Source organism: Somniosus microcephalus, chromosome 25 (genome assembly GCF_052327205.1).
Source record: "Somniosus microcephalus isolate GS21.2 chromosome 25, FLI_Smic_1.0, whole genome shotgun sequence".
Lineage (NCBI taxonomy): Eukaryota > Metazoa > Chordata > Chondrichthyes > Squaliformes > Somniosidae > Somniosus > Somniosus microcephalus.
The window spans coordinates 53,571,434-53,684,552 of NC_141011.1; the positions used below are offsets into that span (position 1 = coordinate 53,571,434).

General features: G+C 45.3%; 36 non-coding genes across 36 annotated transcripts; all 36 read right to left on the reverse strand.

The window, feature by feature from the left end:
• Window positions 1-1,025: 1,025 nt before the first annotated feature.
• On the reverse strand, window positions 1,026-1,189 carry LOC147100858 (U1 spliceosomal RNA). Its single transcript, XR_015073662.1, has one exon. It is a non-coding gene; the product is annotated as a U1 spliceosomal RNA (small nuclear RNA).
• Window positions 1,190-4,198: 3,009 nt separating this feature from the next.
• On the reverse strand, window positions 4,199-4,362 carry LOC147100859 (U1 spliceosomal RNA). Its single transcript, XR_015073649.1, has one exon. It is a non-coding gene; the product is annotated as a U1 spliceosomal RNA (small nuclear RNA).
• Window positions 4,363-7,371: 3,009 nt separating this feature from the next.
• Window positions 7,372-7,535, reverse strand: LOC147100860 (U1 spliceosomal RNA). Its single transcript, XR_015073663.1, has one exon. It is a non-coding gene; the product is annotated as a U1 spliceosomal RNA (small nuclear RNA).
• A 3,007-nt stretch (window positions 7,536-10,542) lies between these two features.
• LOC147100861 (U1 spliceosomal RNA) lies at window positions 10,543-10,706 on the reverse strand. The gene has a single exon (XR_015073660.1). It is a non-coding gene; the product is annotated as a U1 spliceosomal RNA (small nuclear RNA).
• A 3,007-nt stretch (window positions 10,707-13,713) lies between these two features.
• Window positions 13,714-13,877, reverse strand: LOC147100862 (U1 spliceosomal RNA). Its single transcript, XR_015073664.1, has one exon. It is a non-coding gene; the product is annotated as a U1 spliceosomal RNA (small nuclear RNA).
• Window positions 13,878-16,883: 3,006 nt separating this feature from the next.
• LOC147100863 (U1 spliceosomal RNA) lies at window positions 16,884-17,047 on the reverse strand. The gene has a single exon (XR_015073665.1). It is a non-coding gene; the product is annotated as a U1 spliceosomal RNA (small nuclear RNA).
• A 3,005-nt stretch (window positions 17,048-20,052) lies between these two features.
• LOC147100864 (U1 spliceosomal RNA) lies at window positions 20,053-20,216 on the reverse strand. The gene has a single exon (XR_015073631.1). It is a non-coding gene; the product is annotated as a U1 spliceosomal RNA (small nuclear RNA).
• A 3,009-nt stretch (window positions 20,217-23,225) lies between these two features.
• On the reverse strand, window positions 23,226-23,389 carry LOC147100865 (U1 spliceosomal RNA). Its single transcript, XR_015073666.1, has one exon. It is a non-coding gene; the product is annotated as a U1 spliceosomal RNA (small nuclear RNA).
• Window positions 23,390-26,394: 3,005 nt separating this feature from the next.
• On the reverse strand, window positions 26,395-26,558 carry LOC147100866 (U1 spliceosomal RNA). The gene has a single exon (XR_015073667.1). It is a non-coding gene; the product is annotated as a U1 spliceosomal RNA (small nuclear RNA).
• Window positions 26,559-29,567: 3,009 nt separating this feature from the next.
• Window positions 29,568-29,731, reverse strand: LOC147100867 (U1 spliceosomal RNA). The gene has a single exon (XR_015073668.1). It is a non-coding gene; the product is annotated as a U1 spliceosomal RNA (small nuclear RNA).
• Window positions 29,732-32,736: 3,005 nt separating this feature from the next.
• LOC147100868 (U1 spliceosomal RNA) lies at window positions 32,737-32,900 on the reverse strand. Its single transcript, XR_015073669.1, has one exon. It is a non-coding gene; the product is annotated as a U1 spliceosomal RNA (small nuclear RNA).
• Window positions 32,901-35,907: 3,007 nt separating this feature from the next.
• On the reverse strand, window positions 35,908-36,071 carry LOC147100869 (U1 spliceosomal RNA). The gene has a single exon (XR_015073670.1). It is a non-coding gene; the product is annotated as a U1 spliceosomal RNA (small nuclear RNA).
• Window positions 36,072-39,080: 3,009 nt separating this feature from the next.
• LOC147100870 (U1 spliceosomal RNA) lies at window positions 39,081-39,244 on the reverse strand. Its single transcript, XR_015073672.1, has one exon. It is a non-coding gene; the product is annotated as a U1 spliceosomal RNA (small nuclear RNA).
• A 3,011-nt stretch (window positions 39,245-42,255) lies between these two features.
• LOC147100871 (U1 spliceosomal RNA) lies at window positions 42,256-42,419 on the reverse strand. The gene has a single exon (XR_015073673.1). It is a non-coding gene; the product is annotated as a U1 spliceosomal RNA (small nuclear RNA).
• A 3,011-nt stretch (window positions 42,420-45,430) lies between these two features.
• LOC147100872 (U1 spliceosomal RNA) lies at window positions 45,431-45,594 on the reverse strand. The gene has a single exon (XR_015073674.1). It is a non-coding gene; the product is annotated as a U1 spliceosomal RNA (small nuclear RNA).
• A 3,009-nt stretch (window positions 45,595-48,603) lies between these two features.
• LOC147100873 (U1 spliceosomal RNA) lies at window positions 48,604-48,767 on the reverse strand. Its single transcript, XR_015073675.1, has one exon. It is a non-coding gene; the product is annotated as a U1 spliceosomal RNA (small nuclear RNA).
• Window positions 48,768-51,776: 3,009 nt separating this feature from the next.
• Window positions 51,777-51,940, reverse strand: LOC147100874 (U1 spliceosomal RNA). The gene has a single exon (XR_015073634.1). It is a non-coding gene; the product is annotated as a U1 spliceosomal RNA (small nuclear RNA).
• A 3,009-nt stretch (window positions 51,941-54,949) lies between these two features.
• Window positions 54,950-55,113, reverse strand: LOC147100875 (U1 spliceosomal RNA). Its single transcript, XR_015073676.1, has one exon. It is a non-coding gene; the product is annotated as a U1 spliceosomal RNA (small nuclear RNA).
• Window positions 55,114-58,122: 3,009 nt separating this feature from the next.
• On the reverse strand, window positions 58,123-58,286 carry LOC147100876 (U1 spliceosomal RNA). The gene has a single exon (XR_015073677.1). It is a non-coding gene; the product is annotated as a U1 spliceosomal RNA (small nuclear RNA).
• A 3,007-nt stretch (window positions 58,287-61,293) lies between these two features.
• On the reverse strand, window positions 61,294-61,457 carry LOC147100877 (U1 spliceosomal RNA). Its single transcript, XR_015073606.1, has one exon. It is a non-coding gene; the product is annotated as a U1 spliceosomal RNA (small nuclear RNA).
• Window positions 61,458-64,466: 3,009 nt separating this feature from the next.
• On the reverse strand, window positions 64,467-64,630 carry LOC147100878 (U1 spliceosomal RNA). Its single transcript, XR_015073678.1, has one exon. It is a non-coding gene; the product is annotated as a U1 spliceosomal RNA (small nuclear RNA).
• Window positions 64,631-67,616: 2,986 nt separating this feature from the next.
• On the reverse strand, window positions 67,617-67,780 carry LOC147100879 (U1 spliceosomal RNA). Its single transcript, XR_015073629.1, has one exon. It is a non-coding gene; the product is annotated as a U1 spliceosomal RNA (small nuclear RNA).
• Window positions 67,781-70,789: 3,009 nt separating this feature from the next.
• LOC147100880 (U1 spliceosomal RNA) lies at window positions 70,790-70,953 on the reverse strand. The gene has a single exon (XR_015073630.1). It is a non-coding gene; the product is annotated as a U1 spliceosomal RNA (small nuclear RNA).
• A 2,987-nt stretch (window positions 70,954-73,940) lies between these two features.
• On the reverse strand, window positions 73,941-74,104 carry LOC147100881 (U1 spliceosomal RNA). Its single transcript, XR_015073679.1, has one exon. It is a non-coding gene; the product is annotated as a U1 spliceosomal RNA (small nuclear RNA).
• A 3,011-nt stretch (window positions 74,105-77,115) lies between these two features.
• On the reverse strand, window positions 77,116-77,279 carry LOC147100882 (U1 spliceosomal RNA). The gene has a single exon (XR_015073680.1). It is a non-coding gene; the product is annotated as a U1 spliceosomal RNA (small nuclear RNA).
• Window positions 77,280-80,272: 2,993 nt separating this feature from the next.
• Window positions 80,273-80,436, reverse strand: LOC147100883 (U1 spliceosomal RNA). The gene has a single exon (XR_015073681.1). It is a non-coding gene; the product is annotated as a U1 spliceosomal RNA (small nuclear RNA).
• A 3,011-nt stretch (window positions 80,437-83,447) lies between these two features.
• On the reverse strand, window positions 83,448-83,611 carry LOC147100884 (U1 spliceosomal RNA). Its single transcript, XR_015073683.1, has one exon. It is a non-coding gene; the product is annotated as a U1 spliceosomal RNA (small nuclear RNA).
• Window positions 83,612-86,598: 2,987 nt separating this feature from the next.
• On the reverse strand, window positions 86,599-86,762 carry LOC147100885 (U1 spliceosomal RNA). Its single transcript, XR_015073684.1, has one exon. It is a non-coding gene; the product is annotated as a U1 spliceosomal RNA (small nuclear RNA).
• A 3,011-nt stretch (window positions 86,763-89,773) lies between these two features.
• On the reverse strand, window positions 89,774-89,937 carry LOC147100886 (U1 spliceosomal RNA). Its single transcript, XR_015073685.1, has one exon. It is a non-coding gene; the product is annotated as a U1 spliceosomal RNA (small nuclear RNA).
• A 2,993-nt stretch (window positions 89,938-92,930) lies between these two features.
• Window positions 92,931-93,094, reverse strand: LOC147100887 (U1 spliceosomal RNA). Its single transcript, XR_015073686.1, has one exon. It is a non-coding gene; the product is annotated as a U1 spliceosomal RNA (small nuclear RNA).
• A 3,011-nt stretch (window positions 93,095-96,105) lies between these two features.
• Window positions 96,106-96,269, reverse strand: LOC147100888 (U1 spliceosomal RNA). Its single transcript, XR_015073687.1, has one exon. It is a non-coding gene; the product is annotated as a U1 spliceosomal RNA (small nuclear RNA).
• Window positions 96,270-99,280: 3,011 nt separating this feature from the next.
• LOC147100889 (U1 spliceosomal RNA) lies at window positions 99,281-99,444 on the reverse strand. Its single transcript, XR_015073600.1, has one exon. It is a non-coding gene; the product is annotated as a U1 spliceosomal RNA (small nuclear RNA).
• Window positions 99,445-102,438: 2,994 nt separating this feature from the next.
• On the reverse strand, window positions 102,439-102,602 carry LOC147100890 (U1 spliceosomal RNA). The gene has a single exon (XR_015073601.1). It is a non-coding gene; the product is annotated as a U1 spliceosomal RNA (small nuclear RNA).
• Window positions 102,603-105,596: 2,994 nt separating this feature from the next.
• LOC147100891 (U1 spliceosomal RNA) lies at window positions 105,597-105,760 on the reverse strand. Its single transcript, XR_015073602.1, has one exon. It is a non-coding gene; the product is annotated as a U1 spliceosomal RNA (small nuclear RNA).
• Window positions 105,761-108,755: 2,995 nt separating this feature from the next.
• Window positions 108,756-108,919, reverse strand: LOC147100892 (U1 spliceosomal RNA). The gene has a single exon (XR_015073603.1). It is a non-coding gene; the product is annotated as a U1 spliceosomal RNA (small nuclear RNA).
• A 3,011-nt stretch (window positions 108,920-111,930) lies between these two features.
• On the reverse strand, window positions 111,931-112,094 carry LOC147100893 (U1 spliceosomal RNA). The gene has a single exon (XR_015073604.1). It is a non-coding gene; the product is annotated as a U1 spliceosomal RNA (small nuclear RNA).
• Window positions 112,095-113,119: the final 1,025 nt, after the last annotated feature.

Consider the following 113,119-nt stretch of genomic DNA (forward strand, 5'->3'; position numbering starts at 1 on the left):
CAGCACCCTTTCAAGCAGTGATTTCCAGATGCTAACCGCTCGCTGCGTAAGAACATTTTCCCTCATGTCGCCTTTGATCTCTGTGATCATGCAATTTGGGCGTCTTGCGTATCCCCTACTTTATTCGCTCCGCCGGTGGCGGGCGTGCTTTCAGCTGCCTAGGCCCTAAACTCTGGAATTCCCTCCCGAAACCTCTCCGCCTCTCTCTCTCTCCTCCTTTCAGACGCTCCTTAAAACCTACCTTTTCGAGCAAGCTTTTGGTCATCTGTCCTAATATCTCCTTGTGCGGCTGGGTGTCAAATTTAGTTTGCTAACACTCCTGTGGAGTGCCTTGGGACGTTTCACTATGTTAAAGACGCTATATAAATACAAGATGATGAGTAAATAAGGATAAACTGTTTCCAGTGTCGGAAGGGTCAGTAACCAGGAGACACAGATTGAAGAAAATTTGCAAAAGAAGCAGAGGCGACAGTAGGATGTTTCCCCGCCTTCCCCACCCCAGCTCGAGGTGACCTAAGGTAAAAAGGTAATTTGGATAATATTTGAAGGTAAAATAATTGCAGGGCTTTGGTGAAAGAAGAGAGGAGTAGGATTAATTGGATAGCCCTTTGAAAGAGCCGGCAGAGACACGATGGGCCGAATGGCCTGGTTGTGTGCTGTATGATTGTTTCTGTAGTGAATAAGGTTGAACATTTTGCCAAAGTGCAGAGTTGGCATGCAGCTTTGAAACATTTTTTGTATGCGGTGTATAATTGTTGATTTTTTGTGGAAAATGTGTAATTTCTTAGTAGTAAGGATGAATATAACTGTGAGTGTAAAGATGAAATGAAATGTGAGCGTTAGGATGGGTTATGATGCGATTTGAATAGGCCATTATGCAGAGTTGTATTGTGTCACAGCTCCCTGTGTTGGGAATAAAGCGCAGTTAGAATTGAAAACAAAGCAAACGATATATATAACGGTATATATTTGACAGCTTAGTTGAAAAGAGAATGCTGTTGAAATTCTATTTTTTATTGTAAAGCCAGGGGAGAGCGCGAACGCAGTCCCCCACTACCACAAATTTTGCAGTCGAGTATCCCGCATTTGGGGACATCGCAGGCGTCAGCACACCCGAAGTGCAATGGGCTAGCCTCGTCCTGGGAGAACCACCTTCTTGATCATGGTGTCTCCCCTGCCAGGTAAGTATGCTTTCCAGCTGCACACACTGCCTCGCCACATCATTCACTGCCTCTTACCGTCTCAACGACTCCTTTTTTAAAATCACAATGTCCCTTCATTCAGAAAGTGCTGCTGTTTTCTCATGTCGATTCTGCTAAAATATTGCAATATATAATGATATACCCTTTGACAAAACGCTGCAATAATACAGAGCCGGCCATGCATATTTGCAAATTGCCCTTAAAAGTAAACGAACGCTCCCTCAGTAACTGTCCTTCAGGCCACGGAAAGCTTTCTGGAAATAAATCTCTCCTTATATTTATTGCATCTGAAGTAAATGTTTGTCATATCTTCATATGAACAATAATTCGGAATCTGATGTCTTTGAAAAAGCAATTTTCAAGTTTTGCCCATAAAGACCGATAAGAGACATAGTGAGGTTCTGGCCCATCAAGTCTTCATCACTTGTCACATTCACTCACTGTGGTTGAAATATTTCACCAACAAACCCACCTTCATTTCTTTAAGCGGGTTTCACATTTTTTGTCTTATAATAGTCCTGTGAAGGGCCTTGGGACGTTTTTACTACGTTAAAGACGCTATATAAAGACAAGTTGTTGTTGGTGTTGTTGTTGTTTTTGTTTGCAATCTTTCTCACTCTTTTCAGTATGATCATTGTCCTCATAGTGAGTAAATGATATAAGGAAAAGCCACATTAAGAGCTTAAACGCGGAGCTGGGAATTAAATGTTCCTTAATGTTGTTATATGTAAGGGAGACACTGGAAATATTGAGGTACTCGAGCCAACGGTGCAGCAATCCTAACTTCCTCCAGCATGGTCAGTGCTTCCAGTAAGACTTTCTCCTGTTCCGTTTCAGTCATGCCGTAAATCAAAATGATGTCCTGTGGCAGGGAATATCACCAGGACCTTCTAAGAACCGTGGCATTTTCCTTTGCAAACAACATGAGAGGGCTGTCCTACGATGAGAGATTGTGTAGAATGGGCCTATACTCTCGGCAGTTTAGAAGAATGAGAGGTGATCTCATTGAAACATGCAAGATTCTGAAGGGGGTTGGCAGGGTAGATACTGAGAGGTTGTTTCCCCTGGCTGGAGTGTCTAGAACTAGGGGGCATAGTCTCAGGATAAGGGGTAGGCCATTTAAGACCGAGATGAGGAGGAATTTCTTCACTCAGAAGGTTGTGAACCTTTGGAGTTCTCTGCCCCAGAGGGCTGTGAATGCCGAGTCTTTGGGTATATTCAAGGCTGAGATTGATAGATTTTTGGACTCTAGGGTTATGGAGATCGAGCGGGAAAGTGGAGTTGAGGTCGATGACCGGCCATGATCTTATTGAATGGCGGAGCCGGCTCGAGGGGCCGCATGGCCTACTCCTGCTCTTATTTCTTATTTCTTAACCACATGCCGTCATCCACAAATAAAGAAGTAACAGAAAGGGTTACTTCTCCAAGAACTCTGCTGCCCGTATCCTAAGTCGCACCAAGTCCCATTTACCCATCACCCCCTGTGCTCGCTGACCTGCATTGGCTCATGGTCCAGCAACGCCTCGATTTTTAAATTCTCTTGTTTTCAAATCCCTCCACGGCATCGCCCCCCCCCCTTTCCCTGTAACCTCCTCCAGCCCTGCAACCAATGCACTCTTTAAAGCCGCGTGGAAACGCAGAGCGCTGCAGGTCCCGCGCATCCGGTGAGCCGGCTTTTGAATAGAAAAAACGTGCACGTGCTGAATTTTGAATGGGCCGCACAGCCCGTTGACGGGGCGTGCGGGCCAAAGAAACAAATTCGAGGGACCGTTGCCTACAACCCTCCGAGGTCATATAATAGAACGATTGCAGCACAGAGGGAGGCCATTCGGCCCGTCGAGCCCGTGCCGACTCTCTGCAAGAGCACTTCAGCTAGTCCCACCCCCCTGCCTTTTCCCCGTAGCCCTGCAAATTCTTTTCTTTCAGGTACTTACCCAATTCTCTTCTGAAAGCCACAATTGAATTTCTCTCCAGCACCCTTTCAAGCAGTGATTTCCAGATGCTAACCGCTCGCTGCGTAAGAACATTTTCCCTCATGTCGCCTTTGATCTCTGTGATCATGCAATTTGGGCGTCTTGCGTATCCCCTACTTTATTCGCTCCGCCGGTGGCGGGCGTGCTTTCAGCTGCCTAGGCCCTAAACTCTGGAATTCCCTCCCGAAACCTCTCCGCCTCTCTCTCTCTCCTCCTTTCAGACGCTCCTTAAAACCTACCTTTTCGAGCAAGCTTTTGGTCATCTGTCCTAATATCTCCTTGTGCGGCTGGGTGTCAAATTTAGTTTGCTAACACTCCTGTGGAGTGCCTTGGGACGTTTCACTATGTTAAAGACGCTATATAAATACAAGATGATGAGTAAATAAGGATAAACTGTTTCCAGTGTCGGAAGGGTCAGTAACCAGGAGACACAGATTGAAGAAAATTTGCAAAAGAAGCAGAGGCGACAGTAGGATGTTTCCCCGCCTTCCCCACCCCAGCTCGAGGTGACCTAAGGTAAAAAGGTAATTTGGATAATATTTGAAGGTAAAATAATTGCAGGGCTTTGGTGAAAGAAGAGAGGAGTAGGATTAATTGGATAGCCCTTTGAAAGAGCCGGCAGAGACACGATGGGCCGAATGGCCTGGTTGTGTGCTGTATGATTGTTTCTGTAGTGAATAAGGTTGAACATTTTGCCAAAGTGCAGAGTTGGCATGCAGCTTTGAAACATTTTTTGTATGCGGTGTATAATTGTTGATTTTTTGTGGAAAATGTGTAATTTCTTAGTAGTAAGGATGAATATAACTGTGAGTGTAAAGATGAAATGAAATGTGAGCGTTAGGATGGGTTATGATGCGATTTGAATAGGCCATTATGCAGAGTTGTATTGTGTCACAGCTCCCTGTGTTGGGAATAAAGCGCAGTTAGAATTGAAAACAAAGCAAACGATATATATAACGGTATATATTTGACAGCTTAGTTGAAAAGAGAATGCTGTTGAAATTCTATTTTTTATTGTAAAGCCAGGGGAGAGCGCGAACGCAGTCCCCCACTACCACAAATTTTGCAGTCGAGTATCCCGCATTTGGGGACATCGCAGGCGTCAGCACACCCGAAGTGCAATGGGCTAGCCTCGTCCTGGGAGAACCACCTTCTTGATCATGGTCTCTCCCCTGCCAGGTAAGTATGCTTTCCAGCTGCACACACTGCCTCGCCACATCATTCACTGCCTCTTACCGTCTCAACGACTCCTTTTTTAAAATCACAATGTCCCTTCATTCAGAAAGTGCTGCTGTTTTCTCATGTCGATTCTGCTAAAATATTGCAATATATAATGATATATCCTTTGACAAAACGCTGCAATAATACAGAGCCGGCCATGCATATGTGCATATTGCCCTTAAAAGGAAACGAACGCTCCCTCAGTAACTGTCCTTCAGGCCACGGAAAGTTTTCTGGAAATAAATCTCTCCTTATATTTATTGCATCTGAAGTCAATGTTTGTCATATCTTCATATGAACAATAATTCGGAATCTGATGTCTTTGAAAAAGCAATTTTCAAGTTTTGCCCATAAAGACCGATAAGAGACATAGTGAGGTTCTGGCCCATCAAGTCTTCATCACTTGTCACATTCACTCACTGTGGTTGAAATATTTCACCAACAAACCCACCTTCATTTCTTTAAGCGGGTTTCACATTTTTTGTCTTATAATAGTCCTGTGAAGGGCCTTGGGACGTTTTTACTACGTTAAAGACGCTATATAAAGACAAGTTGTTGTTGGTGTTGTTGTTGTTTTTGTTTGCAATCTTTCTCACTCTTTTCAGTATGATCATTGTCCTCATAGTGAGTAAATGATATAAGGAAAAGCCACATTAAGAGCTTAAACGCGGAGCTGGGAATTAAATGTTCCTTAATGTTGTTATATGTAAGGGAGACACTGGAAATATTGAGGTACTCGAGCCAACGGTGCAGCAATCCTAACTTCCTCCAGCATGGTCAGTGCTTCCAGTAAGACTTTCTCCTGTTCCGTTTCAGTCATGCCGTAAATCAAAATGATGTCCTGTGGCAGGGAATATCACCAGGACCTTCTAAGAACCGTGGCATTTTCCTTTGCAAACAACATGAGAGGGCTGTCCTACGATGAGAGATTGTGTAGAATGGGCCTATACTCTCGGCAGTTTAGAAGAATGAGAGGTGATCTCATTGAAACATGCAAGATTCTGAAGGGGGTTGGCAGGGTAGATACTGAGAGGTTGTTTCCCCTGGCTGGAGTGTCTAGAACTAGGGGGCATAGTCTCAGGATAAGGGGTAGGCCATTTAAGACCGAGATGAGGAGGAATTTCTTCACTCAGAAGCTTGTGAACCTTTGGAGTTCTCTGCCCCAGAGGGCTGTGAATGCCGAGTCTTTGGGTATATTCAAGGCTGAGATTGATAGATTTTTGGACTCTAGGGTTATGGAGATCGAGCGGGAAAGTGGAGTTGAGGTCGATGACCGGCCATGATCTTATTGAATGGCGGAGCCGGCTCGAGGGGCCGCATGGCCTACTCCTGCTCTTATTTCTTATTTCTTAACCACATGCCGTCATCCACAAATAAAGAAGTAACAGAAAGGGTTACTTCTCCAAGAACTCTGCTGCCCGTATCCTAAGTCGCACCAAGTCCCATTTACCCATCACCCCCTGTGCTCGCTGACCTGCATTGGCTCATGGTCCAGCAACGCCTCGATTTTTAAATTCTCTTGTTTTCAAATCCCTCCACGGCATCGCCCCCCCCCCTTTCCCTGTAACCTCCTCCAGCCCTGCAACCAATGCACTCTTTAAAGCCGCGTGGAAACGCAGAGCGCTGCAGGTCCCGCGCATCCGGTGAGCCGGCTTTTGAATAGAAAAAACGTGCACGTGCTGAATTTTGAATGGGCCGCACAGCCCGTTGACGGGGCGTGCGGGCCAAAGAAACAAATTCGAGGGACCGTTGCCTACAACCCTCCGAGGTCATATAATAGAACGATTGCAGCACAGAGGGAGGCCATTCGGCCCGTCGAGCCCGTGCCGACTCTCTGCAAGAGCACTTCAGCTAGTCCCACCCCCCTGCCTTTTCCCCGTAGCCCTGCAAATTCTTTTCTTTCAGGTACTTACCCAATTCTCTTCTGAAAGCCACAATTGAATTTGTCTCCAGCACCCTTTCAAGCAGTGATTTCCAGATGCTAACCGCTCGCTGCGTAAGAACATTTTCCCTCATGTCGCCTTTGATCTCTGTGATCATGCAATTTGGGCGTCTTGCGTATCCCCTACTTTATTCGCTCCGCCGGTGGCGGGCGTGCTTTCAGCTGCCTAGGCCCTAAACTCTGGAATTCCCTCCCGAAACCTCTCCGCCTCTCTCTCTCTCCTCCTTTCAGACGCTCCTTAAAACCTACCTTTTCGAGCAAGCTTTTGGTCATCTGTCCTAATATCTCCTTGTGCGGCTGGGTGTCAAATTTAGTTTGCTAACACTCCTGTGGAGTGCCTTGGGACGTTTCACTATGTTAAAGACGCTATATAAATACAAGATGATGAGTAAATAAGGATAAACTGTTTCCAGTGTCGGAAGGGTCAGTAACCAGGAGACACAGATTGAAGAAAATTTGCAAAAGAAGCAGAGGCGACAGTAGGATGTTTCCCCGCCTTCCCCACCCCAGCTCGAGGTGACCTAAGGTAAAAAGGTAATTTGGATAATATTTGAAGGTAAAATAATTGCAGGGCTTTGGTGAAAGAAGAGAGGAGTAGGATTAATTGGATAGCCCTTTGAAAGAGCCGGCAGAGACACGATGGGCCGAATGGCCTGGTTGTGTGCTGTATGATTGTTTCTGTAGTGAATAAGGTTGAACATTTTGCCAAAGTGCAGAGTTGGCATGCAGCTTTGAAACATTTTTTGTATGCGGTGTATAATTGTTGATTTTTTGTGGAAAATGTGTAATTTCTTAGTAGTAAGGATGAATATAACTGTGAGTGTAAAGATGAAATGAAATGTGAGCGTTAGGATGGGTTATGATGCGATTTGAATAGGCCATTATGCAGAGTTGTATTGTGTCACAGCTCCCTGTGTTGGGAATAAAGCGCAGTTAGAATTGAAAACAAAGCAAACGATATATATAACGGTATATATTTGACAGCTTAGTTGAAAAGAGAATGCTGTTGAAATTCTATTTTTTATTGTAAAGCCAGGGGAGAGCGCGAACGCAGTCCCCCACTACCACAAATTTTGCAGTCGAGTATCCCGCATTTGGGGACATCGCAGGCGTCAGCACACCCGAAGTGCAATGGGCTAGCCTCGTCCTGGGAGAACCACCTTCTTGATCATGGTGTCTCCCCTGCCAGGTAAGTATGCTTTCCAGCTGCACACACTGCCTCGCCACATCATTCACTGCCTCTTACCGTCTCAACGACTCCTTTTTTAAAATCACAATGTCCCTTCATTCAGAAAGTGCTGCTGTTTTCTCATGTCGATTCTGCTAAAATATTGCAATATATAATGATATATCCTTTGACAAAACGCTGCAATAATACAGAGCCGGCCATGCATATGTGCATATTGCCCTTAAAAGGAAACGAACGCTCCCTCAGTAACTGTCCTTCAGGCCACGGAAAGTTTTCTGGAAATAAATCTCTCCTTATATTTATTGCATCTGAAGTCAATGTTTGTCATATCTTCATATGAACAATAATTCGGAATCTGATGTCTTTGAAAAAGCAATTTTCAAGTTTTGCCCATAAAGACCGATAAGAGACATAGTGAGGTTCTGGCCCATCAAGTCTTCATCACTTGTCACATTCACTCACTGTGGTTGAAATATTTCACCAACAAACCCACCTTCATTTCTTTAAGCGGGTTTCACATTTTTTGTCTTATAATAGTCCTGTGAAGGGCCTTGGGACGTTTTTACTACGTTAAAGACGCTATATAAAGACAAGTTGTTGTTGGTGTTGTTGTTGTTTTTGTTTGCAATCTTTCTCACTCTTTTCAGTATGATCATTGTCCTCATAGTGAGTAAATGATATAAGGAAAAGCCACATTAAGAGCTTAAACGCGGAGCTGGGAATTAAATGTTCCTTAATGTTGTTATATGTAAGGGAGACACTGGAAATATTGAGGTACTCGAGCCAACGGTGCAGCAATCCTAACTTCCTCCAGCATGGTCAGTGCTTCCAGTAAGACTTTCTCCTGTTCCGTTTCAGTCATGCCGTAAATCAAAATGATGTCCTGTGGCAGGGAATATCACCAGGACCTTCTAAGAACCGTGGCATTTTCCTTTGCAAACAACATGAGAGGGCTGTCCTACGATGAGAGATTGTGTAGAATGGGCCTATACTCTCGGCAGTTTAGAAGAATGAGAGGTGATCTCATTGAAACATGCAAGATTCTGAAGGGGGTTGGCAGGGTAGATACTGAGAGGTTGTTTCCCCTGGCTGGAGTGTCTAGAACTAGGGGGCATAGTCTCAGGATAAGGGGTAGGCCATTTAAGACCGAGATGAGGAGGAATTTCTTCACTCAGAAGGTTGTGAACCTTTGGAGTTCTCTGCCCCAGAGGGCTGTGAATGCCGAGTCTTTGGGTATATTCAAGGCTGAGATTGATAGATTTTTGGACTCTAGGGTTATGGAGATCGAGCGGGAAAGTGGAGTTGAGGTCGATGACCGGCCATGATCTTATTGAATGGCGGAGCCGGCTCGAGGGGCCGCATGGCCTACTCCTGCTCTTATTTCTTATTTCTTAACCACATGCCGTCATCCACAAATAAAGAAGTAACAGAAAGGGTTACTTCTCCAAGAACTCTGCTGCCCGTATCCTAAGTCGCACCAAGTCCCATTTACCCATCACCCCCTGTGCTCGCTGACCTGCATTGGCTCATGGTCCAGCAACGCCTCGATTTTTAAATTCTCTTGTTTTCAAATCCCTCCACGGCATCGCCCCCCCCTTTCCCTGTAACCTCCTCCAGCCCTGCAACCAATGCACTCTTTAAAGCCGCGTGGAAACGCAGAGCGCTGCAGGTCCCGCGCATCCGGTGAGCCGGCTTTTGAATAGAAAAAACGTGCACGTGCTGAATTTTGAATGGGCCGCACAGCCCGTTGACGGGGCGTGCGGGCCAAAGAAACAAATTAGAGGGACCGTTGCCTACAACCCTCCGAGGTCATATAATAGAACGATTGCAGCACAGAGGGAGGCCATTCGGCCCGTCGAGCCCGTGCCGACTCTCTGCAAGAGCACTTCAGCTAGTCCCACCCCCCTGCCTTTTCCCCGTAGCCCTGCAAATTCTTTTCTTTCAGGTACTTACCCAATTCTCTTCTGAAAGCCACAATTGAATTTCTCTCCAGCACCCTTTCAAGCAGTGATTTCCAGATGCTAACCGCTCGCTGCGTAAGAACATTTTCCCTCATGTCGCCTTTGATCTCTGTGATCATGCAATTTGGGCGTCTTGCGTATCCCCTACTTTATTCGCTCCGCCGGTGGCGGGCGTGCTTTCAGCTGCCTAGGCCCTAAACTCTGGAATTCCCTCCCGAAACCTCTCCGCCTCTCTCTCTCTCCTCCTTTCAGACGCTCCTTAAAACCTACCTTTTCGAGCAAGCTTTTGGTCATCTGTCCTAATATCTCCTTGTGCGGCTGGGTGTCAAATTTAGTTTGCTAACACTCCTGTGGAGTGCCTTGGGACGTTTCACTATGTTAAAGACGCTATATAAATACAAGATGATGAGTAAATAAGGATAAACTGTTTCCAGTGTCGGAAGGGTCAGTAACCAGGAGACACAGATTGAAGAAAATTTGCAAAAGAAGCAGAGGCGACAGTAGGATGTTTCCCCGCCTTCCCCACCCCAGCTCGAGGTGACCTAAGGTAAAAAGGTAATTTGGATAATATTTGAAGGTAAAATAATTGCAGGGCTTTGGTGAAAGAAGAGAGGAGTAGGATTAATTGGATAGCCCTTTGAAAGAGCCGGCAGAGACACGATGGGCCGAATGGCCTGGTTGTGTGCTGTATGATTGTTTCTGTAGTGAATAAGGTTGAACATTTTGCCAAAGTGCAGAGTTGGCATGCAGCTTTGAAACATTTTTTGTATGCGGTGTATAATTGTTGATTTTTTGTGGAAAATGTGTAATTTCTTAGTAGTAAGGATGAATATAACTGTGAGTGTAAAGATGAAATGAAATGTGAGCGTTAGGATGGGTTATGATGCGATTTGAATAGGCCATTATGCAGAGTTGTATTGTGTCACAGCTCCCTGTGTTGGGAATAAAGCGCAGTTAGAATTGAAAACAAAGCAAACGATATATATAACGGTATATATTTGACAGCTTAGTTGAAAAGAGAATGCTGTTGAAATTCTATTTTTTATTGTAAAGCCAGGGGAGAGCGCGAACGCAGTCCCCCACTACCACAAATTTTGCAGTCGAGTATCCCGCATTTGGGGACATCGCAGGCGTCAGCACACCCGAAGTGCAATGGGCTAGCCTCGTCCTGGGAGAACCACCTTCTTGATCATGGTCTCTCCCCTGCCAGGTAAGTATGCTTTCCAGCTGCACACACTGCCTCGCCACATCATTCACTGCCTCTTACCGTCTCAACGACTCCTTTTTTAAAATCACAATGTCCCTTCATTCAGAAAGTGCTGCTGTTTTCTCATGTCGATTCTGCTAAAATATTGCAATATATAATGATATACCCTTTGACAAAACGCTGCAATAATACAGAGCCGGCCATGCATATTTGCAAATTGCCCTTAAAAGTAAACGAATGCTCCCTCAGTAACTGTCCTTCAGGCCACGGAAAGTTTTCTGGAAATAAATCTCTCCTTATATTTATTGCATCTGAAGTAAATGTTTGTCATATCTTCATATGAACAATAATTCGGAATCTGATGTCTTTGAAAAAGCAATTTTCAAGTTTTGCCCATAAAGACCGATAAGAGACATAGTGAGGTTCTGGCCCATCAAGTCTTCATCACTTGTCACATTCACTCACTGTGGTTGAAATATTTCACCAACAAACCCACCTTCATTTCTTTAAGCGGGTTTCACATTTTTTGTCTTATAATAGTCCTGTGAAGGGCCTTGGGACGTTTTTACTACGTTAAAGACGCTATATAAAGACAAGTTGTTGTTGGTGTTGTTGTTGTTTTTGTTTGCAATCTTTCTCACTCTTTTCAGTATGATCATTGTCCTCATAGTGAGTAAATGATATAAGGAAAAGCCACATTAAGAGCTTAAACGCGGAGCTGGGAATTAAATGTTCCTTAATGTTGTTATATGTAAGGGAGACACTGGAAATATTGAGGTACTCGAGCCAACGGTGCAGCAATCCTAACTTCCTCCAGCATGGTCAGTGCTTCCAGTAAGACTTTCTCCTGTTCCGTTTCAGTCATGCCGTAAATCAAAATGATGTCCTGTGGCAGGGAATATCACCAGGACCTTCTAAGAACCGTGGCATTTTCCTTTGCAAACAACATGAGAGGGCTGTCCTACGATGAGAGATTGTGTAGAATGGGCCTATACTCTCGGCAGTTTAGAAGAATGAGAGGTGATCTCATTGAAACATGCAAGATTCTGAAGGGGGTTGGCAGGGTAGATACTGAGAGGTTGTTTCCCCTGGCTGGAGTGTCTAGAACTAGGGGGCATAGTCTCAGGATAAGGGGTAGGCCATTTAAGACCGAGATGAGGAGGAATTTCTTCACTCAGAAGGTTGTGAACCTTTGGAGTTCTCTGCCCCAGAGGGCTGTGAATGCCGAGTCTTTGGGTATATTCAAGGCTGAGATTGATAGATTTTTGGACTCTAGGGTTATGGAGATCGAGCGGGAAAGTGGAGTTGAGGTCGATGACCGGCCATGATCTTATTGAATGGCGGAGCCGGCTCGAGGGGCCGCATGGCCTACTCCTGCTCTTATTTCTTATTTCTTAACCACATGCCGTCATCCACAAATAAAGAAGTAACAGAAAGGGTTACTTCTCCAAGAACTCTGCTGCCCGTATCCTAAGTCGCACCAAGTCCCATTTACCCATCACCCCCTGTGCTCGCTGACCTGCATTGGCTCATGGTCCAGCAACGCCTCGATTTTTAAATTCTCTTGTTTTCAAATCCCTCCACGGCATCGCCCCCCCCTTTCCCTGTAACCTCCTCCAGCCCTGCAACCAATGCACTCTTTAAAGCCGCGTGGAAACGCAGAGCGCTGCAGGTCCCGCGCATCCGGTGAGCCGGCTTTTGAATAGAAAAAACGTGCACGTGCTGAATTTTGAATGGGCCGCACAGCCCGTTGACGGGGCGTGCGGGCCAAAGAAACAAATTAGAGGGACCGTTGCCTACAACCCTCCGAGGTCATATAATAGAACGATTGCAGCACAGAGGGAGGCCATTCGGCCCGTCGAGCCCGTGCCGACTCTCTGCAAGAGCACTTCAGCTAGTCCCACCCCCCTGCCTTTTCCCCGTAGCCCTGCAAATTCTTTTCTTTCAGGTACTTACCCAATTCTCTTCTGAAAGCCACAATTGAATTTGTCTCCAGCACCCTTTCAAGCAGTGATTTCCAGATGCTAACCGCTCGCTGCGTAAGAACATTTTCCCTCATGTCGCCTTTGATCTCTGTGATCATGCAATTTGGGCGTCTTGCGTATCCCCTACTTTATTCGCTCCGCCGGTGGCGGGCGTGCTTTCAGCTGCCTAGGCCCTAAACTCTGGAATTCCCTCCCGAAACCTCTCCGCCTCTCTCTCTCTCCTCCTTTCAGACGCTCCTTAAAACCTACCTTTTCGAGCAAGCTTTTGGTCATCTGTCCTAATATCTCCTTGTGCGGCTGGGTGTCAAATTTAGTTTGCTAACACTCCTGTGGAGTGCCTTGGGACGTTTCACTATGTTAAAGACGCTATATAAATACAAGATAATGAGTAAATAAGGATAAACTGTTTCCAGTGTCGGAAGGGTCAGTAACCAGGAGACACAGATTGAAGAAAATTTGCAAAAGAAGCAGAGGCGACAGTAGGATGTTTCCCCGCCTTCCCCACCCCAGCTCGAGGTGACCTAAGGTAAAAAGGTAATTTGGATAATATTTGAAGGTAAAATAATTGCAGGGCTTTGGTGAAAGAAGAGAGGAGTAGGATTAATTGGATAGCCCTTTGAAAGAGCCGGCAGAGACACGATGGGCCGAATGGCCTGGTTGTGTGCTGTATGATTGTTTCTGTAGTGAATAAGGTTGAACATTTTGCCAAAGTGCAGAGTTGGCATGCAGCTTTGAAACATTTTTTGTATGCGGTGTATAATTGTTGATTTTTTGTGGAAAATGTGTAATTTCTTAGTAGTAAGGATGAATATAACTGTGAGTGTAAAGATGAAATGAAATGTGAGCATTAGGATGGGTTATGATGCGATTTGAATAGGCCATTATGCAGAGTTGTATTGTGTCACAGCTCCCTGTGTTGGGAATAAAGCGCAGTTAGAATTGAAAACAAAGCAAACGATATATATAACGGTATATATTTGACAGCTTAGTTGAAAAGAGAATGCTGTTGAAATTCTATTTTTTATTGTAAAGCCAGGGGAGAGCGCGAACGCAGTCCCCCACTACCACAAATTTTGCAGTCGAGTATCCCGCATTTGGGGACATCGCAGGCGTCAGCACACCCGAAGTGCAATGGGCTAGCCTCGTCCTGGGAGAACCACCTTCTTGATCATGGTGTCTCCCCTGCCAGGTAAGTATACTTTCCAGCTGCACACACTGCCTCGCCACATCATTCACTGCCTCTTACCGTCTCAACGACTCCTTTTTTAAAATCACAATGTCCCTTCATTCAGAAAGTGCTGCTGTTTTCTCATGTCGATTCTGCTAAAATATTGCAATATATAATGATATATCCTTTGACAAAACGCTGCAATAATACAGAGCCGGCCATGCATATGTGCATATTGCCCTTAAAAGGAAACGAACGCTCCCTCAGTAACTGTCCTTCAGGCCACGGAAAGTTTTCTGGAAATAAATCTCTCCTTATATTTATTGCATCTGAAGTAAATGTTTGTCATATCTTCATATGAACAATAATTCGGAATCTGATGTCTTTGAAAAAGCAATTTTCAAGTTTTGCCCATAAAGACCGATAAGAGACATAGTGAGGTTCTGGCCCATCAAGTCTTCATCACTTGTCACATTCACTCACTGTGGTTGAAATATTTCACCAACAAACCCACCTTCATTTCTTTAAGCGGGTTTCACATTTTTTGTCTTATAATAGTCCTGTGAAGGGCCTTGGGACGTTTTTACTACGTTAAAGACGCTATATAAAGACAAGTTGTTGTTGGTGTTGTTGTTGTTTTTGTTTGCAATCTTTCTCACTCTTTTCAGTATGATCATTGTCCTCATAGTGAGTAAATGATATAAGGAAAAGCCACATTAAGAGCTTAAACGCGGAGCTGGGAATTAAATGTTCCTTAATGTTGTTATATGTAAGGGAGACACTGGAAATATTGAGGTACTCGAGCCAACGGTGCAGCAATCCTAACTTCCTCCAGCATGGTCAGTGCTTCCAGTAAGACTTTCTCCTGTTCCGTTTCAGTCATGCCGTAAATCAAAATGATGTCCTGTGGCAGGGAATATCACCAGGACCTTCTAAGAACCGTGGCATTTTCCTTTGCAAACAACATGAGAGGGCTGTCCTACGATGAGAGATTGTGTAGAATGGGCCTATACTCTCGGCAGTTTAGAAGAATGAGAGGTGATCTCATTGAAACATGCAAGATTCTGAAGGGGGTTGGCAGGGTAGATACTGAGAGGTTGTTTCCCCTGGCTGGAGTGTCTAGAACTAGGGGGCATAGTCTCAGGATAAGGGGTAGGCCATTTAAGACCGAGATGAGGAGGAATTTCTTCACTCAGAAGGTTGTGAACCTTTGGAGTTCTCTGCCCCAGAGGGCTGTGAATGCCGAGTCTTTGGGTATATTCAAGGCTGAGATTGATAGATTTTTGGACTCTAGGGTTATGGAGATCGAGCGGGAAAGTGGAGTTGAGGTCGATGACCGGCCATGATCTTATTGAATGGCGGAGCCGGCTCGAGGGGCCGCATGGCCTACTCCTGCTCTTATTTCTTATTTCTTAACCACATGCCGTCATCCACAAATAAAGAAGTAACAGAAAGGGTTACTTCTCCAAGAACTCTGCTGCCCGTATCCTAAGTCGCACCAAGTCCCATTTACCCATCACCCCCTGTGCTCGCTGACCTGCATTGGCTCATGGTCCAGCAACGCCTCGATTTTTAAATTCTCTTGTTTTCAAATCCCTCCACGGCATCGCCCCCCCTTTCCCTGTAACCTCCTCCAGCCCTGCAACCAATGCACTCTTTAAAGCCGCGTGGAAACGCAGAGCGCTGCAGGTCCCGCGCATCCGGTGAGCCGGCTTTTGAATAGAAAAAACGTGCACGTGCTGAATTTTGAATGGGCCGCACAGCCCGTTGACGGGGCGTGCGGGCCAAAGAAACAAATTAGAGGGACCGTTGCCTACAACCCTCCGAGGTCATATAATAGAACGATTGCAGCACAGAGGGAGGCCATTCGGCCCGTCGAGCCCGTGCCGACTCTCTGCAAGAGCACTTCAGCTAGTCCCACCCCCCTGCCTTTTCCCCGTAGCCCTGCAAATTCTTTTCTTTCAGGTACTTACCCAATTCTCTTCTGAAAGCCACAATTGAATTTGTCTCCAGCACCCTTTCAAGCAGTGATTTCCAGATGCTAACCGCTCGCTGCGTAAGAACATTTTCCCTCATGTCGCCTTTGATCTCTGTGATCATGCAATTTGGGCGTCTTGCGTATCCCCTACTTTATTCGCTCCGCCGGTGGCGGGCGTGCTTTCAGCTGCCTAGGCCCTAAACTCTGGAATTCCCTCCCGAAACCTCTCCGCCTCTCTCTCTCTCCTCCTTTCAGACGCTCCTTAAAACCTACCTTTTCGAGCAAGCTTTTGGTCATCTGTCCTAATATCTCCTTGTGCGGCTGGGTGTCAAATTTAGTTTGCTAACACTCCTGTGGAGTGCCTTGGGACGTTTCACTATGTTAAAGACGCTATATAAATACAAGATGATGAGTAAATAAGGATAAACTGTTTCCAGTGTCGGAAGGGTCAGTAACCAGGAGACACAGATTGAAGAAAATTTGCAAAAGAAGCAGAGGCGACAGTAGGATGTTTCCCCGCCTTCCCCACCCCAGCTCGAGGTGACCTAAGGTAAAAAGGTAATTTGGATAATATTTGAAGGTAAAATAATTGCAGGGCTTTGGTGAAAGAAGAGAGGAGTAGGATTAATTGGATAGCCCTTTGAAAGAGCCGGCAGAGACACGATGGGCCGAATGGCCTGGTTGTGTGCTGTATGATTGTTTCTGTAGTGAATAAGGTTGAACATTTTGCCAAAGTGCAGAGTTGGCATGCAGCTTTGAAACATTTTTTGTATGCGGTGTATAATTGTTGATTTTTTGTGGAAAATGTGTAATTTCTTAGTAGTAAGGATGAATATAACTGTGAGTGTAAAGATGAAATGAAATGTGAGCATTAGGATGGGTTATGATGCGATTTGAATAGGCCATTATGCAGAGTTGTATTGTGTCACAGCTCCCTGTGTTGGGAATAAAGCGCAGTTAGAATTGAAAACAAAGCAAACGATATATATAACGGTATATATTTGACAGCTTAGTTGAAAAGAGAATGCTGTTGAAATTCTATTTTTTATTGTAAAGCCAGGGGAGAGCGCGAACGCAGTCCCCCACTACCACAAATTTTGCAGTCGAGTATCCCGCATTTGGGGACATCGCAGGCGTCAGCACACCCGAAGTGCAATGGGCTAGCCTCGTCCTGGGAGAACCACCTTCTTGATCATGGTGTCTCCCCTGCCAGGTAAGTATGCTTTCCAGCTGCACACACTGCCTCGCCACATCATTCACTGCCTCTTACCGTCTCAACGACTCCTTTTTTAAAATCACAATGTCCCTTCATTCAGAAAGTGCTGCTGTTTTCTCATGTCGATTCTGCTAAAATATTGCAATATATAATGATATATCCTTTGACAAAACGCTGCAATAATACAGAGCCGGCCATGCATATGTGCATATTGCCCTTAAAAGGAAACGAACGCTCCCTCAGTAACTGTCCTTCAGGCCACGGAAAGTTTTCTGGAAATAAATCTCTCCTTATATTTATTGCATCTGAAGTAAATGTTTGTCATATCTTCATATGAACAATAATTCGGAATCTGATGTCTTTGAAAAAGCAATTTTCAAGTTTTGCCCATAAAGACCGATAAGAGACATAGTGAGGTTCTGGCCCATCAAGTCTTCATCACTTGTCACATTCACTCACTGTGGTTGAAATATTTCACCAACAAACCCACCTTCATTTCTTTAAGCGGGTTTCACATTTTTTGTCTTATAATAGTCCTGTGAAGGGCCTTGGGACGTTTTTACTACGTTAAAGACGCTATATAAAGACAAGTTGTTGTTGGTGTTGTTGTTGTTTTTGTTTGCAATCTTTCTCACTCTTTTCAGTATGATCATTGTCCTCATAGTGAGTAAATGATATAAGGAAAAGCCACATTAAGAGCTTAAACGCGGAGCTGGGAATTAAATGTTCCTTAATGTTGTTATATGTAAGGGAGACACTGGAAATATTGAGGTACTCGAGCCAACGGTGCAGCAATCCTAACTTCCTCCAGCATGGTCAGTGCTTCCAGTAAGACTTTCTCCTGTTCCGTTTCAGTCATGCCGTAAATCAAAATGATGTCCTGTGGCAGGGAATATCACCAGGACCTTCTAAGAACCGTGGCATTTTCCTTTGCAAACAACATGAGAGGGCTGTCCTACGATGAGAGATTGTGTAGAATGGGCCTATACTCTCGGCAGTTTAGAAGAATGAGAGGTGATCTCATTGAAACATGCAAGATTCTGAAGGGGGTTGGCAGGGTAGATACTGAGAGGTTGTTTCCCCTGGCTGGAGTGTCTAGAACTAGGGGGCATAGTCTCAGGATAAGGGGTAGGCCATTTAAGACCGAGATGAGGAGGAATTTCTTCACTCAGAAGGTTGTGAACCTTTGGAGTTCTCTGCCCCAGAGGGCTGTGAATGCCGAGTCTTTGGGTATATTCAAGGCTGAGATTGATAGATTTTTGGACTCTAGGGTTATGGAGATCGAGCGGGAAAGTGGAGTTGAGGTCGATGACCGGCCATGATCTTATTGAATGGCGGAGCCGGCTCGAGGGGCCGCATGGCCTACTCCTGCTCTTATTTCTTATTTCTTAACCACATGCCGTCATCCACAAATAAAGAAGTAACAGAAAGGGTTACTTCTCCAAGAACTCTGCTGCCCGTATCCTAAGTCGCACCAAGTCCCATTTACCCATCACCCCCTGTGCTCGCTGACCTGCATTGGCTCATGGTCCAGCAACGCCTCGATTTTTAAATTCTCTTGTTTTCAAATCCCTCCACGGCATCGCCCCCCCCTTTCCCTGTAACCTCCTCCAGCCCTGCAACCAATGCACTCTTTAAAGCCGCGTGGAAACGCAGAGCGCTGCAGGTCCCGCGCATCCGGTGAGCCGGCTTTTGAATAGAAAAAACGTGCACGTGCTGAATTTTGAATGGGCCGCACAGCCCGTTGACGGGGCGTGCGGGCCAAAGAAACAAATTAGAGGGACCGTTGCCTACAACCCTCCGAGGTCATATAATAGAACGATTGCAGCACAGAGGGAGGCCATTCGGCCCGTCGAGCCCGTGCCGACTCTCTGCAAGAGCACTTCAGCTAGTCCCACCCCCCTGCCTTTTCCCCGTAGCCCTGCAAATTCTTTTCTTTCAGGTACTTACCCAATTCTCTTCTGAAAGCCACAATTGAATTTGTCTCCAGCACCCTTTCAAGCAGTGATTTCCAGATGCTAACCGCTCGCTGCGTAAGAACATTTTCCCTCATGTCGCCTTTGATCTCTGTGATCATGCAATTTGGGCGTCTTGCGTATCCCCTACTTTATTCGCTCCGCCGGTGGCGGGCGTGCTTTCAGCTGCCTAGGCCCTAAACTCTGGAATTCCCTCCCGAAACCTCTCCGCCTCTCTCTCTCTCCTCCTTTCAGACGCTCCTTAAAACCTACCTTTTCGAGCAAGCTTTTGGTCATCTGTCCTAATATCTCCTTGTGCGGCTGGGTGTCAAATTTAGTTTGCTAACACTCCTGTGGAGTGCCTTGGGACGTTTCACTATGTTAAAGACGCTATATAAATACAAGATGATGAGTAAATAAGGATAAACTGTTTCCAGTGTCGGAAGGGTCAGTAACCAGGAGACACAGATTGAAGAAAATTTGCAAAAGAAGCAGAGGCGACAGTAGGATGTTTCCCCGCCTTCCCCACCCCAGCTCGAGGTGACCTAAGGTAAAAAGGTAATTTGGATAATATTTGAAGGTAAAATAATTGCAGGGCTTTGGTGAAAGAAGAGAGGAGTAGGATTAATTGGATAGCCCTTTGAAAGAGCCGGCAGAGACACGATGGGCCGAATGGCCTGGTTGTGTGCTGTATGATTGTTTCTGTAGTGAATAAGGTTGAACATTTTGCCAAAGTGCAGAGTTGGCATGCAGCTTTGAAACATTTTTTGTATGCGGTGTATAATTGTTGATTTTTTGTGGAAAATGTGTAATTTCTTAGTAGTAAGGATGAATATAACTGTGAGTGTAAAGATGAAATGAAATGTGAGCGTTAGGATGGGTTATGATGCGATTTGAATAGGCCATTATGCAGAGTTGTATTGTGTCACAGCTCCCTGTGTTGGGAATAAAGCGGTTAGAATTGAAAACAAAGCAAACGATATATATAACGGTATATATTTGACAGCTTAGTTGAAAAGAGAATGCTGTTGAAATTCTATTTTTTATTGTAAAGCCAGGGGAGAGCACGAACGCAGTCCCCCACTACCACAAATTTTGCAGTCGAGTATCCCGCATTTGGGGACATCGCAGGCGTCAGCACACCCGAAGTGCAATGGGCTAGCCTCGTCCTGGGAGAACCACCTTCTTGATCATGGTGTCTCCCCTGCCAGGTAAGTATGCTTTCCAGCTGCACACACTGCCTCGCCACATCATTCACTGCCTCTTACTGTCTCAACGACTCCTTTTTTAAAATCACAATGTCCCTTCATTCAGAAAGTGCTGCTGTTTTCTCATGTCGATTCTGCTAAAATATTGCAATATATAATGATATACCCTTTGACAAAACGCTGCAATAATACAGAGCCGGCCATGCATATTTGCAAATTGCCCTTAAAAGGAAACGAACGCTCCCTCAGTAACTGTCCTTCAGGCCACGGAAAGTTTTCTGGAAATAAATCTCTCCTTATATTTATTGCATCTGAAGTAAATGTTTGTCATATCTTCATATGAACAATAATTCGGAATCTGATGTCTTTGAAAAAGCAATTTTCAAGTTTTGCCCATAAAGACCGATAAGAGACATAGTGAGGTTCTGGCCCATCAAGTCTTCATCACTTGTCACATTCACTCACTGTGGTTGAAATATTTCACCAACAAACCCACCTTCATTTCTTTAAGCGGGTTTCACATTTTTTGTCTTATAATAGTCCTGTGAAGGGCCTTGGGACGTTTTTACTACGTTAAAGACGCTATATAAAGACAAGTTGTTGTTGGTGTTGTTGTTGTTTTTGTTTGCAATCTTTCTCACTCTTTTCAGTATGATCATTGTCCTCATAGTGAGTAAATGATATAAGGAAAAGCCACATTAAGAGCTTAAACGCGGAGCTGGGAATTAAATGTTCCTTAATGTTGTTATATGTAAGGGAGACACTGGAAATATTGAGGTACTCGAGCCAACGGTGCAGCAATCCTAACTTCCTCCAGCATGGTCAGTGCTTCCAGTAAGACTTTCTCCTGTTCCGTTTCAGTCATGCCGTAAATCAAAATGATGTCCTGTGGCAGGGAATATCACCAGGACCTTCTAAGAACCGTGGCATTTTCCTTTGCAAACAACATGAGAGGGCTGTCCTACGATGAGAGATTGTGTAGAATGGGCCTATACTCTCGGCAGTTTAGAAGAATGAGAGGTGATCTCATTGAAACATGCAAGATTCTGAAGGGGGTTGGCAGGGTAGATACTGAGAGGTTGTTTCCCCTGGCTGGAGTGTCTAGAACTAGGGGGCATAGTCTCAGGATAAGGGGTAGGCCATTTAAGACCGAGATGAGGAGGAATTTCTTCACTCAGAAGGTTGTGAACCTTTGGAGTTCTCTGCCCCAGAGGGCTGTGAATGCCGAGTCTTTGGGTATATTCAAGGCTGAGATTGATAGATTTTTGGACTCTAGGGTTATGGAGATCGAGCGGGAAAGTGGAGTTGAGGTCGATGACCGGCCATGATCTTATTGAATGGCGGAGCCGGCTCGAGGGGCCGCATGGCCTACTCCTGCTCTTATTTCTTATTTCTTAACCACATGCCGTCATCCACAAATAAAGAAGTAACAGAAAGGGTTACTTCTCCAAGAACTCTGCTGCCCGTATCCTAAGTCGCACCAAGTCCCATTTACCCATCACCCCCTGTGCTCGCTGACCTGCATTGGCTCATGGTCCAGCAACGCCTCGATTTTTAAATTCTCTTGTTTTCAAATCCCTCCACGGCATCGCCCCCCCCTTTCCCTGTAACCTCCTCCAGCCCTGCAACCAATGCACTCTTTAAAGCCGCGTGGAAACGCAGAGCGCTGCAGGTCCCGCGCATCCGGTGAGCCGGCTTTTGAATAGAAAAAACGTGCACGTGCTGAATTTTGAATGGGCCGCACAGCCCGTTGACGGGGCGTGCGGGCCAAAGAAACAAATTAGAGGGACCGTTGCCTACAACCCTCCGAGGTCATATAATAGAACGATTGCAGCACAGAGGGAGGCCATTCGGCCCGTCGAGCCCGTGCCGACTCTCTGCAAGAGCACTTCAGCTAGTCCCACCCCCCTGCCTTTTCCCCGTAGCCCTGCAAATTCTTTTCTTTCAGGTACTTACCCAATTCTCTTCTGAAAGCCACAATTGAATTTGTCTCCAGCACCCTTTCAAGCAGTGATTTCCAGATGCTAACCGCTCGCTGCGTAAGAACATTTTCCCTCATGTCGCCTTTGATCTCTGTGATCATGCAATTTGGGCGTCTTGCGTATCCCCTACTTTATTCGCTCCGCCGGTGGCGGGCGTGCTTTCAGCTGCCTAGGCCCTAAACTCTGGAATTCCCTCCCGAAACCTCTCCGCCTCTCTCTCTCTCCTCCTTTCAGACGCTCCTTAAAACCTACCTTTTCGAGCAAGCTTTTGGTCATCTGTCCTAATATCTCCTTGTGCGGCTGGGTGTCAAATTTAGTTTGCTAACACTCCTGTGGAGTGCCTTGGGACGTTTCACTATGTTAAAGACGCTATATAAATACAAGATGATGAGTAAATAAGGATAAACTGTTTCCAGTGTCGGAAGGGTCAGTAACCAGGAGACACAGATTGAAGAAAATTTGCAAAAGAAGCAGAGGCGACAGTAGGATGTTTCCCCGCCTTCCCCACCCCAGCTCGAGGTGACCTAAGGTAAAAAGGTAATTTGGATAATATTTGAAGGTAAAATAATTGCAGGGCTTTGGTGAAAGAAGAGAGGAGTAGGATTAATTGGATAGCCCTTTGAAAGAGCCGGCAGAGACACGATGGGCCGAATGGCCTGGTTGTGTGCTGTATGATTGTTTCTGTAGTGAATAAGGTTGAACATTTTGCCAAAGTGCAGAGTTGGCATGCAGCTTTGAAACATTTTTTGTATGCGGTGTATAATTGTTGATTTTTTGTGGAAAATGTGTAATTTCTTAGTAGTAAGGATGAATATAACTGTGAGTGTAAAGATGAAATGAAATGTGAGCGTTAGGATGGGTTATGATGCGATTTGAATAGGCCATTATGCAGAGTTGTATTGTGTCACAGCTCCCTGTGTTGGGAATAAAGCGCAGTTAGAATTGAAAACAAAGCAAACGATATATATAACGGTATATATATTTGACAGCTTAGTTGAAAAGAGAATGCTGTTGAAATTCTATTTTTTATTGTAAAGCCAGGGGAGAGCGCGAACGCAGTCCCCCACTACCACAAATTTTGCAGTCGAGTATCCCGCATTTGGGGACATCGCAGGCGTCAGCACACCCGAAGTGCAATGGGCTAGCCTCGTCCTGGGAGAACCACCTTCTTGATCATGGTGTCTCCCCTGCCAGGTAAGTATGCTTTCCAGCTGCACACACTGCCTCGCCACATCATTCACTGCCTCTTACCGTCTCAACGACTCCTTTTTTAAAATCACAATGTCCCTTCATTCAGAAAGTGCTGCTGTTTTCTCATGTCGATTCTGCTAAAATATTGCAATATATAATGATATACCCTTTGACAAAACGCTGCAATAATACAGAGCCGGCCATGCATATTTGCATATTGCCCTTAAAAGGAAACGAACGCTCCCTCAGTAACTGTCCTTCAGGCCACGGAAAGCTTTCTGGAAATAAATCTCTCCTTATATTTATTGCATCTGAAGTAAATGTTTGTCATATCTTCATATGAACAATAATTCGGAATCTGATGTCTTTGAAAAAGCAATTTTCAAGTTTTGCCCATAAAGACCGATAAGAGACATCGTGAGGTTCTGGCCCATCAAGTCTTCATCACTTGTCACATTCACTCACTGTGGTTGAAATATTTCACCAACAAACCCACCTTCATTTCTTTAAGCGGGTTTCACATTTTTTGTCTTATAATAGTCCTGTGAAGGGCCTTGGGACGTTTTTACTACGTTAAAGACGCTATATAAAGACAAGTTGTTGTTGGTGTTGTTGTTGTTTTTGTTTGCAATCTTTCTCACTCTTTTCAGTATGATCATTGTCCTCATAGTGAGTAAATGATATAAGGAAAAGCCACATTAAGAGCTTAAACGCGGAGCTGGGAATTAAATGTTCCTTAATGTTGTTATATGTAAGGGAGACACTGGAAATATTGAGGTACTCGAGCCAACGGTGCAGCAATCCTAACTTCCTCCAGCATGGTCAGTGCTTCCAGTAAGACTTTCTCCTGTTCCGTTTCAGTCATGCCGTAAATCAAAATGATGTCCTGTGGCAGGGAATATCACCAGGACCTTCTAAGAACCGTGGCATTTTCCTTTGCAAACAACATGAGAGGGCTGTCCTACGATGAGAGATTGTGTAGAATGGGCCTATACTCTCGGCAGTTTAGAAGAATGAGAGGTGATCTCATTGAAACATGCAAGATTCTGAAGGGGGTTGGCAGGGTAGATACTGAGAGGTTGTTTCCCCTGGCTGGAGTGTCTAGAACTAGGGGGCATAGTCTCAGGATAAGGGGTAGGCCATTTAAGACCGAGATGAGGAGGAATTTCTTCACTCAGAAGGTTGTGAACCTTTGGAGTTCTCTGCCCCAGAGGGCTGTGAATGCCGAGTCTTTGGGTATATTCAAGGCTGAGATTGATAGATTTTTGGACTCTAGGGTTATGGAGATCGAGCGGGAAAGTGGAGTTGAGGTCGATGACCGGCCATGATCTTATTGAATGGCGGAGCCGGCTCGAGGGGCCGCATGGCCTACTCCTGCTCTTATTTCTTATTTCTTAACCACATGCCGTCATCCACAAATAAAGAAGTAACAGAAAGGGTTACTTCTCCAAGAACTCTGCTGCCCGTATCCTAAGTCGCACCAAGTCCCATTTACCCATCACCCCCTGTGCTCGCTGACCTGCATTGGCTCATGGTCCAGCAACGCCTCGATTTTTAAATTCTCTTGTTTTCAAATCCCTCCACGGCATCGCCCCCCCCTTTCCCTGTAACCTCCTCCAGCCCTGCAACCAATGCACTCTTTAAAGCCGCGTGGAAACGCAGAGCGCTGCAGGTCCCGCGCATCCGGTGAGCCGGCTTTTGAATAGAAAAAACGTGCACGTGCTGAATTTTGAATGGGCCGCACAGCCCGTTGACGGGGCGTGCGGGCCAAAGAAACAAATTAGAGGGACCGTTGCCTACAACCCTCCGAGGTCATATAATAGAACGATTGCAGCACAGAGGGAGGCCATTCGGCCCGTCGAGCCCGTGCCGACTCTCTGCAAGAGCACTTCAGCTAGTCCCACCCCCCTGCCTTTTCCCCGTAGCCCTGCAAATTCTTTTCTTTCAGGTACTTACCCAATTCTCTTCTGAAAGCCACAATTGAATTTGTCTCCAGCACCCTTTCAAGCAGTGATTTCCAGATGCTAACCGCTCGCTGCGTAAGAACATTTTCCCTCATGTCGCCTTTGATCTCTGTGATCATGCAATTTGGGCGTCTTGCGTATCCCCTACTTTATTCGCTCCGCCGGTGGCGGGCGTGCTTTCAGCTGCCTAGGCCCTAAACTCTGGAATTCCCTCCCGAAACCTCTCCGCCTCTCTCTCTCTCCTCCTTTCAGACGCTCCTTAAAACCTACCTTTTCGAGCAAGCTTTTGGTCATCTGTCCTAATATCTCCTTGTGCGGCTGGGTGTCAAATTTAGTTTGCTAACACTCCTGTGGAGTGCCTTGGGACGTTTCACTATGTTAAAGACGCTATATAAATACAAGATGATGAGTAAATAAGGATAAACTGTTTCCAGTGTCGGAAGGGTCAGTAACCAGGAGACACAGATTGAAGAAAATTTGCAAAAGAAGCAGAGGCGACAGTAGGATGTTTCCCCGCCTTCCCCACCCCAGCTCGAGGTGACCTAAGGTAAAAAGGTAATTTGGATAATATTTGAAGGTAAAATAATTGCAGGGCTTTGGTGAAAGAAGAGAGGAGTAGGATTAATTGGATAGCCCTTTGAAAGAGCCGGCAGAGACACGATGGGCCGAATGGCCTGGTTGTGTGCTGTATGATTGTTTCTGTAGTGAATAAGGTTGAACATTTTGCCAAAGTGCAGAGTTGGCATGCAGCTTTGAAACATTTTTTGTATGCGGTGTATAATTGTTGATTTTTTGTGGAAAATGTGTAATTTCTTAGTAGTAAGGATGAATATAACTGTGAGTGTAAAGATGAAATGAAATGTGAGCGTTAGGATGGGTTATGATGCGATTTGAATAGGCCATTATGCAGAGTTGTATTGTGTCACAGCTCCCTGTGTTGGGAATAAAGCGGTTAGAATTGAAAACAAAGCAAACGATATATATAACGGTATATATTTGACAGCTTAGTTGAAAAGAGAATGCTGTTGAAATTCTATTTTTTATTGTAAAGCCAGGGGAGAGCGCGAACGCAGTCCCCCACTACCACAAATTTTGCAGTCGAGTATCCCGCATTTGGGGACATCGCAGGCGTCAGCACACCCGAAGTGCAATGGGCTAGCCTCGTCCTGGGAGAACCACCTTCTTGATCATGGTGTCTCCCCTGCCAGGTAAGTATGCTTTCCAGCTGCACACACTGCCTCGCCACATCATTCACTGCCTCTTACTGTCTCAACGACTCCTTTTTTAAAATCACAATGTCCCTTCATTCAGAAAGTGCTGCTGTTTTCTCATGTCGATTCTGCTAAAATATTGCAATATATAATGATATACCCTTTGACAAAACGCTGCAATAATACAGAGCCGGCCATGCATATTTGCAAATTGCCCTTAAAAGGAAACGAACGCTCCCTCAGTAACTGTCCTTCAGGCCACGGAAAGTTTTCTGGAAATAAATCTCTCCTTATATTTATTGCATCTGAAGTAAATGTTTGTCATATCTTCATATGAACAATAATTCGGAATCTGATGTCTTTGAAAAAGCAATTTTCAAGTTTTGCCCATAAAGACCGATAAGAGACATAGTGAGGTTCTGGCCCATCAAGTCTTCATCACTTGTCACATTCACTCACTGTGGTTGAAATATTTCACCAACAAACCCACCTTCATTTCTTTAAGCGGGTTTCACATTTTTTGTCTTATAATAGTCCTGTGAAGGGCCTTGGGACGTTTTTACTACGTTAAAGACGCTATATAAAGACAAGTTGTTGTTGGTGTTGTTGTTGTTTTTGTTTGCAATCTTTCTCACTCTTTTCAGTATGATCATTGTCCTCATAGTGAGTAAATGATATAAGGAAAAGCCACATTAAGAGCTTAAACGCGGAGCTGGGAATTAAATGTTCCTTAATGTTGTTATATGTAAGGGAGACACTGGAAATATTGAGGTACTCGAGCCAACGGTGCAGCAATCCTAACTTCCTCCAGCATGGTCAGTGCTTCCAGTAAGACTTTCTCCTGTTCCGTTTCAGTCATGCCGTAAATCAAAATGATGTCCTGTGGCAGGGAATATCACCAGGACCTTCTAAGAACCGTGGCATTTTCCTTTGCAAACAACATGAGAGGGCTGTCCTACGATGAGAGATTGTGTAGAATGGGCCTATACTCTCGGCAGTTTAGAAGAATGAGAGGTGATCTCATTGAAACATGCAAGATTCTGAAGGGGGTTGGCAGGGTAGATACTGAGAGGTTGTTTCCCCTGGCTGGAGTGTCTAGAACTAGGGGGCATAGTCTCAGGATAAGGGGTAGGCCATTTAAGACCGAGATGAGGAGGAATTTCTTCACTCAGAAGGTTGTGAACCTTTGGAGTTCTCTGCCCCAGAGGGCTGTGAATGCCGAGTCTTTGGGTATATTCAAGGCTGAGATTGATAGATTTTTGGACTCTAGGGTTATGGAGATCGAGCGGGAAAGTGGAGTTGAGGTCGATGACCGGCCATGATCTTATTGAATGGCGGAGCCGGCTCGAGGGGCCGCATGGCCTACTCCTGCTCTTATTTCTTATTTCTTAACCACATGCCGTCATCCACAAATAAAGAAGTAACAGAAAGGGTTACTTCTCCAAGAACTCTGCTGCCCGTATCCTAAGTCGCACCAAGTCCCATTTACCCATCACCCCCTGTGCTCGCTGACCTGCATTGGCTCATGGTCCAGCAACGCCTCGATTTTTAAATTCTCTTGTTTTCAAATCCCTCCACGGCATCGCCCCCCCCTTTCCCTGTAACCTCCTCCAGCCCTGCAACCAATGCACTCTTTAAAGCCGCGTGGAAACGCAGAGCGCTGCAGGTCCCGCGCATCCGGTGAGCCGGCTTTTGAATAGAAAAAACGTGCACGTGCTGAATTTTGAATGGGCCGCACAGCCCGTTGACGGGGCGTGCGGGCCAAAGAAACAAATTAGAGGGACCGTTGCCTACAACCCTCCGAGGTCATATAATAGAACGATTGCAGCACAGAGGGAGGCCATTCGGCCCGTCGAGCCCGTGCCGACTCTCTGCAAGAGCACTTCAGCTAGTCCCACCCCCCTGCCTTTTCCCCGTAGCCCTGCAAATTCTTTTCTTTCAGGTACTTACCCAATTCTCTTCTGAAAGCCACAATTGAATTTCTCTCCAGCACCCTTTCAAGCAGTGATTTCCAGATGCTAACCGCTCGCTGCGTAAGAACATTTTCCCTCATGTCGCCTTTGATCTCTGTGATCATGCAATTTGGGCGTCTTGCGTATCCCCTACTTTATTCGCTCCGCCGGTGGCGGGCGTGCTTTCAGCTGCCTAGGCCCTAAACTCTGGAATTCCCTCCCGAAACCTCTCCGCCTCTCTCTCTCTCCTCCTTTCAGACGCTCCTTAAAACCTACCTTTTCGAGCAAGCTTTTGGTCATCTGTCCTAATATCTCCTTGTGCGGCTGGGTGTCAAATTTAGTTTGCTAACACTCCTGTGGAGTGCCTTGGGACGTTTCACTATGTTAAAGACGCTATATAAATACAAGATGATGAGTAAATAAGGATAAACTGTTTCCAGTGTCGGAAGGGTCAGTAACCAGGAGACACAGATTGAAGAAAATTTGCAAAAGAAGCAGAGGCGACAGTAGGATGTTTCCCCGCCTTCCCCACCCCAGCTCGAGGTGACCTAAGGTAAAAAGGTAATTTGGATAATATTTGAAGGTAAAATAATTGCAGGGCTTTGGTGAAAGAAGAGAGGAGTAGGATTAATTGGATAGCCCTTTGAAAGAGCCGGCAGAGACACGATGGGCCGAATGGCCTGGTTGTGTGCTGTATGATTGTTTCTGTAGTGAATAAGGTTGAACATTTTGCCAAAGTGCAGAGTTGGCATGCAGCTTTGAAACATTTTTTGTATGCGGTGTATAATTGTTGATTTTTTGTGGAAAATGTGTAATTTCTTAGTAGTAAGGATGAATATAACTGTGAGTGTAAAGATGAAATGAAATGTGAGCGTTAGGATGGGTTATGATGCGATTTGAATAGGCCATTATGCAGAGTTGTATTGTGTCACAGCTCCCTGTGTTGGGAATAAAGCGCAGTTAGAATTGAAAACAAAGCAAACGATATATATAACGGTATATATATTTGACAGCTTAGTTGAAAAGAGAATGCTGTTGAAATTCTATTTTTTATTGTAAAGCCAGGGGAGAGCGCGAACGCAGTCCCCCACTACCACAAATTTTGCAGTCGAGTATCCCGCATTTGGGGACATCGCAGGCGTCAGCACACCCGAAGTGCAATGGGCTAGCCTCGTCCTGGGAGAACCACCTTCTTGATCATGGTGTCTCCCCTGCCAGGTAAGTATGCTTTCCAGCTGCACACACTGCCTCGCCACATCATTCACTGCCTCTTACCGTCTCAACGACTCCTTTTTTAAAATCACAATGTCCCTTCATTCAGAAAGTGCTGCTGTTTTCTCATGTCGATTCTGCTAAAATATTGCAATATATAATGATATACCCTTTGACAAAACGCTGCAATAATACAGAGCCGGCCATGCATATTTGCATATTGCCCTTAAAAGGAAACGAACGCTCCCTCAGTAACTGTCCTTCAGGCCACGGAAAGCTTTCTGGAAATAAATCTCTCCTTATATTTATTGCATCTGAAGTAAATGTTTGTCATATCTTCATATGAACAATAATTCGGAATCTGATGTCTTTGAAAAAGCAATTTTCAAGTTTTGCCCATAAAGACCGATAAGAGACATCGTGAGGTTCTGGCCCATCAAGTCTTCATCACTTGTCACATTCACTCACTGTGGTTGAAATATTTCACCAACAAACCCACCTTCATTTCTTTAAGCGGGTTTCACATTTTTTGTCTTATAATAGTCCTGTGAAGGGCCTTGGGACGTTTTTACTACGTTAAAGACGCTATATAAAGACAAGTTGTTGTTGGTGTTGTTGTTGTTTTTGTTTGCAATCTTTCTCACTCTTTTCAGTATGATCATTGTCCTCATAGTGAGTAAATGATATAAGGAAAAGCCACATTAAGAGCTTAAACGCGGAGCTGGGAATTAAATGTTCCTTAATGTTGTTATATGTAAGGGAGACACTGGAAATATTGAGGTACTCGAGCCAACGGTGCAGCAATCCTAACTTCCTCCAGCATGGTCAGTGCTTCCAGTAAGACTTTCTCCTGTTCCGTTTCAGTCATGCCGTAAATCAAAATGATGTCCTGTGGCAGGGAATATCACCAGGACCTTCTAAGAACCGTGGCATTTTCCTTTGCAAACAACATGAGAGGGCTGTCCTACGATGAGAGATTGTGTAGAATGGGCCTATACTCTCGGCAGTTTAGAAGAATGAGAGGTGATCTCATTGAAACATGCAAGATTCTGAAGGGGGTTGGCAGGGTAGATACTGAGAGGTTGTTTCCCCTGGCTGGAGTGTCTAGAACTAGGGGGCATAGTCTCAGGATAAGGGGTAGGCCATTTAAGACCGAGATGAGGAGGAATTTCTTCACTCAGAAGGTTGTGAACCTTTGGAGTTCTCTGCCCCAGAGGGCTGTGAATGCCGAGTCTTTGGGTATATTCAAGGCTGAGATTGATAGATTTTTGGACTCTAGGGTTATGGAGATCGAGCGGGAAAGTGGAGTTGAGGTCGATGACCGGCCATGATCTTATTGAATGGCGGAGCCGGCTCGAGGGGCCGCATGGCCTACTCCTGCTCTTATTTCTTATTTCTTAACCACATGCCGTCATCCACAAATAAAGAAGTAACAGAAAGGGTTACTTCTCCAAGAACTCTGCTGCCCGTATCCTAAGTCGCACCAAGTCCCATTTACCCATCACCCCCTGTGCTCGCTGACCTGCATTGGCTCATGGTCCAGCAACGCCTCGATTTTTAAATTCTCTTGTTTTCAAATCCCTCCACGGCATCGCCCCCCCCTTTCCCTGTAACCTCCTCCAGCCCTGCAACCAATGCACTCTTTAAAGCCGCGTGGAAACGCAGAGCGCTGCAGGTCCCGCGCATCCGGTGAGCCGGCTTTTGAATAGAAAAAACGTGCACGTGCTGAATTTTGAATGGGCCGCACAGCCCGTTGACGGGGCGTGCGGGCCAAAGAAACAAATTAGAGGGACCGTTGCCTACAACCCTCCGAGGTCATATAATAGAACGATTGCAGCACAGAGGGAGGCCATTCGGCCCGTCGAGCCCGTGCCGACTCTCTGCAAGAGCACTTCAGCTAGTCCCACCCCCCTGCCTTTTCCCCGTAGCCCTGCAAATTCTTTTCTTTCAGGTACTTACCCAATTCTCTTCTGAAAGCCACAATTGAATTTGTCTCCAGCACCCTTTCAAGCAGTGATTTCCAGATGCTAACCGCTCGCTGCGTAAGAACATTTTCCCTCATGTCGCCTTTGATCTCTGTGATCATGCAATTTGGGCGTCTTGCGTATCCCCTACTTTATTCGCTCCGCCGGTGGCGGGCGTGCTTTCAGCTGCCTAGGCCCTAAACTCTGGAATTCCCTCCCGAAACCTCTCCGCCTCTCTCTCTCTCCTCCTTTCAGACGCTCCTTAAAACCTACCTTTTCGAGCAAGCTTTTGGTCATCTGTCCTAATATCTCCTTGTGCGGCTGGGTGTCAAATTTAGTTTGCTAACACTCCTGTGGAGTGCCTTGGGACGTTTCACTATGTTAAAGACGCTATATAAATACAAGATGATGAGTAAATAAGGATAAACTGTTTCCAGTGTCGGAAGGGTCAGTAACCAGGAGACACAGATTGAAGAAAATTTGCAAAAGAAGCAGAGGCGACAGTAGGATGTTTCCCCGCCTTCCCCACCCCAGCTCGAGGTGACCTAAGGTAAAAAGGTAATTTGGATAATATTTGAAGGTAAAATAATTGCAGGGCTTTGGTGAAAGAAGAGAGGAGTAGGATTAATTGGATAGCCCTTTGAAAGAGCCGGCAGAGACACGATGGGCCGAATGGCCTGGTTGTGTGCTGTATGATTGTTTCTGTAGTGAATAAGGTTGAACATTTTGCCAAAGTGCAGAGTTGGCATGCAGCTTTGAAACATTTTTTGTATGCGGTGTATAATTGTTGATTTTTTGTGGAAAATGTGTAATTTCTTAGTAGTAAGGATGAATATAACTGTGAGTGTAAAGATGAAATGAAATGTGAGCGTTAGGATGGGTTATGATGCGATTTGAATAGGCCATTATGCAGAGTTGTATTGTGTCACAGCTCCCTGTGTTGGGAATAAAGCGGTTAGAATTGAAAACAAAGCAAACGATATATATAACGGTATATATTTGACAGCTTAGTTGAAAAGAGAATGCTGTTGAAATTCTATTTTTTATTGTAAAGCCAGGGGAGAGCGCGAACGCAGTCCCCCACTACCACAAATTTTGCAGTCGAGTATCCCGCATTTGGGGACATCGCAGGCGTCAGCACACCCGAAGTGCAATGGGCTAGCCTCGTCCTGGGAGAACCACCTTCTTGATCATGGTGTCTCCCCTGCCAGGTAAGTATGCTTTCCAGCTGCACACACTGCCTCGCCACATCATTCACTGCCTCTTACTGTCTCAACGACTCCTTTTTTAAAATCACAATGTCCCTTCATTCAGAAAGTGCTGCTGTTTTCTCATGTCGATTCTGCTAAAATATTGCAATATATAATGATATACCCTTTGACAAAACGCTGCAATAATACAGAGCCGGCCATGCATATTTGCAAATTGCCCTTAAAAGGAAACGAACGCTCCCTCAGTAACTGTCCTTCAGGCCACGGAAAGTTTTCTGGAAATAAATCTCTCCTTATATTTATTGCATCTGAAGTAAATGTTTGTCATATCTTCATATGAACAATAATTCGGAATCTGATGTCTTTGAAAAAGCAATTTTCAAGTTTTGCCCATAAAGACCGATAAGAGACATAGTGAGGTTCTGGCCCATCAAGTCTTCATCACTTGTCACATTCACTCACTGTGGTTGAAATATTTCACCAACAAACCCACCTTCATTTCTTTAAGCGGGTTTCACATTTTTTGTCTTATAATAGTCCTGTGAAGGGCCTTGGGACGTTTTTACTACGTTAAAGACGCTATATAAAGACAAGTTGTTGTTGGTGTTGTTGTTGTTTTTGTTTGCAATCTTTCTCACTCTTTTCAGTATGATCATTGTCCTCATAGTGAGTAAATGATATAAGGAAAAGCCACATTAAGAGCTTAAACGCGGAGCTGGGAATTAAATGTTCCTTAATGTTGTTATATGTAAGGGAGACACTGGAAATATTGAGGTACTCGAGCCAACGGTGCAGCAATCCTAACTTCCTCCAGCATGGTCAGTGCTTCCAGTAAGACTTTCTCCTGTTCCGTTTCAGTCATGCCGTAAATCAAAATGATGTCCTGTGGCAGGGAATATCACCAGGACCTTCTAAGAACCGTGGCATTTTCCTTTGCAAACAACATGAGAGGGCTGTCCTACGATGAGAGATTGTGTAGAATGGGCCTATACTCTCGGCAGTTTAGAAGAATGAGAGGTGATCTCATTGAAACATGCAAGATTCTGAAGGGGGTTGGCAGGGTAGATACTGAGAGGTTGTTTCCCCTGGCTGGAGTGTCTAGAACTAGGGGGCATAGTCTCAGGATAAGGGGTAGGCCATTTAAGACCGAGATGAGGAGGAATTTCTTCACTCAGAAGGTTGTGAACCTTTGGAGTTCTCTGCCCCAGAGGGCTGTGAATGCCGAGTCTTTGGGTATATTCAAGGCTGAGATTGATAGATTTTTGGACTCTAGGGTTATGGAGATCGAGCGGGAAAGTGGAGTTGAGGTCGATGACCGGCCATGATCTTATTGAATGGCGGAGCCGGCTCGAGGGGCCGCATGGCCTACTCCTGCTCTTATTTCTTATTTCTTAACCACATGCCGTCATCCACAAATAAAGAAGTAACAGAAAGGGTTACTTCTCCAAGAACTCTGCTGCCCGTATCCTAAGTCGCACCAAGTCCCATTTACCCATCACCCCCTGTGCTCGCTGACCTGCATTGGCTCATGGTCCAGCAACGCCTCGATTTTTAAATTCTCTTGTTTTCAAATCCCTCCACGGCATCGCCCCCCCCTTTCCCTGTAACCTCCTCCAGCCCTGCAACCAATGCACTCTTTAAAGCCGCGTGGAAACGCAGAGCGCTGCAGGTCCCGCGCATCCGGTGAGCCGGCTTTTGAATAGAAAAAACGTGCACGTGCTGAATTTTGAATGGGCCGCACAGCCCGTTGACGGGGCGTGCGGGCCAAAGAAACAAATTAGAGGGACCGTTGCCTACAACCCTCCGAGGTCATATAATAGAACGATTGCAGCACAGAGGGAGGCCATTCGGCCCGTCGAGCCCGTGCCGACTCTCTGCAAGAGCACTTCAGCTAGTCCCACCCCCCTGCCTTTTCCCCGTAGCCCTGCAAATTCTTTTCTTTCAGGTACTTACCCAATTCTCTTCTGAAAGCCACAATTGAATTTGTCTCCAGCACCCTTTCAAGCAGTGATTTCCAGATGCTAACCGCTCGCTGCGTAAGAACATTTTCCCTCATGTCGCCTTTGATCTCTGTGATCATGCAATTTGGGCGTCTTGCGTATCCCCTACTTTATTCGCTCCGCCGGTGGCGGGCGTGCTTTCAGCTGCCTAGGCCCTAAACTCTGGAATTCCCTCCCGAAACCTCTCCGCCTCTCTCTCTCTCCTCCTTTCAGACGCTCCTTAAAACCTACCTTTTCGAGCAAGCTTTTGGTCATCTGTCCTAATATCTCCTTGTGCGGCTGGGTGTCAAATTTAGTTTGCTAACACTCCTGTGGAGTGCCTTGGGACGTTTCACTATGTTAAAGACGCTATATAAATACAAGATGATGAGTAAATAAGGATAAACTGTTTCCAGTGTCGGAAGGGTCAGTAACCAGGAGACACAGATTGAAGAAAATTTGCAAAAGAAGCAGAGGCGACAGTAGGATGTTTCCCCGCCTTCCCCACCCCAGCTCGAGGTGACCTAAGGTAAAAAGGTAATTTGGATAATATTTGAAGGTAAAATAATTGCAGGGCTTTGGTGAAAGAAGAGAGGAGTAGGATTAATTGGATAGCCCTTTGAAAGAGCCGGCAGAGACACGATGGGCCGAATGGCCTGGTTGTGTGCTGTATGATTGTTTCTGTAGTGAATAAGGTTGAACATTTTGCCAAAGTGCAGAGTTGGCATGCAGCTTTGAAACATTTTTTGTATGCGGTGTATAATTGTTGATTTTTTGTGGAAAATGTGTAATTTCTTAGTAGTAAGGATGAATATAACTGTGAGTGTAAAGATGAAATGAAATGTGAGCGTTAGGATGGGTTATGATGCGATTTGAATAGGCCATTATGCAGAGTTGTATTGTGTCACAGCTCCCTGTGTTGGGAATAAAGCGCAGTTAGAATTGAAAACAAAGCAAACGATATATATAACGGTATATATTTGACAGCTTAGTTGAAAAGAGAATGCTGTTGAAATTCTATTTTTTATTGTAAAGCCAGGGGAGAGCGCGAACGCAGTCCCCCACTACCACAAATTTTGCAGTCGAGTATCCCGCATTTGGGGACATCGCAGGCGTCAGCACACCCGAAGTGCAATGGGCTAGCCTCGTCCTGGGAGAACCACCTTCTTGATCATGGTGTCTCCCCTGCCAGGTAAGTATGCTTTCCAGCTGCACACACTGCCTCGCCACATCATTCACTGCCTCTTACCGTCTCAACGACTCCTTTTTTAAAATCACAATGTCCCTTCATTCAGAAAGTGCTGCTGTTTTCTCATGTCGATTCTGCTAAAATATTGCAATATATAATGATATACCCTTTGACAAAACGCTGCAATAATACAGAGCCGGCCATGCATATTTGCATATTGCCCTTAAAAGGAAACGAACGCTCCCTCAGTAACTGTCCTTCAGGCCACGGAAAGTTTTCTGGAAATAAATCTCTCCTTATATTTATTGCATCTGAAGTAAATGTTTGTCATATCTTCATATGAACAATAATTCGGAATCTGATGTCTTTGAAAAAGCAATTTTCAAGTTTTGCCCATAAAGACCGATAAGAGACAGAGTGAGGTTCTGGCCCATCAAGTCTTCATCACTTGTCACATTCACTCACTGTGGTTGAAATATTTCACCAACAAACCCACCTTCATTTCTTTAAGCGGGTTTCACATTTTTTGTCTTATAATAGTCCTGTGAAGGGCCTTGGGACGTTTTTACTACGTTAAAGACGCTATATAAAGACAAGTTGTTGTTGGTGTTGTTGTTGTTTTTGTTTGCAATCTTTCTCACTCTTTTCAGTATGATCATTGTCCTCATAGTGAGTAAATGATATAAGGAAAAGCCACATTAAGAGCTTAAACGCGGAGCTGGGAATTAAATGTTCCTTAATGTTGTTATATGTAAGGGAGACACTGGAAATATTGAGGTACTCGAGCCAACGGTGCAGCAATCCTAACTTCCTCCAGCATGGTCAGTGCTTCCAGTAAGACTTTCTCCTGTTCCGTTTCAGTCATGCCGTAAATCAAAATGATGTCCTGTGGCAGGGAATATCACCAGGACCTTCTAAGAACCGTGGCATTTTCCTTTGCAAACAACATGAGAGGGCTGTCCTACGATGAGAGATTGTGTAGAATGGGCCTATACTCTCGGCAGTTTAGAAGAATGAGAGGTGATCTCATTGAAACATGCAAGATTCTGAAGGGGGTTGGCAGGGTAGATACTGAGAGGTTGTTTTCCCTGGCTGGAGTGTCTAGAACTAGGGGGCATAGTCTCAGGATAAGGGGTAGGCCATTTAAGACCGAGATGAGGAGGAATTTCTTCACTCAGAAGCTTGTGAACCTTTGGAGTTCTCTGCCCCAGAGGGCTGTGAATGCCGAGTCTTTGGGTATATTCAAGGCTGAGATTGATAGATTTTTGGACTCTAGGGTTATGGAGATCGAGCGGGAAAGTGGAGTTGAGGTCGATGACCGGCCATGATCTTATTGAATGGCGGAGCCGGCTCGAGGGGCCGCATGGCCTACTCCTGCTCTTATTTCTTATTTCTTAACCACATGCCGTCATCCACAAATAAAGAAGTAACAGAAAGGGTTACTTCTCCAAGAACTCTGCTGCCCGTATCCTAAGTCGCACCAAGTCCCATTTACCCATCACCCCCTGTGCTCGCTGACCTGCATTGGCTCATGGTCCAGCAACGCCTCGATTTTTAAATTCTCTTGTTTTCAAATCCCTCCACGGCATCGCCCCCCCCTTTCCCTGTAACCTCCTCCAGCCCTGCAACCAATGCACTCTTTAAAGCCGCGTGGAAACGCAGAGCGCTGCAGGTCCCGCGCATCCGGTGAGCCGGCTTTTGAATAGAAAAAACGTGCACGTGCTGAATTTTGAATGGGCCGCACAGCCCGTTGACGGGGCGTGCGGGCCAAAGAAACAAATTAGAGGGACCGTTGCCTACAACCCTCCGAGGTCATATAATAGAACGATTGCAGCACAGAGGGAGGCCATTCGGCCCGTCGAGCCCGTGCCGACTCTCTGCAAGAGCACTTCAGCTAGTCCCACCCCCCTGCCTTTTCCCCGTAGCCCTGCAAATTCTTTTCTTTCAGGTACTTACCCAATTCTCTTCTGAAAGCCACAATTGAATTTGTCTCCAGCACCCTTTCAAGCAGTGATTTCCAGATGCTAACCGCTCGCTGCGTAAGAACATTTTCCCTCATGTCGCCTTTGATCTCTGTGATCATGCAATTTGGGCGTCTTGCGTATCCCCTACTTTATTCGCTCCGCCGGTGGCGGGCGTGCTTTCAGCTGCCTAGGCCCTAAACTCTGGAATTCCCTCCCGAAACCTCTCCGCCTCTCTCTCTCTCCTCCTTTCAGACGCTCCTTAAAACCTACCTTTTCGAGCAAGCTTTTGGTCATCTGTCCTAATATCTCCTTGTGCGGCTGGGTGTCAAATTTAGTTTGCTAACACTCCTGTGGAGTGCCTTGGGACATTTCACTATGTTAAAGACGCTATATAAATACAAGATGATGAGTAAATAAGGATAAACTGTTTCCAGTGTCGGAAGGGTCAGTAACCAGGAGACACAGATTGAAGAAAATTTGCAAAAGAAGCAGAGGCGACAGTAGGATGTTTCCCCGCCTTCCCCACCCCAGCTCGAGGTGACCTAAGGTAAAAAGGTAATTTGGATAATATTTGAAGGTAAAATAATTGCAGGGCTTTGGTGAAAGAAGAGAGGAGTAGGATTAATTGGATAGCCCTTTGAAAGAGCCGGCAGAGACACGATGGGCCGAATGGCCTGGTTGTGTGCTGTATGATTGTTTCTGTAGTGAATAAGGTTGAACATTTTGCCAAAGTGCAGAGTTGGCATGCAGCTTTGAAACATTTTTTGTATGCGGTGTATAATTGTTGATTTTTTGTGGAAAATGTGTAATTTCTTAGTAGTAAGGATGAATATAACTGTGAGTGTAAAGATGAAATGAAATGTGAGCGTTAGGATGGGTTATGATGCGATTTGAATAGGCCATTATGCAGAGTTGTATTGTGTCACAGCTCCCTGTGTTGGGAATAAAGCGCAGTTAGAATTGAAAACAAAGCAAACGATATATATAACGGTATATATATTTGACAGCTTAGTTGAAAAGAGAATGCTGTTGAAATTCTATTTTTTATTGTAAAGCCAGGGGAGAGCGCGAACGCAGTCCCCCACTACCACAAATTTTGCAGTCGAGTATCCCGCATTTGGGGACATCGCAGGCGTCAGCACACCCGAAGTGCAATGGGCTAGCCTCGTCCTGGGAGAACCACCTTCTTGATCATGGTGTCTCCCCTGCCAGGTAAGTATGCTTTCCAGCTGCACACACTGCCTCGCCACATCATTCACTGCCTCTTACCGTCTCAACGACTCCTTTTTTAAAATCACAATGTCCCTTCATTCAGAAAGTGCTGCTGTTTTCTCATGTCGATTCTGCTAAAATATTGCAATATATAATGATATATCCTTTGACAAAACGCTGCAATAATACAGAGCCGGCCATGCATATGTGCATATTGCCCTTAAAAGGAAACGAACGCTCCCTCAGTAACTGTCCTTCAGGCCACGGAAAGTTTTCTGGAAATAAATCTCTCCTTATATTTATTGCATCTGAAGTAAATGTTTGTCATATCTTCATATGATCAATAATTCGGAATCTGATGTCTTTGAAAAAGCAATTTTCAAGTTTTGCCCATAAAGACCGATAAGAGACATAGTGAGGTTTTGGCCCATCAAGTCTTCATCACTTGTCACATTCACTCACTGTGGTTGAAATATTTCACCAACAAACCCACCTTCATTTCTTTAAGCGGGTTTCACATTTTTTGTCTTATAATAGTCCTGTGAAGGGCCTTGGGACGTTTTTACTACGTTAAAGACGCTATATAAAGACAAGTTGTTGTTGGTGTTGTTGTTGTTTTTGTTTGTAATCTTTCTCACTCTTTTCAGTATGATCATTGTCCTCATAGTGAGTAAATGATATAAGGAAAAGCCACATTAAGAGCTTAAACGCGGAGCTGGGAATTAAATGTTCCTTAATGTTGTTATATGTAAGGGAGACACTGGAAATATTGAGGTACTCGAGCCAACGGTGCAGCAATCCTAACTTCCTCCAGCATGGTCAGTGCTTCCAGTAAGACTTTCTCCTGTTCCGTTTCAGTCATGCCGTAAATCAAAATGATGTCCTGTGGCAGGGAATATCACCAGGACCTTCTAAGAACCGTGGCATTTTCCTTTGCAAACAACATGAGAGGGCTGTCCTACGATGAGAGATTGTGTAGAATGGGCCTATACTCTCGGCAGTTTAGAAGAATGAGAGGTGATCTCATTGAAACATGCAAGATTCTGAAGGGGGTTGGCAGGGTAGATACTGAGAGGTTGTTTCCCCTGGCTGGAGTGTCTAGAACTAGGGGGCATAGTCTCAGGATAAGGGGTAGGCCATTTAAGACCGAGATGAGGAGGAATTTCTTCACTCAGAAGCTTGTGAACCTTTGGAGTTCTCTGCCCCAGAGGGCTGTGAATGCCGAGTCTTTGGGTATATTCAAGGCTGAGATTGATAGATTTTTGGACTCTAGGGTTATGGAGATCGAGCGGGAAAGTGGAGTTGAGGTCGATGACCGGCCATGATCTTATTGAATGGCGGAGCCGGCTCGAGGGGCCGCATGGCCTACTCCTGCTCTTATTTCTTATTTCTTAACCACATGCCGTCATCCACAAATAAAGAAGTAACAGAAAGGGTTACTTCTCCAAGAACTCTGCTGCCCGTATCCTAAGTCGCACCAAGTCCCATTTACCCATCACCCCCTGTGCTCGCTGACCTGCATTGGCTCATGGTCCAGCAACGCCTCGATTTTTAAATTCTCTTGTTTTCAAATCCCTCCACGGCATCGCCCCCCCCCCTTTCCCTGTAACCTCCTCCAGCCCTGCAACCAATGCACTCTTTAAAGCCGCGTGGAAACGCAGAGCGCTGCAGGTCCCGCGCATCCGGTGAGCCGGCTTTTGAATAGAAAAAACGTGCACGTGCTGAATTTTGAATGGGCCGCACAGCCCGTTGACGGGGCGTGCGGGCCAAAGAAACAAATTAGAGGGACCGTTGCCTACAACCCTCCGAGGTCATATAATAGAACGATTGCAGCACAGAGGGAGGCCATTCGGCCCGTCGAGCCCGTGCCGACTCTCTGCAAGAGCACTTCAGCTAGTCCCACCCCCCTGCCTTTTCCCCGTAGCCCTGCAAATTCTTTTCTTTCAGGTACTTACCCAATTCTCTTCTGAAAGCCACAATTGAATTTCTCTCCAGCACCCTTTCAAGCAGTGATTTCCAGATGCTAACCGCTCGCTGCGTAAGAACATTTTCCCTCATGTCGCCTTTGATCTCTGTGATCATGCAATTTGGGCGTCTTGCGTATCCCCTACTTTATTCGCTCCGCCGGTGGCGGGCGTGCTTTCAGCTGCCTAGGCCCTAAACTCTGGAATTCCCTCCCGAAACCTCTCCGCCTCTCTCTCTCTCCTCCTTTCAGACGCTCCTTAAAACCTACCTTTTCGAGCAAGCTTTTGGTCATCTGTCCTAATATCTCCTTGTGCGGCTGGGTGTCAAATTTAGTTTGCTAACACTCCTGTGGAGTGCCTTGGGACGTTTCACTATGTTAAAGACGCTATATAAATACAAGATGATGAGTAAATAAGGATAAACTGTTTCCAGTGTCGGAAGGGTCAGTAACCAGGAGACACAGATTGAAGAAAATTTGCAAAAGAAGCAGAGGCGACAGTAGGATGTTTCCCCGCCTTCCCCACCCCAGCTCGAGGTGACCTAAGGTAAAAAGGTAATTTGGATAATATTTGAAGGTAAAATAATTGCAGGGCTTTGGTGAAAGAAGAGAGGAGTAGGATTAATTGGATAGCCCTTTGAAAGAGCCGGCAGAGACACGATGGGCCGAATGGCCTGGTTGTGTGCTGTATGATTGTTTCTGTAGTGAATAAGGTTGAACATTTTGCCAAAGTGCAGAGTTGGCATGCAGCTTTGAAACATTTTTTGTATGCGGTGTATAATTGTTGATTTTTTGTGGAAAATGTGTAATTTCTTAGTAGTAAGGATGAATATAACTGTGAGTGTAAAGATGAAATGAAATGTGAGCGTTAGGATGGGTTATGATGCGATTTGAATAGGCCATTATGCAGAGTTGTATTGTGTCACAGCTCCCTGTGTTGGGAATAAAGCGCAGTTAGAATTGAAAACAAAGCAAACGATATATATAACGGTATATATATTTGACAGCTTAGTTGAAAAGAGAATGCTGTTGAAATTCTATTTTTTATTGTAAAGCCAGGGGAGAGCGCGAACGCAGTCCCCCACTACCACAAATTTTGCAGTCGAGTATCCCGCATTTGGGGACATCGCAGGCGTCAGCACACCCGAAGTGCAATGGGCTAGCCTCGTCCTGGGAGAACCACCTTCTTGATCATGGTGTCTCCCCTGCCAGGTAAGTATGCTTTCCAGCTGCACACACTGCCTCGCCACATCATTCACTGCCTCTTACCGTCTCAACGACTCCTTTTTTAAAATCACAATGTCCCTTCATTCAGAAAGTGCTGCTGTTTTCTCATGTCGATTCTGCTAAAATATTGCAATATATAATGATATACCCTTTGACAAAACGCTGCAATAATACAGAGCCGGCCATGCATATTTGCATATTGCCCTTAAAAGGAAACGAACGCTCCCTCAGTAACTGTCCTTCAGGCCACGGAAAGTTTTCTGGAAATAAATCTCTCCTTATATTTATTGCATCTGAAGTAAATGTTTGTCATATCTTCATATGAACAATAATTCGGAATCTGATGTCTTTGAAAAAGCAATTTTCAAGTTTTGCCCATAAAGACCGATAAGAGACATAGTGAGGTTCTGGCCCATCAAGTCTTCATCACTTGTCACATTCACTCACTGTGGTTGAAATATTTCACCAACAAACCCACCTTCATTTCTTTAAGCGGGTTTCACATTTTTTGTCTTATAATAGTCCTGTGAAGGGCCTTGGGACGTTTTTACTACGTTAAAGACGCTATATAAAGACAAGTTGTTGTTGGTGTTGTTGTTGTTTTTGTTTGCAATCTTTCTCACTCTTTTCAGTATGATCATTGTCCTCATAGTGAGTAAATGATATAAGGAAAAGCCACATTAAGAGCTTAAACGCGGAGCTGGGAATTAAATGTTCCTTAATGTTGTTATATGTAAGGGAGACACTGGAAATATTGAGGTACTCGAGCCAACGGTGCAGCAATCCTAACTTCCTCCAGCATGGTCAGTGCTTCCAGTAAGACTTTCTCCTGTTCCGTTTCAGTCATGCCGTAAATCAAAATGATGTCCTGTGGCAGGGAATATCACCAGGACCTTCTAAGAACCGTGGCATTTTCCTTTGCAAACAACATGAGAGGGCTGTCCTACGATGAGAGATTGTGTAGAATGGGCCTATACTCTCGGCAGTTTAGAAGAATGAGAGGTGATCTCATTGAAACATGCAAGATTCTGAAGGGGGTTGGCAGGGTAGATACTGAGAGGTTGTTTCCCCTGGCTGGAGTGTCTAGAACTAGGGGGCATAGTCTCAGGATAAGGGGTAGGCCATTTAAGACCGAGATGAGGAGGAATTTCTTCACTCAGAAGGTTGTGAACCTTTGGAGTTCTCTGCCCCAGAGGGCTGTGAATGCCGAGTCTTTGGGTATATTCAAGGCTGAGATTGATAGATTTTTGGACTCTAGGGTTATGGAGATCGAGCGGGAAAGTGGAGTTGAGGTCGATGACCGGCCATGATCTTATTGAATGGCGGAGCCGGCTCGAGGGGCCGCATGGCCTACTCCTGCTCTTATTTCTTATTTCTTAACCACATGCCGTCATCCACAAATAAAGAAGTAACAGAAAGGGTTACTTCTCCAAGAACTCTGCTGCCCGTATCCTAAGTCGCACCAAGTCCCATTTACCCATCACCCCCTGTGCTCGCTGACCTGCATTGGCTCATGGTCCAGCAACGCCTCGATTTTTAAATTCTCTTGTTTTCAAATCCCTCCACGGCATCGCCCCCCCCCCTTTCCCTGTAACCTCCTCCAGCCCTGCAACCAATGCACTCTTTAAAGCCGCGTGGAAACGCAGAGCGCTGCAGGTCCCGCGCATCCGGTGAGCCGGCTTTTGAATAGAAAAAACGTGCACGTGCTGAATTTTGAATGGGCCGCACAGCCCGTTGACGGGGCGTGCGGGCCAAAGAAACAAATTAGAGGGACCGTTGCCTACAACCCTCCGAGGTCATATAATAGAACGATTGCAGCACAGAGGGAGGCCATTCGGCCCGTCGAGCCCGTGCCGACTCTCTGCAAGAGCACTTCAGCTAGTCCCACCCCCCTGCCTTTTCCCCGTAGCCCTGCAAATTCTTTTCTTTCAGGTACTTACCCAATTCTCTTCTGAAAGCCACAATTGAATTTCTCTCCAGCACCCTTTCAAGCAGTGATTTCCAGATGCTAACCGCTCGCTGCGTAAGAACATTTTCCCTCATGTCGCCTTTGATCTCTGTGATCATGCAATTTGGGCGTCTTGCGTATCCCCTACTTTATTCGCTCCGCCGGTGGCGGGCGTGCTTTCAGCTGCCTAGGCCCTAAACTCTGGAATTCCCTCCCGAAACCTCTCCGCCTCTCTCTCTCTCCTCCTTTCAGACGCTCCTTAAAACCTACCTTTTCGAGCAAGCTTTTGGTCATCTGTCCTAATATCTCCTTGTGCGGCTGGGTGTCAAATTTAGTTTGCTAACACTCCTGTGGAGTGCCTTGGGACGTTTCACTATGTTAAAGACGCTATATAAATACAAGATGATGAGTAAATAAGGATAAACTGTTTCCAGTGTCGGAAGGGTCAGTAACCAGGAGACACAGATTGAAGAAAATTTGCAAAAGAAGCAGAGGCGACAGTAGGATGTTTCCCCGCCTTCCCCACCCCAGCTCGAGGTGACCTAAGGTAAAAAGGTAATTTGGATAATATTTGAAGGTAAAATAATTGCAGGGCTTTGGTGAAAGAAGAGAGGAGTAGGATTAATTGGATAGCCCTTTGAAAGAGCCGGCAGAGACACGATGGGCCGAATGGCCTGGTTGTGTGCTGTATGATTGTTTCTGTAGTGAATAAGGTTGAACATTTTGCCAAAGTGCAGAGTTGGCATGCAGCTTTGAAACATTTTTTGTATGCGGTGTATAATTGTTGATTTTTTGTGGAAAATGTGTAATTTCTTAGTAGTAAGGATGAATATAACTGTGAGTGTAAAGATGAAATGAAATGTGAGCGTTAGGATGGGTTATGATGCGATTTGAATAGGCCATTATGCAGAGTTGTATTGTGTCACAGCTCCCTGTGTTGGGAATAAAGCGCAGTTAGAATTGAAAACAAAGCAAACGATATATATAACGGTATATATATTTGACAGCTTAGTTGAAAAGAGAATGCTGTTGAAATTCTATTTTTTATTGTAAAGCCAGGGGAGAGCGCGAACGCAGTCCCCCACTACCACAAATTTTGCAGTCGAGTATCCCGCATTTGGGGACATCGCAGGCGTCAGCACACCCGAAGTGCAATGGGCTAGCCTCGTCCTGGGAGAACCACCTTCTTGATCATGGTGTCTCCCCTGCCAGGTAAGTATGCTTTCCAGCTGCACACACTGCCTCGCCACATCATTCACTGCCTCTTACCGTCTCAACGACTCCTTTTTTAAAATCACAATGTCCCTTCATTCAGAAAGTGCTGCTGTTTTCTCATGTCGATTCTGCTAAAATATTGCAATATATAATGATATATCCTTTGACAAAACGCTGCAATAATACAGAGCCGGCCATGCATATGTGCATATTGCCCTTAAAAGGAAACGAACGCTCCCTCAGTAACTGTCCTTCAGGCCACGGAAAGTTTTCTGGAAATAAATCTCTCCTTATATTTATTGCATCTGAAGTAAATGTTTGTCATATCTTCATATGATCAATAATTCGGAATCTGATGTCTTTGAAAAAGCAATTTTCAAGTTTTGCCCATAAAGACCGATAAGAGACATAGTGAGGTTTTGGCCCATCAAGTCTTCATCACTTGTCACATTCACTCACTGTGGTTGAAATATTTCACCAACAAACCCACCTTCATTTCTTTAAGCGGGTTTCACATTTTTTGTCTTATAATAGTCCTGTGAAGGGCCTTGGGACGTTTTTACTACGTTAAAGACGCTATATAAAGACAAGTTGTTGTTGGTGTTGTTGTTGTTTTTGTTTGTAATCTTTCTCACTCTTTTCAGTATGATCATTGTCCTCATAGTGAGTAAATGATATAAGGAAAAGCCACATTAAGAGCTTAAACGCGGAGCTGGGAATTAAATGTTCCTTAATGTTGTTATATGTAAGGGAGACACTGGAAATATTGAGGTACTCGAGCCAACGGTGCAGCAATCCTAACTTCCTCCAGCATGGTCAGTGCTTCCAGTAAGACTTTCTCCTGTTCCGTTTCAGTCATGCCGTAAATCAAAATGATGTCCTGTGGCAGGGAATATCACCAGGACCTTCTAAGAACCGTGGCATTTTCCTTTGCAAACAACATGAGAGGGCTGTCCTACGATGAGAGATTGTGTAGAATGGGCCTATACTCTCGGCAGTTTAGAAGAATGAGAGGTGATCTCATTGAAACATGCAAGATTCTGAAGGGGGTTGGCAGGGTAGATACTGAGAGGTTGTTTCCCCTGGCTGGAGTGTCTAGAACTAGGGGGCATAGTCTCAGGATAAGGGGTAGGCCATTTAAGACCGAGATGAGGAGGAATTTCTTCACTCAGAAGCTTGTGAACCTTTGGAGTTCTCTGCCCCAGAGGGCTGTGAATGCCGAGTCTTTGGGTATATTCAAGGCTGAGATTGATAGATTTTTGGACTCTAGGGTTATGGAGATCGAGCGGGAAAGTGGAGTTGAGGTCGATGACCGGCCATGATCTTATTGAATGGCGGAGCCGGCTCGAGGGGCCGCATGGCCTACTCCTGCTCTTATTTCTTATTTCTTAACCACATGCCGTCATCCACAAATAAAGAAGTAACAGAAAGGGTTACTTCTCCAAGAACTCTGCTGCCCGTATCCTAAGTCGCACCAAGTCCCATTTACCCATCACCCCCTGTGCTCGCTGACCTGCATTGGCTCATGGTCCAGCAACGCCTCGATTTTTAAATTCTCTTGTTTTCAAATCCCTCCACGGCATCGCCCCCCCCTTTCCCTGTAACCTCCTCCAGCCCTGCAACCAATGCACTCTTTAAAGCCGCGTGGAAACGCAGAGCGCTGCAGGTCCCGCGCATCCGGTGAGCCGGCTTTTGAATAGAAAAAACGTGCACGTGCTGAATTTTGAATGGGCCGCACAGCCCGTTGACGGGGCGTGCGGGCCAAAGAAACAAATTAGAGGGACCGTTGCCTACAACCCTCCGAGGTCATATAATAGAACGATTGCAGCACAGAGGGAGGCCATTCGGCCCGTCGAGCCCGTGCCGACTCTCTGCAAGAGCACTTCAGCTAGTCCCACCCCCCTGCCTTTTCCCCGTAGCCCTGCAAATTCTTTTCTTTCAGGTACTTACCCAATTCTCTTCTGAAAGCCACAATTGAATTTCTCTCCAGCACCCTTTCAAGCAGTGATTTCCAGATGCTAACCGCTCGCTGCGTAAGAACATTTTCCCTCATGTCGCCTTTGATCTCTGTGATCATGCAATTTGGGCGTCTTGCGTATCCCCTACTTTATTCGCTCCGCCGGTGGCGGGCGTGCTTTCAGCTGCCTAGGCCCTAAACTCTGGAATTCCCTCCCGAAACCTCTCCGCCTCTCTCTCTCTCCTCCTTTCAGACGCTCCTTAAAACCTACCTTTTCGAGCAAGCTTTTGGTCATCTGTCCTAATATCTCCTTGTGCGGCTGGGTGTCAAATTTAGTTTGCTAACACTCCTGTGGAGTGCCTTGGGACGTTTCACTATGTTAAAGACGCTATATAAATACAAGATGATGAGTAAATAAGGATAAACTGTTTCCAGTGTCGGAAGGGTCAGTAACCAGGAGACACAGATTGAAGAAAATTTGCAAAAGAAGCAGAGGCGACAGTAGGATGTTTCCCCGCCTTCCCCACCCCAGCTCGAGGTGACCTAAGGTAAAAAGGTAATTTGGATAATATTTGAAGGTAAAATAATTGCAGGGCTTTGGTGAAAGAAGAGAGGAGTAGGATTAATTGGATAGCCCTTTGAAAGAGCCGGCAGAGACACGATGGGCCGAATGGCCTGGTTGTGTGCTGTATGATTGTTTCTGTAGTGAATAAGGTTGAACATTTTGCCAAAGTGCAGAGTTGGCATGCAGCTTTGAAACATTTTTTGTATGCGGTGTATAATTGTTGATTTTTTGTGGAAAATGTGTAATTTCTTAGTAGTAAGGATGAATATAACTGTGAGTGTAAAGATGAAATGAAATGTGAGCGTTAGGATGGGTTATGATGCGATTTGAATAGGCCATTATGCAGAGTTGTATTGTGTCACAGCTCCCTGTGTTGGGAATAAAGCGCAGTTAGAATTGAAAACAAAGCAAACGATATATATAACGGTATATATATTTGACAGCTTAGTTGAAAAGAGAATGCTGTTGAAATTCTATTTTTTATTGTAAAGCCAGGGGAGAGCGCGAACGCAGTCCCCCACTACCACAAATTTTGCAGTCGAGTATCCCGCATTTGGGGACATCGCAGGCGTCAGCACACCCGAAGTGCAATGGGCTAGCCTCGTCCTGGGAGAACCACCTTCTTGATCATGGTGTCTCCCCTGCCAGGTAAGTATGCTTTCCAGCTGCACACACTGCCTCGCCACATCATTCACTGCCTCTTACCGTCTCAACGACTCCTTTTTTAAAATCACAATGTCCCTTCATTCAGAAAGTGCTGCTGTTTTCTCATGTCGATTCTGCTAAAATATTGCAATATATAATGATATACCCTTTGACAAAACGCTGCAATAATACAGAGCCGGCCATGCATATTTGCATATTGCCCTTAAAAGGAAACGAACGCTCCCTCAGTAACTGTCCTTCAGGCCACGGAAAGTTTTCTGGAAATAAATCTCTCCTTATATTTATTGCATCTGAAGTAAATGTTTGTCATATCTTCATATGAACAATAATTCGGAATCTGATGTCTTTGAAAAAGCAATTTTCAAGTTTTGCCCATAAAGACCGATAAGAGACATAGTGAGGTTCTGGCCCATCAAGTCTTCATCACTTGTCACATTCACTCACTGTGGTTGAAATATTTCACCAACAAACCCACCTTCATTTCTTTAAGCGGGTTTCACATTTTTTGTCTTATAATAGTCCTGTGAAGGGCCTTGGGACGTTTTTACTACGTTAAAGACGCTATATAAAGACAAGTTGTTGTTGGTGTTGTTGTTGTTTTTGTTTGCAATCTTTCTCACTCTTTTCAGTATGATCATTGTCCTCATAGTGAGTAAATGATATAAGGAAAAGCCACATTAAGAGCTTAAACGCGGAGCTGGGAATTAAATGTTCCTTAATGTTGTTATATGTAAGGGAGACACTGGAAATATTGAGGTACTCGAGCCAACGGTGCAGCAATCCTAACTTCCTCCAGCATGGTCAGTGCTTCCAGTAAGACTTTCTCCTGTTCCGTTTCAGTCATGCCGTAAATCAAAATGATGTCCTGTGGCAGGGAATATCACCAGGACCTTCTAAGAACCGTGGCATTTTCCTTTGCAAACAACATGAGAGGGCTGTCCTACGATGAGAGATTGTGTAGAATGGGCCTATACTCTCGGCAGTTTAGAAGAATGAGAGGTGATCTCATTGAAACATGCAAGATTCTGAAGGGGGTTGGCAGGGTAGATACTGAGAGGTTGTTTCCCCTGGCTGGAGTGTCTAGAACTAGGGGGCATAGTCTCAGGATAAGGGGTAGGCCATTTAAGACCGAGATGAGGAGGAATTTCTTCACTCAGAAGGTTGTGAACCTTTGGAGTTCTCTGCCCCAGAGGGCTGTGAATGCCGAGTCTTTGGGTATATTCAAGGCTGAGATTGATAGATTTTTGGACTCTAGGGTTATGGAGATCGAGCGGGAAAGTGGAGTTGAGGTCGATGACCGGCCATGATCTTATTGAATGGCGGAGCCGGCTCGAGGGGCCGCATGGCCTACTCCTGCTCTTATTTCTTATTTCTTAACCACATGCCGTCATCCACAAATAAAGAAGTAACAGAAAGGGTTACTTCTCCAAGAACTCTGCTGCCCGTATCCTAAGTCGCACCAAGTCCCATTTACCCATCACCCCCTGTGCTCGCTGACCTGCATTGGCTCATGGTCCAGCAACGCCTCGATTTTTAAATTCTCTTGTTTTCAAATCCCTCCACGGCATCGCCCCCCCCTTTCCCTGTAACCTCCTCCAGCCCTGCAACCAATGCACTCTTTAAAGCCGCGTGGAAACGCAGAGCGCTGCAGGTCCCGCGCATCCGGTGAGCCGGCTTTTGAATAGAAAAAACGTGCACGTGCTGAATTTTGAATGGGCCGCACAGCCCGTTGACGGGGCGTGCGGGCCAAAGAAACAAATTAGAGGGACCGTTGCCTACAACCCTCCGAGGTCATATAATAGAACGATTGCAGCACAGAGGGAGGCCATTCGGCCCGTCGAGCCCGTGCCGACTCTCTGCAAGAGCACTTCAGCTAGTCCCACCCCCCTGCCTTTTCCCCGTAGCCCTGCAAATTCTTTTCTTTCAGGTACTTACCCAATTCTCTTCTGAAAGCCACAATTGAATTTCTCTCCAGCACCCTTTCAAGCAGTGATTTCCAGATGCTAACCGCTCGCTGCGTAAGAACATTTTCCCTCATGTCGCCTTTGATCTCTGTGATCATGCAATTTGGGCGTCTTGCGTATCCCCTACTTTATTCGCTCCGCCGGTGGCGGGCGTGCTTTCAGCTGCCTAGGCCCTAAACTCTGGAATTCCCTCCCGAAACCTCTCCGCCTCTCTCTCTCTCCTCCTTTCAGACGCTCCTTAAAACCTACCTTTTCGAGCAAGCTTTTGGTCATCTGTCCTAATATCTCCTTGTGCGGCTGGGTGTCAAATTTAGTTTGCTAACACTCCTGTGGAGTGCCTTGGGACGTTTCACTATGTTAAAGACGCTATATAAATACAAGATGATGAGTAAATAAGGATAAACTGTTTCCAGTGTCGGAAGGGTCAGTAACCAGGAGACACAGATTGAAGAAAATTTGCAAAAGAAGCAGAGGCGACAGTAGGATGTTTCCCCGCCTTCCCCACCCCAGCTCGAGGTGACCTAAGGTAAAAAGGTAATTTGGATAATATTTGAAGGTAAAATAATTGCAGGGCTTTGGTGAAAGAAGAGAGGAGTAGGATTAATTGGATAGCCCTTTGAAAGAGCCGGCAGAGACACGATGGGCCGAATGGCCTGGTTGTGTGCTGTATGATTGTTTCTGTAGTGAATAAGGTTGAACATTTTGCCAAAGTGCAGAGTTGGCATGCAGCTTTGAAACATTTTTTGTATGCGGTGTATAATTGTTGATTTTTTGTGGAAAATGTGTAATTTCTTAGTAGTAAGGATGAATATAACTGTGAGTGTAAAGATGAAATGAAATGTGAGCGTTAGGATGGGTTATGATGCGATTTGAATAGGCCATTATGCAGAGTTGTATTGTGTCACAGCTCCCTGTGTTGGGAATAAAGCGCAGTTAGAATTGAAAACAAAGCAAACGATATATATAACGGTATATATATTTGACAGCTTAGTTGAAAAGAGAATGCTGTTGAAATTCTATTTTTTATTGTAAAGCCAGGGGAGAGCGCGAACGCAGTCCCCCACTACCACAAATTTTGCAGTCGAGTATCCCGCATTTGGGGACATAGCAGGCGTCAGCACACCCGAAGTGCAATGGGCTAGCCTCGTCCTGGGAGAACCACCTTCTTGATCATGGTGTCTCCCCTGCCAGGTAAGTATGCTTTCCAGCTGCACACACTGCCTCGCCACATCATTCACTGCCTCTTACCGTCTCAACGACTCCTTTTTTAAAATCACAATGTCCCTTCATTCAGAAAGTGCTGCTGTTTTCTCATGTCGATTCTGCTAAAATATTGCAATATATAATGATATACCCTTTGACAAAACGCTGCAATAATACAGAGCCGGCCATGTATATTTGCATATTGCCCTTAAAAGGAAACGAACGCTCCCTCAGTAACTGTCCTTCAGGCCACGGAAAGTTTTCTGGAAATAAATCTCTCCTTATATTTATTGCATCTGAAGTAAATGTTTGTCATATCTTCATATGAACAATAATTCGGAATCTGATGTCTTTGAAAAAGCAATTTTCAAGTTTTGCCCATAAAGACCGATAAGAGACATCGTGAGGTTCTGGCCCATCAAGTCTTCATCACTTGTCACATTCACTCACTGTGGTTGAAATATTTCACCAACAAACCCACCTTCATTTCTTTAAGCGGGTTTCACATTTTTTGTCTTATAATAGTCCTGTGAAGGGCCTTGGGACGTTTTTACTACGTTAAAGACGCTATATAAAGACAAGTTGTTGTTGGTGTTGTTGTTGTTTTTGTTTGCAATCTTTCTCACTCTTTTCAGTATGATCATTGTCCTCATAGTGAGTAAATGATATAAGGAAAAGCCACATTAAGAGCTTAAACGCGGAGCTGGGAATTAAATGTTCCTTAATGTTGTTATATGTAAGGGAGACACTGGAAATATTGAGGTACTCGAGCCAACGGTGCAGCAATCCTAACTTCCTCCAGCATGGTCAGTGCTTCCAGTAAGACTTTCTCCTGTTCCGTTTCAGTCATGCCGTAAATCAAAATGATGTCCTGTGGCAGGGAATATCACCAGGACCTTCTAAGAACCGTGGCATTTTCCTTTGCAAACAACATGAGAGGGCTGTCCTACGATGAGAGATTGTGTAGAATGGGCCTATACTCTCGGCAGTTTAGAAGAATGAGAGGTGATCTCATTGAAACATGCAAGATTCTGAAGGGGGTTGGCAGGGTAGATACTGAGAGGTTGTTTTCCCTGGCTGGAGTGTCTAGAACTAGGGGGCATAGTCTCAGGATAAGGGGTAGGCCATTTAAGACCGAGATGAGGAGGAATTTCTTCACTCAGAAGCTTGTGAACCTTTGGAGTTCTCTGCCCCAGAGGGCTGTGAATGCCGAGTCTTTGGGTATATTCAAGGCTGAGATTGATAGATTTTTGGACTCTAGGGTTATGGAGATCGAGCGGGAAAGTGGAGTTGAGGTCGATGACCGGCCATGATCTTATTGAATGGCGGAGCCGGCTCGAGGGGCCGCATGGCCTACTCCTGCTCTTATTTCTTATTTCTTAACCACATGCCGTCATCCACAAATAAAGAAGTAACAGAAAGGGTTACTTCTCCAAGAACTCTGCTGCCCGTATCCTAAGTCGCACCAAGTCCCATTTACCCATCACCCCCTGTGCTCGCTGACCTGCATTGGCTCATGGTCCAGCAACGCCTCGATTTTTAAATTCTCTTGTTTTCAAATCCCTCCACGGCATCGCCCCCCCCTTTCCCTGTAACCTCCTCCAGCCCTGCAACCAATGCACTCTTTAAAGCCGCGTGGAAACGCAGAGCGCTGCAGGTCCCGCGCATCCGGTGAGCCGGCTTTTGAATAGAAAAAACGTGCACGTGCTGAATTTTGAATGGGCCGCACAGCCCGTTGACGGGGCGTGCGGGCCAAAGAAACAAATTAGAGGGACCGTTGCCTACAACCCTCCGAGGTCATATAATAGAACGATTGCAGCACAGAGGGAGGCCATTCGGCCCGTCGAGCCCGTGCCGACTCTCTGCAAGAGCACTTCAGCTAGTCCCACCCCCCTGCCTTTTCCCCGTAGCCCTGCAAATTCTTTTCTTTCAGGTACTTACCCAATTCTCTTCTGAAAGCCACAATTGAATTTCTCTCCAGCACCCTTTCAAGCAGTGATTTCCAGATGCTAACCGCTCGCTGCGTAAGAACATTTTCCCTCATGTCGCCTTTGATCTCTGTGATCATGCAATTTGGGCGTCTTGCGTATCCCCTACTTTATTCGCTCCGCCGGTGGCGGGCGTGCTTTCAGCTGCCTAGGCCCTAAACTCTGGAATTCCCTCCCGAAACCTCTCCGCCTCTCTCTCTCTCCTCCTTTCAGACGCTCCTTAAAACCTACCTTTTCGAGCAAGCTTTTGGTCATCTGTCCTAATATCTCCTTGTGCGGCTGGGTGTCAAATTTAGTTTGCTAACACTCCTGTGGAGTGCCTTGGGACGTTTCACTATGTTAAAGACGCTATATAAATACAAGATGATGAGTAAATAAGGATAAACTGTTTCCAGTGTCGGAAGGGTCAGTAACCAGGAGACACAGATTGAAGAAAATTTGCAAAAGAAGCAGAGGCGACAGTAGGATGTTTCCCCGCCTTCCCCACCCCAGCTCGAGGTGACCTAAGGTAAAAAGGTAATTTGGATAATATTTGAAGGTAAAATAATTGCAGGGCTTTGGTGAAAGAAGAGAGGAGTAGGATTAATTGGATAGCCCTTTGAAAGAGCCGGCAGAGACACGATGGGCCGAATGGCCTGGTTGTGTGCTGTATGATTGTTTCTGTAGTGAATAAGGTTGAACATTTTGCCAAAGTGCAGAGTTGGCATGCAGCTTTGAAACATTTTTTGTATGCGGTGTATAATTGTTGATTTTTTGTGGAAAATGTGTAATTTCTTAGTAGTAAGGATGAATATAACTGTGAGTGTAAAGATGAAATGAAATGTGAGCGTTAGGATGGGTTATGATGCGATTTGAATAGGCCATTATGCAGAGTTGTATTGTGTCACAGCTCCCTGTGTTGGGAATAAAGCGCAGTTAGAATTGAAAACAAAGCAAACGATATATATAACGGTATATATATTTGACAGCTTAGTTGAAAAGAGAATGCTGTTGAAATTCTATTTTTTATTGTAAAGCCAGGGGAGAGCGCGAACGCAGTCCCCCACTACCACAAATTTTGCAGTCGAGTATCCCGCATTTGGGGACATCGCAGGCGTCAGCACACCCGAAGTGCAATGGGCTAGCCTCGTCCTGGGAGAACCACCTTCTTGATCATGGTGTCTCCCCTGCCAGGTAAGTATGCTTTCCAGCTGCACACACTGCCTCGCCACATCATTCACTGCCTCTTACCGTCTCAACGACTCCTTTTTTAAAATCACAATGTCCCTTCATTCAGAAAGTGCTGCTGTTTTCTCATGTCGATTCTGCTAAAATATTGCAATATATAATGATATACCCTTTGACAAAACGCTGCAATAATACAGAGCCGGCCATGCATATTTGCATATTGCCCTTAAAAGGAAACGAACGCTCCCTCAGTAACTGTCCTTCAGGCCACGGAAAGTTTTCTGGAAATAAATCTCTCCTTATATTTATTGCATCTGAAGTAAATGTTTGTCATATCTTCATATGAACAATAATTCGGAATCTGATGTCTTTGAAAAAGCAATTTTCAAGTTTTGCCCATAAAGACCGATAAGAGACAGAGTGAGGTTCTGGCCCATCAAGTCTTCATCACTTGTCACATTCACTCACTGTGGTTGAAATATTTCACCAACAAACCCACCTTCATTTCTTTAAGCGGGTTTCACATTTTTTGTCTTATAATAGTCCTGTGAAGGGCCTTGGGACGTTTTTACTACGTTAAAGACGCTATATAAAGACAAGTTGTTGTTGGTGTTGTTGTTGTTTTTGTTTGCAATCTTTCTCACTCTTTTCAGTATGATCATTGTCCTCATAGTGAGTAAATGATATAAGGAAAAGCCACATTAAGAGCTTAAACGCGGAGCTGGGAATTAAATGTTCCTTAATGTTGTTATATGTAAGGGAGACACTGGAAATATTGAGGTACTCGAGCCAACGGTGCAGCAATCCTAACTTCCTCCAGCATGGTCAGTGCTTCCAGTAAGACTTTCTCCTGTTCCGTTTCAGTCATGCCGTAAATCAAAATGATGTCCTGTGGCAGGGAATATCACCAGGACCTTCTAAGAACCGTGGCATTTTCCTTTGCAAACAACATGAGAGGGCTGTCCTACGATGAGAGATTGTGTAGAATGGGCCTATACTCTCGGCAGTTTAGAAGAATGAGAGGTGATCTCATTGAAACATGCAAGATTCTGAAGGGGGTTGGCAGGGTAGATACTGAGAGGTTGTTTCCCCTGGCTGGAGTGTCTAGAACTAGGGGGCATAGTCTCAGGATAAGGGGTAGGCCATTTAAGACCGAGATGAGGAGGAATTTCTTCACTCAGAAGGTTGTGAACCTTTGGAGTTCTCTGCCCCAGAGGGCTGTGAATGCCGAGTCTTTGGGTATATTCAAGGCTGAGATTGATAGATTTTTGGACTCTAGGGTTATGGAGATCGAGCGGGAAAGTGGAGTTGAGGTCGATGACCGGCCATGATCTTATTGAATGGCGGAGCCGGCTCGAGGGGCCGCATGGCCTACTCCTGCTCTTATTTCTTATTTCTTAACCACATGCCGTCATCCACAAATAAAGAAGTAACAGAAAGGGTTACTTCTCCAAGAACTCTGCTGCCCGTATCCTAAGTCGCACCAAGTCCCATTTACCCATCACCCCCTGTGCTCGCTGACCTGCATTGGCTCATGGTCCAGCAACGCCTCGATTTTTAAATTCTCTTGTTTTCAAATCCCTCCACGGCATCGCCCCCCCCTTTCCCTGTAACCTCCTCCAGCCCTGCAACCAATGCACTCTTTAAAGCCGCGTGGAAACGCAGAGCGCTGCAGGTCCCGCGCATCCGGTGAGCCGGCTTTTGAATAGAAAAAACGTGCACGTGCTGAATTTTGAATGGGCCGCACAGCCCGTTGACGGGGCGTGCGGGCCAAAGAAACAAATTAGAGGGACCGTTGCCTACAACCCTCCGAGGTCATATAATAGAACGATTGCAGCACAGAGGGAGGCCATTCGGCCCGTCGAGCCCGTGCCGACTCTCTGCAAGAGCACTTCAGCTAGTCCCACCCCCCTGCCTTTTCCCCGTAGCCCTGCAAATTCTTTTCTTTCAGGTACTTACCCAATTCTCTTCTGAAAGCCACAATTGAATTTCTCTCCAGCACCCTTTCAAGCAGTGATTTCCAGATGCTAACCGCTCGCTGCGTAAGAACATTTTCCCTCATGTCGCCTTTGATCTCTGTGATCATGCAATTTGGGCGTCTTGCGTATCCCCTACTTTATTCGCTCCGCCGGTGGCGGGCGTGCTTTCAGCTGCCTAGGCCCTAAACTCTGGAATTCCCTCCCGAAACCTCTCCGCCTCTCTCTCTCTCCTCCTTTCAGACGCTCCTTAAAACCTACCTTTTCGAGCAAGCTTTTGGTCATCTGTCCTAATATCTCCTTGTGCGGCTGGGTGTCAAATTTAGTTTGCTAACACTCCTGTGGAGTGCCTTGGGACGTTTCACTATGTTAAAGACGCTATATAAATACAAGATGATGAGTAAATAAGGATAAACTGTTTCCAGTGTCGGAAGGGTCAGTAACCAGGAGACACAGATTGAAGAAAATTTGCAAAAGAAGCAGAGGCGACAGTAGGATGTTTCCCCGCCTTCCCCACCCCAGCTCGAGGTGACCTAAGGTAAAAAGGTAATTTGGATAATATTTGAAGGTAAAATAATTGCAGGGCTTTGGTGAAAGAAGAGAGGAGTAGGATTAATTGGATAGCCCTTTGAAAGAGCCGGCAGAGACACGATGGGCCGAATGGCCTGGTTGTGTGCTGTATGATTGTTTCTGTAGTGAATAAGGTTGAACATTTTGCCAAAGTGCAGAGTTGGCATGCAGCTTTGAAACATTTTTTGTATGCGGTGTATAATTGTTGATTTTTTGTGGAAAATGTGTAATTTCTTAGTAGTAAGGATGAATATAACTGTGAGTGTAAAGATGAAATGAAATGTGAGCGTTAGGATGGGTTATGATGCGATTTGAATAGGCCATTATGCAGAGTTGTATTGTGTCACAGCTCCCTGTGTTGGGAATAAAGCGCAGTTAGAATTGAAAACAAAGCAAACGATATATATAACGGTATATATATTTGACAGCTTAGTTGAAAAGAGAATGCTGTTGAAATTCTATTTTTTATTGTAAAGCCAGGGGAGAGCGCGAACGCAGTCCCCCACTACCACAAATTTTGCAGTCGAGTATCCCGCATTTGGGGACATCGCAGGCGTCAGCACACCCGAAGTGCAATGGGCTAGCCTCGTCCTGGGAGAACCACCTTCTTGATCATGGTGTCTCCCCTGCCAGGTAAGTATGCTTTCCAGCTGCACACACTGCCTCGCCACATCATTCACTGCCTCTTACCGTCTCAACGACTCCTTTTTTAAAATCACAATGTCCCTTCATTCAGAAAGTGCTGCTGTTTTCTCATGTCGATTCTGCTAAAATATTGCAATATATAATGATATACCCTTTGACAAAACGCTGCAATAATACAGAGCCGGCCATGCATATTTGCATATTGCCCTTAAAAGGAAACGAACGCTCCCTCAGTAACTGTCCTTCAGGCCACGGAAAGTTTTCTGGAAATAAATCTCTCCTTATATTTATTGCATCTGAAGTAAATGTTTGTCATATCTTCATATGAACAATAATTCGGAATCTGATGTCTTTGAAAAAGCAATTTTCAAGTTTTGCCCATAAAGACCGATAAGAGACATCGTGAGGTTCTGGCCCATCAAGTCTTCATCACTTGTCACATTCACTCACTGTGGTTGAAATATTTCACCAACAAACCCACCTTCATTTCTTTAAGCGGGTTTCACATTTTTTGTCTTATAATAGTCCTGTGAAGGGCCTTGGGACGTTTTTACTACGTTAAAGACGCTATATAAAGACAAGTTGTTGTTGGTGTTGTTGTTGTTTTTGTTTGCAATCTTTCTCACTCTTTTCAGTATGATCATTGTCCTCATAGTGAGTAAATGATATAAGGAAAAGCCACATTAAGAGCTTAAACGCGGAGCTGGGAATTAAATGTTCCTTAATGTTGTTATATGTAAGGGAGACACTGGAAATATTGAGGTACTCGAGCCAACGGTGCAGCAATCCTAACTTCCTCCAGCATGGTCAGTGCTTCCAGTAAGACTTTCTCCTGTTCCGTTTCAGTCATGCCGTAAATCAAAATGATGTCCTGTGGCAGGGAATATCACCAGGACCTTCTAAGAACCGTGGCATTTTCCTTTGCAAACAACATGAGAGGGCTGTCCTACGATGAGAGATTGTGTAGAATGGGCCTATACTCTCGGCAGTTTAGAAGAATGAGAGGTGATCTCATTGAAACATGCAAGATTCTGAAGGGGGTTGGCAGGGTAGATACTGAGAGGTTGTTTCCCCTGGCTGGAGTGTCTAGAACTAGGGGGCATAGTCTCAGGATAAGGGGTAGGCCATTTAAGACCGAGATGAGGAGGAATTTCTTCACTCAGAAGGTTGTGAACCTTTGGAGTTCTCTGCCCCAGAGGGCTGTGAATGCCGAGTCTTTGGGTATATTCAAGGCTGAGATTGATAGATTTTTGGACTCTAGGGTTATGGAGATCGAGCGGGAAAGTGGAGTTGAGGTCGATGACCGGCCATGATCTTATTGAATGGCGGAGCCGGCTCGAGGGGCCGCATGGCCTACTCCTGCTCTTATTTCTTATTTCTTAACCACATGCCGTCATCCACAAATAAAGAAGTAACAGAAAGGGTTACTTCTCCAAGAACTCTGCTGCCCGTATCCTAAGTCGCACCAAGTCCCATTTACCCATCACCCCCTGTGCTCGCTGACCTGCATTGGCTCATGGTCCAGCAACGCCTCGATTTTTAAATTCTCTTGTTTTCAAATCCCTCCACGGCATCGCCCCCCCCTTTCCCTGTAACCTCCTCCAGCCCTGCAACCAATGCACTCTTTAAAGCCGCGTGGAAACGCAGAGCGCTGCAGGTCCCGCGCATCCGGTGAGCCGGCTTTTGAATAGAAAAAACGTGCACGTGCTGAATTTTGAATGGGCCGCACAGCCCGTTGACGGGGCGTGCGGGCCAAAGAAACAAATTAGAGGGACCGTTGCCTACAACCCTCCGAGGTCATATAATAGAACGATTGCAGCACAGAGGGAGGCCATTCGGCCCGTCGAGCCCGTGCCGACTCTCTGCAAGAGCACTTCAGCTAGTCCCACCCCCCTGCCTTTTCCCCGTAGCCCTGCAAATTCTTTTCTTTCAGGTACTTACCCAATTCTCTTCTGAAAGCCACAATTGAATTTCTCTCCAGCACCCTTTCAAGCAGTGATTTCCAGATGCTAACCGCTCGCTGCGTAAGAACATTTTCCCTCATGTCGCCTTTGATCTCTGTGATCATGCAATTTGGGCGTCTTGCGTATCCCCTACTTTATTCGCTCCGCCGGTGGCGGGCGTGCTTTCAGCTGCCTAGGCCCTAAACTCTGGAATTCCCTCCCGAAACCTCTCCGCCTCTCTCTCTCTCCTCCTTTCAGACGCTCCTTAAAACCTACCTTTTCGAGCAAGCTTTTGGTCATCTGTCCTAATATCTCCTTGTGCGGCTGGGTGTCAAATTTAGTTTGCTAACACTCCTGTGGAGTGCCTTGGGACGTTTCACTATGTTAAAGACGCTATATAAATACAAGATGATGAGTAAATAAGGATAAACTGTTTCCAGTGTCGGAAGGGTCAGTAACCAGGAGACACAGATTGAAGAAAATTTGCAAAAGAAGCAGAGGCGACAGTAGGATGTTTCCCCGCCTTCCCCACCCCAGCTCGAGGTGACCTAAGGTAAAAAGGTAATTTGGATAATATTTGAAGGTAAAATAATTGCAGGGCTTTGGTGAAAGAAGAGAGGAGTAGGATTAATTGGATAGCCCTTTGAAAGAGCCGGCAGAGACACGATGGGCCGAATGGCCTGGTTGTGTGCTGTATGATTGTTTCTGCAGTGAATAAGGTTGAACATTTTGCCAAAGTGCAGAGTTGGCATGCAGCTTTGAAACATTTTTTGTATGCGGTGTATAATTGTTGATTTTTTGTGGAAAATGTGTAATTTCTTAGTAGTAAGGATGAATATAACTGTGAGTGTAAAGATGAAATGAAATGTGAGCGTTAGGATGGGTTATGATGCGATTTGAATAGGCCATTATGCAGAGTTGTATTGTGTCACAGCTCCCTGTGTTGGGAATAAAGCGCAGTTAGAATTGAAAACAAAGCAAACGATATATATATAACGGTATCTTTGACAGCTTAGTTGAAAAGAGAATGCTGTTGAAATTCTATTTTTTATTGTAAAGCCAGGGGAGAGCGCGAACGCAATCCCCCACTACCACAAATTTTGCAGTCGAGTATCCCGCATTTGGGGACATCGCAGGCGTCAGCACACCCGAAGTGCAATGGGCTAGCCTCGTCCTGGGAGAACCACCTTCTTGATCATGGTGTCTCCCCTGCCAGGTAAGTATGCTTTCCAGCTGCACACACTGCCTCGCCACATCATTCACTGCCTCTTACCGTCTCAACGACTCCTTTTTTAAAATCACAATGTCCCTTCATTCAGAAAGTGCTGCTGTTTTCTCATGTCGATTCTGCTAAAATATTGCAATATATAATGATATACCCTTTGACAAAACGCTGCAATAATACAGAGCCGGCCATGCATATTTGCAAATTGCCCTTAAAAGGAAACGAACGCTCCCTCAGTAACTGTCCTTCAGGCCACGGAAAGTTTTCTGGAAATAAATCTCTCCTTATATTTATTGCATCTGAAGTAAATGTTTGTCATATCTTCATATGAACAATAATTCGGAATCTGATGTCTTTGAAAAAGCAATTTTCAAGTTTTGCCCATAAAGACCGATAAGAGACATCGTGAGGTTCTGGCCCATCAAGTCTTCATCACTTGTCACATTCACTCACTGTGGTTGAAATATTTCACCAACAAACCCACCTTCATTTCTTTAAGCGGGTTTCACATTTTTTGTCTTATAATAGTCCTGTGAAGGGCCTTGGGACGTTTTTACTACGTTAAAGACGCTATATAAAGACAAGTTGTTGTTGGTGTTGTTGTTGTTTTTGTTTGCAATCTTTCTCACTCTTTTCAGTATGATCATTGTCCTCATAGTGAGTAAATGATATAAGGAAAAGCCACATTAAGAGCTTAAACGCGGAGCTGGGAATTAAATGTTCCTTAATGTTGTTATATGTAAGGGAGACACTGGAAATATTGAGGTACTCGAGCCAACGGTGCAGCAATCCTAACTTCCTCCAGCATGGTCAGTGCTTCCAGTAAGACTTTCTCCTGTTCCGTTTCAGTCATGCCGTAAATCAAAATGATGTCCTGTGGCAGGGAATATCACCAGGACCTTCTAAGAACCGTGGCATTTTCCTTTGCAAACAACATGAGAGGGCTGTCCTACGATGAGAGATTGTGTAGAATGGGCCTATACTCTCGGCAGTTTAGAAGAATGAGAGGTGATCTCATTGAAACATGCAAGATTCTGAAGGGGGTTGGCAGGGTAGATACTGAGAGGTTGTTTCCCCTGGCTGGAGTGTCTAGAACTAGGGGGCATAGTCTCAGGATAAGGGGTAGGCCATTTAAGACCGAGATGAGGAGGAATTTCTTCACTCAGAAGGTTGTGAACCTTTGGAGTTCTCTGCCCCAGAGGGCTGTGAATGCCGAGTCTTTGGGTATATTCAAGGCTGAGATTGATAGATTTTTGGACTCTAGGGTTATGGAGATCGAGCGGGAAAGTGGAGTTGAGGTCGATGACCGGCCATGATCTTATTGAATGGCGGAGCCGGCTCGAGGGGCCGCATGGCCTACTCCTGCTCTTATTTCTTATTTCTTAACCACATGCCGTCATCCACAAATAAAGAAGTAACAGAAAGGGTTACTTCTCCAAGAACTCTGCTGCCCGTATCCTAAGTCGCACCAAGTCCCATTTACCCATCACCCCCTGTGCTCGCTGACCTGCATTGGCTCATGGTCCAGCAACGCCTCGATTTTTAAATTCTCTTGTTTTCAAATCCCTCCACGGCATCGCCCCCCCCTTTCCCTGTAACCTCCTCCAGCCCTGCAACCAATGCACTCTTTAAAGCCGCGTGGAAACGCAGAGCGCTGCAGGTCCCGCGCATCCGGTGAGCCGGCTTTTGAATAGAAAAAACGTGCACGTGCTGAATTTTGAATGGGCCGCACAGCCCGTTGACGGGGCGTGCGGGCCAAAGAAACAAATTAGAGGGACCGTTGCCTACAACCCTCCGAGGTCATATAATAGAACGATTGCAGCACAGAGGGAGGCCATTCGGCCCGTCGAGCCCGTGCCGACTCTCTGCAAGAGCACTTCAGCTAGTCCCACCCCCCTGCCTTTTCCCCGTAGCCCTGCAAATTCTTTTCTTTCAGGTACTTACCCAATTCTCTTCTGAAAGCCACAATTGAATTTCTCTCCAGCACCCTTTCAAGCAGTGATTTCCAGATGCTAACCGCTCGCTGCGTAAGAACATTTTCCCTCATGTCGCCTTTGATCTCTGTGATCATGCAATTTGGGCGTCTTGCGTATCCCCTACTTTATTCGCTCCGCCGGTGGCGGGCGTGCTTTCAGCTGCCTAGGCCCTAAACTCTGGAATTCCCTCCCGAAACCTCTCCGCCTCTCTCTCTCTCCTCCTTTCAGACGCTCCTTAAAACCTACCTTTTCGAGCAAGCTTTTGGTCATCTGTCCTAATATCTCCTTGTGCGGCTGGGTGTCAAATTTAGTTTGCTAACACTCCTGTGGAGTGCCTTGGGACGTTTCACTATGTTAAAGACGCTATATAAATACAAGATGATGAGTAAATAAGGATAAACTGTTTCCAGTGTCGGAAGGGTCAGTAACCAGGAGACACAGATTGAAGAAAATTTGCAAAAGAAGCAGAGGCGACAGTAGGATGTTTCCCCACCTTCCCCACCCCAGCTCGAGGTGACCTAAGGTAAAAAGGTAATTTGGATAATATTTGAAGGTAAAATAATTGCAGGGCTTTGGTGAAAGAAGAGAGGAGTAGGATTAATTGGATAGCCCTTTGAAAGAGCCGGCAGAGACACGATGGGCCGAATGGCCTGGTTGTGTGCTGTATGATTGTTTCTGTAGTGAATAAGGTTGAACATTTTGCCAAAGTGCAGAGTTGGCATGCAGCTTTGAAACATTTTTTGTATGCGGTGTATAATTGTTGATTTTTTGTGGAAAATGTGTAATTTCTTAGTAGTAAGGATGAATATAACTGTGAGTGTAAAGATGAAATGAAATGTGAGCGTTAGGATGGGTTATGATGCGATTTGAATAGGCCATTATGCAGAGTTGTATTGTGTCACAGCTCCCTGTGTTGGGAATAAAGCGCAGTTAGAATTGAAAACAAAGCAAACGATATATATAACGGTATATATATTTGACAGCTTAGTTGAAAAGAGAATGCTGTTGAAATTCTATTTTTTATTGTAAAGCCAGGGGAGAGCGCGAACGCAGTCCCCCACTACCACAAATTTTGCAGTCGAGTATCCCGCATTTGGGGACATCGCAGGCGTCAGCACACCCGAAGTGCAATGGGCTAGCCTCGTCCTGGGAGAACCACCTTCTTGATCATGGTGTCTCCCCTGCCAGGTAAGTATGCTTTCCAGCTGCACACACTGCCTCGCCACATCATTCACTGCCTCTTACCGTCTCAACGACTCCTTTTTTAAAATCACAATGTCCCTTCATTCAGAAAGTGCTGCTGTTTTCTCATGTCGATTCTGCTAAAATATTGCAATATATAATGATATACCCTTTGACAAAACGCTGCAATAATACAGAGCCGGCCATGCATATTTGCATATTGACCTTAAAAGGAAACGAACGCTCCCTCAGTAACTGTCCTTCAGGCCACGGAAAGTTTTCTGGAAATAAATCTCTCCTTATATTTATTGCATCTGAAGTAAATGTTTGTCATATCTTCATATGAACAATAATTCGGAATCTGATGTCTTTGAAAAAGCAATTTTCAAGTTTTGCCCATAAAGACCGATAAGAGACAGAGTGAGGTTCTGGCCCATCAAGTCTTCATCACTTGTCACATTCACTCACTGTGGTTGAAATATTTCACCAACAAACCCACCTTCATTTCTTTAAGCGGGTTTCACATTTTTTGTCTTATAATAGTCCTGTGAAGGGCCTTGGGACGTTTTTACTACGTTAAAGACGCTATATAAAGACAAGTTGTTGTTGGTGTTGTTGTTGTTTTTGTTTGCAATCTTTCTCACTCTTTTCAGTATGATCATTGTCCTCATAGTGAGTAAATGATATAAGGAAAAGCCACATTAAGAGCTTAAACGCGGAGCTGGGAATTAAATGTTCCTTAATGTTGTTATATGTAAGGGAGACACTGGAAATATTGAGGTACTCGAGCCAACGGTGCAGCAATCCTAACTTCCTCCAGCATGGTCAGTGCTTCCAGTAAGACTTTCTCCTGTTCCGTTTCAGTCATGCCGTAAATCAAAATGATGTCCTGTGGCAGGGAATATCACCAGGACCTTCTAAGAACCGTGGCATTTTCCTTTGCAAACAACATGAGAGGGCTGTCCTACGATGAGAGATTGTGTAGAATGGGCCTATACTCTCGGCAGTTTAGAAGAATGAGAGGTGATCTCATTGAAGGGGGTTGGCAGGGTAGATACTGAGAGGTTGTTTCCCCTGGCTGGAGTGTCTAGAACTAGGGGGCATAGTCTCAGGATAAGGGGTAGGCCATTTAAGACCGAGATGAGGAGGAATTTCTTCACTCAGAAGCTTGTGAACCTTTGGAGTTCTCTGCCCCAGAGGGCTGTGAATGCCGAGTCTTTGGGTATATTCAAGGCTGAGATTGATAGATTTTTGGACTCTAGGGTTATGGAGATCGAGCGGGAAAGTGGAGTTGAGGTCGATGACCGGCCATGATCTTATTGAATGGCGGAGCCGGCTCGAGGGGCCGCATGGCCTACTCCTGCTGTTATTTCTTATTTCTTAACCACATGCCGTCATCCACAAATAAAGAAGTAACAGAAAGGGTTACTTCTCCAAGAACTCTGCTGCCCGTATCCTAAGTCGCACCAAGTCCCATTTACCCATCACCCCCTGTGCTCGCTGACCTGCATTGGCTCATGGTCCAGCAACGCCTCGATTTTTAAATTCTCTTGTTTTCAAATCCCTCCACGGCATCGCCCCCCCTTTCCCTGTAACCTCCTCCAGCCCTGCAACCAATGCACTCTTTAAAGCCGCGTGGAAACGCAGAGCGCTGCAGGTCCCGCGCATCCGGTGAGCCGGCTTTTGAATAGAAAAAACGTGCACGTGCTGAATTTTGAATGGGCCGCACAGCCCGTTGACGGGGCGTGCGGGCCAAAGAAGCAAATTAGAGGGACCGTTGCCTACAACCCTCCGAGGTCATATAATAGAACGATTGCAGCACAGAGGGAGGCCATTCGGCCCGTCGAGCCCGTGCCGACTCTCTGCAAGAGCACTTCAGCTAGTCCCACCCCCCTGCCTTTTCCCCGTAGCCCTGCAAATTCTTTTCTTTCAGGTACTTACCCAATTCTCTTCTGAAAGCCACAATTGAATTTGTCTCCAGCACCCTTTCAAGCAGTGATTTCCAGATGCTAACCGCTCGCTGCATAAGAACATTTTCCCTCATGTCGCCTTTGATCTCTGTGATCATGCAATTTGGGCGTCTTGCGTATCCCCTACTTTATTCGCTCCGCCGGTGGCGGGCGTGCTTTCAGCTGCCTAGGCCCTAAACTCTGGAATTCCCTCCCGAAACCTCTCCGCCTCTCTCTCTCTCCTCCTTTCAGACGCTCCTTAAAACCTACCTTTTCGAGCAAGCTTTTGGTCATCTGTCCTAATATCTCCTTGTGCGGCTGGGTGTCAAATTTAGTTTGCTAACACTCCTGTGGAGTGCCTTGGGACGTTTCACTATGTTAAAGACGCTATATAAATACAAGATGATGAGTAAATAAGGATAAACTGTTTCCAGTGTCGGAAGGGTCAGTAACCAGGAGACACAGATTGAAGAAAATTTGCAAAAGAAGCAGAGGCGACAGTAGGATGTTTCCCCGCCTTCCCCACCCCAGCTCGAGGTGACCTAAGGTAAAAAGGTAATTTGGATAATATTTGAAGGTAAAATAATTGCAGGGCTTTGGTGAAAGAGAGGAGTAGGATTAATTGGATAGCCCTTTGAAAGAGCCGGCAGAGACACGATGGGCCGAATGGCCTGGTTGTGTGCTGTATGATTGTTTCTGTAGTGAATAAGGTTGAACATTTTGCCAAAGTGCAGAGTTGGCATGCAGCTTTGAAACATTTTTTGTATGCGGTGTATAATTGTTGATTTTTTGTGGAAAATGTGTAATTTCTTAGTAGTAAGGATGAATATAACTGTGAGTGTAAAGATGAAATGAAATGTGAGCGTTAGGATGGGTTATGATGCGATTTGAATAGGCCATTATGCAGAGTTGTATTGTGTCACAGCTCCCTGTGTTGGGAATAAAGCGCAGTTAGAATTGAAAACAAAGCAAACGATATATATAACGGTATATATTTGACAGCTTAGTTGAAAAGAGAATGGTGTTGAAATTCTATTTTTTATTGTAAAGCCAGGGGAGAGCGCGAACGCAGTCCCCCACTACCACAAATTTTGCAGTCGAGTATCCCGCATTTGGGGACATCGCAGGCGTCAGCACACCCGAAGTGCAATGGGCTAGCCTCGTCCTGGGAGAACCACCTTCTTGATCATGGTGTCTCCCCTGCCAGGTAAGTAGGCTTTCCAGCTGCACACACTGCCTCGCCACATCATTCACTGCCTCTTACCGTCTCAACGACTCCTTTTTTAAAATCACAATGTCCCTTCATTCAGAAAGTGCTGCTGTTTTCTCATGTCGATTCTGCTAAAATATTGCAATATATAATGATATACCCTTTGACAAAACGCTGCAATAATACAGAGCCGGCCATGCATATTTGCATATTGCCCTTAAAAGGAAACGAACGCTCCCTCAGTAACTGTCCTTCAGGCCACGGAAAGTTTTCTGGAAATAAATCTCTCCTTATATTTATTGCATCTGAAGTAAATGTTTGTCATATCTTCATATGAACAATAATTCGGAATCTGATGTCTTTGAAAAAGCAATTTTCAAGTTTTGCCCATAAAGACCGATAAGAGACATAGTGAGGTTCTGGCCCATCAAGTCTTCATCACTTGTCACATTCACTCACTGTGGTTGAAATATTTCACCAACAAACCCACCTTCATTTCTTTAAGCGGGTTTCACATTTTTTGTCTTATAATAGTCCTGTGAAGGGCCTTGGGACGTTTTTACTACGTTAAAGACGCTATATAAAGACAAGTTGTTGTTGGTGTTGTTGTTGTTTTTGTTTGCAATCTTTCTCACTCTTTTCAGTATGATCATTGTCCTCATAGTGAGTAAATGATATAAGGAAAAGCCACATTAAGAGCTTAAACGCGGAGCTGGGAATTAAATGTTCCTTAATGTTGTTATATGTAAGGGAGACACTGGAAATATTGAGGTACTCGAGCCAACGGTGCAGCAATCCTAACTTCCTCCAGCATGGTCAGTGCTTCCAGTAAGACTTTCTCCTGTTCCGTTTCAGTCATGCCGTAAATCAAAATGATGTCCTGTGGCAGGGAATATCACCAGGACCTTCTAAGAACCGTGGCATTTTCCTTTGCAAACAACATGAGAGGGCTGTCCTACGATGAGAGATTGTGTAGAATGGGCCTATACTCTCGGCAGTTTAGAAGAATGAGAGGTGATCTCATTGAAACATGCAAGATTCTGAAGGGGGTTGGCAGGGTAGATACTGAGAGGTTGTTTCCCCTGGCTGGAGTGTCTAGAACTAGGGGGCATAGTCTCAGGATAAGGGGTAGGCCATTTAAGACCGAGATGAGGAGGAATTTCTTCACTCAGAAGCTTGTGAACCTTTGGAGTTCTCTGCCCCAGAGGGCTGTGAATGCCGAGTCTTTGGGTATATTCAAGGCTGAGATTGATAGATTTTTGGACTCTAGGGTTATGGAGATCGAGCGGGAAAGTGGAGTTGAGGTCGATGACCGGCCATGATCTTATTGAATGGCGGAGCCGGCTCGAGGGGCCGCATGGCCTACTCCTGCTCTTATTTCTTATTTCTTAACCACATGCCGTCATCCACAAATAAAGAAGTAACAGAAAGGGTTACTTCTCCAAGAACTCTGCTGCCCGTATCCTAAGTCGCACCAAGTCCCATTTACCCATCACCCCCTGTGCTCGCTGACCTGCATTGGCTCATGGTCCAGCAACGCCTCGATTTTTAAATTCTCTTGTTTTCAAATCCCTCCACGGCATCGCCCCCCCCTTTCCCTGTAACCTCCTCCAGCCCTGCAACCAATGCACTCTTTAAAGCCGCGTGGAAACGCAGAGCGCTGCAGGTCCCGCGCATCCGGTGAGCCGGCTTTTGAATAGAAAAAACGTGCACGTGCTGAATTTTGAATGGGCCGCACAGCCCGTTGACGGGGCGTGCGGGCCAAAGAAACAAATTAGAGGGACCGTTGCCTACAACCCTCCGAGGTCATATAATAGAACGATTGCAGCACAGAGGGAGGCCATTCGGCCCGTCGAGCCCGTGCCGACTCTCTGCAAGAGCACTTCAGCTAGTCCCACCCCCCTGCCTTTTCCCCGTAGCCCTGCAAATTCTTTTCTTTCAGGTACTTACCCAATTCTCTTCTGAAAGCCACAATTGAATTTCTCCCCAGCACCCTTTCAAGCAGTGATTTCCAGATGCTAACCGCTCGCTGCGTAAGAACATTTTCCCTCATGTCGCCTTTGATCTCTGTGATCATGCAATTTGGGCGTCTTGCGTATCCCCTACTTTATTCGCTCCGCCGGTGGCGGGCGTGCTTTCAGCTGCCTAGGCCCTAAACTCTGGAATTCCCTCCCGAAACCTCTCCGCCTCTCTCTCTCTCCTCCTTTCAGACGCTCCTTAAAACCTACCTTTTCGAGCAAGCTTTTGGTCATCTGTCCTAATATCTCCTTGTGCGGCTGGGTGTCAAATTTAGTTTGCTAACACTCCTGTGGAGTGCCTTGGGACGTTTCACTATGTTAAAGACGCTATATAAATACAAGATGATGAGTAAATAAGGATAAACTGTTTCCAGTGTCGGAAGGGTCAGTAACCAGGAGACACAGATTGAAGAAAATTTGCAAAAGAAGCAGAGGCGACAGTAGGATGTTTCCCCGCCTTCCCCACCCCAGCTCGAGGTGACCTAAGGTAAAAAGGTAATTTGGATAATATTTGAAGGTAAAATAATTGCAGGGCTTTGGTGAAAGCAGAGAGGAGTAGGATTAATTGGATAGCCCTTTGAAAGAGCCGGCAGAGACACGATGGGCCGAATGGCCTGGTTGTGTGCTGTATGATTGTTTCTGTAGTGAATAAGGTTGAACATTTTGCCAAAGTGCAGAGTTGGCATGCAGCTTTGAAACATTTTTTGTATGCGGTGTATAATTGTTGATTTTTTGTGGAAAATGTGTAATTTCTTAGTAGTAAGGATGAATATAACTGTGAGTGTAAAGATGAAATGAAATGTGAGCGTTAGGATGGGTTATGATGCGATTTGAATAGGCCATTATGCAGAGTTGTATTGTGTCACAGCTCCCTGTGTTGGGAATAAAGCGCAGTTAGAATTGAAAACAAAGCAAACGATATATATAACGGTATATATATTTGACAGCTTAGTTGAAAAGAGAATGGTGTTGAAATTCTATTTTTTATTGTAAAGCCAGGGGAGAGCGCGAACGCAGTCCCCCACTACCACAAATTTTGCAGTCGAGTATCCCGCATTTGGGGACATCGCAGGCGTCAGCACACCCGAAGTGCAATGGGCTAGCCTCGTCCTGGGAGCACCACCTTCTTGATCATGGTGTCTCCCCTGCCAGGTAAGTATGCTTTCCAGCTGCACACACTGCCTCGCCACATCATTCACTGCCTCTTACCGTCTCAACGACTCCTTTTTTAAAATCACAATGTCCCTTCATTCAGAAAGTGCTGCTGTTTTCTCATGTCGATTCTGCTAAAATATTGCAATATATAATGATATACCCTTTGACAAAACGCTGCAATAATACAGAGCCGGCCATGCATATTTGCATATTGCCCTTAAAAGGAAACGAACGCTCCCTCAGTAACTGTCCTTCAGGCCACGGAAAGTTTTCTGGAAATAAATCTCTCCTTATATTTATTGCATCTGAAGTAAATGTTTGTCATATCTTCATATGAACAATAATTCGGAATCTGATGTCTTTGAAAAAGCAATTTTCAAGTTTTGCCCATAAAGACCGATAAGAGACATAGTGAGGTTCTGGCCCATCAAGTCTTCATCACTTGTCACATTCACTCACTGTGGTTGAAATATTTCACCAACAAACCCACCTTCATTTCTTTAAGCGGGTTTCACATTTTTTGTCTTATAATAGTCCTGTGAAGGGCCTTGGGACGTTTTTACTACGTTAAAGACGCTATATAAAGACAAGTTGTTGTTGGTGTTGTTGTTGTTTTTGTTTGCAATCTTTCTCACTCTTTTCAGTATGATCATTGTCCTCATAGTGAGTAAATGATATAAGGAAAAGCCACATTAAGAGCTTAAACGCGGAGCTGGGAATTAAATGTCCCTTAATGTTGTTATATGTAAGGGAGACACTGGAAATATTGAGGTACTCGAGCCAACGGTGCAGCAATCCTAACTTCCTCCAGCATGGTCAGTGCTTCCAGTAAGACTTTCTCCTGTTCCGTTTCAGTCATGCCGTAAATCAAAATGATGTCCTGTGGCAGGGAATATCACCAGGACCTTCTAAGAACCGTGGCATTTTCCTTTGCAAACAACATGAGAGGGCTGTCCTACGATGAGAGATTGTGTAGAATGGGCCTATACTCTCGGCAGTTTAGAAGAATGAGAGGTGATCTCATTGAAGGGGGTTGGCAGGGTAGATACTGAGAGGTTGTTTCCCCTGGCTGGAGTGTCTAGAACTAGGGGGCATAGTCTCAGGATAAGGGGTAGGCCATTTAAGACCGAGATGAGGAGGAATTTCTTCACTCAGAAGCTTGTGAACCTTTGGAGTTCTCTGCCCCAGAGGGCTGTGAATGCCGAGTCTTTGGGTATATTCAAGGCTGAGATTGATAGATTTTTGGACTCTAGGGTTATGGAGATCGAGCGGGAAAGTGGAGTTGAGGTCGATGACCGGCCATGATCTTATTGAATGGCGGAGCCGGCTCGAGGGGCCGCATGGCCTACTCCTGCTCTTATTTCTTATTTCTTAACCACATGCCGTCATCCACAAATAAAGAAGTAACAGAAAGGGTTACTTCTCCAAGAACTCTGCTGCCCGTATCCTAAGTCGCACCAAGTCCCATTTACCCATCACCCCCTGTGCTCGCTGACCTGCATTGGCTCATGGTCCAGCAACGCCTCGATTTTTAAATTCTCTTGTTTTCAAATCCCTCCACGGCATCGCCCCCCCCTTTCCCTGTAACCTCCTCCAGCCCTGCAACCAATGCACTCTTTAAAGCCGCGTGGAAACGCAGAGCGCTGCAGGTCCCGCGCATCCGGTGAGCCGGCTTTTGAATAGAAAAAACGTGCACGTGCTGAATTTTGAATGGGCCGCACAGCCCGTTGACGGGGCGTGCGGGCCAAAGAAACAAATTAGAGGGACCGTTGCCTACAACCCTCCGAGGTCATATAATAGAACGATTGCAGCACAGAGGGAGGCCATTCGGCCCGTCGAGCCCGTGCCGACTCTCTGCAAGAGCACTTCAGCTAGTCCCACCCCCCTGCCTTTTCCCCGTAGCCCTGCAAATTCTTTTCTTTCAGGTACTTACCCAATTCTCTTCTGAAAGCCACAATTGAATTTCTCTCCAGCACCCTTTCAAGCAGTGATTTCCAGATGCTAACCGCTCGCTGCGTAAGAACATTTTCCCTCATGTCGCCTTTGATCTCTGTGATCATGCAATTTGGGCGTCTTGCGTATCCCCTACTTTATTCGCTCCGCCGGTGGCGGGCGTGCTTTCAGCTGCCTAGGCCCTAAACTCTGGAATTCCCTCCCGAAACCTCTCCGCCTCTCTCTCTCTCCTCCTTTCAGACGCTCCTTAAAACCTACCTTTTCGAGCAAGCTTTTGGTCATCTGTCCTAATATCTCCTTGTGCGGCTGGGTGTCAAATTTAGTTTGCTAACACTCCTGTGGAGTGCCTTGGGACGTTTCACTATGTTAAAGACGCTATATAAATACAAGATGATGAGTAAATAAGGATAAACTGTTTCCAGTGTCGGAAGGGTCAGTAACCAGGAGACACAGATTGAAGAAAATTTGCAAAAGAAGCAGAGGCGACAGTAGGATGTTTCCCCGCCTTCCCCACCCCAGCTCGAGGTGACCTAAGGTAAAAAGGTAATTTGGATAATATTTGAAGGTAAAATAATTGCAGGGCTTTGGTGAAAGAGAGGAGTAGGATTAATTGGATAGCCCTTTGAAAGAGCCGGCAGAGACACGATGGGCCGAATGGCCTGGTTGTGTGCTGTATGATTGTTTCTGTAGTGAATAAGGTTGAACATTTTGCCAAAGTGCAGAGTTGGCATGCAGCTTTGAAACATTTTTTGTATGCGGTGTATAATTGTTGATTTTTTGTGGAAAATGTGTAATTTCTTAGTAGTAAGGATGAATATAACTGTGAGTGTAAAGATGAAATGAAATGTGAGCGTTAGGATGGGTTATGATGCGATTTGAATAGGCCATTATGCAGAGTTGTATTGTGTCACAGCTCCCTGTGTTGGGAATAAAGCGCAGTTAGAATTGAAAACAAAGCAAACGATATATATAACGGTATATATTTGACAGCTTAGTTGAAAAGAGAATGCTGTTGAAATTCTATTTTTTATTGTAAAGCCAGGGGAGAGCGCGAACGCAGTCCCCCACTACCACAAATTTTGCAGTCGAGTATCCCGCATTTGGGGACATCGCAGGCGTCAGCACACCCGAAGTGCAATGGGCTAGCCTCGTCCTGGGAGAACCACCTTCTTGATCATGGTGTCTCCCCTGCCAGGTAAGTATGCTTTCCAGCTGCACACACTGCCTCGCCACATCATTCACTGCCTCTTACCGTCTCAACGACTCCTTTTTTAAAATCACAATGTCCCTTCATTCAGAAAGTGCTGCTGTTTTCTCATGTCGATTCTGCTAAAATATTGCAATATATAATGATATACCCTTTGACAAAACGCTGCAATAATACAGAGCCGGCCATGCATATTTGCATATTGCCCTTAAAAGGAAACGAACGCTCCCTCAGTAACTGTCCTTCAGGCCACGGAAAGTTTTCTGGAAATAAATCTCTCCTTATATTTATTGCTTCTGAAGTAAATGTTTATCATATCTTCATATGAACAATAATTCGGAATCTGATGTCTTTGAAAAAGCAATTTTCAAGTTTTGCCCATAAAGACCGATAAGAGACAGAGTGAGGTTCTGGCCCATCAAGTCTTCATCACTTGTCACATTCACTCACTGTGGTTGAAATATTTCACCAACAAACCCACCTTCATTTCTTTAAGCGGGTTTCACATTTTTTGTCTTATAATAGTCCTGTGAAGGGCCTTGGGACGTTTTTACTACGTTAAAGACGCTATATAAAGACAAGTTGTTGTTGGTGTTGTTGTTGTTTTTGTTTGCAATCTTTCTCACTCTTTTCAGTATGATCATTGTCCTCATAGTGAGTAAATGATATAAGGAAAAGCCACATTAAGAGCTTAAACGCGGAGCTGGGAATTAAATGTTCCTTAATGTTGTTATATGTAAGGGAGACACTGGAAATATTGAGGTACTCGAGCCAACGGTGCAGCAATCCTAACTTCCTCCAGCATGGTCAGTGCTTCCAGTAAGACTTTCTCCTGTTCCGTTTCAGTCATGCCGTAAATCAAAATGATGTCCTGTGGCAGGGAATATCACCAGGACCTTCTAAGAACCGTGGCATTTTCCTTTGCAAACAACATGAGAGGGCTGTCCTACGATGAGAGATTGTGTAGAATGGGCCTATACTCTCGGCAGTTTAGAAGAATGAGAGGTGATCTCATTGAAACATGCAAGATTCTGAAGGGGGTTGGCAGGGTAGATACTGAGAGGTTGTTTCCCCTGGCTGGAGTGTCTAGAACTAGGGGGCATAGTCTCAGGATAAGGGGTAGGCCATTTAAGACCGAGATGAGGAGGAATTTCTTCACTCAGAAGCTTGTGAACCTTTGGAGTTCTCTGCCCCAGAGGGCTGTGAATGCCGAGTCTTTGGGTATATTCAAGGCTGAGATTGATAGATTTTTGGACTCTAGGGTTATGGAGATCGAGCGGGAAAGTGGAGTTGAGGTCGATGACCGGCCATGATCTTATTGAATGGCGGAGCCGGCTCGAGGGGCCGCATGGCCTACTCCTGCTCTTATTTCTTATTTCTTAACCACATGCCGTCATCCACAAATAAAGAAGTAACAGAAAGGGTTACTTCTCCAAGAACTCTGCTGCCCGTATCCTAAGTCGCACCAAGTCCCATTTACCCATCACCCCCTGTGCTCGCTGACCTGCATTGGCTCATGGTCCAGCAACGCCTCGATTTTTAAATTCTCTTGTTTTCAAATCCCTCCACGGCATCGCCCCCCCCTTTCCCTGTAACCTCCTCCAGCCCTGCAACCAATGCACTCTTTAAAGCCGCGTGGAAACGCAGAGCGCTGCAGGTCCCGCGCATCCGGTGAGCCGGCTTTTGAATAGAAAAAACGTGCACGTGCTGAATTTTGAATGGGCCGCACAGCCCGTTGACGGGGCGTGCGGGCCAAAGAAACAAATTAGAGGGACCGTTGCCTACAACCCTCCGAGGTCATATAATAGAACGATTGCAGCACAGAGGGAGGCCATTCGGCCCGTCGAGCCCGTGCCGACTCTCTGCAAGAGCACTTCAGCTAGTCCCACCCCCCTGCCTTTTCCCCGTAGCCCTGCAAATTCTTTTCTTTCAGGTACTTACCCAATTCTCTTCTGAAAGCCACAATTGAATTTCTCTCCAGCACCCTTTCAAGCAGTGATTTCCAGATGCTAACCGCTCGCTGCGTAAGAACATTTTCCCTCATGTCGCCTTTGATCTCTGTGATCATGCAATTTGGGCGTCTTGCGTATCCCCTACTTTATTCGCTCCGCCGGTGGCGGGCGTGCTTTCAGCTGCCTAGGCCCTAAACTCTGGAATTCCCTCCCGAAACCTCTCCGCCTCTCTCTCTCTCCTCCTTTCAGACGCTCCTTAAAACCTACCTTTTCGAGCAAGCTTTTGGTCATCTGTCCTAATATCTCCTTGTGCGGCTGGGTGTCAAATTTAGTTTGCTAACACTCCTGTGGAGTGCCTTGGGACGTTTCACTATGTTAAAGACGCTATATAAATACAAGATGATGAGTAAATAAGGATAAACTGTTTCCAGTGTCGGAAGGGTCAGTAACCAGGAGACACAGATTGAAGAAAATTTGCAAAAGAAGCAGAGGCGACAGTAGGATGTTTCCCCGCCTTCCCCACCCCAGCTCGAGGTGACCTAAGGTAAAAAGGTAATTTGGATAATATTTGAAGGTAAAATAATTGCAGGGCTTTGGTGAAAGAAGAGAGGAGTAGGATTAATTGGATAGCCCTTTGAAAGAGCCGGCAGAGACACGATGGGCCGAATGGCCTGGTTGTGTGCTGTATGATTGTTTCTGTAGTGAATAAGGTTGAACATTTTGCCAAAGTGCAGAGTTGGCATGCAGCTTTGAAACATTTTTTGTATGCGGTGTATAATTGTTGATTTTTTGTGGAAAATGTGTAATTTCTTAGTAGTAAGGATGAATATAACTGTGAGTGTAAAGATGAAATGAAATGTGAGCGTTAGGATGGGTTATGATGCGATTTGAATAGGCCATTATGCAGAGTTGTATTGTGTCACAGCTCCCTGTGTTGGGAATAAAGCGCAGTTAGAATTGAAAACAAAGCAAACGATATATATATAACGGTATATATATTTGACAGCTTAGTTGAAAAGAGAATGGTGTTGAAATTCTATTTTTTATTGTAAAGCCAGGGGAGAGCGCGAACGCAGTCCCCCACTACCACAAATTTTGCAGTCGAGTATCCCGCATTTGGGGACATCGCAGGCGTCAGCACACCCGAAGTGCAATGGGCTAGCCTCGTCCTGGGAGAACCACCTTCTTGATCATGGTGTCTCCCCTGCCAGGTAAGTATGCTTTCCAGCTGCACACACTGCCTCGCCACATCATTCACTGCCTCTTACCGTCTCAACGACTCCTTTTTTAAAATCACAATGTCCCTTCATTCAGAAAGTGCTGCTGTTTTCTCATGTCGATTCTGCTAAAATATTGCAATATATAATGATATACCCTTTGACAAAACGCTGCAATAATACAGAGCCGGCCATGCATATTTGCATATTGCCCTTAAAAGGAAACGAACGCTCCCTCAGTAACTGTCCTTCAGGCCACGGAAAGTTTTCTGGAAATAAATCTCTCCTTATATTTATTGCATCTGAAGTAAATGTTTGTCATATCTTCATATGAACAATAATTCGGAATCTGATGTCTTTGAAAAAGCAATTTTCAAGTTTTGCCCATAAAGACCGATAAGAGACAGAGTGAGGTTCTGGCCCATCAAGTCTTCATCACTTGTCACATTCACTCACTGTGGTTGAAATATTTCACCAACAAACCCACCTTCATTTCTTTAAGCGGGTTTCACATTTTTTGTCTTATAATAGTCCTGTGAAGGGCCTTGGGACGTTTTTACTACGTTAAAGACGCTATATAAAGACAAGTTGTTGTTGGTGTTGTTGTTGTTTTTGTTTGCAATCTTTCTCACTCTTTTCAGTATGATCATTGTCCTCATAGTGAGTAAATGATATAAGGAAAAGCCACATTAAGAGCTTAAACGCGGAGCTGGGAATTAAATGTCCCTTAATGTTGTTATATGTAAGGGAGACACTGGAAATATTGAGGTACTCGAGCCAACGGTGCAGCAATCCTAACTTCCTCCAGCATGGTCAGTGCTTCCAGTAAGACTTTCTCCTGTTCCGTTTCAGTCATGCCGTAAATCAAAATGATGTCCTGTGGCAGGGAATATCACCAGGACCTTCTAAGAACCGTGGCATTTTCCTTTGCAAACAACATGAGAGGGCTGTCCTACGATGAGAGATTGTGTAGAATGGGCCTATACTCTCGGCAGTTTAGAAGAATGAGAGGTGATCTCATTGAAGGGGGTTGGCAGGGTAGATACTGAGAGGTTGTTTCCCCTGGCTGGAGTGTCTAGAACTAGGGGGCATAGTCTCAGGATAAGGGGTAGGCCATTTAAGACCGAGATGAGGAGGAATTTCTTCACTCAGAAGCTTGTGAACCTTTGGAGTTCTCTGCCCCAGAGGGCTGTGAATGCCGAGTCTTTGGGTATATTCAAGGCTGAGATTGATAGATTTTTGGACTCTAGGGTTATGGAGATCGAGCGGGAAAGTGGAGTTGAGGTCGATGACCGGCCATGATCTTATTGAATGGCGGAGCCGGCTCGAGGGGCCGCATGGCCTACTCCTGCTCTTATTTCTTATTTCTTAACCACATGCCGTCATCCACAAATAAAGAAGTAACAGAAAGGGTTACTTCTCCAAGAACTCTGCTGCCCGTATCCTAAGTCGCACCAAGTCCCATTTACCCATCACCCCCTGTGCTCGCTGACCTGCATTGGCTCATGGTCCAGCAACGCCTCGATTTTTAAATTCTCTTGTTTTCAAATCCCTCCACGGCATCGCCCCCCCCTTTCCCTGTAACCTCCTCCAGCCCTGCAACCAATGCACTCTTTAAAGCCGCGTGGAAACGCAGAGCGCTGCAGGTCCCGCGCATCCGGTGAGCCGGCTTTTGAATAGAAAAAACGTGCACGTGCTGAATTTTGAATGGGCCGCACAGCCCGTTGACGGGGCGTGCGGGCCAAAGAAACAAATTAGAGGGACCGTTGCCTACAACCCTCCGAGGTCATATAATAGAACGATTGCAGCACAGAGGGAGGCCATTCGGCCCGTCGAGCCCGTGTCGACTCTCTGCAAGAGCACTTCAGCTAGTCCCACCCCCCTGCCTTTTCCCCGTAGCCCTGCAAATTCTTTTCTTTCAGGTACTTACCCAATTCTCTTCTGAAAGCCACAATTGAATTTGTCTCCAGCACCCTTTCAAGCAGTGATTTCCAGATGCTAACCGCTCGCTGCGTAAGAACATTTTCCCTCATGTCGCCTTTGATCTCTGTGATCATGCAATTTGGGCGTCTTGCGTATCCCCTACTTTATTCGCTCCGCCGGTGGCGGGCGTGCTTTCAGCTGCCTAGGCCCTAAACTCTGGAATTCCCTCCCGAAACCTCTCCGCCTCTCTCTCTCTCCTCCTTTCAGACGCTCCTTAAAACCTACCTTTTCGAGCAAGCTTTTGGTCATCTGTCCTAATATCTCCTTGTGCGGCTGGGTGTCAAATTTAGTTTGCTAACACTCCTGTGGAGTGCCTTGGGACGTTTCACTATGTTAAAGACGCTATATAAATACAAGATGATGAGTAAATAAGGATAAACTGTTTCCAGTGTCGGAAGGGTCAGTAACCAGGAGACACAGATTGAAGAAAATTTGCAAAAGAAGCAGAGGCGACAGTAGGATGTTTCCCCGCCTTCCCCACCCCAGCTCGAGGTGACCTAAGGTAAAAAGGTAATTTGGATAATATTTGAAGGTAAAATAATTGCAGGGCTTTGGTGAAAGAAGAGAGGAGTAGGATTAATTGGATAGCCCTTTGAAAGAGCCGGCAGAGACACGATGGGCCGAATGGCCTGGTTGTGTGCTGTATGATTGTTTCTGTAGTGAATAAGGTTGAACATTTTGCCAAAGTGCAGAGTTGGCATGCAGCTTTGAAACATTTTTTGTATGCGGTGTATAATTGTTGATTTTTTGTGGAAAATGTGTAATTTCTTAGTAGTAAGGATGAATATAACTGTGAGTGTAAAGATGAAATGAAATGTGAGCGTTAGGATGGGTTATGATGCGATTTGAATAGGCCATTATGCAGAGTTGTATTGTGTCACAGCTCCCTGTGTTGGGAATAAAGCGCAGTTAGAATTGAAAACAAAGCAAACGATATATATAACGGTATAAATATTTTGACAGCTTAGTTGAAAAGAGAATGGTGTTGAAATTCTATTTTTTATTGTAAAGCCAGGGGAGAGCGCGAACGCAGTCCCCCACTACCACAAATTTTGCAGTCGAGTATCCCGCATTTGGGGACATCGCAGGCGTCAGCACACCCGAAGTGCAATGGGCTAGCCTCGTCCTGGGAGAACCACCTTCTTGATCATGGTGTCTCCCCTGCCAGGTAAGTATGCTTTCCAGCTGCACACACTGCCTCGCCACATCATTCACTGCCTCTTACCGTCTCAACGACTCCTTTTTTAAAATCACAATGTCCCTTCATTCAGAAAGTGCTGCTGTTTTCTCATGTCGATTCTGCTAAAATATTGCAATATATAATGATATACCCTTTGACAAAACGCTGCAATAATACAGAGCCGGCCATGCATATTTGCATATTGCCCTTAAAAGGAAACGAACGCTCCCTCAGTAACTGTCCTTCAGGCCACGGAAAGTTTTCTGGAAATAAATCTCTCCTTATATTTATTGCATCTGAAGTAAATGTTTGTCATATCTTCATATGAACAATAATTCGGAATCTGATGTCTTTGAAAAAGCAATTTTCAAGTTTTGCCCATAAAGACCGATAAGAGACAGAGTGAGGTTCTGGCCCATCAAGTCTTCATCACTTGTCACATTCACTCACTGTGGTTGAAATATTTCACCAACAAACCCACCTTCATTTCTTTAAGCGGGTTTCACATTTTTTGTCTTATAATAGTCCTGTGAAGGGCCTTGGGACGTTTTTACTACGTTAAAGACGCTATATAAAGACAAGTTGTTGTTGGTGTTGTTGTTGTTTTTGTTTGCAATCTTTCTCACTCTTTTCAGTATGATCATTGTCCTCATAGTGAGTAAATGATATAAGGAAAAGCCACATTAAGAGCTTAAACGCGGAGCTGGGAATTAAATGTTCCTTAATGTTGTTATATGTAAGGGAGACACTGGAAATATTGAGGTACTCGAGCCAACGGTGCAGCAATCCTAACTTCCTCCAGCATGGTCAGTGCTTCCAGTAAGACTTTCTCCTGTTCCGTTTCAGTCATGCCGTAAATCAAAATGATGTCCTGTGGCAGGGAATATCACCAGGACCTTCTAAGAACCGTGGCATTTTCCTTTGCAAACAACATGAGAGGGCTGTCCTACGATGAGAGATTGTGTAGAATGGGCCTATACTCTCGGCAGTTTAGAAGAATGAGAGGTGATCTCATTGAAACATGCAAGATTCTGAAGGGGGTTGGCAGGGTAGATACTGAGAGGTTGTTTCCCCTGGCTGGAGTGTCTAGAACTAGGGGGCATAGTCTCAGGATAAGGGGTAGGCCATTTAAGACCGAGATGAGGAGGAATTTCTTCACTCAGAAGCTTGTGAACCTTTGGAGTTCTCTGCCCCAGAGGGCTGTGAATGCCGAGTCTTTGGGTATATTCAAGGCTGAGATTGATAGATTTTTGGACTCTAGGGTTATGGAGATCGAGCGGGAAAGTGGAGTTGAGGTCGATGACCGGCCATGATCTTATTGAATGGCGGAGCCGGCTCGAGGGGCCGCATGGCCTACTCCTGCTCTTATTTCTTATTTCTTAACCACATGCCGTCATCCACAAATAAAGAAGTAACAGAAAGGGTTACTTCTCCAAGAACTCTGCTGCCCGTATCCTAAGTCGCACCAAGTCCCATTTACCCATCACCCCCTGTGCTCGCTGACCTGCATTGGCTCATGGTCCAGCAACGCCTCGATTTTTAAATTCTCTTGTTTTCAAATCCCTCCACGGCATCGCCCCCCCCTTTCCCTGTAACCTCCTCCAGCCCTGCAACCAATGCACTCTTTAAAGCCGCGTGGAAACGCAGAGCGCTGCAGGTCCCGCGCATCCGGTGAGCCGGCTTTTGAATAGAAAAAACGTGCACGTGCTGAATTTTGAATGGGCCGCACAGCCCGTTGACGGGGCGTGCGGGCCAAAGAAACAAATTAGAGGGACCGTTGCCTACAACCCTCCGAGGTCATATAATAGAACGATTGCAGCACAGAGGGAGGCCATTCGGCCCGTCGAGCCCGTGCCGACTCTCTGCAAGAGCACTTCAGCTAGTCCCACCCCCCTGCCTTTTCCCCGTAGCCCTGCAAATTCTTTTCTTTCAGGTACTTACCCAATTCTCTTCTGAAAGCCACAATTGAATTTGTCTCCAGCACCCTTTCAAGCAGTGATTTCCAGATGCTAACCGCTCGCTGCGTAAGAACATTTTCCCTCATGTCGCCTTTGATCTCTGTGATCATGCAATTTGGGCGTCTTGCGTATCCCCTACTTTATTCGCTCCGCCGGTGGCGGGCGTGCTTTCAGCTGCCTAGGCCCTAAACTCTGGAATTCCCTCCCGAAACCTCTCCGCCTCTCTCTCTCTCCTCCTTTCAGACGCTCCTTAAAACCTACCTTTTCGAGCAAGCTTTTGGTCATCTGTCCTAATATCTCCTTGTGCGGCTGGGTGTCAAATTTAGTTTGCTAACACTCCTGTGGAGTGCCTTGGGACGTTTCACTATGTTAAAGACGCTATATAAATACAAGATGATGAGTAAATAAGGATAAACTGTTTCCAGTGTCGGAAGGGTCAGTAACCAGGAGACACAGATTGAAGAAAATTTGCAAAAGAAGCAGAGGCGACAGTAGGATGTTTCCCCGCCTTCCCCACCCCAGCTCGAGGTGACCTAAGGTAAAAAGGTAATTTGGATAATATTTGAAGGTAAAATAATTGCAGGGCTTTGGTGAAAGAAGAGAGGAGTAGGATTAATTGGATAGCCCTTTGAAAGAGCCGGCAGAGACACGATGGGCCGAATGGCCTGGTTGTGTGCTGTATGATTGTTTCTGTAGTGAATAAGGTTGAACATTTTGCCAAAGTGCAGAGTTGGCATGCAGCTTTGAAACATTTTTTGTATGCGGTGTATAATTGTTGATTTTTTGTGGAAAATGTGTAATTTCTTAGTAGTAAGGATGAATATAACTGTGAGTGTAAAGATGAAATGAAATGTGAGCGTTAGGATGGGTTATGATGCGATTTGAATAGGCCATTATGCAGAGTTGTATTGTGTCACAGCTCCCTGTGTTGGGAATAAAGCGCAGTTAGAATTGAAAACAAAGCAAACGATATATATATAACGGTATATATATTTGACAGCTTAGTTGAAAAGAGAATGGTGTTGAAATTCTATTTTTTATTGTAAAGCCAGGGGAGAGCGCGAACGCAGTCCCCCACTACCACAAATTTTGCAGTCGAGTATCCCGCATTTGGGGACATCGCAGGCGTCAGCACACCCGAAGTGCAATGGGCTAGCCTCGTCCTGGGAGAACCACCTTCTTGATCATGGTGTCTCCCCTGCCAGGTAAGTATGCTTTCCAGCTGCACACACTGCCTCGCCACATCATTCACTGCCTCTTACCGTCTCAACGACTCCTTTTTTAAAATCACAATGTCCCTTCATTCAGAAAGTGCTGCTGTTTTCTCATGTCGATTCTGCTAAAATATTGCAATATATAATGATATACCCTTTGACAAAACGCTGCAATAATACAGAGCCGGCCATGCATATTTGCATATTGCCCTTAAAAGGAAACGAACGCTCCCTCAGTAACTGTCCTTCAGGCCACGGAAAGTTTTCTGGAAATAAATCTCTCCTTATATTTATTGCATCTGAAGTAAATGTTTGTCATATCTTCATATGAACAATAATTCGGAATCTGATGTCTTTGAAAAAGCAATTTTCAAGTTTTGCCCATAAAGACCGATAAGAGACAGAGTGAGGTTCTGGCCCATCAAGTCTTCATCACTTGTCACATTCACTCACTGTGGTTGAAATATTTCACCAACAAACCCACCTTCATTTCTTTAAGCGGGTTTCACATTTTTTGTCTTATAATAGTCCTGTGAAGGGCCTTGGGACGTTTTTACTACGTTAAAGACGCTATATAAAGACAAGTTGTTGTTGGTGTTGTTGTTGTTTTTGTTTGCAATCTTTCTCACTCTTTTCAGTATGATCATTGTCCTCATAGTGAGTAAATGATATAAGGAAAAGCCACATTAAGAGCTTAAACGCGGAGCTGGGAATTAAATGTTCCTTAATGTTGTTATATGTAAGGGAGACACTGGAAATATTGAGGTACTCGAGCCAACGGTGCAGCAATCCTAACTTCCTCCAGCATGGTCAGTGCTTCCAGTAAGACTTTCTCCTGTTCCGTTTCAGTCATGCCGTAAATCAAAATGATGTCCTGTGGCAGGGAATATCACCAGGACCTTCTAAGAACCGTGGCATTTTCCTTTGCAAACAACATGAGAGGGCTGTCCTACGATGAGAGATTGTGTAGAATGGGCCTATACTCTCGGCAGTTTAGAAGAATGAGAGGTGATCTCATTGAAGGGGGTTGGCAGGGTAGATACTGAGAGGTTGTTTCCCCTGGCTGGAGTGTCTAGAACTAGGGGGCATAGTCTCAGGATAAGGGGTAGGCCATTTAAGACCGAGATGAGGAGGAATTTCTTCACTCAGAAGCTTGTGAACCTTTGGAGTTCTCTGCCCCAGAGGGCTGTGAATGCCGAGTCTTTGGGTATATTCAAGGCTGAGATTGATAGATTTTTGGACTCTAGGGTTATGGAGATCGAGCGGGAAAGTGGAGTTGAGGTCGATGACCGGCCATGATCTTATTGAATGGCGGAGCCGGCTCGAGGGGCCGCATGGCCTACTCCTGCTCTTATTTCTTATTTCTTAACCACATGCCGTCATCCACAAATAAAGAAGTAACAGAAAGGGTTACTTCTCCAAGAACTCTGCTGCCCGTATCCTAAGTCGCACCAAGTCCCATTTACCCATCACCCCCTGTGCTCGCTGACCTGCATTGGCTCATGGTCCAGCAACGCCTCGATTTTTAAATTCTCTTGTTTTCAAATCCCTCCACGGCATCGCCCCCCCCTTTCCCTGTAACCTCCTCCAGCCCTGCAACCAATGCACTCTTTAAAGCCGCGTGGAAACGCAGAGCGCTGCAGGTCCCGCGCATCCGGTGAGCCGGCTTTTGAATAGAAAAAACGTGCACGTGCTGAATTTTGAATGGGCCGCACAGCCCGTTGACGGGGCGTGCGGGCCAAAGAAACAAATTAGAGGGACCGTTGCCTACAACCCTCCGAGGTCATATAATAGAACGATTGCAGCACAGAGGGAGGCCATTCGGCCCGTCGAGCCCGTGCCGACTCTCTGCAAGAGCACTTCAGCTAGTCCCACCCCCCTGCCTTTTCCCCGTAGCCCTGCAAATTCTTTTCTTTCAGGTACTTACCCAATTCTCTTCTGAAAGCCACAATTGAATTTCTCTCCAGCACCCTTTCAAGCAGTGATTTCCAGATGCTAACCGCTCGCTGCGTAAGAACATTTTCCCTCATGTCGCCTTTGATCTCTGTGATCATGCAATTTGGGCGTCTTGCGTATCCCCTACTTTATTCGCTCCGCCGGTGGCGGGCGTGCTTTCAGCTGCCTAGGCCCTAAACTCTGGAATTCCCTCCCGAAACCTCTCCGCCTCTCTCTCTCTCCTCCTTTCAGACGCTCCTTAAAACCTACCTTTTCGAGCAAGCTTTTGGTCATCTGTCCTAATATCTCCTTGTGCGGCTGGGTGTCAAATTTAGTTTGCTAACACTCCTGTGGAGTGCCTTGGGACGTTTCACTATGTTAAAGACGCTATATAAATACAAGATGATGAGTAAATAAGGATAAACTGTTTCCAGTGTCGGAAGGGTCAGTAACCAGGAGACACAGATTGAAGAAAATTTGCAAAAGAAGCAGAGGCGACAGTAGGATGTTTCCCCGCCTTCCCCACCCCAGCTCGAGGTGACCTAAGGTAAAAAGGTAATTTGGATAATATTTGAAGGTAAAATAATTGCAGGGCTTTGGTGAAAGAGAGGAGTAGGATTAATTGGATAGCCCTTTGAAAGAGCCGGCAGAGACACGATGGGCCGAATGGCCTGGTTGTGTGCTGTATGATTGTTTCTGTAGTGAATAAGGTTGAACATTTTGCCAAAGTGCAGAGTTGGCATGCAGCTTTGAAACATTTTTTGTATGCGGTGTATAATTGTTGATTTTTTGTGGAAAATGTGTAATTTCTTAGTAGTAAGGATGAATATAACTGTGAGTGTAAAGATGAAATGAAATGTGAGCGTTAGGATGGGTTATGATGCGATTTGAATAGGCCATTATGCAGAGTTGTATTGTGTCACAGCTCCCTGTGTTGGGAATAAAGCGCAGTTAGAATTGAAAACAAAGCAAACGATATATATAACGGTATATATTTGACAGCTTAGTTGAAAAGAGAATGCTGTTGAAATTCTATTTTTTATTGTAAAGCCAGGGGAGAGCGCGAACGCAGTCCCCCACTACCACAAATTTTGCAGTCGAGTATCCCGCATTTGGGGACATCGCAGGCGTCAGCACACCCGAAGTGCAATGGGCTAGCCTCGTCCTGGGAGAACCACCTTCTTGATCATGGTGTCTCCCCTGCCAGGTAAGTATGCTTTCCAGCTGCACACACTGCCTCGCCACATCATTCACTGCCTCTTACCGTCTCAACGACTCCTTTTTTAAAATCACAATGTCCCTTCATTCAGAAAGTGCTGCTGTTTTCTCATGTCGATTCTGCTAAAATATTGCAATATATAATGATATACCCTTTGACAAAACGCTGCAATAATACAGAGCCGGCCATGCATATTTGCATATTGCCCTTAAAAGGAAACGAACGCTCCCTCAGTAACTGTCCTTCAGGCCACGGAAAGTTTTCTGGAAATAAATCTCTCCTTATATTTATTGCTTCTGAAGTAAATGTTTATCATATCTTCATATGAACAATAATTCGGAATCTGATGTCTTTGAAAAAGCAATTTTCAAGTTTTGCCCATAAAGACCGATAAGAGACAGAGTGAGGTTCTGGCCCATCAAGTCTTCATCACTTGTCACATTCACTCACTGTGGTTGAAATATTTCACCAACAAACCCACCTTCATTTCTTTAAGCGGGTTTCACATTTTTTGTCTTATAATAGTCCTGTGAAGGGCCTTGGGACGTTTTTACTACGTTAAAGACGCTATATAAAGACAAGTTGTTGTTGGTGTTGTTGTTGTTTTTGTTTGCAATCTTTCTCACTCTTTTCAGTATGATCATTGTCCTCATAGTGAGTAAATGATATAAGGAAAAGCCACATTAAGAGCTTAAACGCGGAGCTGGGAATTAAATGTTCCTTAATGTTGTTATATGTAAGGGAGACACTGGAAATATTGAGGTACTCGAGCCAACGGTGCAGCAATCCTAACTTCCTCCAGCATGGTCAGTGCTTCCAGTAAGACTTTCTCCTGTTCCGTTTCAGTCATGCCGTAAATCAAAATGATGTCCTGTGGCAGGGAATATCACCAGGACCTTCTAAGAACCGTGGCATTTTCCTTTGCAAACAACATGAGAGGGCTGTCCTACGATGAGAGATTGTGTAGAATGGGCCTATACTCTCGGCAGTTTAGAAGAATGAGAGGTGATCTCATTGAAACATGCAAGATTCTGAAGGGGGTTGGCAGGGTAGATACTGAGAGGTTGTTTCCCCTGGCTGGAGTGTCTAGAACTAGGGGGCATAGTCTCAGGATAAGGGGTAGGCCATTTAAGACCGAGATGAGGAGGAATTTCTTCACTCAGAAGCTTGTGAACCTTTGGAGTTCTCTGCCCCAGAGGGCTGTGAATGCCGAGTCTTTGGGTATATTCAAGGCTGAGATTGATAGATTTTTGGACTCTAGGGTTATGGAGATCGAGCGGGAAAGTGGAGTTGAGGTCGATGACCGGCCATGATCTTATTGAATGGCGGAGCCGGCTCGAGGGGCCGCATGGCCTACTCCTGCTCTTATTTCTTATTTCTTAACCACATGCCGTCATCCACAAATAAAGAAGTAACAGAAAGGGTTACTTCTCCAAGAACTCTGCTGCCCGTATCCTAAGTCGCACCAAGTCCCATTTACCCATCACCCCCTGTGCTCGCTGACCTGCATTGGCTCATGGTCCAGCAACGCCTCGATTTTTAAATTCTCTTGTTTTCAAATCCCTCCACGGCATCGCCCCCCCCTTTCCCTGTAACCTCCTCCAGCCCTGCAACCAATGCACTCTTTAAAGCCGCGTGGAAACGCAGAGCGCTGCAGGTCCCGCGCATCCGGTGAGCCGGCTTTTGAATAGAAAAAACGTGCACGTGCTGAATTTTGAATGGGCCGCACAGCCCGTTGACGGGGCGTGCGGGCCAAAGAAACAAATTAGAGGGACCGTTGCCTACAACCCTCCGAGGTCATATAATAGAACGATTGCAGCACAGAGGGAGGCCATTCGGCCCGTCGAGCCCGTGCCGACTCTCTGCAAGAGCACTTCAGCTAGTCCCACCCCCCTGCCTTTTCCCCGTAGCCCTGCAAATTCTTTTCTTTCAGGTACTTACCCAATTCTCTTCTGAAAGCCACAATTGAATTTCTCTCCAGCACCCTTTCAAGCAGTGATTTCCAGATGCTAACCGCTCGCTGCGTAAGAACATTTTCCCTCATGTCGCCTTTGATCTCTGTGATCATGCAATTTGGGCGTCTTGCGTATCCCCTACTTTATTCGCTCCGCCGGTGGCGGGCGTGCTTTCAGCTGCCTAGGCCCTAAACTCTGGAATTCCCTCCCGAAACCTCTCCGCCTCTCTCTCTCTCCTCCTTTCAGACGCTCCTTAAAACCTACCTTTTCGAGCAAGCTTTTGGTCATCTGTCCTAATATCTCCTTGTGCGGCTGGGTGTCAAATTTAGTTTGCTAACACTCCTGTGGAGTGCCTTGGGACGTTTCACTATGTTAAAGACGCTATATAAATACAAGATGATGAGTAAATAAGGATAAACTGTTTCCAGTGTCGGAAGGGTCAGTAACCAGGAGACACAGATTGAAGAAAATTTGCAAAAGAAGCAGAGGCGACAGTAGGATGTTTCCCCGCCTTCCCCACCCCAGCTCGAGGTGACCTAAGGTAAAAAGGTAATTTGGATAATATTTGAAGGTAAAATAATTGCAGGGCTTTGGTGAAAGAAGAGAGGAGTAGGATTAATTGGATAGCCCTTTGAAAGAGCCGGCAGAGACACGATGGGCCGAATGGCCTGGTTGTGTGCTGTATGATTGTTTCTGTAGTGAATAAGGTTGAACATTTTGCCAAAGTGCAGAGTTGGCATGCAGCTTTGAAACATTTTTTGTATGCGGTGTATAATTGTTGATTTTTTGTGGAAAATGTGTAATTTCTTAGTAGTAAGGATGAATATAACTGTGAGTGTAAAGATGAAATGAAATGTGAGCGTTAGGATGGGTTATGATGCGATTTGAATAGGCCATTATGCAGAGTTGTATTGTGTCACAGCTCCCTGTGTTGGGAATAAAGCGCAGTTAGAATTGAAAACAAAGCAAACGATATATATATAACGGTATATATATTTGACAGCTTAGTTGAAAAGAGAATGGTGTTGAAATTCTATTTTTTATTGTAAAGCCAGGGGAGAGCGCGAACGCAGTCCCCCACTACCACAAATTTTGCAGTCGAGTATCCCGCATTTGGGGACATCGCAGGCGTCAGCACACCCGAAGTGCAATGGGCTAGCCTCGTCCTGGGAGAACCACCTTCTTGATCATGGTGTCTCCCCTGCCAGGTAAGTATGCTTTCCAGCTGCACACACTGCCTCGCCACATCATTCACTGCCTCTTACCGTCTCAACGACTCCTTTTTTAAAATCACAATGTCCCTTCATTCAGAAAGTGCTGCTGTTTTCTCATGTCGATTCTGCTAAAATATTGCAATATATAATGATATACCCTTTGACAAAACGCTGCAATAATACAGAGCCGGCCATGCATATTTGCATATTGCCCTTAAAAGGAAACGAACGCTCCCTCAGTAACTGTCCTTCAGGCCACGGAAAGTTTTCTGGAAATAAATCTCTCCTTATATTTATTGCATCTGAAGTAAATGTTTGTCATATCTTCATATGAACAATAATTCGGAATCTGATGTCTTTGAAAAAGCAATTTTCAAGTTTTGCCCATAAAGACCGATAAGAGACAGAGTGAGGTTCTGGCCCATCAAGTCTTCATCACTTGTCACATTCACTCACTGTGGTTGAAATATTTCACCAACAAACCCACCTTCATTTCTTTAAGCGGGTTTCACATTTTTTGTCTTATAATAGTCCTGTGAAGGGCCTTGGGACGTTTTTACTACGTTAAAGACGCTATATAAAGACAAGTTGTTGTTGGTGTTGTTGTTGTTTTTGTTTGCAATCTTTCTCACTCTTTTCAGTATGATCATTGTCCTCATAGTGAGTAAATGATATAAGGAAAAGCCACATTAAGAGCTTAAACGCGGAGCTGGGAATTAAATGTCCCTTAATGTTGTTATATGTAAGGGAGACACTGGAAATATTGAGGTACTCGAGCCAACGGTGCAGCAATCCTAACTTCCTCCAGCATGGTCAGTGCTTCCAGTAAGACTTTCTCCTGTTCCGTTTCAGTCATGCCGTAAATCAAAATGATGTCCTGTGGCAGGGAATATCACCAGGACCTTCTAAGAACCGTGGCATTTTCCTTTGCAAACAACATGAGAGGGCTGTCCTACGATGAGAGATTGTGTAGAATGGGCCTATACTCTCGGCAGTTTAGAAGAATGAGAGGTGATCTCATTGAAGGGGGTTGGCAGGGTAGATACTGAGAGGTTGTTTCCCCTGGCTGGAGTGTCTAGAACTAGGGGGCATAGTCTCAGGATAAGGGGTAGGCCATTTAAGACCGAGATGAGGAGGAATTTCTTCACTCAGAAGCTTGTGAACCTTTGGAGTTCTCTGCCCCAGAGGGCTGTGAATGCCGAGTCTTTGGGTATATTCAAGGCTGAGATTGATAGATTTTTGGACTCTAGGGTTATGGAGATCGAGCGGGAAAGTGGAGTTGAGGTCGATGACCGGCCATGATCTTATTGAATGGCGGAGCCGGCTCGAGGGGCCGCATGGCCTACTCCTGCTCTTATTTCTTATTTCTTAACCACATGCCGTCATCCACAAATAAAGAAGTAACAGAAAGGGTTACTTCTCCAAGAACTCTGCTGCCCGTATCCTAAGTCGCACCAAGTCCCATTTACCCATCACCCCCTGTGCTCGCTGACCTGCATTGGCTCATGGTCCAGCAACGCCTCGATTTTTAAATTCTCTTGTTTTCAAATCCCTCCACGGCATCGCCCCCCCCTTTCCCTGTAACCTCCTCCAGCCCTGCAACCAATGCACTCTTTAAAGCCGCGTGGAAACGCAGAGCGCTGCAGGTCCCGCGCATCCGGTGAGCCGGCTTTTGAATAGAAAAAACGTGCACGTGCTGAATTTTGAATGGGCCGCACAGCCCGTTGACGGGGCGTGCGGGCCAAAGAAACAAATTAGAGGGACCGTTGCCTACAACCCTCCGAGGTCATATAATAGAACGATTGCAGCACAGAGGGAGGCCATTCGGCCCGTCGAGCCCGTGTCGACTCTCTGCAAGAGCACTTCAGCTAGTCCCACCCCCCTGCCTTTTCCCCGTAGCCCTGCAAATTCTTTTCTTTCAGGTACTTACCCAATTCTCTTCTGAAAGCCACAATTGAATTTGTCTCCAGCACCCTTTCAAGCAGTGATTTCCAGATGCTAACCGCTCGCTGCGTAAGAACATTTTCCCTCATGTCGCCTTTGATCTCTGTGATCATGCAATTTGGGCGTCTTGCGTATCCCCTACTTTATTCGCTCCGCCGGTGGCGGGCGTGCTTTCAGCTGCCTAGGCCCTAAACTCTGGAATTCCCTCCCGAAACCTCTCCGCCTCTCTCTCTCTCCTCCTTTCAGACGCTCCTTAAAACCTACCTTTTCGAGCAAGCTTTTGGTCATCTGTCCTAATATCTCCTTGTGCGGCTGGGTGTCAAATTTAGTTTGCTAACACTCCTGTGGAGTGCCTTGGGACGTTTCACTATGTTAAAGACGCTATATAAATACAAGATGATGAGTAAATAAGGATAAACTGTTTCCAGTGTCGGAAGGGTCAGTAACCAGGAGACACAGATTGAAGAAAATTTGCAAAAGAAGCAGAGGCGACAGTAGGATGTTTCCCCGCCTTCCCCACCCCAGCTCGAGGTGACCTAAGGTAAAAAGGTAATTTGGATAATATTTGAAGGTAAAATAATTGCAGGGCTTTGGTGAAAGAAGAGAGGAGTAGGATTAATTGGATAGCCCTTTGAAAGAGCCGGCAGAGACACGATGGGCCGAATGGCCTGGTTGTGTGCTGTATGATTGTTTCTGTAGTGAATAAGGTTGAACATTTTGCCAAAGTGCAGAGTTGGCATGCAGCTTTGAAACATTTTTTGTATGCGGTGTATAATTGTTGATTTTTTGTGGAAAATGTGTAATTTCTTAGTAGTAAGGATGAATATAACTGTGAGTGTAAAGATGAAATGAAATGTGAGCGTTAGGATGGGTTATGATGCGATTTGAATAGGCCATTATGCAGAGTTGTATTGTGTCACAGCTCCCTGTGTTGGGAATAAAGCGCAGTTAGAATTGAAAACAAAGCAAACGATATATATAACGGTATAAATATTTTGACAGCTTAGTTGAAAAGAGAATGGTGTTGAAATTCTATTTTTTATTGTAAAGCCAGGGGAGAGCGCGAACGCAGTCCCCCACTACCACAAATTTTGCAGTCGAGTATCCCGCATTTGGGGACATCGCAGGCGTCAGCACACCCGAAGTGCAATGGGCTAGCCTCGTCCTGGGAGAACCACCTTCTTGATCATGGTGTCTCCCCTGCCAGGTAAGTATGCTTTCCAGCTGCACACACTGCCTCGCCACATCATTCACTGCCTCTTACCGTCTCAACGACTCCTTTTTTAAAATCACAATGTCCCTTCATTCAGAAAGTGCTGCTGTTTTCTCATGTCGATTCTGCTAAAATATTGCAATATATAATGATATACCCTTTGACAAAACGCTGCAATAATACAGAGCCGGCCATGCATATTTGCATATTGCCCTTAAAAGGAAACGAACGCTCCCTCAGTAACTGTCCTTCAGGCCACGGAAAGTTTTCTGGAAATAAATCTCTCCTTATATTTATTGCATCTGAAGTAAATGTTTGTCATATCTTCATATGAACAATAATTCGGAATCTGATGTCTTTGAAAAAGCAATTTTCAAGTTTTGCCCATAAAGACCGATAAGAGACAGAGTGAGGTTCTGGCCCATCAAGTCTTCATCACTTGTCACATTCACTCACTGTGGTTGAAATATTTCACCAACAAACCCACCTTCATTTCTTTAAGCGGGTTTCACATTTTTTGTCTTATAATAGTCCTGTGAAGGGCCTTGGGACGTTTTTACTACGTTAAAGACGCTATATAAAGACAAGTTGTTGTTGGTGTTGTTGTTGTTTTTGTTTGCAATCTTTCTCACTCTTTTCAGTATGATCATTGTCCTCATAGTGAGTAAATGATATAAGGAAAAGCCACATTAAGAGCTTAAACGCGGAGCTGGGAATTAAATGTTCCTTAATGTTGTTATATGTAAGGGAGACACTGGAAATATTGAGGTACTCGAGCCAACGGTGCAGCAATCCTAACTTCCTCCAGCATGGTCAGTGCTTCCAGTAAGACTTTCTCCTGTTCCGTTTCAGTCATGCCGTAAATCAAAATGATGTCCTGTGGCAGGGAATATCACCAGGACCTTCTAAGAACCGTGGCATTTTCCTTTGCAAACAACATGAGAGGGCTGTCCTACGATGAGAGATTGTGTAGAATGGGCCTATACTCTCGGCAGTTTAGAAGAATGAGAGGTGATCTCATTGAAACATGCAAGATTCTGAAGGGGGTTGGCAGGGTAGATACTGAGAGGTTGTTTCCCCTGGCTGGAGTGTCTAGAACTAGGGGGCATAGTCTCAGGATAAGGGGTAGGCCATTTAAGACCGAGATGAGGAGGAATTTCTTCACTCAGAAGCTTGTGAACCTTTGGAGTTCTCTGCCCCAGAGGGCTGTGAATGCCGAGTCTTTGGGTATATTCAAGGCTGAGATTGATAGATTTTTGGACTCTAGGGTTATGGAGATCGAGCGGGAAAGTGGAGTTGAGGTCGATGACCGGCCATGATCTTATTGAATGGCGGAGCCGGCTCGAGGGGCCGCATGGCCTACTCCTGCTCTTATTTCTTATTTCTTAACCACATGCCGTCATCCACAAATAAAGAAGTAACAGAAAGGGTTACTTCTCCAAGAACTCTGCTGCCCGTATCCTAAGTCGCACCAAGTCCCATTTACCCATCACCCCCTGTGCTCGCTGACCTGCATTGGCTCATGGTCCAGCAACGCCTCGATTTTTAAATTCTCTTGTTTTCAAATCCCTCCACGGCATCGCCCCCCCCTTTCCCTGTAACCTCCTCCAGCCCTGCAACCAATGCACTCTTTAAAGCCGCGTGGAAACGCAGAGCGCTGCAGGTCCCGCGCATCCGGTGAGCCGGCTTTTGAATAGAAAAAACGTGCACGTGCTGAATTTTGAATGGGCCGCACAGCCCGTTGACGGGGCGTGCGGGCCAAAGAAACAAATTAGAGGGACCGTTGCCTACAACCCTCCGAGGTCATATAATAGAACGATTGCAGCACAGAGGGAGGCCATTCGGCCCGTCGAGCCCGTGCCGACTCTCTGCAAGAGCACTTCAGCTAGTCCCACCCCCCTGCCTTTTCCCCGTAGCCCTGCAAATTCTTTTCTTTCAGGTACTTACCCAATTCTCTTCTGAAAGCCACAATTGAATTTGTCTCCAGCACCCTTTCAAGCAGTGATTTCCAGATGCTAACCGCTCGCTGCGTAAGAACATTTTCCCTCATGTCGCCTTTGATCTCTGTGATCATGCAATTTGGGCGTCTTGCGTATCCCCTACTTTATTCGCTCCGCCGGTGGCGGGCGTGCTTTCAGCTGCCTAGGCCCTAAACTCTGGAATTCCCTCCCGAAACCTCTCCGCCTCTCTCTCTCTCCTCCTTTCAGACGCTCCTTAAAACCTACCTTTTCGAGCAAGCTTTTGGTCATCTGTCCTAATATCTCCTTGTGCGGCTGGGTGTCAAATTTAGTTTGCTAACACTCCTGTGGAGTGCCTTGGGACGTTTCACTATGTTAAAGACGCTATATAAATACAAGATGATGAGTAAATAAGGATAAACTGTTTCCAGTGTCGGAAGGGTCAGTAACCAGGAGACACAGATTGAAGAAAATTTGCAAAAGAAGCAGAGGCGACAGTAGGATGTTTCCCCGCCTTCCCCACCCCAGCTCGAGGTGACCTAAGGTAAAAAGGTAATTTGGATAATATTTGAAGGTAAAATAATTGCAGGGCTTTGGTGAAAGAAGAGAGGAGTAGGATTAATTGGATAGCCCTTTGAAAGAGCCGGCAGAGACACGATGGGCCGAATGGCCTGGTTGTGTGCTGTATGATTGTTTCTGTAGTGAATAAGGTTGAACATTTTGCCAAAGTGCAGAGTTGGCATGCAGCTTTGAAACATTTTTTGTATGCGGTGTATAATTGTTGATTTTTTGTGGAAAATGTGTAATTTCTTAGTAGTAAGGATGAATATAACTGTGAGTGTAAAGATGAAATGAAATGTGAGCGTTAGGATGGGTTATGATGCGATTTGAATAGGCCATTATGCAGAGTTGTATTGTGTCACAGCTCCCTGTGTTGGGAATAAAGCGCAGTTAGAATTGAAAACAAAGCAAACGATATATATATAACGGTATATATATTTGACAGCTTAGTTGAAAAGAGAATGGTGTTGAAATTCTATTTTTTATTGTAAAGCCAGGGGAGAGCGCGAACGCAGTCCCCCACTACCACAAATTTTGCAGTCGAGTATCCCGCATTTGGGGACATCGCAGGCGTCAGCACACCCGAAGTGCAATGGGCTAGCCTCGTCCTGGGAGAACCACCTTCTTGATCATGGTGTCTCCCCTGCCAGGTAAGTATGCTTTCCAGCTGCACACACTGCCTCGCCACATCATTCACTGCCTCTTACCGTCTCAACGACTCCTTTTTTAAAATCACAATGTCCCTTCATTCAGAAAGTGCTGCTGTTTTCTCATGTCGATTCTGCTAAAATATTGCAATATATAATGATATACCCTTTGACAAAACGCTGCAATAATACAGAGCCGGCCATGCATATTTGCATATTGCCCTTAAAAGGAAACGAACGCTCCCTCAGTAACTGTCCTTCAGGCCACGGAAAGTTTTCTGGAAATAAATCTCTCCTTATATTTATTGCATCTGAAGTAAATGTTTGTCATATCTTCATATGAACAATAATTCGGAATCTGATGTCTTTGAAAAAGCAATTTTCAAGTTTTGCCCATAAAGACCGATAAGAGACAGAGTGAGGTTCTGGCCCATCAAGTCTTCATCACTTGTCACATTCACTCACTGTGGTTGAAATATTTCACCAACAAACCCACCTTCATTTCTTTAAGCGGGTTTCACATTTTTTGTCTTATAATAGTCCTGTGAAGGGCCTTGGGACGTTTTTACTACGTTAAAGACGCTATATAAAGACAAGTTGTTGTTGGTGTTGTTGTTGTTTTTGTTTGCAATCTTTCTCACTCTTTTCAGTATGATCATTGTCCTCATAGTGAGTAAATGATATAAGGAAAAGCCACATTAAGAGCTTAAACGCGGAGCTGGGAATTAAATGTTCCTTAATGTTGTTATATGTAAGGGAGACACTGGAAATATTGAGGTACTCGAGCCAACGGTGCAGCAATCCTAACTTCCTCCAGCATGGTCAGTGCTTCCAGTAAGACTTTCTCCTGTTCCGTTTCAGTCATGCCGTAAATCAAAATGATGTCCTGTGGCAGGGAATATCACCAGGACCTTCTAAGAACCGTGGCATTTTCCTTTGCAAACAACATGAGAGGGCTGTCCTACGATGAGAGATTGTGTAGAATGGGCCTATACTCTCGGCAGTTTAGAAGAATGAGAGGTGATCTCATTGAAACATGCAAGATTCTGAAGGGGGTTGGCAGGGTAGATACTGAGAGGTTGTTTCCCCTGGCTGGAGTGTCTAGAACTAGGGGGCATAGTCTCAGGATAAGGGGTAGGCCATTTAAGACCGAGATGAGGAGGAATTTCTTCACTCAGAAGCTTGTGAACCTTTGGAGTTCTCTGCCCCAGAGGGCTGTGAATGCCGAGTCTTTGGGTATATTCAAGGCTGAGATTGATAGATTTTTGGACTCTAGGGTTATGGAGATCGAGCGGGAAAGTGGAGTTGAGGTCGATGACCGGCCATGATCTTATTGAATGGCGGAGCCGGCTCGAGGGGCCGCATGGCCTACTCCTGCTCTTATTTCTTATTTCTTAACCACATGCCGTCATCCACAAATAAAGAAGTAACAGAAAGGGTTACTTCTCCAAGAACTCTGCTGCCCGTATCCTAAGTCGCACCAAGTCCCATTTACCCATCACCCCCTGTGCTCGCTGACCTGCATTGGCTCATGGTCCAGCAACGCCTCGATTTTTAAATTCTCTTGTTTTCAAATCCCTCCACGGCATCGCCCCCCCCTTTCCCTGTAACCTCCTCCAGCCCTGCAACCAATGCACTCTTTAAAGCCGCGTGGAAACGCAGAGCGCTGCAGGTCCCGCGCATCCGGTGAGCCGGCTTTTGAATAGAAAAAACGTGCACGTGCTGAATTTTGAATGGGCCGCACAGCCCGTTGACGGGGCGTGCGGGCCAAAGAAACAAATTAGAGGGACCGTTGCCTACAACCCTCCGAGGTCATATAATAGAACGATTGCAGCACAGAGGGAGGCCATTCGGCCCGTCGAGCCCGTGCCGACTCTCTGCAAGAGCACTTCAGCTAGTCCCACCCCCCTGCCTTTTCCCCGTAGCCCTGCAAATTCTTTTCTTTCAGGTACTTACCCAATTCTCTTCTGAAAGCCACAATTGAATTTGTCTCCAGCACCCTTTCAAGCAGTGATTTCCAGATGCTAACCGCTCGCTGCGTAAGAACATTTTCCCTCATGTCGCCTTTGATCTCTGTGATCATGCAATTTGGGCGTCTTGCGTATCCCCTACTTTATTCGCTCCGCCGGTGGCGGGCGTGCTTTCAGCTGCCTAGGCCCTAAACTCTGGAATTCCCTCCCGAAACCTCTCCGCCTCTCTCTCTCTCCTCCTTTCAGACGCTCCTTAAAACCTACCTTTTCGAGCAAGCTTTTGGTCATCTGTCCTAATATCTCCTTGTGCGGCTGGGTGTCAAATTTAGTTTGCTAACACTCCTGTGGAGTGCCTTGGGACGTTTCACTATGTTAAAGACGCTATATAAATACAAGATGATGAGTAAATAAGGATAAACTGTTTCCAGTGTCGGAAGGGTCAGTAACCAGGAGACACAGATTGAAGAAAATTTGCAAAAGAAGCAGAGGCGACAGTAGGATGTTTCCCCGCCTTCCCCACCCCAGCTCGAGGTGACCTAAGGTAAAAAGGTAATTTGGATAATATTTGAAGGTAAAATAATTGCAGGGCTTTGGTGAAAGAAGAGAGGAGTAGGATTAATTGGATAGCCCTTTGAAAGAGCCGGCAGAGACACGATGGGCCGAATGGCCTGGTTGTGTGCTGTATGATTGTTTCTGTAGTGAATAAGGTTGAACATTTTGCCAAAGTGCAGAGTTGGCATGCAGCTTTGAAACATTTTTTGTATGCGGTGTATAATTGTTGATTTTTTGTGGAAAATGTGTAATTTCTTAGTAGTAAGGATGAATATAACTGTGAGTGTAAAGATGAAATGAAATGTGAGCGTTAGGATGGGTTATGATGCGATTTGAATAGGCCATTATGCAGAGTTGTATTGTGTCACAGCTCCCTGTGTTGGGAATAAAGCGCAGTTAGAATTGAAAACAAAGCAAACGATATATATATAACGGTATATATATTTGACAGCTTAGTTGAAAAGAGAATGGTGTTGAAATTCTATTTTTTATTGTAAAGCCAGGGGAGAGCGCGAACGCAGTCCCCCACTACCACAAATTTTGCAGTCGAGTATCCCGCATTTGGGGACATCGCAGGCGTCAGCACACCCGAAGTGCAATGGGCTAGCCTCGTCCTGGGAGAACCACCTTCTTGATCATGGTGTCTCCCCTGCCAGGTAAGTATGCTTTCCAGCTGCACACACTGCCTCGCCACATCATTCACTGCCTCTTACCGTCTCAACGACTCCTTTTTTAAAATCACAATGTCCCTTCATTCAGAAAGTGCTGCTGTTTTCTCATGTCGATTCTGCTAAAATATTGCAATATATAATGATATACCCTTTGACAAAACGCTGCAATAATACAGAGCCGGCCATGCATATTTGCATATTGCCCTTAAAAGGAAACGAACGCTCCCTCAGTAACTGTCCTTCAGGCCACGGAAAGTTTTCTGGAAATAAATCTCTCCTTATATTTATTGCATCTGAAGTAAATGTTTGTCATATCTTCATATGAACAATAATTCGGAATCTGATGTCTTTGAAAAAGCAATTTTCAAGTTTTGCCCATAAAGACCGATAAGAGACAGAGTGAGGTTCTGGCCCATCAAGTCTTCATCACTTGTCACATTCACTCACTGTGGTTGAAATATTTCACCAACAAACCCACCTTCATTTCTTTAAGCGGGTTTCACATTTTTTGTCTTATAATAGTCCTGTGAAGGGCCTTGGGACGTTTTTACTACGTTAAAGACGCTATATAAAGACAAGTTGTTGTTGGTGTTGTTGTTGTTTTTGTTTGCAATCTTTCTCACTCTTTTCAGTATGATCATTGTCCTCATAGTGAGTAAATGATATAAGGAAAAGCCACATTAAGAGCTTAAACGCGGAGCTGGGAATTAAATGTTCCTTAATGTTGTTATATGTAAGGGAGACACTGGAAATATTGAGGTACTCGAGCCAACGGTGCAGCAATCCTAACTTCCTCCAGCATGGTCAGTGCTTCCAGTAAGACTTTCTCCTGTTCCGTTTCAGTCATGCCGTAAATCAAAATGATGTCCTGTGGCAGGGAATATCACCAGGACCTTCTAAGAACCGTGGCATTTTCCTTTGCAAACAACATGAGAGGGCTGTCCTACGATGAGAGATTGTGTAGAATGGGCCTATACTCTCGGCAGTTTAGAAGAATGAGAGGTGATCTCATTGAAGGGGGTTGGCAGGGTAGATACTGAGAGGTTGTTTCCCCTGGCTGGAGTGTCTAGAACTAGGGGGCATAGTCTCAGGATAAGGGGTAGGCCATTTAAGACCGAGATGAGGAGGAATTTCTTCACTCAGAAGGTTGTGAACCTTTGGAGTTCTCTGCCCCAGAGGGCTGTGAATGCCGAGTCTTTGGGTATATTCAAGGCTGAGATTGATAGATTTTTGGACTCTAGGGTTATGGAGATCGAGCGGGAAAGTGGAGTTGAGGTCGATGACCGGCCATGATCTTATTGAATGGCGGAGCCGGCTCGAGGGGCCGCATGGCCTACTCCTGCTCTTATTTCTTATTTCTTAACCACATGCCGTCATCCACAAATAAAGAAGTAACAGAAAGGGTTACTTCTCCAAGAACTCTGCTGCCCGTATCCTAAGTCGCACCAAGTCCCATTTACCCATCACCCCCTGTGCTCGCTGACCTGCATTGGCTCATGGTCCAGCAACGCCTCGATTTTTAAATTCTCTTGTTTTCAAATCCCTCCACGGCATCGCCCCCCCCTTTCCCTGTAACCTCCTCCAGCCCTGCAACCAATGCACTCTTTAAAGCCGCGTGGAAACGCAGAGCGCTGCAGGTCCCGCGCATCCGGTGAGCCGGCTTTTGAATAGAAAAAACGTGCACGTGCTGAATTTTGAATGGGCCGCACAGCCCGTTGACGGGGCGTGCGGGCCAAAGAAACAAATTAGAGGGACCGTTGCCTACAACCCTCCGAGGTCATATAATAGAACGATTGCAGCACAGAGGGAGGCCATTCGGCCCGTCGAGCCCGTGCCGACTCTCTGCAAGAGCACTTCAGCTAGTCCCACCCCCCTGCCTTTTCCCCGTAGCCCTGCAAATTCTTTTCTTTCAGGTACTTACCCAATTCTCTTCTGAAAGCCACAATTGAATTTGTCTCCAGCACCCTTTCAAGCAGTGATTTCCAGATGCTAACCGCTCGCTGCGTAAGAACATTTTCCCTCATGTCGCCTTTGATCTCTGTGATCATGCAATTTGGGCGTCTTGCGTATCCCCTACTTTATTCGCTCCGCCGGTGGCGGGCGTGCTTTCAGCTGCCTAGGCCCTAAACTCTGGAATTCCCTCCCGAAACCTCTCCGCCTCTCTCTCTCTCCTCCTTTCAGACGCTCCTTAAAACCTACCTTTTCGAGCAAGCTTTTGGTCATCTGTCCTAATATCTCCTTGTGCGGCTGGGTGTCAAATTTAGTTTGCTAACACTCCTGTGGAGTGCCTTGGGACGTTTCACTATGTTAAAGACGCTATATAAATACAAGATGATGAGTAAATAAGGATAAACTGTTTCCAGTGTCGGAAGGGTCAGTAACCAGGAGACACAGATTGAAGAAAATTTGCAAAAGAAGCAGAGGCGACAGTAGGATGTTTCCCCGCCTTCCCCACCCCAGCTCGAGGTGACCTAAGGTAAAAAGGTAATTTGGATAATATTTGAAGGTAAAATAATTGCAGGGCTTTGGTGAAAGAAGAGAGGAGTAGGATTAATTGGATAGCCCTTTGAAAGAGCCGGCAGAGACACGATGGGCCGAATGGCCTGGTTGTGTGCTGTATGATTGTTTCTGTAGTGAATAAGGTTGAACATTTTGCCAAAGTGCAGAGTTGGCATGCAGCTTTGAAACATTTTTTGTATGCGGTGTATAATTGTTGATTTTTTGTGGAAAATGTGTAATTTCTTAGTAGTAAGGATGAATATAACTGTGAGTGTAAAGATGAAATGAAATGTGAGCGTTAGGATGGGTTATGATGCGATTTGAATAGGCCATTATGCAGAGTTGTATTGTGTCACAGCTCCCTGTGTTGGGAATAAAGCGCAGTTAGAATTGAAAACAAAGCAAACGATATATATATAACGGTATATATATTTGACAGCTTAGTTGAAAAGAGAATGGTGTTGAAATTCTATTTTTTATTGTAAAGCCAGGGGAGAGCGCGAACGCAGTCCCCCACTACCACAAATTTTGCAGTCGAGTATCCCGCATTTGGGGACATCGCAGGCGTCAGCACACCCGAAGTGCAATGGGCTAGCCTCGTCCTGGGAGAACCACCTTCTTGATCATGGTGTCTCCCCTGCCAGGTAAGTATGCTTTCCAGCTGCACACACTGCCTCGCCACATCATTCACTGCCTCTTACCGTCTCAACGACTCCTTTTTTAAAATCACAATGTCCCTTCATTCAGAAAGTGCTGCTGTTTTCTCATGTCGATTCTGCTAAAATATTGCAATATATAATGATATACCCTTTGACAAAACGCTGCAATAATACAGAGCCGGCCATGCATATTTGCATATTGCCCTTAAAAGGAAACGAACGCTCCCTCAGTAACTGTCCTTCAGGCCACGGAAAGTTTTCTGGAAATAAATCTCTCCTTATATTTATTGCATCTGAAGTAAATGTTTGTCATATCTTCATATGAACAATAATTCGGAATCTGATGTCTTTGAAAAAGCAATTTTCAAGTTTTGCCCATAAAGACCGATAAGAGACAGAGTGAGGTTCTGGCCCATCAAGTCTTCATCACTTGTCACATTCACTCACTGTGGTTGAAATATTTCACCAACAAACCCACCTTCATTTCTTTAAGCGGGTTTCACATTTTTTGTCTTATAATAGTCCTGTGAAGGGCCTTGGGACGTTTTTACTACGTTAAAGACGCTATATAAAGACAAGTTGTTGTTGGTGTTGTTGTTGTTTTTGTTTGCAATCTTTCTCACTCTTTTCAGTATGATCATTGTCCTCATAGTGAGTAAATGATATAAGGAAAAGCCACATTAAGAGCTTAAACGCGGAGCTGGGAATTAAATGTTCCTTAATGTTGTTATATGTAAGGGAGACACTGGAAATATTGAGGTACTCGAGCCAACGGTGCAGCAATCCTAACTTCCTCCAGCATGGTCAGTGCTTCCAGTAAGACTTTCTCCTGTTCCGTTTCAGTCATGCCGTAAATCAAAATGATGTCCTGTGGCAGGGAATATCACCAGGACCTTCTAAGAACCGTGGCATTTTCCTTTGCAAACAACATGAGAGGGCTGTCCTACGATGAGAGATTGTGTAGAATGGGCCTATACTCTCGGCAGTTTAGAAGAATGAGAGGTGATCTCATTGAAGGGGGTTGGCAGGGTAGATACTGAGAGGTTGTTTCCCCTGGCTGGAGTGTCTAGAACTAGGGGGCATAGTCTCAGGATAAGGGGTAGGCCATTTAAGACCGAGATGAGGAGGAATTTCTTCACTCAGAAGGTTGTGAACCTTTGGAGTTCTCTGCCCCAGAGGGCTGTGAATGCCGAGTCTTTGGGTATATTCAAGGCTGAGATTGATAGATTTTTGGACTCTAGGGTTATGGAGATCGAGCGGGAAAGTGGAGTTGAGGTCGATGACCGGCCATGATCTTATTGAATGGCGGAGCCGGCTCGAGGGGCCGCATGGCCTACTCCTGCTCTTATTTCTTATTTCTTAACCACATGCCGTCATCCACAAATAAAGAAGTAACAGAAAGGGTTACTTCTCCAAGAACTCTGCTGCCCGTATCCTAAGTCGCACCAAGTCCCATTTACCCATCACCCCCTGTGCTCGCTGACCTGCATTGGCTCATGGTCCAGCAACGCCTCGATTTTTAAATTCTCTTGTTTTCAAATCCCTCCACGGCATCGCCCCCCCCTTTCCCTGTAACCTCCTCCAGCCCTGCAACCAATGCACTCTTTAAAGCCGCGTGGAAACGCAGAGCGCTGCAGGTCCCGCGCATCCGGTGAGCCGGCTTTTGAATAGAAAAAACGTGCACGTGCTGAATTTTGAATGGGCCGCACAGCCCGTTGACGGGGCGTGCGGGCCAAAGAAACAAATTAGAGGGACCGTTGCCTACAACCCTCCGAGGTCATATAATAGAACGATTGCAGCACAGAGGGAGGCCATTCGGCCCGTCGAGCCCGTGCCAACTCTCTGCAAGAGCACTTCAGCTAGTCCCACCCCCCTGCCTTTTCCCCGTAGCCCTGCAAATTCTTTTCTTTCAGGTACTTACCCAATTCTCTTCTGAAAGCCACAATTGAATTTGTCTCCAGCACCCTTTCAAGCAGTGATTTCCAGATGCTAACCGCTCGCTGCGTAAGAACATTTTCCCTCATGTCGCCTTTGATCTCTGTGATCATGCAATTTGGGCGTCTTGCGTATCCCCTACTTTATTCGCTCCGCCGGTGGCGGGCGTGCTTTCAGCTGCCTAGGCCCTAAACTCTGGAATTCCCTCCCGAAACCTCTCCGCCTCTCTCTCTCTCCTCCTTTCAGACGCTCCTTAAAACCTACCTTTTCGAGCAAGCTTTTGGTCATCTGTCCTAATATCTCCTTGTGCGGCTGGGTGTCAAATTTAGTTTGCTAACACTCCTGTGGAGTGCCTTGGGACGTTTCACTATGTTAAAGACGCTATATAAATACAAGATGATGAGTAAATAAGGATAAACTGTTTCCAGTGTCGGAAGGGTCAGTAACCAGGAGACACAGATTGAAGAAAATTTGCAAAAGAAGCAGAGGCGACAGTAGGATGTTTCCCCGCCTTCCCCACCCCAGCTCGAGGTGACCTAAGGTAAAAAGGTAATTTGGATAATATTTGAAGGTAAAATAATTGCAGGGCTTTGGTGAAAGAAGAGAGGAGTAGGATTAATTGGATAGCCCTTTGAAAGAGCCGGCAGAGACACGATGGGCCGAATGGCCTGGTTGTGTGCTGTATGATTGTTTCTGTAGTGAATAAGGTTGAACATTTTGCCAAAGTGCAGAGTTGGCATGCAGCTTTGAAACATTTTTTGTATGCGGTGTATAATTGTTGATTTTTTGTGGAAAATGTGTAATTTCTTAGTAGTAAGGATGAATATAACTGTGAGTGTAAAGATGAAATGAAATGTGAGCGTTAGGATGGGTTATGATGCGATTTGAATAGGCCATTATGCAGAGTTGTATTGTGTCACAGCTCCCTGTGTTGGGAATAAAGCGCAGTTAGAATTGAAAACAAAGCAAACGATATATATATAACGGTATATATATTTGACAGCTTAGTTGAAAAGAGAATGGTGTTGAAATTCTATTTTTTATTGTAAAGCCAGGGGAGAGCGCGAACGCAGTCCCCCACTACCACAAATTTTGCAGTCGAGTATCCCGCATTTGGGGACATCGCAGGCGTCAGCACACCCGAAGTGCAATGGGCTAGCCTCGTCCTGGGAGAACCACCTTCTTGATCATGGTGTCTCCCCTGCCAGGTAAGTATGCTTTCCAGCTGCACACACTGCCTCGCCACATCATTCACTGCCTCTTACCGTCTCAACGACTCCTTTTTTAAAATCACAATGTCCCTTCATTCAGAAAGTGCTGCTGTTTTCTCATGTCGATTCTGCTAAAATATTGCAATATATAATGATATACCCTTTGACAAAACGCTGCAATAATACAGAGCCGGCCATGCATATTTGCATATTGCCCTTAAAAGGAAACGAACGCTCCCTCAGTAACTGTCCTTCAGGCCACGGAAAGTTTTCTGGAAATAAATCTCTCCTTATATTTATTGCATCTGAAGTAAATGTTTGTCATATCTTCATATGAACAATAATTCGGAATCTGATGTCTTTGAAAAAGCAATTTTCAAGTTTTGCCCATAAAGACCGATAAGAGACAGAGTGAGGTTCTGGCCCATCAAGTCTTCATCACTTGTCACATTCACTCACTGTGGTTGAAATATTTCACCAACAAACCCACCTTCATTTCTTTAAGCGGGTTTCACATTTTTTGTCTTATAATAGTCCTGTGAAGGGCCTTGGGACGTTTTTACTACGTTAAAGACGCTATATAAAGACAAGTTGTTGTTGGTGTTGTTGTTGTTTTTGTTTGCAATCTTTCTCACTCTTTTCAGTATGATCATTGTCCTCATAGTGAGTAAATGATATAAGGAAAAGCCACATTAAGAGCTTAAACGCGGAGCTGGGAATTAAATGTTCCTTAATGTTGTTATATGTAAGGGAGACACTGGAAATATTGAGGTACTCGAGCCAACGGTGCAGCAATCCTAACTTCCTCCAGCATGGTCAGTGCTTCCAGTAAGACTTTCTCCTGTTCCGTTTCAGTCATGCCGTAAATCAAAATGATGTCCTGTGGCAGGGAATATCACCAGGACCTTCTAAGAACCGTGGCATTTTCCTTTGCAAACAACATGAGAGGGCTGTCCTACGATGAGAGATTGTGTAGAATGGGCCTATACTCTCGGCAGTTTAGAAGAATGAGAGGTGATCTCATTGAAGGGGGTTGGCAGGGTAGATACTGAGAGGTTGTTTCCCCTGGCTGGAGTGTCTAGAACTAGGGGGCATAGTCTCAGGATAAGGGGTAGGCCATTTAAGACCGAGATGAGGAGGAATTTCTTCACTCAGAAGGTTGTGAACCTTTGGAGTTCTCTGCCCCAGAGGGCTGTGAATGCCGAGTCTTTGGGTATATTCAAGGCTGAGATTGATAGATTTTTGGACTCTAGGGTTATGGAGATCGAGCGGGAAAGTGGAGTTGAGGTCGATGACCGGCCATGATCTTATTGAATGGCGGAGCCGGCTCGAGGGGCCGCATGGCCTACTCCTGCTCTTATTTCTTATTTCTTAACCACATGCCGTCATCCACAAATAAAGAAGTAACAGAAAGGGTTACTTCTCCAAGAACTCTGCTGCCCGTATCCTAAGTCGCACCAAGTCCCATTTACCCATCACCCCCTGTGCTCGCTGACCTGCATTGGCTCATGGTCCAGCAACGCCTCGATTTTTAAATTCTCTTGTTTTCAAATCCCTCCACGGCATCGCCCCCCCCCTTTCCCTGTAACCTCCTCCAGCCCTGCAACCAATGCACTCTTTAAAGCCGCGTGGAAACGCAGAGCGCTGCAGGTCCCGCGCATCCGGTGAGCCGGCTTTTGAATAGAAAAAACGTGCACGTGCTGAATTTTGAATGGGCCGCACAGCCCGTTGACGGGGCGTGCGGGCCAAAGAAACAAATTAGAGGGACCGTTGCCTACAACCCTCCGAGGTCATATAATAGAACGATTGCAGCACAGAGGGAGGCCATTCGGCCCGTCGAGCCCGTGCCGACTCTCTGCAAGAGCACTTCAGCTAGTCCCACCCCCCTGCCTTTTCCCCGTAGCCCTGCAAATTCTTTTCTTTCAGGTACTTACCCAATTCTCTTCTGAAAGCCACAATTGAATTTGTCTCCAGCACCCTTTCAAGCAGTGATTTCCAGATGCTAACCGCTCGCTGCGTAAGAACATTTTCCCTCATGTCGCCTTTGATCTCTGTGATCATGCAATTTGGGCGTCTTGCGTATCCCCTACTTTATTCGCTCCGCCGGTGGCGGGCGTGCTTTCAGCTGCCTAGGCCCTAAACTCTGGAATTCCCTCCCGAAACCTCTCCGCCTCTCTCTCTCTCCTCCTTTCAGACGCTCCTTAAAACCTACCTTTTCGAGCAAGCTTTTGGTCATCTGTCCTAATGTCTCCTTGTGCGGCTGGGTGTCAAATTTAGTTTGCTAACACTCCTGTGGAGTGCCTTGGGACGTTTCACTATGTTAAAGACGCTATATAAATACAAGGTGATGAGTAAATAAGGATAAACTGTTTCCAGTGTCGGAAGGGTCAGTAACCAGGAGACACAGATTGAAGAAAATTTGCAAAAGAAGCAGAGGCGACAGTAGGATGTTTCCCCGCCTTCCCCACCCCAGCTCGAGGTGACCTAAGGTAAAAAGGTAATTTGGATAATATTTGAAGGTAAAATAATTGCAGGGCTTTGGTGAAAGAAGAGAGGAGTAGGATTAATTGGATAGCCCTTTGAAAGAGCCGGCAGAGACACGATGGGCCGAATGGCCTGGTTGTGTGCTGTATGATTGTTTCTGCAGTGAATAAGGTTGAACATTTTGCCAAAGTGCAGAGTTGGCATGCAGCTTTGAAACATTTTTTGTATGCGGTGTATAATTGTTGATTTTTTGTGGAAAATGTGTAATTTCTTAGTAGTAAGGATGAATATAACTGTGAGTGTAAAGATGAAATGAAATGTGAGCGTTAGGATGGGTTATGATGCGATTTGAATAGGCCATTATGCAGAGTTGTATTGTGTCACAGCTCCCTGTGTTGGGAATAAAGCGCAGTTAGAATTGAAAACAAAGCAAACGATATATATATAACGGTATATATATTTGACAGCTTAGTTGAAAAGAGAATGGTGTTGAAATTCTATTTTTTATTGTAAAGCCAGGGGAGAGCGCGAACGCAGTCCCCCACTACCACAAATTTTGCAGTCGAGTATCCCGCATTTGGGGACATCGCAGGCGTCAGCACACCCGAAGTGCAATGGGCTAGCCTCGTCCTGGGAGAACCACCTTCTTGATCATGGTGTCTCCCCTGCCAGGTAAGTATGCTTTCCAGCTGCACACACTGCCTCGCCACATCATTCACTGCCTCTTACCGTCTCAACGACTCCTTTTTTAAAATCACAATGTCCCTTCATTCAGAAAGTGCTGCTGTTTTCTCATGTCGATTCTGCTAAAATATTGCAATATATAATGATATACCCTTTGACAAAACGCTGCAATAATACAGAGCCGGCCATGCATATTTGCATATTGCCCTTAAAAGGAAACGAACGCTCCCTCAGTAACTGTCCTTCAGGCCACGGAAAGTTTTCTGGAAATAAATCTCTCCTTATATTTATTGCATCTGAAGTAAATGTTTGTCATATCTTCATATGAACAATAATTCGGAATCTGATGTCTTTGAAAAAGCAATTTTCAAGTTTTGCCCATAAAGACCGATAAGAGACAGAGTGAGGTTCTGGCCCATCAAGTCTTCATCACTTGTCACATTCACTCACTGTGGTTGAAATATTTCACCAACAAACCCACCTTCATTTCTTTAAGCGGGTTTCACATTTTTTGTCTTATAATAGTCCTGTGAAGGGCCTTGGGACGTTTTTACTACGTTAAAGACGCTATATAAAGACAAGTTGTTGTTGGTGTTGTTGTTGTTTTTGTTTGCAATCTTTCTCACTCTTTTCAGTATGATCATTGTCCTCATAGTGAGTAAATGATATAAGGAAAAGCCACATTAAGAGCTTAAACGCGGAGCTGGGAATTAAATGTTCCTTAATGTTGTTATATGTAAGGGAGACACTGGAAATATTGAGGTACTCGAGCCAACGGTGCAGCAATCCTAACTTCCTCCAGCATGGTCAGTGCTTCCAGTAAGACTTTCTCCTGTTCCGTTTCAGTCATGCCGTAAATCAAAATGATGTCCTGTGGCAGGGAATATCACCAGGACCTTCTAAGAACCGTGGCATTTTCCTTTGCAAACAACATGAGAGGGCTGTCCTACGATGAGAGATTGTGTAGAATGGGCCTATACTCTCGGCAGTTTAGAAGAATGAGAGGTGATCTCATTGAAACATGCAAGATTCTGAAGGGGGTTGGCAGGGTAGATACTGAGAGGTTGTTTCCCCTGGCTGGAGTGTCTAGAACTAGGGGGCATAGTCTCAGGATAAGGGGTAGGCCATTTAAGACCGAGATGAGGAGGAATTTCTTCACTCAGAAGCTTGTGAACCTTTGGAGTTCTCTGCCCCAGAGGGCTGTGAATGCCGAGTCTTTGGGTATATTCAAGGCTGAGATTGATAGATTTTTGGACTCTAGGGTTATGGAGATCGAGCGGGAAAGTGGAGTTGAGGTCGATGACCGGCCATGATCTTATTGAATGGCGGAGCCGGCTCGAGGGGCCGCATGGCCTACTCCTGCTCTTATTTCTTATTTCTTAACCACATGCCGTCATCCACAAATAAAGAAGTAACAGAAAGGGTTACTTCTCCAAGAACTCTGCTGCCCGTATCCTAAGTCGCACCAAGTCCCATTTACCCATCACCCCCTGTGCTCGCTGACCTGCATTGGCTCATGGTCCAGCAACGCCTCGATTTTTAAATTCTCTTGTTTTCAAATCCCTCCACGGCATCGCCCCCCCCTTTCCCTGTAACCTCCTCCAGCCCTGCAACCAATGCACTCTTTAAAGCCGCGTGGAAACGCAGAGCGCTGCAGGTCCCGCGCATCCGGTGAGCCGGCTTTTGAATAGAAAAAACGTGCACGTGCTGAATTTTGAATGGGCCGCACAGCCCGTTGACGGGGCGTGCGGGCCAAAGAAACAAATTAGAGGGACCGTTGCCTACAACCCTCCGAGGTCATATAATAGAACGATTGCAGCACAGAGGGAGGCCATTCGGCCCGTCGAGCCCGTGCCGACTCTCTGCAAGAGCACTTCAGCTAGTCCCACCCCCCTGCCTTTTCCCCGTAGCCCTGCAAATTCTTTTCTTTCAGGTACTTACCCAATTCTCTTCTGAAAGCCACAATTGAATTTGTCTCCAGCACCCTTTCAAGCAGTGATTTCCAGATGCTAACCGCTCGCTGCGTAAGAACATTTTCCCTCATGTCGCCTTTGATCTCTGTGATCATGCAATTTGGGCGTCTTGCGTATCCCCTACTTTATTCGCTCCGCCGGTGGCGGGCGTGCTTTCAGCTGCCTAGGCCCTAAACTCTGGAATTCCCTCCCGAAACCTCTCCGCCTCTCTCTCTCTCCTCCTTTCAGACGCTCCTTAAAACCTACCTTTTCGAGCAAGCTTTTGGTCATCTGTCCTAATATCTCCTTGTGCGGCTGGGTGTCAAATTTAGTTTGCTAACACTCCTGTGGAGTGCCTTGGGACGTTTCACTATGTTAAAGACGCTATATAAATACAAGATGATGAGTAAATAAGGATAAACTGTTTCCAGTGTCGGAAGGGTCAGTAACCAGGAGACACAGATTGAAGAAAATTTGCAAAAGAAGCAGAGGCGACAGTAGGATGTTTCCCCGCCTTCCCCACCCCAGCTCGAGGTGACCTAAGGTAAAAAGGTAATTTGGATAATATTTGAAGGTAAAATAATTGCAGGGCTTTGGTGAAAGAAGAGAGGAGTAGGATTAATTGGATAGCCCTTTGAAAGAGCCGGCAGAGACACGATGGGCCGAATGGCCTGGTTGTGTGCTGTATGATTGTTTCTGTAGTGAATAAGGTTGAACATTTTGCCAAAGTGCAGAGTTGGCATGCAGCTTTGAAACATTTTTTGTATGCGGTGTATAATTGTTGATTTTTTGTGGAAAATGTGTAATTTCTTAGTAGTAAGGATGAATATAACTGTGAGTGTAAAGATGAAATGAAATGTGAGCGTTAGGATGGGTTATGATGCGATTTGAATAGGCCATTATGCAGAGTTGTATTGTGTCACAGCTCCCTGTGTTGGGAATAAAGCGCAGTTAGAATTGAAAACAAAGCAAACGATATATATATAACGGTATATATATTTGACAGCTTAGTTGAAAAGAGAATGGTGTTGAAATTCTATTTTTTATTGTAAAGCCAGGGGAGAGCGCGAACGCAGTCCCCCACTACCACAAATTTTGCAGTCGAGTATCCCGCATTTGGGGACATCGCAGGCGTCAGCACACCCGAAGTGCAATGGGCTAGCCTCGTCCTGGGAGAACCACCTTCTTGATCATGGTGTCTCCCCTGCCAGGTAAGTATGCTTTCCAGCTGCACACACTGCCTCGCCACATCATTCACTGCCTCTTACCGTCTCAACGACTCCTTTTTTAAAATCACAATGTCCCTTCATTCAGAAAGTGCTGCTGTTTTCTCATGTCGATTCTGCTAAAATATTGCAATATATAATGATATACCCTTTGACAAAACGCTGCAATAATACAGAGCCGGCCATGCATATTTGCATATTGCCCTTAAAAGGAAACGAACGCTCCCTCAGTAACTGTCCTTCAGGCCACGGAAAGTTTTCTGGAAATAAATCTCTCCTTATATTTATTGCATCTGAAGTAAATGTTTGTCATATCTTCATATGAACAATAATTCGGAATCTGATGTCTTTGAAAAAGCAATTTTCAAGTTTTGCCCATAAAGACCGATAAGAGACATCGTGAGGTTCTGGCCCATCAAGTCTTCATCACTTGTCACATTCACTCACTGTGGTTGAAATATTTCACCAACAAACCCACCTTCATTTCTTTAAGCGGGTTTCACATTTTTTGTCTTATAATAGTCCTGTGAAGGGCCTTGGGACGTGTTTACTACGTTAAAGACGCTATATAAAGACAAGTTGTTGTTGGTGTTGTTGTTTTTGTTTGCAATCTTTCTCATTATACTTATTCCATCTGAAGTAAAGGTTTTGTGGTAAACCACTGTTTGTATTCCTGTTTGTCCTGTTTGTATTCCACTGTGTACATGCCTGGACATGCCTCGGCTGACTCCTCCCACAGGTCCTTGTATAAAGGTGACTGCTCCCCAGCCCTTGGTATCCTGGACCGGTCGACCACTCGAGGCAGACCTCCATTCTGTTGTTAATAAAAGCCTTTAGTTACTCTTCTAACTCTCAGTCTTTTATGAGTAATTGATAGCGCATCAATTTTATTGACAACATTTTTATAATGGAGAAGATCCTCACACCAGCATGCCTGGACTTAGATCATCGGGAGGCGGACTCATCCACCAAGTTTACTCACTGGCTTAAGTGTTTCGAAAAATTCCTGACCGCCTCC